Here is a 144,179-nt window from a genome sequence, read left to right on the forward strand (position 1 = left end):
GCTTTGGGTAGGTAGGGAGTTTAGCGTAGCGTACTTTCTGCCAGTGCCAGCCACAGGGCCCCAGCCTCCAGCCTCACCGCTGACAGCAGCACCCACAGAGCCTCACTGCTAGTCAGGCCAGCCACAGTGCCCCAGCCTCACCGCTGACAGCAGCACCCACAGAGCCTCACTGCTAGCCAGGCCAGCCACAGGGCCCCAGCCTCGCCGCTGACAGCAACACCCACAGAGCCTCACTGCTAGCCAGACCAGCCACAGGGCCTCAGCCTCACCGCTGACAGCAGCAGCCACAGGGCCTCACTGCTAGCCAGGCCAGCCACAGGGCCCCAGCCTCACCGCTGACAGCAGCAGCCACAGGGCCTCACTGCTAGCCAGGCCAGCCACAGGGTCCCAGCCTCACCGCTGACAGCAGCACCCACAGGGCCTCACTGCCAGCCAGGCCAGCCACAGTGGCCCAGCCTCACCGCTGACAGCAGCTGCAGCACCCACAGGGCTGTTAAAAATTCACACGTATTTTCAGTGACTTTTGTAGCATATTGTTTATTAAAAAAAAACACTTTCAGTGCCGCCAAGTGGGATCACTTGCGTACCACCGATCCACAAATATATTCTGTGACTTTTGCTGAGTATTGTTTATTAAAAAAAACACTTTCAGTACCGCCAAGTGGGATCACTTGCGTACCACCGATCCACACAAATATTCTGTGACTTTTGCTGAGTATTGTTTATTAAAAAAACACTGTCAGTGCTGCCAAGTGGGATCACTTGCGTACCACCGATCCACAAATATATTCTGTGACTTTTGCTGAGTATTGTTTATTAAAAAAACACTGTCAGTGCCGCAAAGTGGGATCACTTGCGTACCACCGATCCACACGTATATTCTGTGACTTTTGCTGAGTATTGTTTATTAAAAAAATATTTCATCTTTGTGACAGGTAACGACTAAGTAACGACTACTATGAAGAAATCCCGTGAAAGAGGGAGGGGCAGGGGAAGAGGTGTTTCCCCTGACGGTTCACGTACAGGCCGTGGTGGCACACCTAAGAAAAACCCCTCAATGCCGTTCATCTGCCCCAGTTAAAAAAACAAACCTCACTAATCCACAAGAACGGGAAGATTTAATGAATTGGTTGACCTCTCAAGCGTCCAGCAATGGGTTAAGCACCAGCCCATCCTTGTCAGGCACGAGGTCCTCTGCCAGTTATATGGAGCCAGTGGGCACAAAGGTGATACAACCAGCAGCTACAACATGCAAACAACAACCAAATACAGAGTCTAAACAATTCTTGTATGACACAGTGGGCTATTCGGAGGCGCTATTCGCACCCGCACAAACTGCCATCTGTGAAAGGTCGATGGAACAGCCACAAATCTTGTGCCCGGATTCACAGGCAGTGGATGATGAAAATGCACCACTGAAAGGCAAAGCGAGGACGAAGACATCCAAATCCCAGAGCAATGTGCGCAGCAATTGGAATGGCAGGAGGGCTGCACAGAACATGAAGAACAGATGGGATTGAGGTGCGCAGAGGTTGTTCCGATGAGCTCTACTCCACCGCACACATATGAGGACGATTCGGAGATGGAAGAGGAGGTTTTGGACGATGATCGCACAAACCCGGATTGGCCACCAGCAGCACGTGGCCGTCAGGATAGCAGTACAGATGAGTCAGCTGAAGAACCTACTGCATCAAGAGTTCGCGTTGTGCCACGAAGGGAGTCAGGGAACATCGGCCACAACAAGCGCACAAGTGAGAGGTAAAAGAGGCACGTGCCAAACTCCCAAGCAAAGCAGTAGGTCCTCCAAAGTCTGGGATTTCTTTGAAGACAGAAGTTTTATGACACCCAGGCAGCAGCCCACAGAACAGCATTCGCCCAGTTCCACCTACAACACCGATCGCCTGCAGAAGATGGTCAAGGACTACATGTCAGATGGTGTAGCCGTGTTCAACAATCCATCAGTCCCCTTTAACTTCTGGGTCTTTAAGCTAGACACCTGGCACGAACTGTCAATGTACGCAATAGAGGTGCTGGCTTGCCCTGCAGCCAGCGTTATCTCTGAACGCTGTTTCAGTGCTTTCGGAGGCATCGTTACAGATCGGCGTATCCGCCTCTCCACAGAAAATGCAGACCGTCTGACACAAATTAAAATGAATAAATCGTGGACTGGAAACGACTTCGCAACACCCCATGACCAAGCACCATGAACATCTGTGCTGGGTTAGCGTTTCCACTCTCTTTTTAAGGAATATCTCATTCTATTATATTTATCACTGCATGGCGACAAAATGCTTTGCTGTACGCATGCATTTTGTCGCCATGCCAGGCCTGGGTTGTGTCACAAAGTGTGGTTTTGCTCTCCTGTAGTACCTCCTCTTCCATCCTGTGTGCTGGGTTAGCGTTGCCGCTCTCTTTTTAAGGAATATCTCATTCTATTATATTTATCACTGCATGGCGACAAAATGCTTTGCTGTACGCATGCATATTGTCGCCATGCCAGGCCTGGGTTGTGTCGCAAAGCGTGGCCTTCTCCTCCTTCACCTCCTCTTCCATCCTGGTAGTACTATGACAGCTTTCCAGGATCTCATTTGCCCCAACAACCCCCCCTAATTTTTTAAGGTTTTTCTGGCCTGCAAAGCAGATATATGCGGGTCCCCATTGACTTGCATTGGGTTCGGAATTCGGCCCGAACATGCCGAATATCGGGCGACGTTTGACCGAACCCGAACGTTTTGGTGTTCGATCAACACTAATACAGATACAGAGGCCTGTCTATGACCATTCAGCCCTGGGAGTTTGTTGGAATAGACGGTTGCACTGAACCTCCTTAGAGAATATTGGCGTGGGATCATCCAAAGGCAAGTATTCATGGTTAATTTAGAACAATAAAGGACTTTATTTGTGGTTGTGTTTCATATATATATATATATATATATATATTTTTTTTTTTTTTTGACTTTTTGTAGAAATGGGTAAGGGGTATCCTTACACACATTTCACCTGGGAAGCGGGCAGGCATCTGGGGGTCTGCTCGTTAAAGGGGGACCTTTCGATGCCACCATGAAACCCCCCCAGGGTGTTGTCGGACCCACCTCCTCTTGGGCATCGGAGGTGGGGAAGAACCCCTTGTCCATGGATAGGACAAGGGCTCTGGGGAAAGGGGGAGGCTTGGCTCTTCCTCTCTTTCAGAGCCCCCCATACTATATGGACCAATGAAGCTGGTATAGTTTAGGCTGTGGAGCACCACACGGTTCGGCCTCTGCATTCTGGCTATCCCAGCCTGCATGGGGGACAAGGGATTAAAGAGGCTTGGGAGGGGTGACCCCAGGCTTTCTGTTCTCATGAAACGTATACAAACTGTATACAGAACTCGGAACGCAGTACAGTGTATCGCAGCAAAGTGTAATTTTACCCAGTTTAAAAAACAATTTTTGCTGTGAAACATTAAAATTGATTTTCTCAAAAACTACACAGTCTTTACACATTTTTCCTACTGATCTCCCTGATGATTGGATGTACGGGGGCTTTGCTAATAACCGCTGAAGTCGCCACTATTGACTTCAGTGGAAAATACCTTCGGAACATGAACACAAAAGTCAGTATTTGCATGGGGACGACAGAATTTAGATGAAATCGGAATTTATGTGGTACGATCAACCATACTCCTGGGAAACAACATGGGAAAAATGAAATTGAATACGTGTCACAGGCCCTTTTTCAATTGACTTTTTCTCCTAAGTTTTCTTCTAGGTGATTTTTGCACAATTTATCAATAAAATGCCTAAAGGTTCATACACACCTACCAACTATCTGTGAAACTTGTCTGCCCCGTTCACACGCTCAACATTGGTCTTTTATGCAGCACAATTGTCAAACAGCTTTTGTTGTGAAACAAGTTGAAACAACAACAAAAAAGTGTTTTGCCATTGTTCAAAACGCTGATAAGACTGATAAGAAGTCAATCCAGTTGCCTGACTCCCCTGCTGATCCTGTGTGTCTTATGCTGGATCCACACGGTGCATTCGCGCACTCGATTTCCCGCTCGATTCCCGTCGATTTGTTTATTTCCAACATGTCCGATTTGGATTTCGATGGATCGTTAGGTCGATTCGCATGCAAAGTATGCCAAATCGACCTAACGATCCATCGAAATCCAAATCGGACATGTTGGAAATAAACGAATCGACGGGAATCGAGTGGGAAATCGAGTGCACGAACGCACCGTGTGTATCCAGCATAATACAGCCATAGCCCCTCAACAAGCATGCAGATCAGGTGCTCTGACTGAAGTCAGACTGGATTAGCTGCATGCTTGTTTCAGGTTGTGATTCAGCCACCACTGCAGCCAAAGAGATCAGAAGGCCTGCCAGGCAACTGGTATTGTTTAAAAGGATACATCCATATCCCTCTAAGTTTAGGTTTCCTTCAATTAATGGGAGATGTATTTATTTTAACTTAATATATGTAGGTAGCCTTTTTACCTTTTGGCCACAAGATGTCCCCCCACGTTATTCCTGTGTGCTGTGAACAGTACACAGGAAGTGCTGAGTATGTGGTTTTACTTTCACTTTGTCAATGACCACCGGCATCAATGATCACAGGCACTTTGATCGGTGAATGGGAACATGTGTTCCCATTCACTGATCAGTGTACTTATGGGTGGCGACAAGAACGCACGCAGGCACATGCACGGAGGGTGATCGTGGCGAGGTATGTATATCTATGCCACCAGAGCTGAGATTGAAGTCTCAAGGGGAGTAGATATAATGTACCTGATGCAATAAGTGGTAAATTTAATGAAAATTAATATGCCTTAGCATTGGACCATTTAAATGCAGTAGCTAATAGTTCCCATGCTGCATACCTTTGCATAAAATGTACATAAAATCTGTACCAACTCAAAATGATTAGCATCCCATTGACCATCTATAGAGATCAGGAGATTCCAGCAGTTGGATGCCTGATGCCAGTGTGAAAACTACTGTAGCCAAAAAAAGCACTATGCCAACCAGGCAACTTGCATTTTTATTAAAGCGGACCTGAGCACAGAACTTCCTCTCTGCTCTAAAAGATAAGCAACATCATAATAACCTTTAAAAAAAAGATTTTTGTTACAGCCGATACAAATCCTGCAATCAATCTGCATTGTGTCTACCTCCTTCATTGAAGCAGGCAAAGGGTTAACATCCTGTGTTTAAAAATTAGCTGCTCTGCTGAGGCAGCCAGCTGACACAGCTGAGAGTTCAAATTACAGCTGTAATTAGTCACAGATGAGGGGTAATTAGACAGGCTAAACTCTCTAAATACATGCAGAGTGGATTTCTCTCTGTTTTGCTTCTGTGCAAGAGTTCAGTTCCACTTTAAGATGAAATAAAGATGGCTGCCACCACATTCCCTTTATTTCAGGCTTCCTTCAAACTCACTGCTAGCCAGCTGTGAATACAACTGGTTAAACAACGGTGTGCCTGTGTCATTGCACCTGCTTAAACGGCAGTCTTCAAAGTCCCCCACTTCTTTTTCCTTAAAACGCCAACACACAGGTTTCATTGCTCCATCAATACTTCCCGATACAAATGAAAGCCTGACGCCATTCAGGCCTTCAAAGGGAACTCTTAGGCAATGCCAGGGACTCAAAGCATCTTTCAAGTTAAACGTATGCAAAGAATCCTTATCAAAGAAAATTAATAAAATCCATATTGAGATAATTTTATAGAACATGATTGAAGTTTTTAACCCGAGAAAGGACTCTCTTATTTTCGTATAGCTTAGCATAAGAACTTGTCAATCATGATTAAGCGTTCTGGAGTCGGAATCCCTTTGAAATGCAGCTGTTTCTTCTTTAATTGTGGCAGTGGACGAGGAAGAATAGAAAGGTCTTTCCTTAAAGATGAGCAAGGAATACAAACTAGCTCGGGATTAGCTGTCGGGTTCAAAGGTCGCTAATTACACTAGGTTGTTCCCAGACACAGAGAGGACATTAAACAGGTCATGTACCAAACTGGGGAAACAGACCTTGTCTTCAAAAATGTATCTCCAACTGACAGATTTCAAGACAATATCAAAAGCTTTGGAGTGAGAACAATGGGTCAGAGAGAAAAAAAAGACAGTTGTGTTTTTTGAAGGGGATTGTGGACAAAAGACAAGCAGAAGCTCCTGAGGATGTCACCAGACCGTTGCCCTGACTGCGCACCAGAAAAGTAAGATGCCGCATGTGGGACAAAACCCGTTTCATGACATTTGAAAGGCGCATCAGATTTTGATTAAAAACTGCGTAGTGCCCATTGGGGTTGTTAGTGGTGGGGCCCAACTAGCTGCGTTTTTAAATTAACTCCACAACCTAAAGCGAAACATAAGAGCCTTTAGACACAGTTGGGGAAGAAGTTGCAGCATCTTCGGGAAGGATGGTTTCGGGACTCTAGCTGACTTGCCGTTCGGAGGAGAAGCAACTTGGAAACACACCAAAGGCCGGTGCTGCTCGCTTCCTGCTGAACGCCTGCTCAAGTACAACACTACTGAATTAAGAAAACTGTTGCACTCAAAAGGCTATCTAAATAAGGAATCTATAGACACTTTCACAGTAGCAAGGAAACATGCATGCCAAACTATCTCTACTAAACCAAAAATTATTATAAATTGTATCAACTGAAAATACAAGTTTCAGGTAAATTCTTAAACCAGAGACCTGCCAATGTAAAGATTTTTTACTTTCCCGGGGCTTCCTCCAGCCCCATAAGTAAGGATGCGTCCCCTCGCCATCCTCCTGCAGTCTTCCGTTTAGCGGCAATCATCCCCAGTAACTGGCTCAGTCACGTCAGTCCGGGTCTACTGCGTGTGCCCCCAGCTGTCATGTGATCCAGTGTTTGTGGTTTTACCATTTTTTTTTCTTGCAGCTTCCAGGATGTGGGTGACAGGTGAGTGGTTAAGGGGGGACCCCTGTGGGAGCATTGCCTGCAAGGGGCGGTCCTGCTAGTGACAATCTATGATTATGTCCGACCAAAGCCTCCCACCTGAATGCTGCCTAATTTATGCAATTTCTGCTAGATTTGGTACAGAAGGCAAAGGGTGTATATAACTGTGCACCTGATTGGCAGACTGGCGCCTGCTGACCAAATAAAGGTAGGAAATTGCTAGAGCTGGGAGTGAGCAATTGTGTGTGTTGCTATGCGCAGAAGACCCAAACTAGACCCGACTGAGCCAGTTACTGGGGATGATTGCGCACGAAAAGCAAACCGCAGGAGGAGGGCGAGAGATGCATTCGTGCATATGGGGCTGGACAGGGATGCTATCAGAAATTTTGGGGCCCTTACACATCATCAGACCTGGGCCCACCTTCCCTGGGCACACCCACTGGTTGCTGTGCCCGCCCACTAGCCACCCCACCCCTGTGTCTGTGCGGCAAGGGCGTGATGCGGAAAAAAGTGGGCATGATAATGGCATGTTGTGGGTGGAGCCAAATACTAGCACAATACAGGTATAGGGAGTTGTAGGTCCCTTCTTATTCTTTATCCGTTCTCTTTTGTCCCCCTCTTTTCTTCCTGTGCCTCTTTTATTCCCCTGTGTTACCTCTTGTCCCCTTCTGTCTAAGCTCGTTCCCCTGCCTTAGCCAGATATAGGTGGTGCCCCAGTATAGAAAAGCCATTGTAAAAAATAGGCTAGCATTGATTCTGTCGACCTCCGTCGCATCCAGACAAATCGTGTGGGAACCATCCTCACTCTCCACTTGTTGGAACGCACAGAACGGATCAGTTATTAATGGACTACAGGATCCGTTCCATTGCGCTCCGCTAAGCAGAACGATATTACTGCCTTACACGAAATACAGTACAGAACATTTTTTCTAGAAAGTATAAAAAGAAAAGGGTGAAAAGAAAGAGATGAGAGAAGACAGGAAGATAGCAGAGAAGAGCTGAGAAAAGGAAGAAAAGAGAAGTCAGATTACATTGCAACATAGAGCTTATTACTGGTAAGGGACTGTGGCACCCTAGCCATACCATCTACATTTTTATGGAATGAGGATAGTCTATAAGGGAATCCACTGAGACATTTTTGCAGCGTTTTGGGATTGCTGACAATCGCTGGCGATTCCCAAAAAAGCTTTGCTAATGAAAGTGAGTGGGACGATTAGGGGTAATCGCAATCCCAGGACAGGAAGGATTTGAGCTCAATGCAAAGTATATAATTGCTGCATACATTGCTTATCAAAGTGATTATGCAACGTGATTATGCAACTTTGGAGGTCAGAGCGATTAGCTTTGAAAAAAACTTTAATTTACTTACCAGGTCTCTGTATTTACTTCTTCCGTCATTAGCTCCACCCCCTAAAGGTAGAGGTCATAGGCGCTTCTCTGATTGGTCATAGAGAAGCACCTATGACCTTTTAGGGGGCGGGGTTATGGACAGAAGAAGGAAGCTTGGTAAGTATAATAGTTTTATTAAAAAGAAAACCGGGAATCTCAAATTGGAAGCGCTGCACAGGTTACTTTACAGCACTTCCAAGTGTCGGGTAATCGCCATTTTAAAGCGCTGCAGTGATTCTTAGTGGGTTCAGGCCTCGCAGAGTCTTGCAGTGAGATATTCCAAATTATAGACATGACACAAGTGGTCTGAAACTCCGACATAACATTCAGTAAAAATGTGTTTTCCTACTTCTTATTACTCAGTTATCATATTTGCTTTTTCTGCACACATAATATTGTCTGCTTACAAATTACAAGTTTACAAAGTGTAGTTTATCTTGCCCTGAAACCTGCCATTGCATTTTATTCAAACTGCTTTTTATTATATATTAACATCTTCTAATTAGCTGTTCTGAGCTGTTTGTGTGCTTGAAGCACAGAGAGCTTCACAGAGAGCTCCTTTTCACTTTTTACACACATGTATCAACATTGGAATGCAAACAAAGATACTGTTATCAACAGGTTGGAAGCAGATTTGAAGGTGAATAGCAGGACAAAGTGCTTTGTTTATCCATTTCAGTGATGTTCTGCTACAAAAAAAAAATTCTGGGATTTTAGCTTTCAAGCTGTGAGGAATCTTTTAGAGCAAAGTAGAAAGTCTGACTTTCAGAACACTTTAAGAAATGCCTCCAAATTTGGGAGAAGGGGGCATTTCTAGATTCCATTGCCACTATTAGAATAAATGATGTGCTTCCAAAGTTCTCGAGCATGTATGAAAAAAAAAAAAAGAGGTGGGATTGCCTTGTAAAAAGTAAAAAATAATTTAAACAAAATGCGATGAGCTGCAAATAAAGAAAATCCTATATTTAAAAAAAAAAGACAACAACAAATGTCCGAACCAAAAATAATTTTTTTTTTGTTGTTGTTGTGTTTTAGTTGTCTACATATTACCTACTTATATGTCACTCTGTGAGCATCTGGGACCTGAGGAGAGCAACTGTTGTAATTATGAACTTGTCTCATTCTTGTCTGATATACGCAAAGTTCCCCAACCCTGTCCTCAAGGCCCACCAACAGTACATGTTTTGCAGGAAACCACAAACATTCACAGGTGAGGTGATTAGTGTCTCAGCAGAGCTCATTCATTAACTACCTCTGTGGATTTCCACAAGACATGCAGTGTTGGTGGGCCTTGAGGACAGGGTTGGGAAACACTGTAGGATTCATGTGTTTAAGAGTTTGTAGTTTCATTTTACACAATTTTTGTTTTATGAGGCCCCAAATATTTTAAATGAGTGACAGGTCCGGACTGCAGGTAACCAATTTAGCCCCTGTACTCTTACCATGGAACGATGCTGTTGTAATATGTGCACAGTCTGGCATTGCCTTCCTGAGACAAGCAAGATCTATTCAGAAAAAGATGCTCCATGAATGGCAGAATGTGTAGCTCCGAACTCTGTCTGTATTGTCCAGCATTAATGAGGCCTTTCCAGATATACAAGCTGCTCATGCCACGTGTACTCATATAATCACACCATGACTGGCTTTTAAAAGAATTTCAGTTTTTACTCCTCAGACTAAGGCCTCTTGCACACTACTTGCGATTCTGATTTTTTATAGGTCCGATTTTTTTATTCCAATTAAAAAAACGGAGCAGCATGCAGGACTTTTTTTTAAATCGGAATCAAACATCGGATCAGATAAATCGCATGTGCAAAAGGCCAAAAGGACCATTTTCCACCTTCAGGCACAGAGGAGGTGGTGGTGTTCATGGATCATAGGTATACAATTTTTGTGCACAGTAGTGTTTTAATTTGTATTTATGGATGCAGTGAAACTTTGTTTACGGACCATGCTTTTCAGTGATTTGCACTTCACAATCAAGTGTTTTTAACACAGAGCTGCCTGAGGCACTGAAAATCATGGCCTTCCAATACTGGCTTTTAACCTTGATCCCTTGTGTACAAAGATTTCTCAAGATTCTCTGGATCTTTTTGGCCGTAGGGACGGATTTTTCCTGCCACTGGGGAAGCGTGCCTTCCTTAGCATGGCAGGCTTAGCAGGGTGTGTGGCGGCAGGGTAGAGTGGAGACAGGAATCTTTCATACATAGACTATCATTCATTGAGCATTCCCGCAGGAGGTAATGCTGAAAACAGCTGACTCTACCGGGCACTTAGCAAAATGTCTAATCATAAAAGATGTTATAATCATAAAAGATGTTACTGCATGAAAAGCTCAAATTACCGAGCAGAGAGGTAAATTACCTTGCCTTGCCTTGTGAGGTGATTATCTCAACACATGTCACTAAATGTCAATTCATAAAGATTAGAGCAGGCGGTATTGGGACGGAGAATACCGCTTGCTTGGAAGAGGTGATAAGCATGCGGATAAGAGCAAAGTTAATGGAGACAGATCTCCCAGGCAGCAGCAGTGAGAGCAGAACAAAAAACGCTTTCCAGAATACCCCAGGCTGTGTTTTTTAACTTCTTGGGTACCGGTTTTCATATGTTTTTTACATCAGAAAGCCTGCATGTGTAACATTTCTTGAAGTTCTTCTAAGTTGTGGCAATTAAATAGATTGTTTAAAAAGACTAATAGACAGATTTAGCGCAGATTCAGGGCAAACAGAGGCAGTTTAAAAAAATGCACATCTAAAGGGAAGTTGGAGATGCCTCTTTTATTGTAATGCCGCCTCTGCAGGAGAAAATGTATCAACTCAGGCAGCCTCTCATGTTACCGCCAGCCTTATTTCAGGAAAATACCGAACTTCTATCGCAAGTGTAAACATTTTTATGAATTAGCACACAAAAGTCTAAAATACCGAATGCGGTGTTTTCCCGCCTGGATTTTTTTACTGAACACACTTTTATGAATGATAACCAATATGATATTTGTATAGCACTTTTCTCCTGTAGGACTCAAAGCACTTGCGAGGTAGCCACTATAGCACACCCACATGTCTTCTCGGTTCCGATCACATGGTATGACATGTGATTGGGATCCAGGAGACCATGTCAGCGTTACGGCGCCACCTGGTGATGGAAGAGTCTCTTCCGCCACCTGTAGCCCCTGACATGGTCTTCTGGATATCAGGCATGTCATATCATATCATGTAGTCGGATGTGATCGGTAGCCAGAAGACATGTCGGCAATTCAGAGCCGCCAGTGGAGGAAGAGAAGAGGCCGTAGGGAACAGGTAAATATAACTTCTTACTGCCACCTGCTCCATTGCCTGCACTAAGCAGCCGAGCGAGATGCCAGCAGAGTCTCACATTGCACCAGCAGCTTTCAAACAAAAAACATTATGCTTGAAGTTGCTAATGAGCTAATAATATCGTCTACTGTCATTATTTCCAGGTTTACATTGACCAAAGTGTGACTGGATAATCTGCATGCTTGTTTCAGGTTTGTGATTCTGACGCTACTGTAGCCAAATATCAGCTGGGCTTCCAGGCAACTGGTATTGTTTAAAAGGAAGTAAATATGGCAGCCACCATATCTCTTTCAGTTGTCAAATGTACTTAAAAAGTAAATCTGTAGTGATAAAAGTGCTCCTAGGGGGTACTTACCTTGGGAGGGGGAAGCCTCTGAACCCTAAAGCAGCTTCCTCCTCTCCTGTGTCCAGTTTGTCCACTGTGATCAAAATAATTCTCTTTCCTCCATTTTAAAACTGGCCATCACCAGTTTCCTGGTCTGCACACTGTTAAACTGTAATATCGTCTACTTGAGCCATAGGGAAACATGGACAAAACCTTACACATCAGTTGTCCTTTCAGTTATAACTGACAGCCACTGATGTATTTCAGTTCTGACAAAATCTTGTCAGAACTGGAGGAAATCATTGTTGGAAGAAAATGGTGAGGTTCTGAGAGGAACTGACGGCAAGGTAAGTATGTAATGTTTATTTGCTGTACATCATGTGTTTATTTTTAATAATTTGACTTGGTTCGGGTTACCCTTAAAGGGAACCCAAGCTGAGAAGGATGTGGAGGAGGACAGGTTTCTTTCCGTTTAAATAATGCACATTGCCTGGCTGTCCTACTGATCATCTGCCTCTAATACTTTCAGCCATAGACCCTGAACAAGCATGCAGCAGATCAGGGGTTTCTGGCTTTATTGCCAGATCTGTCAAGGTTAGCTTCATGCTTTTTTTCTGGTGTTATTCAGACACTACTGAAGCCAAGCCAAACAGATCAGCAGGGCTGCCAGGCAACTGGTATGGTTTAAAAGGAAATAAATATGGCAGCCTCCATAGGTGTCAATAAGGCGATATTTGGGCATTTCTAGTATTAGGTTGCCAGACAGTATATTTATACTTGTGCTGAGTTGGTCTCTTAAAGTGGGATGCAGATACATGTCAGTTGCTTTTTGCATTTCATTGGAAAGTTTTTCGTTATTTACAAACACAGCAGAGGAGCCACAGGGATAGGTCAATCGAAAAATGATCGGGACGAGACGGGCGCTGGGGCTTTGGAATTCCATATATAGTAGTCTGCAGAGATGAGCTCCCGAGCTGAAACGAGACAAGTGCCAAGAAATTAAACAAGTCAGTGAGACAGAGTCCAGAATGAAGAGTACATCAGACGGACACTCATGCTCTCAGCACCGCCTCTCCTGGGTCCCCTGCACTAGTGCAGCAGTCCTAAATGCTTAAAGGGTACTTGCGCGGTCGTAAATTGTAAATGCCCACTGACCCCCCCACCCGTTCACCTCCGTTATTTCCTAAAGGCCCCCTCGAAGTTACTTAAGGGTGGGCCAGGTCAGTGAGTAGTGCGCAGACACTGCCCCGGCGATGCACGTCCTTCATCACGTGCCTGTGAGCAATCCGCACGTGTGCACTATGTAGTCGTGACGTCATGTGCATAGCGCTCCTGGCCACTGGTGCGTGATGGAGGATGCGCTTTGCCGTGCCGTGCCTGCGCAGAGCTACAGGTGGTCCCAGAGGCTTCCCCCTCCTGGTGAAAGTATCCAGATTTGGGCATTGCCAACCTCACAGGTGTGCTTTAAATTTTTAACTATCCCAATGACTTACGTTGGTTTTAAAAGGACAGTGAATAGACATAAAAATGCAATATTGAACTTACCTGGGGCTGGAGGAAGCCCCCAGGCATCCTCTGAGTCCCCTCAGTTCTCCAGCTGGTGGCTTGGTTAGCTGGCCAGGAGTAGTGCGCAACTGTGCATGTGCGTCCCCTCCACGCACCAGTCACCGTGAGTGTCCTGCACATGCGCGGTTCTAAAAAGAAAGAAACGTGCATGCGCAGAACGTTCATGGCGATGGGCACGCGGGCGGGCTGCCCATACACACAACTTCCAGCCAGGTCGCACAGCAAACTGAGCCGCTAGCGGGGGAGCGGAGGGAATCCAGAGGGCGCTGAGGGACCTCATGGGCTATGAGGGGCTGGAGGAAGCCCCAGGTAAGTTCAGTATTGCATTTTTTTTGTTGTGTTCAGGGCCCCTTTCACTTAAAATGCCAGTTTGCATGTGGAGAAAGGTGTACAATTTTGACAAGTGTTAAGCCTGCCTCAAAGAGTACCTGAAGTGAGAGTAATATGGAGGCTGGCACCTTCATTCCCTTATAAACAATGCCAGTTGCCTGGCTGTCACACTGAGCTTTTTGCTTTAGTTGTTTTTGAGTCGCATGCGGCCAGTGGAGTCACACCTGAGTCACAGCATCTGACCTGCATGCTCATTCTGGGCTGGGGACTGACAGTATTAGAGGAAGAGCATGAGCACAGAAGTCAGGCAACTGGCATTGTTCATTAGGAAATAAAGATGGCAGCCTCTGTATCAGGGGCATATCTGGGTAATATAGCGTCTATGACAAACACTGAAATTGCCGCCCCCCCCCAAATGAGTCGCTAGAGTTAGCCGTCAGTATAAGTACCCAAATGTACTTCGCCCAGCATAGGATGCCTCTCCAGTTAGGAGGTGTCTCCGCAGTGCAAATGGCCCCCTTTAGCATAGGAAGCGAGAGGTGTCCCCAGTATAAATACCCCCCATTATAGGTGGTGGTAGGTGTGTCCAGTATAGGTACTAAGAGGTGTGCCCCAGTATACATAGCCCCCTCAGTAAAGGTCGTGAGAGATGCCTCCTAGTACAAGTAACCCCCCTCCAACCAATACAGGTAGTAATAGATGTTCCCCTGTATAAGTATCCCCCCCCCCCCCCAGTATAAGTAGCAAGAGATGCCCCCTAGTATAGGTGGTAAGAGGTGTTTCCCCCAGTAAAGGTAATGAGAGGTGTCCCCCAATATATAGAGCCCCCAGTATAGTCAGAGGCATCCCCCCGTATTGTGGTGCAGCACAAGGGAGGAGGGGGCAGGCATGGTGGCACAACACAGTGGCAGACATCGGGCCCATGGCAAGAGCCATGTCTGCACCCCTCTAAATACACCATTGCTCCGTATTCCTCTCACTTCAGATTCCCTTTAAAAAAAATGAAATGAAAGCAGATTACTAATTGTTTAGCAAGAACAATCTCACCACCATCATTTTGCTTCTGTTTTTCTGTGGTTGGAGCTCGAGGACTGCTTAGCTGTGTTTTTTTTTTTTCTTTCTTTCTTTTAAACTGCTGGCAACAATATCTTTCACAATTATTCACAAAAACAAGTATCCAATTCTCAGTATTTCAGTGAAGCGCTCTACAAACTGCTCGTTACGCTGAAAGGACACTTCAGAGTGAGTGGGAGCCGGAGAGGCTGACATCATAGCAATTAAAGCCAATTTGTTTTATGCGGCAGTTTTAGCTCTGCGGAGCCGAGAGAATCGAGTCATTCACACCGGGAACGACTGGCAACGAGCAGGAAAAAAAAGACATACTCACATGTTATAATTTTTGGCTTTGCGGATGAAAAGACCTGGACTGAATGCTGGTCACTGTAGCATCCTGTGAGGCTGTAGTCCAGGATTCTGAACAAAAGCTGGGGACAGAAATGGAAAGAAAAATAAGAAAAGGTAAACCGCAGGCAAGCAGGTCACTGGAAATAGTGAGGCTGAGAAATCTGATCGAGGGTAGAGCAGTTTCCTAGAGCAACCAATCAGGATTCAGCTGTGGAATGAAACAAGGAATCTTATTGGGCAATTGCTCGCATTCCGCACCAATTTACGCTGCACTTGATCTTATTAAATCCGCCCCAGTGATGTGACATTTAAAACAGATTCTATGCACACATACTCATACCTCTACACTTTTTGAGATGAAAAAAAGAGGGACACTTTTAAGGCACGCCCCCTTTTTTCTAATTACGCCCCCACCACAACTCCTAATCACGCCCCTGACACGCCCCTAATTGTGCCCCCATCACAACCCTACTCACTTTTCTTTCACACCCCCAATCCTGCCCCCAACCACACCCCTAGTCACACATGCTAAAAAGAATTTACAAGCAAAAGATGTCATTTTATCATTTTTTACCACACTGGTCTTTTCTATTTTCGTTAGTTTTCCTTCATATTAATATTTGTCAATTAACCCAACAGGGGAGGAAGGTGCTGTGATTTATGTCACAGCACAGGAAATAAAAAAACATAAAAGGGTGTAATTTTCAAGAGAGGTCCGGGGTACTTAATACATGTAGGTGGTAAAATCAGGCAATGATTGATCAATAGAAATCGGATGTGTATATGCACCCTAAAGCCAGCCACACACATTCATTTCACATCCACACTGACAAATTTTACCAGCTCAGGGTCGTATGAGGGTCACGAGATTTTAAAGAGACTCTGTAACAAAAATTGCATCCTGTTTTTTATCATCCTACAAGTTCAAAAAGCTATTCTAATGTGTTCTGGCGTACTGCAGCACTTTATACTATCACTGTCTCTGTAATAAATCAATGTATCTTTCCCCTGTCAGACTTGTCGGCCTGTGTCTGGAAGGCTGCCAAGTTCTTCAGTGTTGTGGATCTGCTATGAACTCCCCCTTCCAGGCCCCTCTATGCACACTGCCTGTGTGTTATTTAGGATTAGAGCAGCTTCTCTCTTATCTTTTACAAGCTGGATAAATCGTCCTCTGAGCTGGCTGGGCTTTCACATACTGAAGAATTACAGACAAGGGCAAAGCTGTTTGCAGGAAGAAAAGAGCAGCCTGAAACTTCAGTGCATGAGAACAGGGGGAAAGAAACACACAAATGATCTCTTGAGATTCAAAAGGAAGGCTGTATACAGCCTGCTTGAGTATGGATGTATTTTCTATGTATGGACATACTGTACATCAACCTACTTCCTGTTTTGGTGGCCATTTTGTTTGTTTATAAACAAACTTTTTAAAACGGTTTTTAACCACTTTTAATGCGGCGAGGAACGGCGAAATTGTGTCAGAGGGTAATAGGAGATGTCCCCTAACGCACTGGTATGTTTACTTTTGTGTGATTTTAACAATACAGATTCTCTTTAAATACTATGAACAGACTGCACAGGCAAACCTTCATACTGCACAGAAGGATGGGTGGGTCAGTGATTGATAAATATGTATGTGTCCAGTCCCAATCCTACTTAGAACTAGCCTGTGCTCCTTTTTCCTCACTGTGAGGGTTAAAGGACACCCAAAGCGAAAATAAACTAATGAAATAAACAATTGTACTTCTCTTCCTTCTCCTAAAAATGACTTAAGCTATTCCACAGTTTTATATTATGTTAAAATCTACTTTTTAAGTTTTAACAGTTTTATTGTTTTTGCTCAATGACACATTCATTGAAGTATGCCAGAGCTAAAATCTATGAATTATTGACCCTATCTCTTTCCTGCTCTCAGAAGTCATTTTCTGCTAGGAAAGTATTTTATAGTTGGAATTTCTTATCAGTGAGGGTCACACTGTAGTCACTTCCTGTCAGGACTGAGTCAGCCACTTACGTACCTGATATTTAACGCTTTCAGGCAGAGAAAGAAAAAAAGGAACACAGCATAGTTGTTTGTGTGCTAGGCACACACATGTCTATCTCATCATGTCACATGTCATTTTGGGTATCCTTTAAGTATCCTCCAGGGTAAATGACACTTTCTCTGAAGTTGGAGTGAAGTAAGGGTCCATAGCAATTGCACTGATGAATACACAGCACTGCGATTCTTATCTCTCCTGCATGATCAATAATTCCCTAAGAATTTGTTCCCAGAGGCACCAGTGCACACAGCTCCACACTGCGGCATGCCACCGGGGAGTACAGAGTTCGGTGGCACTGTTCAATGCACGTCAAAAGAGCAGCCTAATCACACCATGTAAACCCGCACCTAGCTACATTTCTTCATAGTGTGCGATCGCACCGCGGGTGGTGTGAACCGTGCCATCTAAATGCATGGAGGGCCTCGGCGGCGATGGGTATTAGATGGTGGAGAGCAGCGAGCATCTTTCTGCACCACTTTTAAGGTGCCCCACCTAGCGATGGTGGGCAGATCGACCAAGAGACAGACCTCTCTCTGATCGAAGAGAGATCTGTTGGGCGCCATACACCACAGGCCGATTCCTGATCAATCTCAGCATGAAATCTCTCGGGAATCGGCCACGTGACGTCGCCTTGTCGATGTCCCCCCCTGTGTAAAATGGTCTACCAGTGCATGCATACTTCACCTGTGGTGTCCACTGTTTGCTCCATCTCTGCTCTCTTTCTCACACACGAGCCCCACGTAGTCGCCGGCGTATTGCAAGTGGGCGTGAGGAGAAGCGACAGACGCTGACAGGTAAAGTATTCATGTACGGGCACAGGGGGAGGGGGGCACATTTTAGACTAGGGGAGACAGCACCAGGGGTTCCCGTTGCGTTCATCGCTTGTCCCGATATCACATGCCGTTACTGCCGCGAACCAACAGAGCACATTGACCCATCATCTTGCAGCACGTCTGATCGATTAAAACCGAAATTGGTCGAACTGTTGATCAGGCTTTCTCTTGGCGGCACCGATTTTCATCAGTTTCGATTATAGTCATCGAATCGGATGGTCGATCGGCCACCAAGATGGCTGAAGTATGAGCTGGTTCAAAAAGGAAGGATATGAGAGGACTGGGAACTACAGCCTGTAAACTGAGGCAACCGTCCACAGCATACAATCTCATCTATTCACTTACTTGAACATAGGCAGTACTTCCGGCACACAGCGGGTCTACAGGGCCGGCATCCTCCGGGCTGAATGTAACCGTTCCGGTGAGGGAAATTTCAAGTGACTTTGGGAACTTTTGTCCTGAAAGAGACAAGCTTGGTCTAATAAACCTTGGACTGCTTCTGTCATAAGGATCTACTATGTCTGTATACAGCAAAGTCCCCGTTGTCCGGAACTCTAGCAACTGGAGGTCTCAACTAACCGGCATACCTGAGGGGATAACGCTTAAAGAAGAACTCCACTGAAAATAATGTAATAAAAAAAGCGCCTAATTTTTACAATAAATATGTATAAATGATTTAGTCAGTGTTTGCTAATTGTAAGTCTTTCCTCTCCCTGATCTACATTAGAACATGTATCACATGGTGACATGTTTACTGCTGGCAGGTGATGTCACTGGAAGGAGATGCTGCTTTCTTTTTTGGCAGTTGGAAACAGCTGTAAGCAGCTATTTCCCACAACGCAATGAGGTTCACAGACAGGAAACTGTCAGGACCATGGACCTGACATCAAACTGTGGGAGGGGTTTCACCACAATATTTGCCATACAGAGCCCCCTGATGATCCGTTTGAGAAAAGGAAAAGATTTCTCATGGGAAAGGGGGTATCAGCTACTGATTGGGATGAAGTTCAATTCTTGGTTACGATTTCTCTTTAAAGAGAAACTCCGACCAAGAATTGAACTTTATCCCAATCAGTAGCTGATACCCCTTTTACATGAGAAATCTATTCTTTTTCACATGACTGATATGACGGATATTGTGGTTCAACCCCTCCCACAAGAAACTGAGGACCGTAGTACTCCTGGCAGTTTCCTGTCTGTGAACCTTGTTGTATTGTGGGAAATAGCTGTTTACAGCTGTTTCCAACTGCCAAAAAAGCATGCAGCAGCTACATCACTTGCCAACAGTAAAAATGTCACCATGTAATAAATGTCAGAATGTAAATCAGGGATGTAAAAGATTTTACAATGGGCAAACACTGACTAAATCATTTATACATAATTATTGTAAAAATGAAGCACTTTTTATTACATTATTTTCACTGGAGTTCCTCTTTAAATGCTTACCGAGCTTCCAGCCTTCCTCTTCCTAACCGGCTCCTAGCAGTTACTGATGTCCACGCACAGCACCTGGTGTGTCACGTGACCTGATGCAGGTCAGATGACACACCGGCTTCCGTGCAGTTGCTAGGAGCAAGAGGAAGGCAGCTGGACATCGCTGGAGGCTCTGTAGGTTTTTACAGGGGAGGAGGTTCGTGCTTTTTAGGCCAGTTGCTCAAGCAACCGGCAAGCACATGTATCCAGGTGATCCCTGCCGGTGCCGGATGCTGGGGACTATACTGTATATGGATACTCTGACTTTTCAATAAAACAAATTGCCCCCCTAAAAAAAAAATGTAGTAGTTATGATGACCATTCTCAATAAAATCAGTATTACATACCTATCGTCCAGACCAGAAGACCCTTCTCCCGTGCAAGTTCAAGCTGCCCATGGCTGACTTTGTAGTCACAGTACTTAATCTGTCCCCTGGCAATGAAAACAGTGACGGATGATCAAGGAGTGTTTAAAGTAAAAGAGTAAACAAACGGAAAAAAATGCATAATTTGGCACATTCTGCATCAGAAGTCGGGTGATTTGTGGTCTCCGAGGACAGCTTTTGGGGAGAAGACCCCCCCCCCCCAAAAAAAAAACCCTAACTGCTAAATGATCTGCAAGTGAAAAGACCTGTATTTGATTGTGTCTGTAACCATATCAACCTATCCTCTGAAGAAGCAAGGAGGATCCTCATGGAACGCATCAGGTCTAGCATGCTTTCTTATTTTGTTAATAAATAACTTAAAGTCACTCCATACGATTTGCACCATCTAAAAATCGGTTCTTTATTAGGCTGATAATCATCTTTGACTTACCCACAGATGAATTTTTAACATGTTGTGATCTTTTAACTACCTAAAGACCGCCACTGGGCGTGGACACGGCGGCAGCCCATCTCCTTCTCGGGGGGGGGAGGGACAGCCGATCGCAGGATTGGCTGGCTGGGGGGAGGAGAGCTCTGTTGGTGGGGAGAAAGGGGGGGAGGGGGAAATCACTCGTGTGCTGTGTTGTTCGGCCCTGCAGCTTGGCCTTAAAGCTGCAGTGGCCATTTTAGTAAAAATTAGCCTGGTCTTTAGGGGGGTTTAGCACTGTGGTCCTCAAGTGGTTAAGATAAGCCTAATAAAGAACCGATTTTAGATAGTTCAAATCGTATGGAGTGATTGACAGCATGTTGTGACTCCAGAGGGGATTTTCTGCACGTCTACTACCATTGGTGCGGTGGAAATTACGTTATACAATAAATAACTTAAAGGATAGCTGAACTGAGAGTGATATGGTGGCTGCCATGTTTATATCCCTTTAAGCAACACCAGTTGCCTGGCTGTCCAGCTAATCTTCTGCCTCTAATGCTTTTAGCCATAGACCCTGAGCTAGCATAAGCATTTTCAACATTATTGTCAGATCTGACAAGATTAGCTGCATGCTTGTTTCTGGTGTAATTCAGACACTACTGCAGCCAAACAGATCAGCAGGGCTGCCAGGCAACTGGTATTGTTTAAAAGGAAATAAACATGGCAGCCTACATACCATTATACCTCTCGCTTCAACTGTCCTTTAAACTTCCTATTGATGCCATTAGCTGAAGCTCTGTCTGGGACTGTTTGGTGAGCAGGAACTCAGCTTCCATTTGAAGTTTGGGGCGAACAGAACTTACTGACTGACTTGACAACGATGATCCTGACATCCTGCACCTCATCATAGTGGTTTGTCCATCAAAACTTAATCATCTGAGCTGTGCATACTGACACTGTCAGCACTGATTTAAGGTGAGCATCGATATATACGGGTGAGAGACCCCCATCTAATAATACACACAAGGAGCGCTTTTTTAATTTCACTTGCAGATTGTCTCTCAAAGGAGCTCACAATCGAATCCTACCATAGTTAGCCATTGGGTGGTGGAGACCAATTAAGTTATCAGTAATATTTTGGAGATGTGGTGCTGGAATGGTGCCTATACATCACTTGGCTTGCCAGCCGATAGACCATGAAAATTGGTGCCGCCAAAAGCATGCCCAACCAATTTCGGGCCACAATTGGTTGTATGTATCAATTGGACATGCTGGTAAATCTCAGGCCGGCATGCCTTATCCGGTGTGTGCTGGTAATGGCGTGCGATATCGCAATAAGCGACGAACGTGACAGAACCTTCGGCGCTGTCCCCCTACTGTAAAAGCGCCCCCTATGCGGGCATTTATACTTTAGCTTTTCCACTGTCGCCCAACGTGGTGCCCATTTGTCTTTTGCTTCCTCCATTTGCGCCTCACACAATGCCTGTGTATAGCATGTGGTGTGTGTGACGTCACACAATGCCTGTGTATAGCATGTGGTGTGTGTGACGTCACACAATGCCTGTGTATAGCATGTGGTGCATGTGTGACGTCACACAATGCCTGTGTATAGCATGTGGTGCATGTGTGACGTCACACAATGCCCGTGTATAGCATGTGGTGCATGTGTGACGTCACACAATGCCCGTGTATAGCATGTGGTGCATGTGTGACGTCACACAATGCCTGTGTATAACATGTGGTGCATGTGTGACGTCACACAATGCCCGTGTATAGCATGTGGTGCATGTGTGACGTCACACAATGCCCGTGTATAGCATGTGGTGCATGTGTGACGTCACACAATGCCTGTGTATAGCATGTGGTGCATGTGTGACGTCACACAATGCCCGTGTATAGCATGTGGTGCATGTGTGACGTCACACAATGCCCGTGTATAGCATGTGGTGCATGTGTGACGTCACACAATGCCCGTGTATAGCATGTGGTGCATGTGTGACGTCACACAATGCCCGTGTATAGCATGTGGTGCATGTGTGACGTCACACAATGCCTGTGTATAACATGTGGTGCATGTGTGACGTCACACAATGCCTGTGTATAGCATGTGGTGCATGTGTGACGTCACACAATGCCCGTGTATAGCATGTGGTGCATGTGTGACGTCACACAATGCCTGTGTATAACATGTGGTGCATGTGTGACGTCACACAATGCCTGTGTATAGCATGTGGTGCATGTGTGACGTCACACAATGCCCGTGTATAGCATGTGGTGCATGTGTGACGTCACACAATGCCTGTGTATAACATGTGGTGCATGTGTGACGTCACACAATGCCTGTGTATAGCATGTGGTGCATGTGTGACGTCACACAATGCCTGTGTATAGCATGTGGTGCATGTGTGACGTCACACAATGCCCGTGTATAGCATGTGGTGCATGTGTGACGTCACACAATGCCTGTGTATAACATGTGGTGCATGTGTGACGTCACACAATGCCCGTGTATAGCATGTGGTGCATGTGTGACGTCACACAATGCCTGTGTATAGCATATGGTGCATGTGTGACGTCACACAATGCCTGTGTATAGCATGTGGTGCATGTGTGACGTCACACAATGCCCGTGTATAGCATGTGGTGCATGTGTGACGTCACACAATGCCCGTGTATAGTATGTGGTGCATGTGTGACGTCACACAATGCCCGTGTATAGTATGTGGTGCATGTGTGACGTCACACAATGCCTGTGTATAGCATATGGTGCATGTGTGACGTCACACAATGCCTGTGTATAGCATGTGGTGCATGTGTGACGTCACACAATGCCCGTGTATAGCATGTGGTGCATGTGTGACGTCACACAATGCCTGTGTATAGCATGTGGTGCATGTGTGACGTCACACAATGCCCGTGTATAGCATGTGGTGCATGTGTGACGTCACACAATGCCTGTGTATAGCATATGGTGCATGTGTGACGTCACACAATGCCTGTGTATAGCATGTGGTGCATGTGTGACGTCACACAATGCCCGTGTATAGCATGTGGTGCATGTGTGACGTCACACAATGCCCGTGTATAGCATGTGGTGCATGTGTGACGTCACACAATGCCCGTGTATAGCATGTGGTGCATGTGTGACGTCACACAATGCCCGTGTATAGCATGTGGTGCATGTGTGACGTCACACAATGCCCGTGTATAGCATGTGGTGCATGTGTGACGTCACACAATGCCCGTGTATAGCATGTGGTGCATGTGTGACGTCACACAATGCCCGTGTATAGCATGTGGTGCATGTGTGACGTCACACAATGCCCGTGTATAGCATGTGGTGCATGTGTGACGTCACACAATGCCTGTGTATAGCATGTGGTGCATGTGTGACGTCACACAATGCCCGTGTATAGCATGTGGTGCATGTGTGACGTCACACAATGCCTGTGTATAGCATGTGGTGCATGTGTGACGTCACACAATGCCTGTGTATAGCATGTGGTGCATGTGTGACGTCACACAACGCCTGTGTATAGCATGTGGTGCATGTGTGACGTCACACAACGCCCGTGTATAGCATGTGGTGCATGTGTGACGTCACACAATGCCGGTGTATAGCATGTGGTGCATGTGTGACGTCACACAATGCCTGTGTATAGCATGCGGTGCATGTGTGACGTCACACAATGCCGGTGTATAGCATGTGGTGCATGCGTGACATCACACAATGCACCAGCAGCGTGTGAGGCACAAAGCGAGGAAGCAAACAGCCAAGGGGTGGTGAGGCAGCGAATGTGGCGTCAAAAGGCTGATTCATGCGGGAATTGGTCTGCGGTGTATGGGCAGCCAACAGATGTTTCTCGGATCAGAGAGATCTGTCTCTTGGTTGAATCTGCCCATCATCACTAGATGGGTGGGCATCTTAAAGGACAGCTATCAAAGTTAACTAAAATTCCAAATGCCACATATATCTCCAGGAATCACTAGCAAATAGCAATGCATTTCATCTTTTAATGTTTTATGTGAAGAAAATATGACATTTACAGAGAACAGTTTTCACTATGGGATTTACTATGGAGGACTGTGTCCAGTACATCTAGCAAACAAAAACAAACTTTACTAGCAGTAACCCTGTGAGTAAAATGTGTTCAGAACGTTAGAAAGCAGAAATATATTTTCAAATGTGTGTAAATAATCATTAGCTGCAGCTCTGCGTGCCTGATCCTGTCTGTCTGTCTCTCTCTCTCTGCCTGGCAGTGTAAACAGTTTACGGCCAGGGAGATCTCATTCTGCATGGGGGGGGGGGGGGGGGGGGGGGGGGCATCCAAGAACAGTAATAAAGTAAGCAGGACATGAACAAACAGTAAATAATTCCTCTGTGAATGGTGACAGAGAAGTGTAACCTAACTACATGGTATGGCTGTAGCCTCTAGCATCGATGCAGATACAAATTGTTACAAACAGCTGGTAACCAAGGAATTTTTTTCGCGCAGGCTGAGATGAGAGATTTCTGAAAAGCTTTCTAGTGTTGCTGGCTAAAAGCTCTATAGGTATGTGGGGTTTACAGAAGACAGTTCTTTGATAGTTGTTCCTTAAGAAAAGAATGCTAACCACTAAGTGTCCGCACTACACTAGTAATTACAAGCACCTGTTGGTCCTTTGTATGAATCAGAAGCCATTATGTCACATGCTCCGTTTACCACACACAGGAAAAATGATACAATCTTACTTGTTGAAAAAGGGAATCCGAGCTTCACAATAATCAAACCCGTTCTTCACACTCTCGTGGAGCTTCAGTTTAACAGATATGTTCGCCTGGTGGCCTTCTTCTGTCATCTGATAGAATCCCAGGATCGGAGGCACTGGAACCTGCAGTCACAGCAAGAGCAAGCTAGTGATTACACCGAAATGACTGTTCTGATAAACGATCACTATCACAAAAAATGACATATAAACATAGATTTCACCCAAAGTAAGGGATTTACCATAAGGCACTGTACGCACTAGAGATGGCCCAAACGGGTCGACCGCGAACTTATTCGCATGAACTTCGGTGGTTTGCGCTCGCGACCCGCCCCCTATACTACATCATTAGGGACAACTTTTACCCTCTACATCACAATCAGCAGGCACAGGGTAGCCAATTAGGCTACACTCCCTCCTGGAGCCCCACCCACCCCCCTTATTAAAAGCAGGCAGCGCCAGCCATTTCACTCACTCGTGTGGCTGCAGTAAATAGAGAAGGGAGAGGTGCTGCAGAGACATAAGGGAAAGCTTAGTTAGGCTCTTGTTAGGCTTGTTAGGTTGCTCTTTCTTGCTGATACTTATTGCTAAAAAACACTCCTCATCCTCAACAGCTCTTTTGAGAGCTAATGTTGTTCTTGTGATCTATTTTTTTTTGTGTGTGTGCCACAGACACTTGTGTTGCATATACAGCCCTGTCATCAGTCTTAGCCGCTGGACCGTGGCCCCTTAGTAATTTCTACTGTGCCACTGCCAGGCCCAGCACATTTGTAATACCCATCACTGCATATATCTACCTGTTGTTCAGTGCACCCACCCACCTACGTGACCGCACGCAGTGTCACTGCACCTGCTCACGGTACGTGTGTGTGTGTGTGCACATTTGTAATACCCATCACTGCATATACCTACCTGTTTTTCAGTGCACCCACCTACCTACGTGAGCGCATGCAGTGTCACTGCACCTGTTCACGGTACCTGTGTGTGTGACAGCTGCAAATTTGTAATACCAGTCATTGCATAATTGCTCACAGTACCTGTGTGACCGCACGCTGTGTAATATACTACTCCGTGCATACCTGTTAACTGCACCTGTGTATTGTAATACACATTGTATTGTAATACCAGTCACTGGATACCTTTCACTGCACCTTTGTGACTGTACATTGTATTAGTCAAGTCAGTGCATACCTTTCACTTCATTCCCCCCGATATGGACAAAACAGGTAGAGGCAGACCCAGAGGCATTGTGAACAGACCAAATTTGATCAGCTGGACAGTCACTGTTGTTCTGTCATTGAGCTACCTCAGCCCAGCGACCATATGGGCTTGAAAACCGCTATGGCCTGCACTTGCCACCAGTCCAGCACGGCCGTCACAACACAAACAGCTGTTTACGGTGCGTTACACAGTGAGTTTGGTGTGTCAGTGTGAAGCAGTACTCTAATTACACTACCTGATTGATGTATACACATGCAAGATGTTTTTAAAGCACTTTAGGCCTCCAATTTAGCATGCAATCTGATTTCTGCCCTTAAAACGCTGCTTTGCGTCAAATCCAGATTTTTCCCCGGGACTTTTGGAGTGTATCCCACTCCTCCATTCAAAAACTCAGATGTTAGACCCCTTGAAACACCTTTTCCATCACTTTTCTGGCCAGCATAAATGTTTCTAATTTTCAAAGTTCGCCTCCCCATTGAAGTCTATTGCGGTTCGTGGAAGTTCGCGCAAACAAAACTTTTTGCGGAGGTTCACGAACCGAAAATCGGAGGTTGGAGCCATCTCTAGTAGGCACGTGCCAACAGGGGCCTGATGATGGAAAGGCAGCTCACTCTCCTCCCCAAGTGCCTCCCTCCTAGCGGAGTGTAAATGAGAGGTCTCTCACCCGTGTCTTAGCATTCCACTGATGAGATCTCCCTTCAGTCAGAGGCACCTCTAGCTACTTAATACTGAGGATATCTCTGGCTACTTAATACGAATCGGCACCTGCAGATACTTATGACGAGCAAAGTAGGATAAAGTGACAGCAGGGACAGCCAGCATCAGGGATGCTCATCCGGATTTCGGATATCCGAACTTTTTTCAGCTATCCGATTCGGATTCCGGATTTTTTTAAAATCCAGATGGCTATCTCCGGATATTTTCACCCATGATCCGGATAGCCGCGGATTTACCAGATATCCGAATAACAGGTTCGGTGAAAAAAAGTCCCAACACTCACACTCCTCCTCTCGCTCTGATCTTGCCTTCCAGGGATTTGCAGGCTGTCAAAAGCAAGCTCACATACATTGGCCAGGAATGAACCCAGGTCCACTGTTTTGAAGGCAGCTATGCTCACCACTATACTACCGACAACACTACATGCTGAAGCCAGCCTAGCATGTACCATTGTGATATACCCAAGAGAAAAATGAGCTTGCCTATTTGCCTAATTTGCTAGATGAAAGCAGTAGGACACATGGTGAAACTGCTTACAAGATTCAATTCAAGACTTCAGAATCAGAAAGATCATGTGCCCCCCTGGATGATGCTGCTGTAACACACACAGCAATTTGAAGTCTGGAAGATTCCAGGGCAAGGGTGGGAAGGATGAAAAGCTAGGTGGCCATGCAACCCTTCCTGCTAGGGATGGCCTTGTGGCACAATTGGTTAGTGCATTTGGCTGTTAACTGAAAGGTTGGTGGTTCAAGCCCACCCAGGGACGGCCTTATGTTTTGTGAAGGGAACTAATGTACCCTTCTTAAACTTGAAGATTGTATACAAATGTAAGCAGACTGCAGAGTGGTGCAGCAGAAGTGTGCTGGGCCCATAACCCAGAGGTTGAAGGATCAAAACCATCCTCTGCTAGGCATGATTTCATTTTTGCACCTCGCTTTATCGCATGGGCAAAATGGTTTCCATAGCCCTGTAAGAGAAAGTGTAGCAGTGGCTGTGTGCACATTCTCTGTGGTGCAGTTGGTTAGTGTGTTTGGTTGTTAACTGAAAGGTTGGTGGTTCAAGCCCACCCAGGGATGGCCTTGCCTTTTTTGTTCAACAGTTGTCCGAAGAGAACCCCAGATAGCCATGTAGATTCATCTCTCTCTAGTGCAGAGTGGTGCAGTGGAAGTATGCTGGGCCCATAACCCAGAGGTTGATGGATTGAAACCATCCTCTGCTAGGCATGATTTCATTTTTGCACCTCGCTTTATCGCATGGGCAAAACGGTTTCCATAACCCTGTAAGAGAAAGTGTAATAAGGGCCCTGCCGTAACATAGATATTAAGGTAGCTAAGACTACTCCTGGGCCTTTCTTGTAGTTGAATAGATGAGTGAAATGGCTGGCTTCAGCATGTAATGTTAGTTGACCTGGGTTTGATTCCTGGCCAATGGTGGTATAGCGGTGAGGAGAGCTGCCTTCTAAGCAGTGGACCTGGGTTCAATTCCTGGCCAGGCCAATGTATGTGAGCGTGCTTTTGACAGCCTACAAATCCCTGGAAGACAAGATCCTCCGGGGAAGGTGGGTAAGAGGATAGAAGGTGTTTTTAAAGGTTAGAAATGTTTTTAAAGCATTTTAAAAGGCACTTCCGGTTTCTCTATTCGGATATCCGAATAGGTTGGATATCCGCGGGTAATGCGTTCGGATAGCCGCGTTCATGCGGATATCTAAAAGTTCGGATTCGGATATCCGAACCGGATATCTGAATATCCGGATCAATTAGGATTTTAAAAAGTACTACCCGAGCATCCCTGGCCAGCATACTTGCGGTGCGGTTCGGAGGGTGTTTGTAAGTTCATAGAGGGCAAAGTCTAAGGTGCCAGGACATCTGTGCCTATAGGCTTCTGTGATGTAAATCCGGGCCTGCCCAGAGTAAAATGTACTATTACTTTTTTCCTGTTTTCCTCTCACTTACAGCAGGTAGTGAAAATTTGACAGATCTGTCAGATTTTTATTTAGTCCATCTCCTCATGCAGTATTCACAGTTACTCCTATAGTTACAAAAGCACTTACTGAATGGCAGTTATTCAATCCAATTGCCAAAATAGTGTGCAAACCAGTAGGGAGGCTGGCTGGAATTTTGTATAGATCATTTCCAGGAAATGCCTTTGCAAAAAAATGAAGGAAATACTGTGACTTCCCCATGAAGATATTGACTACTCCAAAACATGTCATACCTGTCAGCTTTTTACTGCCTACTGTAATTGACAGCAAAATAGCCAAAAAGTAATTTATAGTACAAATCTACTCTGGGAGAAATGTAAATTTTATATGCATTTTAAATTTTACACCTGGAGCCAATCAGCTGCTGTTTTTGGATAGAGATGAAGCCGCTTTCATTGTATGGTGAAACGATCTCACCTGCGTCACACCCTGAGTTATATCACTTTAATGCAGCCACACCTCCCCTCTAATCATCAGTAAGGGGGAAGGGGGGAATGGTGCAAGTGCTGCACTCCCTTCTCTGATGTTACCAAAAAAGTCAAGCCATGGCAGGGATGCAGCAACCCACCTCTAGCATCAGTAGAGACATGTGGAAGACCCAATATTGGTTGGAGTAAATGGAAAAGGGGGTAGGGAAGCATGAGCAAGGAAGATTTGGGAGGAAGGGTCAATCTGTATGGTAGTTGGGAGCAGGAAGCAAGGGCTATTAAAAAAAAAAATAATACAATCTGGAGACTGGTTTAAAGAGAACCTGTAACAAAAAAAACGTCCCCTGGGGGTACTCACCTCGGTAAGGGGAAGCCACAGGATCCCAATTAAGCTTCCCCCTCCCCTGTAGCTGCAGGCAATCCAGCCCTGGCTCCCTGGTGTCCCACAATCCGGGCTCAACATGGCTAATATATTTACCTTCCCTGGCTCCAGCGCAGTATCGGCTCTCAGCACGGAGATAGGCGGAAATAGCCGATCTCCGCCGGGTCTGCTCTACTACGCAGGCACAGGAGACTTGCACCTGCGCAGTAGAGCGGCCTGACAACGATCAGCTATTTCTGCCCATCTCCGAGGCGGAGAGCCGAAACTGCGCCTGCGCTGGAGTCGGGAAGGTAAATATTTACATCCCCGCTGTTCCGGGAGATTTTGCACCGCCGTGGGACACAGGAGGATGGGGGAAGCCTCCATAGGATCCAGAGGCTTCCCCCACCCGAGGCGAGTACCCCCCACGGGAACTTTTTCTCATTACAGGCTTCTTCAAGCCCCTGCACTCTATCAGATGCCCCAGAGTACTCACGATCCCCTCTAGTGTGCTACTGTCCACCTCCAAAGGATCGGCAACTGCCCATGCGCGGTGCCGGCCGAGCACCTCCTCAATCACGCTCCCGTAGCCAGGAGTGTTCTGTGCATGTGCAGTTTAATTCTTTATGAACTGCTCATGCGCAGAAGACTGGGTTCCCATGGCTAGCAGATCTTTAAGAGGCGACAGCTGCACACTGAAGGGGATGGGGAGGACTTAGAGGGAGGGACCTGATATAGACTATGGGGTCTGGAAGAAGCCCCAGATAAACACAATTCCACTTCTCTCCCCTGCCTAGAGTATCTTTTAAAGTAAATCTGTAAGAAAAATTAAACCCCTCTGGGCAATACTTACCTTGGGAGGGGGGGGGGGGGAGCCTCTGGATCCTAATAAGGCTTCCCCCATCCCGGTGATACAGCGCTGGAAGGCCCTGAACGTCAGTGAAGTAAATATTTATCAACAGCGATCCAGCGCAGGGGCAGTAGCGGCTCTCCGCTTGGGCTCTGGTGGAAATAGGTAAGCCCAAAAGGGTCCGCTCTACTGCGCAGACGACTCGCATCTGCACAGTACAACAGACCCGATCGGACTCGGCTATTTCAGCCTGAGCCAGAGCTGCTATTGAGCCTGCCCTGGAGCCGGGAAAGGTAAACATTGCAGGCTCTACTGCAACTGCACTACAGCTGTTTCAGGGGCTTCCAGCACTGGAGCACTGGGATGGAGGAGGACGGGGTGAAGCCTCATTAGGACCCAGAGGCTTACCCCCTCCCAAGGTAAGTATTCCCCCAGAGGGTTTTTTTTTTGTTGCAGTTTAACTTTAAAGACTCATACCAAGCCAAGATTTAGAAGGTACTTGTGGTCATCTCTGCATGTAGTACCATATTTCTACCAGCAAGTGGCATGCGCGTCACAGCCACCCTCCAACATTTTTCATTGATGGTAAAGATAAACAGGAGACTATGCTACTAGGGCTCTCTGCCACTGCAAACATGCTGCAAAGCGATCTCAAATCCCCCCCCCCCCCCCCACCAGCATGCAATTTCCCACTTGTTTACAGCACTATTTCTTATTGGTCCGGGCTCATGTTGTGATTTTCCATTGATCTGAAGTGGAAAGAAGTTTAGTAGGAAAAACTGTGTAGCAATTCATTTGCTACACGATTTTCTAGCTTTCCCATTAACTTTAACCCAAACGCAGGAAAAATACAGCTTGCAGTTCATTTGGCTTTGGGTAAAAAAGAAATCGCAGCAGTGGGAACAGGGAAATGCTTTTACATTGATAATTATGGTGCCTTGCGATCTGCAAAACGCTAACTAATTGTGTATGATCTGATATTCATATGGACATGTGGCCAGTGGAAAAGGGCACTCACACAATTTTTGACGCAGCTTTTCCAGAAGTATTCCCTTTGGAAAAGTCAGTCATGTGACCAAGAGACGTGTGCACAAATTATAAATCTGCTAGCAGAGTGGGAGTTTCTCTTTCTGCACAGAGGCATCATCTGACCACGCCCACCTCCCCCCACGTTTCCTTTCTGTGGAACACAGAAGGGTGGACTCTATGCTCAAAGGAAAATACCGTCAGGTGCTCCCTCCATGCCTTCCCAGTGGAAACGATGGTATGGGGGAGGAGTTTGGACAGATCACACGACTGCTATTCAAGAATACTTCCTGTCACGTAAGTCTTTGTCTTAAAGGGACACTGTAGAAGGGGCGCGGGGGGGGGGGGGGGGGGGGGGGGTCGGGGGAAAATGAGTTGAACTTACCCGGGGCTTCTAACGGTCCCCCGCAGACATCCTGTGCCCGCGCAGCCACTCACCGATGCTCCGGCCCCGCCTCCGGTTCACTTCTGGAATTTCAGACTTTAAAGTCTGAAAACCACAGCGCCTGCGTTGCCGTGTCCTCAATCCCGCTGATGCCACCAGGAGCGTACTGTGCAGACACAGACAATACTGGACTTGTGCTATACACTCCTGGTGACATCAGCGGGAATGAGGACACGGCAATACTTAATCAGCAATAACTTTATACCTACTTATGACACAAATAAAATATATATATTGTTTTTTTTTCAAGACAAACTTGGCTTTCATTGTATGGCATTTTTTTCCTCGAACAACTTTGTTTTCCATGCATTTTAATAAGAAAAAAACACATTATTTCTCAGCTTTACCAATTCCAGTTTAAATAATAAAAAGCATTACTGTAGGAAAAAAAAATTTGTTTGGCTATTCTTACCGTTTATCACAAAACTTAAATTATGTCCCTGTCACAATTTATAGTGGAGATACTTGATTCTGAAATAATGCTACAGTGTATTTTTCACTATGAACTAAGAAAATAAAAGTATTTTTAATGGTAAAATCAATCTCATTAGCCCAGGGAACTTATTTTCACTTTCACCAATTAGTGCTGCATCAGATAGTGCCTAAAGTGTGCACGGGACGTATATCTACGTCCTTGTGGCTTAGATGAAGTCACATAGGTCGTAGATATACTGTAAACTGATAAAATGGTTAAAAACAAAAAGTCTGAACCAGGGCCTTCTTAAGGGGCCCATACACTGGTTGATTTAAGCCATCGATCGATCAGAAATCGATTCTATCAAATTCCCCATTAGATCGGTTTGCCGCTGATTTCGATCAATTTGATCTGACAGAACAGAAAATCTAGCTCGATCTGCTGCTGGAAGCAGATCGATGGCCCATAAGGGGCCCATACAATGGTTGATTTCAGCCAGTAATCGATCGATCGATTCTACAGAATCGATCAGAAATCGACTCTCAAATTCCCAGATCGATCGATTTGCGGCCAACTTTGATCGATTTGATCTGACAGGATGGAAATTCCAGGTCGATCTGCTGCTGGCAGCAAATCGATGGCCCATAGAGTTGCATTGGATGTAATGGTCCAATAATGCATTTAGATAGATTTCCAATAGATTTCCGAAATCTGTTCCTAGTGTGTGGCACACTTCAGATTCCTGTCAGATTCGACTTGACAGGCATCGGCCAGAAATCTATCTGATGGTCAAATCGGCTACAAATCTATAAGTGTATGGCCACCTTTACTTGTGACTGACAACCACAATAGAGCATCAATCAGCAGGGAGCTGCAGAACAATTACCTTCCCTTCCCCCCTCCCGCATGCCCATGTGACTAAAGGGGGCGTGTTTCAGACTGAATAATAACAGTGGAAGTAGGGGGAGAAGGAGAGGAGCTCTGCGAATTTATGAAGCAAATATTTTTCCTTTTTCATTCTGCCAAAAAAAAAACAAAAACAAAAAAAACATACGAGGTACATATGTATTTTTTTTTTTTGCTTTTACAAAACTTTTTTACGCATAATTACTTTTTATAATAACTCTGTACTAAATGCAAAAAATACTGCGAAATCCCCTTTGGTGTCCGGATCCACAGGCTATGCATTGTGCGGTAAAGAAAACCCGATTTCCTGCTTACCTGAGATGTATAGTAACACAGCTGGAACAAATCAAAAGGAGGAATGAATGGGAATTTGTACGGCCCGTTGAAAGCGGAGTCATCGGCGACAGCTACGCTGCTCGAGATAAGCATGGAAGAGTCAATGGAAGTCACACAGGGATGTACCAGGATATCCTGAAGGGGGGAGCCATTAGCGGGAAGATTCAAGCTGACTATTACATTTGGGCTGATTGTCTCCAAATTACACTTTTGGAAAGAAAGAAAAGAGGGGGGGGGGGGGGAAAAAACAGAAAAATGGTGCAGTTAATTAGATCTGTCTTAAATGCTCGGAGCAAGGCTTTTAATCTGCACGTCCACTCGCTCAGCGCAAGCCAGCCACCGCCGCCCCGCTGGGCTTGTGCATTAAATCAATCAAACGTACCTTTTGCATAATGAAAAATAATAATAATGATTTACATAGGTCCGTGCGTGCTAATAAGTCCTTGAGCCACTTTACGTCGGCTGCAATCAAAGAGTCATTATTTTAGGTGGCGCTGGATAAGTTGGACCCTTCGGAGCTAATGTCGCTCGCACAAAGATAAACAAAGGAGAAAACGGCAGGAGAAGAGCTGAAAGGAGACCGGCTCCTGCCGCCACCTGCATGAACATCTGCCTACCCTTCACCGGCGCTGCCATTGACTGCCCACCGCAACACTCCTCTCAAGGCCGCTATTAGACTTAAGAGCGGTCGCTGTAAACAGGTTGTGGGTGAGCGGCGTTCCTGGCAGCACTGCCGAACTGGCTTCAAAGCTTTATAGCCGTTCTATCCATGATATATATATTTCTGCACACAGGCCAAACAGAATTTGGGTACTGCTGCACAGTAAAATCTCACTCTGGCTAAAAAATTGCTATGAACCTGTCTTCTTTCCATTTTTTTAAAGCAGACCTAAACTTTTGCACATGACAGGAGGAAAACAGAGAAATCCACCCTGTATGTATTTAGAGAGTTTAGCCTGTCTAATCCCCCCTGATGTGTTTAACCACTTCCGGATACCGGGTGGTTTGGCTGATCTGTGCTGCAGGGGCTCTTCAGCCCGCAGCACAGATCAGAAATCAGGCAGGGCGATCAGACCTCCCCCCTTTTTTCCCCACTAGGGGGATGTCCTGCTGGGGGGGTCTGATCGCCGCCGCGCTGCTGTGCCTAGCGGGGGGGGGGGGGGGGGGCTCCTCAAAGCCCCCCTCCGCAGCACTAGTCCTCCCTCTGCCTCCTCCTTCCCTCCCTCTCCCGTCCCCTGTGTGCGGCGCAGGACGGAAAGCCGTCCTGCGCCGGATAGGATAGGCTTCAGCCTATCAGGTGCCGGCGGTCCCCGGCCAATCAGAGGCCGGGGATCGCCGATCTCTGCCACGGCGCTGCTGCGCAGCAGCGCCGTTTACATGTAAACACCGGGGAAGATCTTCCCCGTGTGTTTACATTTACCCTGCCAGCTGCGATCGGCGGCTCGCAGGGTGCTCACGGAGACACCCTCCGTGAACTGACATGGAACGGCCGCTCATACGAGCGGCCGTTTCCATGGAAACCACTTCAGGATTCAGGGGCGTAGTTAAGCGTACGCAGAATCCTGAAGTGGTTAATCACAAATTGTATTTATTTTGATCTCTCCCCTGTGTCACATGACTGCCATGGCAGAGATGGCAGATAAGCTCATGTGAAAGCACAGGATTTATTGCAGGATTTGTATCAGCTGTAACAACGACATTTTTCTTTAAAGGTTATTATGCTGTTGCTTATCTTTTAGAAAGTGGAAGGACATTCTGATTTCAGGTCCGCTTTAAAAGGAACCTGAAGTGAGACGGATATGGAGGCCTTACTTTTGAGGGCATAAAGAGATTATTTGCTTATTTGGGAGTGATGCCTCATGGGAAAATGGATGCAAAACAGGACAGGAAATGTACAGATTTATGTGTGAACCAAACCTAAATCAATTGTTGTCAGTTATAGCAGAACGGACAACTGATGTGCAAAGTAATATCTATGCTTCCCTATCGCTCAGGTCATATTATATGTGTTTTAAAACACCACTACAGTGAAAAAAGAAAACAGTTAAAATGTGACAGAACCGTCAGGTTTAGGACTAGTCCATATCCTCATGGGGGATTCTCTGGGGTTTTTTTTTAGTTTTTAACAGCATTTAAGCTTTTTCACAACACACTTCTATGGAAAATTAACACAATCTTTTTTTTTATTATTTTCACACATTTTTTTTTTTTTACAGTATACGCTGAAAAACTGATGCGTTTTCATAAAAAGCAATGCTAAATATAATTTGCCTTCTAAAAACAAAAAGGCATTTTGCAATAATTATACTCCGCGTACAGTGTGACAGAGGCCAAAGGGAAACATGGACATTACCTTGCACGTCAGTTGTCATTTCAGTTACAACTGAAAGCAATGGATACAGTGTAAAAGGAGCCTAAGGGGCTAAAAGACCCAAAGCCCTCTTACTAAAAAGCAACTCAGAGCATGATTTTCCCTTCCTCAAACAGAAGGCATTTGCGATAATTAAGCTATAGGCTCACTATACACCAGTGGTTCTGGATGTGTGCCTGGATTTGGAGAGATGCATCACGGGAAACCACAGATGCTCACTTAGGACCCGATTCCGCTAAGGATGAATTTACAATGTGATTTTTTTTTTGCATTAAAAATGAAGCCAATGAATAAAAGAAGTTGGTGGAGTCGTTTCCATTAAATGCGCATTTTTGCATGCGGTATGGAGCAGAATAAATATCAATTGCACGCTGCAGATTTCTGCACCATGCATCCGTTTCTCACGTAATGATTGTTAGACGTGTACGAAAATTTGCATTGAAATTCGCTTAAAGGGACAATTAAGCCAGGAAGAAAAAATCTGGGGCGGAGACTGTTAGACAGCATGATCGCCATCTATTTACATGTACAGCGCTGCGATCGGCAGCAGTGCTGTACTGGGGACAGCCGTGTGACACGGCTGTCCCCTCCTGAGGCTGGGGAGTGATCAGCTGTCATAGGCTGAAGCTAATGACAGCTGATCACCCTGATTGGCTGGCGGGGGAGGGAGGGAGCAGGGGAAAATAAATAAAAAGCAAAATTTATTAAAAAAATAAATATTTATAAAAATAAAATAAACAACTGTGGAGTGATCAGACCGAACCAACAGAGAGCTCTGTTGGTGGGGGGAAATTACTTGTGTGCTGTGTTGTGCGGCCCTGCAGCTTGGCCTTATAGCTGCAGTGGCCAATTTAGCAATCATTAGCCTGGTCTTTAGGGGGGTTTAACACTGCAGTCCTCAAGTGGTTAAATAGACTCCCATTAGCTTTAAAGCGGACCAGTACTTCTTTCTGCTCTAAAAGAACAGCATAATAACCTTTACAGAAAAAAACATTTCCTTGTTACAGCTTATAGAGCCTCCTTCAGAGATGCTGCAGTGTGGTTACTTCCTGGTTTGCTGGAAGCACCGAAAGAGCTAAACTCCTGTGTTTACATATTAGCTCTCATCTTGGCAGACAGTTGTGAGTTTAAATTACACTATCTCATTTCTTCCTGAATTAGACAGGCTATTCTCTATAAACACATGGCTGGATAGTGGCTGGATAGTGTACTGGCTAAGGGCTCTGCCTTTGACATGGGAGACCAGGGTTCAAATCCTGGCTAGGGTCAGTACCTATTCAGTAAGGAGTTCAAGGCAAAACTCCCTAACACTGCAGGGTGGCCTCTTGAGTGCACCCTTAGTGGCTGCAGCTCTTGAGCGCTTTGAGTCCGACAGGAGAAAAGCACTATGCAAATGTTCAGATTATTATTACATACAGGGTGGATTTTTCTGTGTTCTTTTTCTCTCCTGTGCAAGTTCAGGTCTGTTTTAAAGCTAAATGATTGGAAATGCCTTCTAATTGAAGAAGGTAAAATGATATACAACTAAATGTGAACAAGTCCTTATGTCCGTACAATAATCTAAGGCCAGTGTAGGGAACCAAACTAACTTATTATGCTTATGTATGCATGTTTCTGAGGAGGTTACCAGCCAGAGAATTCAAAGGCAGATGGGAGGAGAGGGGACTGAATTTGCCACATTACACACAGGCAAGCTGATAGCATCTCCAGCCCTCAGCCTGTGACAAACTGAACATGGCTGCTCTCTTTGTATCACAGGAATAAATAATCATAAACTAATAAAGCTGTTTGCAGCTAGATTTGCTGTGCAAACTATCTAAACTTTAGATAAGATATTTAGACAAGTTACTTGTTATAGTTAGATTTTCATCTCGGACCTGCTTTAAAAAGGAAAAAAACTACATATGTCAATGCCAGACTAAACATGTAGGCTTTCAAACTAGATTTAAAGGACAACTGAACCAAGAGTTATAAGCGTGGGGGGGGGGGGGGAGCCTACAAAAGCCAATCAAAATTCACCTATTGATTTTCATGGGGAATATTTAATTGCACTGTTAATGGCCTCAAACCTGGCACAGTTGGTCATTGGGTGACTGGTTCAAATTCAGAAAAGGGGGTGGAGCCACAAACAGCCAATCAGATTGGTTTAAATTTTAATGCTAATTATTGATGCCAAAGACTGCAAAGCTCACAAACTTGGTCATTGAGTAATTGTGTGTTAGGGTTAGAAAAAGTGGGCGGAGCCAACACCAGCCAAATACATACCCAGGCCATCAGCTAATATACAGGGTTGCTCTCATAAGCAATTCAAATGAGGCTTAATTGGCGCAGGTGTGATTTACCCATAATTCTGCCATCCGCCCTGTGTTCCAAACAGCTTGCACGCGTCCTATTGGTTGCGTTGTAAGCCTCACCACGGCGCACTTCCTACTTCAAGCCGGAGGGAGGAAGTGCGCCGGTGTGAGGCTTGCAATGCGACCAATAGGACGCGTGCAAGCTGTTTGAAAAGCAGAGCGGACAGCGGAATTATGGGTAAATAACCCCTTGTATCCCGCCACACACCTGCGCCAATTAAGCCTCATTTGGATCACGAGTAATCACTCGTATATTAGCAACGTGTGTGTATGGTGTGGGTGTGTGTGTGTGTGTGTGTGTGTATATATACCTGTATATTAACTATATTAACCTTTTAGCCTATCACATTGTTAGTGGGTGTGCTCATAGATAATGGCAGCTGGTGCTGTCTGCTTTTTTTCGTTGTCTGACGGCAGTAAAGATGATGACCTGCAGGCTTACAGTGGCTCAGACAACATGAACTGAACTAATCACATGGTGAGTATCATATCTATTTTTTTTTTATTCTCACTATGCAATGTACGGATTTTTTTTTATCTGCCTTTCGGTAAAGTTCCTCTTTAAGTTAGTGAGGTTGCTTTTGGGTGTAGACACTCACCTTGCAAGTGACCGTCCCGTACACCTGCCATATGTCACTGTCATCCCTTTTGTCATACTGGTTGGAGGCCACTTTCTCCGCAATGTAAACTTCGATCTGAGGTTTCCCCTTCTGTTTGCTGGTCCTCCATGCAGGGGCTTTATGAGCCTGGCTTGCAGAGATACTGCTCAGATTATCAGGCAGAGCCACCATATTTGTGTCGACAGGAGAGCCCAGCGGACAGGCCTGAGTCACCAGGAGCGGAAGTTGAGAGAGCTTCGCTGACACGTCTGCCTCTGTCGAGTGTCTTACGTTAATGAACTGCATGATGCCGGACAACAGGGAAAAGGCTTCGGAGATACTATTGATGCTGATGAGCGGTGGGGCTGGCGTCAGCGATTGCTCCACCAGAGGGAGGCACACGTAGATGAAGTCCCCACTGGGAATGGCAAGAACCGGCCAAAGCTTCCCATCAGGAACAGTCAGCGAGTGCACATTTGTTTTATTAATCCTGGAGCAATCGTCCCTGTACTCCACAAAGTTCTGATTATTGTCCGACAAGCCCAGCTCATGGAGCAAGGCCTTCAGAAGCTCTTCATCCTCAGGAATGCCTGCGTAGCTGGACTTGTTGTATGCCTTGGCTCTTTTCTCAACCGTAGGGTAGCGCCTACAAGACAAGAAAATTGATGTCAATTTAAAAAGTGTACCTGAGAGGGGGGTGGGCGGAAAATTGATACATACATACCGTCCTCCTGGGCTGCCTCGATCGGCCGCTAGGGTCCTCTGAAGTCGGCACATGCGCAGTTCGGCTGCGCGGTCGCTGCCATCGCGCTCCCCTTTGGCAGGAGCATTCTGCACCTGCACAGTAATACTGCGTAGGTGCATTACTGGGGGGGCGTGCCCGGGGCCGAGCTGCGATTACGCAGTACGCCCCAACCGAAGAAACTTCAGAGGACCCTAGCGGCAGATCGTGGCAGCCCGGGAGGACAGCGAGGGAACCAAATGTCTGAAGGGGGCTATAGGAAGCCCCAGGTATGTATGAATTTTCCCTCCATCACCGTCTCAGATTCCCTTTAAAGGACAAGACAAACCTGTAAAACTTCAAATATACAAAGGAAAGCATACAGTGGTGTGAAAAACTATTTGCCCCCTTCCTGATTTCTTATTCTTTTGCATGTTTGTCACACTTAAATGTTTCTGCTCATCAAAAACCGTTAACTATTAGCCAAAGATAACATAACTGAACACAAAATGCAGTTTTAAATGATGTTTTTTATTATTTAGTGAGAAAAAAAAAACTCCAAATCTACATGGCCCTGTGTGAAAAAGCGATTGCCCCCCTTGTTAAAAAATAACTTAACTGTGGTTTATCACACCTGAGTTCAATTTCTGTAGTCACCCCCAGGCCTGATTACTGCCACACCTGTTTCAATCAAGAAATCACTTAAATAGGAGCTATCTGACACAGAGAAGTAGACCAAAAGCACCTCAAAAGCTAGACATCATGCCAAGATCCAAAGAAATTCAGGAACAAATGAGAACAAAGTACTGTAATTGAGATCTATCAGTCTGGTAAAGGTTATAAAGCCATTTCTAAAGCTTTGGGACTCCAGCGAACCACAGTGAGAGCCATTATCCACAAATGGCAAAAACATGGAACAGTGATGAACCTTCCCAGGAGTGGCTGGCCGACCAAAATTACCCCAAGAGCGCAGAGAAAACTCATCCGAGAGGCCACAAAAGACCCCAGGACAACATCTAAAGAACTGCAGGCCTCACTTGCCTCAATTAAGGTCAGTGTTCACGACTCCACCATAAGAAAGAGACTGGGCAAAAACGGTCTGCATGGCAGATATCCAAGGCGCAAACCACTTTTAAGCAAAAAGAACATTAAGGCTCGTCTCAATTTTGCTAAAAAAAACATCTCAATGATCGGCAAGACTTTTGGGAAAATACCTTGTGGACCGACGAGACAAAAGTTGAACTTTTTGGAATGTGTGTGTCCCGTTACATCTGGCGTAGAAGTAACACAGCATTTCAGCAAAAGAACATCATACCAAGAGTAAAATATGGTGGTGGTAGTGTGATGGTCTGGGGTTGTTTTGCTGCTTCAGGACCTGGAAGGCTTGCTGTGATAACTGGAACCATGAATTCTACTGTCTACCAAAAAATCCTGAAGGAGAATGTCCGGCCATCTGTTTGTCAACTCAAGCTGAAGCGATCTTGGGTGCTGCAGCAGGACAATGACCCAAAACACAGCAGCAAATCCACCTCTGAATGGCTGAAGAAAAACAAAATGAAGACTTTGGAGTGGCCTAGTCAAAGTCCTGACCTGAATCCTATTGAGATGTTGTGGCAGGACCTTAAAAAGGCGGTTCATGCTAGAAAACCCTCAAATAAAGCTGAATTACAACAATTCTGCAAAGATGAGTGGGCCAAAATTCCTCCAGAGCGCTGTAAAAGACTCGTTGCAAGTTATCGCAAACACTTGATTGCAGTTATTGCTGCTAAGGGTGGCCCAACCAGTTATTAGGTTCAGGGGGCAATTTCTTTTTCACACAGGGCCATGTAGGTTTTGAGGTTTTATTTCTCACTAAATAATAAAAACCATCATTTAAAACTGCATTTTGTGTTCAATTATGTTATCTTTGACTAATAGTTAACGGTTTTTAATGAGCAGAAACATTTAAGTGTGACAAACATGCAAAAGAATAAGAAATCAGGAAGGGGGCAAATAGTTTTTCACACCACTGTATAAGATAAACATTCATCCAACTCTCCTCCCCCTCCTCTGATACGGCCCCTCTCTGCCAATTTCTCCATTGTCTTCCTATTACCCAAAGGACCCAGTTTAAAGAGACATTGAAGCGAAAAAAAAATTATGATATTATGATTTGTATGTGTAGTACAGCTAAGAAATAAAACATTAAGATCAGATACATCAGTCTAATTGTTTCCAGTACAGGAAGAGTTAAGAAACTCCAGTTGTTATCTCTATGCAAACAAGCCATTAAAGCTGGCCATACACTGGCTCGATTTGCCGCCGTTTCGACAGCAGATTCGATCACTGGGATCGAATCTGCTGGCAATTGTTCGCGCTACACGCCGAATTTCGATCCATTTCGTCCGATCCCATCGATCGCTCCGTGCGGAAAATTACCGTCGATCGCCCGCGGGTAGGGAGCGCGTCGCTAGCGGCGTTCGAGTGCCCGATGACCGACGCAATAGAGCCGCAATACATTACCTGCTCCGCCGGCGCGACTGCCCCCTGTCACAGCTGCTCCGTCTCCGCTCTGGTCTCCGGCATGCTTCAGTTCCTCCTGCCCGGCAGGAAGTTTAAACAGTAGAGGGCGCTCTACTGTTTAAACTTCCTGACGGGCAGGAAGAAGTAAAGCATGCCGGACCTGGAGACCAGAGCGGAGACGGAGCAGCGGTGACCGGGGGCAGTCATGCCGGCGGAGCAGGTAATGTATGCGGGCATGCGGGCGGAGCGGCGGCAGCACCACCACCACAACAGATTGTGAACGGTTTCAGGCTGAAATCGGTTCACAATCTGTTTGCAGTAAAGGTAGCCATACGATCCATCTCTGATCAGATTCGATCAGAGAGGGATCTATCAGTTGGTCGAATCTGATGGCAAATCGACCAGTGTATGGCTACCTTAACTCTCCGACTAAGTTTAGTCGCGGAGAGGGCTGTTATCTGACTTTTATTATCTCAACTGTTTTCTTTTTCTCTGCTAGAGGAGGGGTCATTAGTTCACAGATTGCTCTGAAAGACTCATTTTGAATGCTGAATGTTGTGTAATCTGCACATATTATAGAATAATGCAATGTTAGAAAAAACACTATATACCTGAAAATAAAAGTATGAGAATATTTTCTTTGCTGCTAATCTTCTAGTAATTATTCATAGTACACAACCAATTCACTATATCATATATTTTTTTTCGCTTCAGTGTCTCTTTAAACTCCTCACCCCATCATACAAAGCTCTACATAAGTTATCACCTTACAGTTCCTTATCAATCTCCAGATAACATCCCACCAAGAACATTTTCTCCTCCCTGGAGACCCTCTTGTCATATAACTTAGTCACCTCCTCTCACTGCCGCATCCAGGATTTCTCACAAGCATCACCTCTCCTTTGGAAAACTCGCCCACAGCCAGTCAGTCATGCTGCAAGCCTGGAAACCTCCAAACATTCTCTCAAAACACACCAGTTCAGACAAGCCTATAATTTGCTATATTGGAGGATTACTGCCTCATCTGCTAATCCCTGGGTCTGCTTCCCTAATGACTCCAAACCACTACCTTCTAAATTGTAAACTCGTAAGGGCAGGAACCTTCTACTTATTTTGCTGTAATGAATCATATGAACAAGCACCAATATTGGTGATGTCTCAAACCACACATCATCACCCATCTATGTACTTGTATTGCTGGATGTCCTGATGGTACAGAGTTTAGAATGTCTCATGTATCTATGCTCCCCACTACTAGGGAAGACTAGGCGTCAATACGGAAGGCTAAAATCTATTGACCCTTCGAACTTTCGCATGCAAATGTTCAAACAATTGCATTCACAGATTCACTCATCCAGGCACAACTGTTATCCCTACAGCTAAGTTAAAAGCCGGGGTCTTAGTTCACAGAAGAATGCATTCTTATGCTTAGTCACCTATACTGCGCAGAAGTACCCAGGTAAACATAGGTGTCCTAACTCTGGCCCTGTAACATGCATAGCGCAGACATGCAACCACATTCATTGCATCAAACCTATCAATGGATTAGGAGCACACATCCTGACGTCCTCTCCTGGGACAGACAGTGCATCTTACCAATCGCACAAGGGAGCTAACGTTATGGGCTCTATTCATAAAATTTTACCGCAATTTTTCCGCTCAAAACAGCTGACTTTTCCGACCATTTAGCAAAGTGGGCATTCATAAAGGCTGTTTACGCAAGAAAAGTTACAATTCCCCAGCAGAGCGAAAAATTTCCGCCTTGTGCGGTGTTTTTCTAGATTTATCTAGAAAAAAGTAACTAAATGTCCATTCATAAAGATTAGAGGAAGCGGTAAGTGGACGGGAAATACCGCTTCCTCGGATGTAGCGAGAAGCCTACGGATTACATACAAGTGAATGGGACAGACCTCCCAGAGAGAGCAGCGCATGGAGGGACTCTGCCGGCTTAAGTGTTTCCGCATGCCTTCCGACAGCTTACCGCCAGCCTTCAGCGGGAGATCTCTGCTCTGCGATCGCAGCTGCCAACATTTTTATGAATGCCCACCCAGAAGTCTAAAATACCGATGCGGTATTTTCGCCAAAATTTTTTTATGAATAGAGCCCCATGTGTCCATGTGCACCATGTACATACACCAGCATAAGCTGTGTGCATGCTGACAAACACATACAGGGGAAGGAGGGAGTGCACTGAATTAGACCCTAGCCACAGGGGTCAGTAACAAGAACAAAATACATATATCCAGGCACATCGCCTCTAGTTAGGACATTAAAGAGGAACCGAACTCAGAATATGAAAACAGCATTGCAATCCATGTTAAAACATAGCAAAGAAATGAACAGCGCTACTTAAAAACATAGTTACATAGTTACATAGTTATTTTGGTTGAAAAAAGACATACGTCCATCGAGTTCAACCAGTATAAAGTACAACACCAGCCTGCACCCTCACATATCCCTGTTGATCCAGAGGAAGGCGAAAAAACCCTTACAAGGCATGGTCCAATTAGCCCCTAAAGGGAAAATTTCCTTCCCGACTCCAGATGGCAATCAGATAAAATCCCTGGATCAACATCATTAGGCATTACCTAGTAATTGTAGCCATGGATGTCTTTCAACGCAAGGAAAGCATCTAAGCCCCCTTTAAATGCAGGTATAGAGTTTGCCATAACGACTTCCTGTGGCAATGCATTCCACATCTTAATCACTCTTACTGTAAAGAACCCTTTCCTAAATAAATGGCTAAAACATTTTTCCTCCATGCGCAGATCATGTCCTCTAGTCCTTTGAGAAGGCCTAGGGACAAAAAGCTCATCCGCCAAGGTATTATATTGCCCTCTGATGTATTTATACATGTTAATTAGATCCCCTCTAAGGCGTCTTTTCTCTAGACTAAATAAACCCAGTTTATCTAACCTTTCTCGATAAGTGAGACCTTCCATCCCACGCATCAATTTTGTTGCTCGTCTCTGCACCTGCTCTAAAACTGAATGCTTACCTGCAAAAAAGTGCAGACCCCACTCATGGGATACAAATACACAATGAGCACACATACAACCTGTCTACCACTTGGAGGATGTTAGTTTCCACTAACAGCTTGCAATGCAATTTGTTAGGTACTCGTCCCTCCCACTGTCGAAGAAGTCTTTCCTCCATGGGAGGGGACCTAACACTAACTAAAACCTACCTATGCATATGCATAGCCTGGGCGATTTTACTGGTAGCGCGCCCAGGCTATGCATATGCATAGGTAGGTTTTAGTTAGTGTTAGGTCCCCTCCCATGGAGGAAAGACTTCTTCGACAGTGGGAGGGACGAGTACCTAACAAATTGCATTGCAAGCTGTTAGTGGAAACTAACATCCTCCAAGTGGTAGACAGGTTGTATGTGTGCTCATTGTGTATTTGTATCCCATGAGTGGGGTCTGCACTTTTTTGCAGGTAAGCATTCATCTGTTTTTAAGTAGCGCTGTTCATTTCTTTGCTATGTTTGATTTAATTCTGGTCAGCTGCTCCCACTTGTTAGTTTTTCTTTGGTGTATATGCAGAGCCTCTGTTTGGGTTCAAGGTGCGTTTGCAGTTCCTGGGGGGGCTCAGCGCATCTCTGAGCTGAGGCCATTCAGAGGCGGCCTGGTGATGCGCTGATCCCACTTTTTCTGCGCAATCCATGTTAAAAATTGTAGGCAAAAACAGTACACTATATGTACAAAAATATGTGAATGAACTATAATATACAATTATGTTGATAAGCCACACCCTCTGTAACTTACTCTGCCGCGGCAAGGCTCCCAGAGATCAGTGGGAGATTTTCTCCTGCTTATTCAAATCCCCTGCAGCTTTGTTTGTTGACACAGTGGGCTTAATTCACAAAAGAGTGCTAACTGTTAGCACGCCGTTTCCGCGTGAATTTTTGCATTGCGCGCAATCGTAAATTTTTGCGCAAAATGATAACGTTTTTGCGCGCAAACACGAATTTGTGCGCGAAAATGATTTCAATTTAGCGCGTAAATTCGCGTTTGCGCGCGAAAACGTTATTACGCGAGAAAATCCGCAATCGCGCGCGATGCGAAAATTCACGCGAAAACGGACATGCTAACAGTTAGCACTCTTTTGTGTATCAAGCCCAGTGAGTCATCAGGAGGCTCTGTGAAAAGAGAATCCTGACAGCCAGCTTAGGGACTGTAGAAACATAACTGTAAGGGGAAACACTGCGCTAGCTGATAAAAGTGCAATTAGAGGGCAGCATGATGCAGAGATATGCATGGAGGTTCCATGGGCAAAAATCTGTCTGGTCTCTCCCCATTGTTATAAATGACTGCATGTTTGGATAAGGTGTTAAACAAATTGAAAAGTTTTTGACAGTTCCTAGACTCCAGGAGGGCTGCTTTCTGACTTGTGTGAGAGACTGGCAGTGACAGGAATCTTATTACAGGCAAGTAGCCTGTCTGATGTGGGACTGCAATACAGATAAGATCTCTGCTCCATCTCAGGCTATTCTCAATTTCTCCCTATACCTCTTCTTTCTGGACTAGAGCATGCCAAAATCACAATTGCAATCGCTAGCAATTTGTGAGTGCGATTTTGTGAAGCGATTTTTGAATGAATCGCTCCAAAAAATGCTACATGCAGTGTGTTTGCGTTTTTTGAAAAAATCACTACGCTGCTGTGAGAAACCGTCATAGGGTAACATTAGCCAAGCGCTTTTCAAATCACTGTCGATTTGAAAAACGCTCAGAAGTACTCTTGGTTTAAAAACGGGCTCTAGGTCTGTTTTTCGCAGCGCGTGTCTGCCGCCCGCTTACCCGGCCACACGCGTCTGTTGCCCGCTCACACGGCCACCCGCTCACCCTCCGCACATCTGGCCGTCCACTCACACGATGCCCGCTCGGCTCCCTGGCCCCATCCTCCTGTGAGTGAGAGGCTGGGTCCGTGCTGCGCACATGCACAGTAGCAAAAAGCACGGACCCAGCTACACAGAGACAACTGTCCCTGCTGTACGCAGGGACAGTTGCCTATTATTATATAAGATTTATATAGCGCCATCTTTCGTAGTGCTGTACAGAGCATATTGTCTTGTCACTTAACTATCTTTTTCCTTCTCTTTCAGCTTTTCTCTCTCACCATTTCTCCCCTTCCCTGCATAAGGGCTCAGACACACTATAAGCGCTTTTCTGAGCGATTTTACCGCAATCGCGATTTTAATGCAAGTCAATGGGAGCCCTGATGGCTAAAAAGTGCTCATAAAAGCGCTTATAGTGCTTCACAGTGTAAAAAGGACTGAACAAGTTTTTCCCTGAAAAAACATGAATACATATATATGCTTCACTGTTAATGCTTCACTCTATATAAAACTAAACAAATATCCAATAAAAAATATAACAGTCCTTTTTACACTGTGAAGCGCCAAATCTCTATTAGTGTGTATGTGAACTGATAGCGAAAGGGGGAGATTGTGGGTTGCTTTTTGGCAAAAAAAAAAAAAAAGTTTTTCCTGAAATTAACAAGAGTGAAGTAATAAAGGGGAGAGCTGCATGACTACAGGACATGATATGGGATCTGGCACAAAACGAATGGGGAGAGCTACAGGATGACAAGCAGACGATCTCACACTGCAGGAGGCATAGTTAGAGAAAAAATAATACTTTATCAAGGCATGTGCCAGTACAGTGCAGGGCAACAGCAGAAGCCACATCTGTCAGTTTCCTGTAACAGGGCGACTGATGATGACCTCATGACACTGGGCTGCAAATCTCATTCTGTGGGCGTGAATGGGCTTGTCTAACTCCAATTGTAACACCGCCCACAGAATCAGACTCTGCACACCCCATGGAGTGAGAGCTGCAAAATGTAGGGATAGAGCTGCAAGATGGAGCCTGCCATTCTCTTTTATTCATAGTTGTATTGCACAAATATATCTACTTTTATATTGCCCTTCACAAGTGTTTTGTGTCTAATCATTCATTTCAAAGGGATGAGGAGGCTCAATTTAGTGACCTTTTTTTGGTTCAGTTCCTCTTTAAATAAGTTATTAAGGAAAGGGAGGTGCTGAAGGGGGTGTGGCTAGAAAACAGCAAAAATCTATTAACCCTTTGCACTCTCGCATGCAAATGTTCAAACAAATGCATTCACAGATTCACTCATGTTACAGGACCATAGTTAGGACACCTATGTTTACCTGGGTACTTCTGCGCAGTATAGGTGACTAAGCATAAGAATGCATTCATCTGTGAACTAAAACCCTGGGTTTTAACTTAGCTGTAGGGATAACAGTTGTGCCTGGATGAGTGAATCTGTGAATGCATTTGTTTGAACATTTGCATGCGAGAGTGCGAAGGGTTCATAGATTTTTGCTGTTTTCTAGCCACACCCCCTTCAGCACCTCCCTTTCCTTAATAACTTATTTAATACAGAAGGCAGGCCTCAACACGGATAGCCATAAGGAAGGATAGGTGTCAGTAAGGAAGGCTAGGCCAAGCCATCGATGAGGAAGGCTAGGCCAGGCCAAGCCAAGCCATCGATGAGGAAGGCTAGGCCAGGCCAGGCCAAGCCATCGATGAGGAAGGCTAGGCCAGGCCAAGCCATCGATGAGGAAGGCTAGGCCAGGCCAAGCCAAGCCATCGATGAGGAAGGCTAGGCCAGGCCAAGCCAAGCCATCGATGAGGAAGGCTAGGCCAGGCCAAGCCAAGCCATCGATGAGGAAGGCTAGGCCAGGCCAAGCCAAGCCATCGATGAGGAAGGCTAGGCCAGGCCAAGCCAAGCCATCGATGAGGAAGGCTAGGCCAGGCCAGGCCAAGCCATCGATGAGGAAGGCTAGGCCAGGCCAAGCCATCGATGAGGAAGGCTAGGCCAGGCCAAGCCATCGATGAGGAAGGCTAGGCCAGGCCAAGCCAAGCCATCGATGAGGAAGGCTAGGCCAGGCCAAGCCAAGCCATCGATGAGGAAGGCTAGGCCAGGCCAAGCCAAGCCATCGATGAGGAAGGCTAGGCCAGGCCAGGCCAAGCCATCGATGAGGAAGGCTAGGCCAGGCCAGGCCAAGCCATCGATGAGGAAGGCTAGGCCAGGCCAGGCCAAGCCATCGATGAGGAAGGCTAGGCCAGGCCAGGCCAAGCCATCGATGAGGAAGGCTAGGCCAGGCCAGGCCAAGCCATCGATGAGGAAGGCTAGGCCAGGCCAAGCCATCGATGAGGAAGGCTAGGCCAGGCCAAGCCATCGATGAGGAAGGCTAGGCCAGGCCAAGCCATCGATGAGGAAGGCTAGGCCAGGCCAAGCCATCGATGAGGAAGGCTAGGCCAGGCCAAGCCATCGATGAGGAAGGCTAGGCCAGGCCAAGCCATCGATGAGGAAGGCTAGGCCAGGCCAAGCCATCGATGAGGAAGGCTAGGCCAGGCCAAGCCATCGATGAGGAAGGCTAGGCCAGGCCAAGCCATCGATGAGGAAGGCTAGGCCAGGCCAAGCCATCGATGAGGAAGGCTAGGCCAGGCCAAGCCATCGATGAGGAAGGCTAGGCCAGGCCAAGCCATCGATGAGGAAGGCTAGGCCAGGCCAAGCCATCGATGAGGAAGGCTAGGCCAGGCCAAGCCATCGATGAGGAAGGCTAGGCCAGGCCAAGCCATCGATGAGGAAGGCTAGGCCAGGCCAAGCCATCGATGAGGAAGGCTAGGCCAAGCCAAGCCATCGATGAGGAAGGCTAGGCCAAGCCAAGCCATCGATGAGGAAGGCCAAGCCAAGCCATCGATGAGGAAGGCCAAGCCAAGCCATCGATGAGGAAGGCCAAGCCATCGATGAGGAAGGCCAAGCCAAGCCATCGATGAGGAAGGCCAAGCCAAGCCATCGATGAGGAAGGCCAAGCCAAGCCATCGATGAGGAAGGCCAAGCCAAGCCATCGATGAGGAAGGCCAGGCCAAGCCATCGATGAGGAAGGCCAGGCCAAGCCATCGATGAGGAAGGCTAGGCCAAGCCATCGATGAGGAAGGCTAGGCCAAGCCATCGATGAGGAAGGCTAGGCCAAGCCATCGATGAGGAAGGCTAGGCCAAGCCATCGATGAGGAAGGCTAGGCCAAGCCATCGATGAGGAAGGCTAGGCCAAGCCATCGATGAGGAAGGCTAGGCCAAGCCATCGATGAGGAAGGCTAGGCCAAGCCATCGATGAGGAAGGCTAGGCCAAGCCATCGATGAGGAAGGCTAGGCCAAGCCATCGATGAGGAAGGCTAGGCCAAGCCATCGATGAGGAAGGCTAGGCCAAGCCATCGATGAGGAAGGCTAGGCCAAGCCATCGATGAGGAAGGCTAGGCGTCGATGGTGATGGCTAGGCGTTGATAAGGCTAAGCGTAGATAAGGATGGTTAAAGGGTTAGGGGGTGGGGATAGAGGAAGGTTAGCTGAAAAACAGTTGATAACAAAAAAACAAATCTTGCTCCAAAATTTATTTAATGTCAAAATGTCACATACCACTCTGAACACCCGCATGAACAGGCCAACAGTGAAGAACTCCTTTAAAGTAAACCTGTGACGGGGGTTAAAATCTGGATACTTACCTGAGTAGTGGGAAGCCTCTGGTGGTCCCTCCACAGGACCGTCTCCTTCTTGAAGCTTCACTCCCATCCATGTATGAGCACAGCTGTACTGAACACAGGTGAGCCAAGTCCAATGAAGTGCATGTGGACTACAGATGTGCTTGTATACAGCGGGAGCGCGGCCACGAGAAAGATATCAGACTAGCTCTCCTCTAATATGTCTCGAGGGACCCAACACTGGGCTGTAAGAGGACAGAGGATACCTCTAGACCAACCAGAGGGTTTCCACTACCGAGGTATCTAAATTCATGCTTCAGATGTGCTAGAACAGTTGTTTCTCAACATTTTATTGGTATGTACCCCTTATAAAACCCTGTACTCACCAAGTACCCCCTAGCATAGTAAATATTATCACAAGTACCCCTTAAAGAGACTCTAACGTCAAAAAGCTCCCCTGGGGGGTACTCACCTCGGGTGGGGGAAGCCTCCGGATCCTAATGAGGCTTCCCACGCCGTCCTCTGTCCCACGGGGGGTCTCGCTGCAGCCCTCCGAACAGCCGGCGACAGACCCGACTGTCAATTCAATATTTACCTTTGCTGGCTCCAGCGGGGGGCGCTGTGGCTGCTCTCGGCTCCGAACTACACGGAATTACCCGATCTCAGTCGGGTCCGCTCTACTGCGCAGGCGCCGGAAACTTGCGCCTGCACAGTAGAGCAGACCCGACAGCGATCGGGTATTTCCGCCTAGTTCGGAGCCGACAGCCGTCAGAGCGCCTGCGCAGGAGCCAGGAAGGTAAATATTGACGTCATTATTCTCGGAGGGCTGCAGCGAGACCCCTGAGGGACGGAGGACGGCGTGGGAAGCCTCATTAGGATCCGGAGGCTTCCCCCACCCGAGGTGAGTACCCCGCTGGGGATCTTTTGATGTTACAGATCCTCTTTAACAAATACATATTTAATCGTAGTACATGATAATTGGTTCTAAACAATTTCCAAGCATTTACTGTTGCTTTTAAATTAGAAAAAAATACTAATTTGGTGTTTATATAGGATTTATAATTTTCTAAAACTCTAAATTTGTTACTCTTGGTCAAGTATATCAAGCCTGAGTACCCCCTGGAACCATCAGAAGTACCCCCTGGGGTACGCGTACCGCATGTTGAGAAACTAGGTGCTAGAAGTCCCTCTGTGCAGAGGCCATATGCCTTTATCCTAGCATGACTAACACAGGCTACTGAAAGCATCTGAAAACCTTGAGTATAAGCATATAAAAGTGCAAACTAGTAAACAGCAGTGTTACCTGGAGAACTTTATGGATCCACATTCTCCAGCTCGATGGCATACGATCCACAATGCACGGACAGGCATTCTTTTCCAGCAGGATGGTCTACCAGTCACAAATAATGCATAGCACAGTAAATCTGCAGAAATGGAGAAATCATTATTTATATCTTGTAACAACATATAGTGAAGTATCGGCAGCTGAAAAAGTTTGGCCTACCTCAAAATCTAATGGTGCAGTTCTACACTGCAGTCATCAAATCCAACATAACATCATCTATGACTGTATGGTTCAGCTCCTGCTCAGCATTAGAAAAGGGGAGGCTGCAGCGCATCATCCGATCAGCGGAAAGGATAATTGGCTGTAGCTTACCTTCCCTGCAGGATCTTTACGCTAGCAGGTGCAGAAAGAGAGCGACCAAAATCGGAGCAGTGCTTTTCAGCGCTGCTAGATTTGGGCGCAGCCGGCGCCTCCATAGACTTCAATAGGAATAATTCCTATTGAAGCACTCAGTGAGTAACGTCGGCTCAGTCAGAAGACGGAGCCGAAGTTGCTTAAAAACATAATAATTCGGCCTCCAGCAATCGCTGGAAGCCGAATTATTTCATTCCCCCACTATCCATGTCGGCCTGGAGGGGGAATAGTAATTAAATCGGCCCGGACTTGTGCAGAAGCAGGATCAGCTATATACTGCTGTATCCTGCGGCCAAGTCTACCGGCGCCGATTTCAAATGTACTCACCAAAATTGCCTCTGACCCAGCTCACTCCATCTTCCAGCGCATGCCTTCAGGAGTAAGATTCCGGTCAATCGCTACCAAAACCTCTAGACACAGGAACAGCTTTTTTCCTCAAGCGGAAGCCATACTTAATGCTGAACCACGTTAGAGCTGCTAGGACTTGAAAGTAATCAGCACAGAACTGAAAATGAACAATTCTCACATTGCTTACTGCCACTATACTTATAATTATTATTTAGTATTTATATAGCACCGACATATTACACAGCGCTGTACAGTGTATGTATGTATGTATGTATGTATGTATGTATGTGTATATATATATATATATATATATATATATATATATATATATATATATATATATATATATATATAGTCTTGTCACTAACTGTCCCTCAAAGGAGCTCACAATCTAATCCCTACCATTGCCATATGTCTATATTATGTAGTGTATGTAGTCTAGGGCCAATTTAGGGGTGAGCCAATTAACTTATCTGTATGTTTTTGGAATGTGGGAGGAAACCGGAGTGCCCGGAGGAAACTCACGCAGACACGGAGAGAACATACAAACTCTTTGCAGATAGTGCCCTGGCTGGGATTCGAACCAGGGACCCAGCGCTGCAAGGCGAGAGAGCTAACCACTACGTAATATACACACTGTCTGTCCTTGTATTGTTTTTGTTTGTTAAGCAACTGCCAAGACAAATTCCTTGTAGGTACAAACTTACTTGGCGAAAATAAATTGATTCTGATCTGTAGATTGAATAAGTCTGCAGAGATGAGTCCAAGTTTTGCACAAGATGATACTGACTGCTCTGATATCACAGTAGACTCTCAGTCTTCAGGTGCATATGCAAGTGCTCTATTAGCATCGTCCATAAGGATCAAGCTCAATTCTTTGAATATACCTGAACAGCATGTACTGATTCTATGGAGACAGGAGGAGGGATGACAGTGCGCCACTCAATGAGCTGAGTTATCAATGCACCCTTCTGTAGCTAAGGTTAATGCCTGAAAGACACAAGGCAATTTTTCCACCAGGGTGCATGGAAGCTGAGGCACACTATGGGGCTGTGGAGGTGCAGGGAGGCTGGGACACACTGTGGAGGTGCAGGGAGGCTGGGACACACTGTGGAGGTGCAGGGAGGCTGGGGCACACTGTGGAGGTGCAGGGAGGCTGGGGCACACTGTGGAGGTGCAGGGAGGCTGGGGCACACTGTGGAGGTGCAGGGAGGCTGGGGCACACTGTGGAGGTGCAGGGAGGCTGGGGCACACTGTGGAGGTGCAGGGAGGCTGGGGCACACTGTGGAGGTGCAGGGAGGCTGGGGCACACTGTGGAGGTGCAGGGAGGCTGGGGCACACTGTGGAGGTGCAGGGAGGCTGGGGCACACTGTGGAGGTGCAGGGAGGCTGGGGCACACTGTGGAGGTGCAGGGAGGCTGGGGCACACTGTGGAGGTGCAGGGAGGCTGGGGCACACTGTGGAGGTGCAGGGAGGCTGGGGCACACTGTGGAGGTGCAGGGAGGCTGGGGCACACTGTGGAGGTGCAGGGAGGCTGGGGCACACTGTGGAGGTGCAGGGAGGCTGGGGCACACTGTGGAGGTGCAGGGAGGCTGGGGCACACTGTGGAGGTGCAGGGAGGCTGGGGCACACTGTGGAGGTGCAGGGAGGCTGGGGCACACTGTGGAGGTGCAGGGAGGCTGGGGCACACTGTGGAGGTGCAGGGAGGCTGGGGCACACTGCGGAGGTGCAGGGAGGCTGGGGCACACTGCGGAGGTGCAGGGAGGCTGGGGCACACTGCGGAGGTGCAGGGAGGCTGGGGCACACTGCGGAGGTGCAGGGAGGCTGGGGCACACTGTGGAGGTGCAGGGAAGTTTAGAGCTATGGGGGGGGGGGCACTGTTACCGAGTACGAGATCTCCAGCTTCTAAACTCACAACAAAACTCTAATGCTGGGAAGTTTTAGCAACACACACAACACTCACCTGACCATCAGCAGCTGATTCCGGCCACGCCTCCTCCGGCTCCCCACTTCCGTCTGGGCGCGCTCCACTTCCTGCCCCTGTCAGCGCTTCACTTCCGGTGGTAATGGCGGCGCTCTGATCCCCGCCCCATGGAGGCCGGTGCACGGCAGAGACCCGCAGCCTGACGGTCACACCACGCCCGACCGGGAGCAGCATGGCGGCCACCGCCGATCTGTTCGAGGTGATTGCAGGCGAGGCTCCCACCCTGTAGCGCAGCGGAGGGGTCCTGTGTGCCCGGGGCTCAGTGACAGCACTGGGAATAGGACAGCACCCATGGGTGTCTCAGGGGTGCCGCCAGCAGAGGACGCTTGGCAGCAGCTCAGCACCCGGCGGGGGGTTCTCATCATTTGAGGTTCTTGGTAATAGATGAGTAATGTCATCTGAGGGGTTCTGTCAGGAGAGCAATGGCAGCACCTCACAGTAAGGAACCAGCAGAGAGGCCCTGTCTGTATACAGGTGACAGGACCCCAGGCAGCCAGGAGGGGGGCTTATTGACAGGACCCCAGAGGTAGCCAGAAGAGGGGATCTCCTAGAACAGGCATAGGCAAACTTGGCCCTCCAGCTGTTGAGGGACTACAAGTCCCACAATGCATTGCATGAGTCTGACAGCCACAGTCATGACTCATAATGGCAAATGCATTGTGGGATTTGTAGTTCCTGAACAGCTGGAAGGCCAAGTTTACCCATGCCTGTACTAGAAGCTCAGTAACAGGACCGCAGGTAGCTAGGAGGGGGGCTCTACCAGAAACTCAGTGAAGGACCCCAGGCAGCCAGGAGGGGGGCTCTGCCAGAAACTTAGTAACAGGACCCCAGGCAGCCAGGAGGGGGACTCTGCCAGAATCTCAGAGACAGGACCCCAAGTAGCAAGGAGGGGGGGGGGGGGCTCTGCCAGCAGCTTAGTGACTGCACCCCAGGGTGATAAGCAGAGGAGACCTGGCTTGTGCTTCTGCTGTTTGATACTAGGATGAGTCAGTGATCTACACGAGTGGATTGTGAGTTGGGGCAGTGTGTGTCCTGTGCAGACCCTGCCCTGCATGACAATGTGTGACAACAATCTAGCTATTCTGTTAACTTGCTTGTTAATCGATGACTGATAGTGACACAGTGGTGGTTTGCAGATTGCCTCTGTGCTGGTGGGACACTGACTAACTGCAAAGTTTTAAATAAGGAAGACACCATTTATTGGCTAATTAAAGTGAACAAGAATAAGCTTTCAACTACAGATAGCATAGCAGAGTGACACTGTGCTGGTTGGCCAGGGACTGATTGCAGAGTGACACTGTGCTGGTTGGCCAGGGACTGATTGCAGAGTGTCACTGCGCTGGTTGGCCAGGGACTGATTGCAGAGTGTCACTGCGCTGGTTGGCCGGGGACTGATTGCAGAGTGACACTGCGCTGGTTGGCTGGGGACTGATTGCAGAGTGACACTGCGCTGGTTGGCTGGGGACTGATTGCAGAGTGACACTGCGCTGGTTGGCTGGGGACTGATTGCAGAGTGACACTGCGCTGGTTGGCTGGGGACTGATTGCAAAGTGACACTGCGCTGGTTGGCTGGGGACTGATTGCAGAGTGACACTGTGCTGGTTGGCTGGGGACTGATTGCAGAGTGTCACTGCGCTGGTTGGCCGGGGACTGATTGCAGAGTGACACTGTGCTGGTTGGCTGGGGACTGATTGCAGAGTGGCACTGCGCTGGTTGGCCGGGGACTGATTGCAGAGTGACACTGCGCTGGTTGGCAGGGGACTGATTGCAGAGTGTCACTGCGCTGGTTGGCCGGGGACTGATTGCAGAGTGACACTGTGCTGGTTGGCTGAGGACTGATTGCAGAGTGGCACTGCGCTGGTTGGCTGGGGACTGATTGCAGAGTGGCACTGCGCTGGTTGGCCGGGGACTGATTGCAGAGTGGCACTGCGCTGGTTGGCCGGGGACTGATTGCAGAGTGGCACTGCGCTGGTTGGCCGGGGTCTGATTGCAGAGTGGCACTGCGTTGGTTGGCCGGGGACTGATTGCACAGTGGCACTCTGCTGGTTGGACGGGGACTGATTGCAGAGTGACACTGCGCTGGTTGGCTGGGGACTGATTGCAGAGTGACACTGCGCTGGTTGGCTGGGGACTGATTGCAGAGTGACACTGCGCTGGTTGGCTGGGGACTGATTGCAGAGTGACACTGCGCTGGTTGGCTGGGGACTGATTGCAGAGTGACACTGCGCTGGTTGGCTGGGGACTGATTGCAGAGTGACACTGCGCTGGTTGGCAGGGGACTGATTGCAGAGTGACACTGCGCTGGTTGGCAGGGGACTGATTGCAGAGTGACACTGCGCTGGTTGTCTGGGGACTGATTGCAGAGTGACGCTGCGCTGGTTGGCAGGGGACTGATTGCAGAGTGACGCTGCGCTGGTTGGCTGGGGACTGATTGCAGAGTGACGCTGTGCTGGTTGGCTGGGGACTGATTGCAGAGTGACGCTGTGCTGGTTGGACGGGGACTGATTGCAGAGTGACACTGTGCTGGTTGGCCGAGGACTAATTGCAGAGTGACACTGCTGGTTGGCAGGGGACTGATTGCAGAGTGACACTGCGCTGGTTGGCTGGGGACTGATTGCAGAGTGACACTGCGCTGGTTGGCTGGGGACTGATTGCAGAGTGACACTGCGCTGGTTGGCTGGGGACTGATTGCAGAGTGACACTGCGCTGGTTGGCTGGGGACTGATTGCAGAGTGACACTGCGCTGGTTGGCTGGGGACTGATTGCAGAGTGACACTGCGCTGGTTGGCTGGGGACTGATTGCAGAGTCACACTGCGCTGGTTGGCTGGGGACTGATTGCAGAGTGACACTGCGCTGGTTGGCCGGGGACTGATTGCAGAGTGACACTGCTGGTTGGCAGGGGACTGATTGCAGAGTGACACTGCGTTGGTTGGCCGGGAACTGATTGCAGAGTGACACTGGCTGGCTGGGGACTGATTGCAGAGTGATACTGTGCTGGTTGGCTGGGGACTGATTGCAGAGTGACACTGGCTGGCCGGGGACTGATTGCAGAGTGACGCTGTGCTGGTTGGCCGGGGACTGATTGCAGAGTGACACTGTGCTGGCTGGGGACTGATTGCAGAGTGACACTGTGCTCGTTGGCTGGGGACTGATTGCAGAGTGACGCTGTGCTGGTTGGCTGGGGACTGATTGCAGAGTGACACTGCGCTGGTTGGCAGGGGACTGATTGCAGAGTGACGCTTTGCTGGTTGGCTGGGGACTGATTGCAGAGTGACGCTGTGCTGGTTGGCTGGGGACTTATTGCAGAGTGACGCTGTGCTGGTTGGCTGGGGACTGATTGCAGAGTGACGCTGTGCTGGTTGGCTGGGGACTGATTGCAGAGTGACGCTTTGCTGGTTGGCTGGGGACTGATTGCAGAGTGACACTGCGCTGGTTGGCTGGGGACTGAGTGCAGAGTGACACTGGCTGGCTGGGGACTGATTGCAGAGTGACGCTGTGCTGGTTGGCTGGGGACTGATTGCAGAGTGCAGTGTTCTCCCCATAATTTTTTTACAGCCGGGTGGCATAAAAAAGTAGCCGGGTGGGGCGAGATGTGAGAATGCAGGGTCGGTGCTTCTGTGAACAAATCTGCTTACAGCATAGGAGGAGGTTAGCCAATGACAGCCGGGTGCTCACCAAAACTAGCCGGGTGGAGCACCCGGCTAAAAGGGCCTGGGGAGAACACTGGAGTGACACTGTGCTGGTTGGCTGGGGACTGATTGCAGAGTTACGCTTTGCTGGTTGGCTGGGGACTGATTGCAGAGTGACGCTGTGCTGGTTGGCTGGGGACTGATTGCAGAGTGACGCTGTGCTGGTTGGCTGGGGACTGATTGCAGAGTGACGCTGTGCTGGTTGGCTGGGGACTGATTGCAGAGTGACGCTTTGCTGGTTGGCTGGGGACTTATTGCAGGGTGACACTGTGCTGGTTGGCTGGGGACTGATTGCAGAGTGACACTGTGCTGGTTGGCTGGGGACTGATTGCAGAGTGACACTGCGCTGGTTGGCTGGGGACTGATTGCAGAGTGACGCTTTGCTGGTTGGCTGGGGACTTATTGCAGAGTGACGCTGTGCTGGTTGGCTGGGGACTGATTGCAGAGTGACGCTGTGCTGGTTGGCAGGGGACTGATTGCAGAGTGACGCTTTGCTGGTTGGCTGGGGACTTATTGCAGAGTGACGCTGTGCTGGTTGGCTGGGGACTTATTGCAGAGTGACGCTGTGCTGGTTGGCTGGGGACTGATTGCAGAGTGTCACTGCGCTGGTTGGCTGGGGACTGATTGCAGAGTGACGCTTTGCTGGTTGGCTGGGGACTTATTGCAGAGTGACGCTGTGCTGGTTGGCTGGGGACTTATTGCAGAGTGACGCTGTGCTGGTTGGCTGGGGACTGATTGCAGAGTGTCACTGCGCTGGTTGGCTGGGGACTGATTGCAGAGTGACGCTTTGCTGGTTGGCTGGGGACTTATTGCAGAGTGACGCTGTGCTGGTTGGCTGGGGACTGATTGCAGAGTGACGCTGCGCTGGTTGGTCGCGGGGGCTGATTGCAGAGTGATACTGCACTGTTTTTTTTTTTCTACTCCTGAAATGTTCTGGGCATTACTTTGAAAATCAGTTTTGTTTCAGTTATAACTGAGAGTAACTGAATAAGTGAAAAGGGGCCTTAGTTTTTAAGTGTATTCAGGATAATGCACTCTTTCGATCCATGTTGTGGTTGCTATTATTAGTATTTTCCTATTATTCATATGTGATGTCACAGAGATCTGAGCGATTGGTGTGATGTGTCACGACCTAAAAGGTTGGGAACACTTCTGAAAAGAGAATGCAGTTTTTATCAGTTACAAGGGAACACTGGGCCTGCTGATTCCAGTGCGTGCTGAAGCTGGACAGGTCCCCAGACGCTCTGATTACTGGTCAGTGAGTCATGCTAGCCCATTCCTGTTGTAACAGGAATGCAATGTACAGCTGTCAGTGCTTGCAGCGTCTGCACATTACAGCTTGTTGATCACCCTCCTATTTAAAGACTATTATTTTTTTATATTTAGCAGATCAATGCTTTATATAAATTATACCTGCTGGATGTGTTTACAGGTTTCCTATTCTTCCTCAGCAATCTCCTGCTGCCTGTTTACTCCCTCTCCCAGCCTCTCAGTCAGTCTGAAGCCATAATAGGCTATTGGTGTATAGGGAGCATACATTTGAAATCAGCGCTGGAGACTTGGGCGCAGGATACAGCCGGTATACACCTGATCCTGCTTCTGCACAAGTCCCGGCCGTGTTAATTACTTTTCCCCCCTCCAGGCCGCCATGGATGGGGGGAATGATATAATTCGTCTTCCAGTGATTGCTGGAAGCCGAATTATTGTGTTTTTAAAAGCAACTTCAGCTCCGTCTTCTGACGGCGCCGACGTTACTCACTGAGCGCCGCTATAGATGTAATTCCTATTACAGTCTATGGTGGCGCCGGCTGCGCCCAAATCTTCCTGCGCTGAAAAGCACTGCTCAGTATAGGGAGCCATGTTTCAGCTGACAGAGCAGCATTTTCTTCCCTGGATGCCCTTGTGATTAAAGCTGGCTGCACATTTCAGATCGTTGTCACCCAAAATCATTGACAGTAGATATTGTCAGTAAGGTGCAAATACAGCAAATTCCCCAGTATCTGTCACCAGCGGGGATCGCTTGATGCTGGTACATGTGCTTGTCGATTGCTTGAGCAACCAGCCGAAAAAGCACAAATCTCCCCCCTTGAATATTTACCAAGCCTCCAGCGACATCTCGTAACCTTCCTGTTGCTGCTAGCGGCCTTCTGGCATCATCTGTGCAGGGAACCCAGTTTGTCACTGTCACTGTGCGACACGCAAGGCACGGTAGAAGGGCATACACAGCCCTTCTACCGTTCCCGTTATATGCGCAGCGGTGCAATGCGCTATCGCACTGCTGCATGCATTTTTCGGGACTCGCAGCGCAGATCCATTCCTGTAGTGAATGGGATCTGCAGCGAATAGCAGCGCAGATGGAGTGCGATTGTACGCGTTGCGTTCCGATAGCACAGCCATCTCCGTTAAATGATGTGAACCAGGCCTAATAGGGCAGAGATTTTATTTCTGAATTGAGCTTGCCATATGTTTATTTGGTCATGTGATGTATCTGAATCTGATTGTTTCAGAACACAGGTTTAGTGTATATGTCACGGCCAGAACCCGAAGTCTGGCCACTTCGGGTTCTGGCCGGTCAAAACGAGAAGTGGCCGGCTAATGCGGCCAATGTGAGAAATGTACCCTAATTTCGGACTTTGGCCGGCCAGAACTCGTTGTGGCTGTATGTGGCCGGCCAAGTCCCGAAGTCCTGCTCCCTCGGCTCTCCCCCGCTGCCTGCACTGTCAAACCTCAGATCAGGGCGACCGGACCGAAGAGGCGGAAAGAGGCAAAGCACACAAGTCACCCGCAGGACGTGAACACTTCAGTGCGGAAGCGCCAGTCATTTGGCACTTCCGCATGTGAAGTGTACAGGTCCGGGCGGGTAGCCTGCGCGCTACTCTGCCTCTCTCCGCTTCTCCCCGCCTCTTCGGTCGCCGTGATCTGAGGTCTGTGAGTAGTGCAGGCAACTCTCCCGGCGCACACGAAAGCCCCCCCCCCTCCCAGCCAATCAAAGCACACAGAAAAGCGCCCCTCCAGCCATGCAGAGCACCCCAGCAATGCAAAGTGCGCAGCCTCCCCCCCCCCCCCCTCCCAGCCATGAAAAGCACCTAGTGAAGCACCCCAGCCATGCAAAGTGCGCAGCCCCCCTGCCATGCAAAGCACCCCCAGCAATGTAAAGTGCACAGTGAAGCCCCCCCCCCCAGCCATGCAAAGCACCTAGTGAAGCACCCCAGCCATGCAAAGTGCGCAGCCCCCCCCCCCCGCCATGCAAAGCACCCCCAGCAATGCAAAGTGCTCAGTGAAGCACCCCAGCCATGCAAAGTGCGCATTGAAGCCCCCCCCAGCCATGCAAAGCACCCCCAGCAATGCAAAGTGCCCAGTGAAGCCCCCCCCCCGGCCATGCAACGCACCCAGCGAAGCCCCCCCAGCCATGCAAAGCACCCCCAGCAATGCAAAGTGCCCAGTGAAGCCCCCGCCATGCAACGTGCCCAGCGAAGCCCCCCTAGCCATGCAAAGCACCCTCAGCCATGCAAAGCACCCAGAAAAGCCCCCAGCCATGCAAAGCACCCAGCAAAGACCCCCCCCCCCCCCAAGCCATGCAAAGCATCCCCAGCCATGCAAAGCACCCAGAAAAGCCCCCAGCCATGCAACGCGCTTAGAGAAGTGCACCCAGCCATCACTAATCACTACTGTAATTTGATCTATCCCCTGTGTCACTCGACTGCCGCGGCAGAGCAGCTAATTTTAAAGCGCAGGATGATAAATTTGTCTGTTTTCGCCAAGAAGTAGACACGCTGCTGATTTGTTGCAGGATTGTGTATTCGCTGTAACAAAGAACCTTTTTTTTTTCCTGTGAAGGGTATTATGCTGTTGTGTATCTTTCAGAGCAGAGAGGAGGTTCCGAGTGCCATTCATGGTGCTGGACAGGACCAGGGATGTTCTGGGATCTGTGCGTTTTGGACTTTGGCCGACTGACTTTGGCCGTTTCTAGAACTGGCCGGCCAATGTCAGAAATTCCCAGCATTTTGGACTTTGGCCGACGTCCTATCGGCCAGTTCTAGAAACGGCCGGCCAATTCTAGAATTGGCTGATTTCTGGTTTTGGCCGTAACATATACATAGACCTGCGTGCTGCTGAACACAATGATATGACTTCCTGCGTTTGTTTTCGTAGGAGCCGTTTGTAGCAGATGAATACATTGAGAGACTGGCATGGCGAACCCCAGGAGGAGGGTCCAGAGGAGGAGCAGAGACATTCGATCCTAAAAGGTGTGTGTCTTATTGTGGCAGGTACTCACTGTATGAAAATTACATGGTGCATTAAAGTGAACCTGAACTCTTGCACAGGACAGAAAGAAAACACAGAGAAATGCACCCTGTATGTATTTAGAGAGTTTAACTTGTCTAATTCCCCCTCATCTGTGATTAATCACAACTGTAATTATATCACTCAGCTGCCTTGGCAAAGCAGCTAATTTGTAAACCCAGGATGTTAACATTATGTTTGCTCTTCTTCCATGAAAGCAGGAAGTAGACACAATGCAGATTTATTGCAGAATGTGTATCAGCTGTAAAAAAGAAATGTTTTTCTTTAACCAGTCAGGGCCATATGCTTACACCGCCCAGTGACCAGGATATTTTTTTACAATTTAGTGCTCTGCAGCTTTATTAGCTCACTGCAGAGCCATACAACTTAGCACACAAGTGAATCCCCTCCCCCTTTTCTGCCCACTAACAGAGCTTTCTGTTGGTGAGCCATGATCACTACCAAGATGTGTGGTTTTTTTTTTTGTTTTGTTTTTTTTGAATAAATATTGATTTTTACATAAATAGACATATTTTTTTTTATTTATGTAATAACCCACCCTCCCGTTGCCAGCCTATGACAGCGATCAGCTGTCACAGGCTTCAGCCAATGAGAGCTGATTGCTCTCCTGCGTCCCATGTGGACAGAGCTTTCTGTTGGTGGGCTCTGATCACTGCTGCCAGGTTTATATATTTATTAATTTATTTGTTATTTTTTATTAAAAATTGCCATTTTTTTTCCTTCCCTCCGTCCCCCTGACAGCCAATCACAGCGATCCTCTCTCATTGGAATCAGCCTATGAGAGGGGATTGCGATCGGAGCCTCTCCAGGGCACAGCCGAGTGACACGGATGTCCCCAGTACAGCGCTGCAGTAGATCGCCGCGCCGTCTAACAGTCTCCTAGCGGCATTTGCCGATGGCAGACTGTTGACGGGAGTGGAGCTCCGTCATTCAAGTGGGGTTCTGCGCACATCGGCATGCGGGATCTCCTGCAAAACACGCCCCCAGGACTTGACACCTTTCGACATTTGGCGGTCCTAGGGCTTCCACCTTGCTGACACGTATCGGTGTTAGGCGGTCGGGAAGTGGTTAAAGGATATTATGTTGTCGCTTGGCTTTTAGAGCAGAGAGGAAGTTCTGAGTTCATGTCCGCTTTAAAGGATATCTAGGGCTAAAGGAGATCAAAATGGCGCTGAAAAATTTGTGCGCACCATGTGCCGCTATAGGCCGTAATATGAATGACCGCTATAGCGGCGCTCAGACATTAATTTGGGCGTTATTGGACCCATTGAGCCCAAATTACTTGAAAAACAGTGTAATTCAGCCACCGGCAATAGCTGGAAGCCGAATTATGTCTTTCCCCGGAGTCCGCGGCAGCCTTGAGGGGGAATGGTAATTAACGCCGCCGGGACTTTTTCAGGAGCAGGGAGAGCCGTTTTTCAGCTTCACCCTGCGCCCAAATTTCTTGGAGCTGTTTTTGCATGAATGCGTTATCTGGGGCTTCTTCCAGCCTCTGTAGGTCACGTGTATCCCTCGCTTCAGCTCAGGTCTTTTTCCAGGTCCCGCTGGCAGCCTCTGCAGTATCGTAGTGCCGATGAGTCGGCATGTTCTGCGCATGCGCAGGCAAGTATGCCCACATCATCGGAAGCCTACTACGCAGGTCTAGTACGCTACCTGTGATGTGGGCTCGAAAAAAGAAACAAGACAACATGTACATGGTAACTATACTGTTACAGCTATAGCGGTGCCAAGGTCCTGTGCGTTGTGCAGCTAGCGCTGAAATGACCTGCTTCGTTGACTCGTGCAGTAGTTGAATTTTGATTTTCTAATTTTGTGTTAAAACCGTCCTGTTCATGCTTGCTGGATCATTCCTGTTCTCTCACTTCTGCACATCAACTTGCTTATAAGGCTCACCTTTACTGATTCCTGTGCCTGTTTACAGGTTGTTGGAGCAGTTTGTGAACCACATCGAGGAGCTGAAGCTGCTGGATGAGCGGATACAGAGGAAGGTGGAGAAGTTGGAGCATCAGTGTCAGAAAGAAGCTAAAGAGTTTGCCAAAAAAGTCCAAGAGTTACAGAAGAGCAACCAGGTAAGTGGAGCCTTTCCAGTCACCTGGGCTCTGGTAACCTGGGGCCTGAGAAGGGATGGTCAAGAAGATACCATGCAAATCATTCTGATGTCATACAAATGTTATGCAAATTTATACAACTTGAAGATGCACCAGTAAAATTCTGCAGCAGTAAACTGGGAAGGATTCTCATTGATTTACTGATGAGTGGTGGACCAATGAGAGTCCTCCCTGTTGCTAGAGAGGATTCCTATTGGTCTTTTGCAATTGAATGGGAACCTGATGCTCATGCCTGGGTTCCAGGCTATAGACTTGTGCTTGTCCCATGCAGTGGGATCGAGCGGAGCTAGCGGAGGACTGTAGTGATGGCGACAGTGGAATGCATGCACATCGGTGAGTAGTGGGAATGTGTCGACAGACACGTCACAGGACACCGCATATCTGCTCAGGTTACGCTGTGAATGCACCCTTGTGCATCTGGCATAGTGGGATCCCAGCCTAAAAAGTCTGCTCAACTCCAATCTCTTCTAATGAAACAATCCTCTATTACAGGAAACATGACAGAAATGTGGAGCGTCGGTGTACCCCACCGCTCTGCCACAGCTCACACATTTCTGGCCCTGCTGGGTCCTTAGTCATGGTGCACTGACAAGCTGCATTTGTGTCATGTGATTTTATGATTTCCGCACTGGGGATCCTTGTAGATCCATTGGAGGCGTATGTATTATTCCGCTGCCGGTGAGCTGGACACGGAGTGAGTCAAATGACGGCTCTCCCTGCTGCCGCTTAAATTCCGGGCGGTGATAAATACTATTCCCCCCCTCCAAGCTGTAGCAACGTGGAGGAAAAGGTAATTTGGGGTCTGGCGATTGCCGAAACCCCGAATTACCCGTGTGCTGGGTGCACACTGTAGCATTAATACTATATCGGTGCCTAGTGCAAAAATCACCTGCTTCGCATTGGAGTAAGACCAGTGTAACACGGAACGTCGCAACGTAAAATCTGTGCATTGTTTACAGTGCATCCAGTGTGATCTAACAGCGTGCGGCCTCCCAAATACTGCATGCAGTGCGTTACCGGCAAAATGTGCATGTTAACAGTGAAGCATATTTTTCACTGACTGTAGGCTTCACTGCATGCGGCGCACGCATAGCATATGGTATTATTTTTCTGTTCCGTTGCGTTCCTGCTTTTACAGGTAACACACTGCCCACTGTGACCGTAGCTGAAATGAGTAGTATTTGAGGCCTTTTGCTTGCTTGGCTGCACAGTGCTAACTTGTTTTGTCAGCATTTATTCTGCAGCACATATCACTGGGAAGTGTTAGGAAGAGTTAGTCAGCCCACGCTTCCTGCAGCAGGAAGATCGTCCTCTGTCCTCACAGCAGCCAAACTCACAGTAACAAGAACAAAACAACTGGTACAACAGTCTGGGACATATCAAAGAAGTACAGTAAAGACTGGTGAGAGGTTTCTGGCTTACCATTGTGACAGGAAGTTAAGGTGGCCGTACATCTATTGACTTGGCTGCCGATCGACCATCCAATTCGATAATTGTTATCAAATCGCATGAAAATCGGTGCAACCAAGAGCATGCCCGATTGACAATGCAACCAATTTTGGGCAAGATTGGTCAAATGTATCAATCGAACATGCTGCAGGATGTCATGGTCGATCGGGTGCGCGGTGGTAACAGCGAGCAATATCTGGATGAACATGACGAATCCCCCGACGCTGTCCCCGTAATGTAAAATTTGCCCACCTGGTGCAGTATAATTTATCTTTCCGTGTCTGCCACTGGCTCCAGGCTCCTTCCGCAGTCCGCATACATGGATGACACGTGTATGCAGATTGTGGGCGGAGCCAGTGACGGACATAGACAGGTAAAGTATACTGCATCGGGGGGGGGGATACATTTTACATTAAGGGGACATCGCTGGGGGGCGGCGCGGCGGCAGATGCATCACAAGGCTGATTTCCAAGAGCTTTCCTTGCAGAAAATGGTGGGGAAATCGGCTTGCGGTGTGTGTGAGCAGCCGACGGATCTCTCTCCAATCAGATTTGATCAGAGATAACTCCAGTGTTTTCCCCAGAATTTCTAACCAGCCGGGTGGCATGAAAAAGTAGCCGGGTGGGGAAGTAAGGTCATGTTGGGTGGAGTTGGAGGGTGATGCTGGGTGCCACTACTAGGTAGGGAGGGGCAGGGTGGATCGTGTTGGGTGCTACTTGGTAGGGACGAGTGTAGGTGGAGCATGCTGGTGCTTTCGAATGAGGAAGTGGGTAAGGAGGAATCACACTGGGAACTACTGATGGGGAGTTACACTGGATGATTTCGCATGCACACAAGCTTGTTGCTTGTCTATGTGCTAAACAGCATGTACTACAGAGGGGGGGGGGGGGGGGGCAAAGGACTGGGAAAGAAAAAACAAGGAGGAAAGTGTGTGAGAGACAAAAGTAAATGTATGAGAGGGAGAGACAGACTAAAGGTAGAAGAAAAAAATATGTATACCAGTGTGGAAAAGAAAGGAGGGGGGGGGGGGGGGAAGGGGGGGCAATAACAAAAAAAAAACAATGTGTGGGTCAGAGAGGAGAGGATTGCAGCACTACCATCTAAATATGAATGTAATACAAGTAAGAATGCAGCACTCTCACAGCTCTTACTTGCACAGCACACTGCAGGAGGTCTGCAGCCAGGTTTACATCAATGCAACATCTCCGAGCAGAGCAGTTGGGGAAGGACAGCAATATAGTTGTTGTAAAAATGTCTGTCTCCTCTCCTCCCAGCAAAGTGCATCTGAAAGGGGGGCATGCCATAGAGGTGACGCTACACCAGGCACAGCAGCAGAGGCAGCTAATGGCCATCAGTCACCACCTTACCAGGGATTCACAGATAACCATCTGCCCTGCAATGCTGTCTCCTCGGCATGAGCGAGCGCTGCTCCACACTTCCCTGTGCTATGACTTCTGACCTGCGAGGCTGGAACACATGCTGGGAACTTTGCTTGGATGTGAAGACTGGCTGGAGGAGGAGAGCCCGTGGTCTGCACTAGTCACGCAGATCGGGATTCACTAGCTACAGCTCCTTTGAAGTTCCCGCGGTGCCTGTAACTTCAGTTACCAGACTCTCCCCGCCCCTTTACATCACGGAGGTGCAGGAACTGAGAGGAGAGCAGAGATAGTGTAAGTGACAGCGGCTGGCTCCAATAACACACAGCCGCTGCTCACTGCATTGAATGTGGAGGAAGAAAATCTGATGCACGCTGTAACCACAGGTGGGCGGAAAGCTGAGACCAGCCGGGCGGAAAGCTGAGACCAGCCGGGCGCTCCGCCCGGGTAATAGGCTCTGGGGAGAACACTGCACTCTGTCTCTTGGTCGATCTGCCCATACATTGGGCATCTTTAGTAAAAGACGTTGGACCCAGCACTCCAATGAAGACAAAGCGTGTTCTAGCTGATAGGATCCTGTTGCCCTTCTAGGATCAGCAACAGTACGAGTGTCAGCAGCACTGCTTTAGACAAATTAGCACTTTATTCTAAAGCACTGCTGCTGACACTCGTCGTACTTGGCATCTTTAGTAGACCTCCCTCTAGGCAGAAATATAAAATTATGCTGGGAATACACCACGAGATTTTTTGGAGGATAGATGGTTCGATAGATAATTTCCGACAGGTCCGATCTGATTTTCAATAGTTTTTATGATCGATTTCTCATAGAAGTGAATGGAAATCAATCAGACAGTTAGAGTTTGTTCACACTATGAGCGTTTGTTGATTTTTTTTTTTCTTTTTTAAGTGCTGGCGATTTTAGAAATCACTGTAAAAGCGCTTGTGCAATGATTCCCTATGACAGTGTTCACATGTGAGTGTTTTGATTTTATTAAAATCGCAAACGCGATACATGTACCATTTTCTGAGCGCTTTGGCTTAATGGAAGGTATAGGGAATTCGCAAAGCACTTGAAAAAGCGCTTTGTATAGCGATTTCCCGAACGCTTTTATGAATAAATACATTGTATTTCTTCATTTCCGGGTTAAAGAGATCACTTCCTGACTGACACTAGGAAGTGAAAAAAATAATTGCTTAGACAAGCGCTTTTCTAAGCAAAAAGCGCTGGAAAAATCGATAGCGCTGGCGATTTATAATGCGAACAAAGCCTAAATCTGCTGAAAAATCTCTGTGTATTCCCAGCATAACAGAGGTTCCAAGATCTTCCCATTGGTTCATTGTGGGCCTCTGAAGCCTTGCATGTCTCAGGACTGTATAGACGTTTAGCTATGCAGAGGATGGCCAATGGCCCGTGTAACTACTACTGCTTCTGGCCCAAATCCACTTACATTTTCTATCCTGTCCGATCAGTACTTTCCATCGATTGTTGGTTAAAATGTAATGATTGGACGGTTTGTGAGAATTGATTCCCATTACAGTGATTGAATCTGTAGGGAGTCTAATGGAAAAAAATCAACTTGTGTATTGGCAACCTTATGTGAAGGGAATAGATTATAAAAAGGTCAATATTTCGAGATGAAGGCTGTAAAACTAAAACAATACATCATTTAGCTGACACAAGAAAAATTCAAAAATAATTTTTTAAGCTTTTATACACAAAATGAGACCGTGGGATTCAAAGAAAATCTGATTTATGAGTAGAACTACAGATACAATTATTAATCTTATCCGTTTATTTTCAGTTCAGGTGTGCTGCAGTTCAAGTGGGATGGGAAGGGAGCATGGAATGCAGGCTTAGCAGTTATAAAGTTTTATCTAGAGAAGCACTTTAAAGGGGCAGTAACATAGTTAGTGCCCCAATCGTGTATGCAAACTCCTTTTTTGTAAAATGGCTCCTTATTATGCCCCCCCTGCTGGTTTGAGTGACTTTGCTGAACTGTGCAGTACCAACAGGATTTTTTTTTCTTTTTTTGCTACAGTAACAAGCTTATCTCAAATGGCAAGTAACAGAAACTTTCCATTTCAGTTAAAGAGACACTGAATCGAAAAAAAAATTATGATATTATGATTTGTACGTGTAGTACAGCTAAGAAATAAAACATTAAGATCAGATACATCAGTCTAATTGTTTCCAGTACAGGAAGAGTTAAGAAACTCCAGTTGTTATTTCTATGCAAAAAAGCCATTCATTTCTACGACGTCGTGGAGAGGGCTGTCTTCTGACTTTTATTATCTCAAGTGTTTTCTTTTTCTCTGCCAGAGGAGAGGTCATTAGTTCACAGACTGCTCTGAAAGAATCATTTTGAATGCTGAGTGTTGTGTAATCTGCACATATTAGAGAATGATGCAATGTTAGAAAAAACACCATATACCTGAAAATAAAAATATGAGAATATTTTCTTTGCTGCTAATCTTCTAGTATTTATTCATAGTACACAACCAATTCATCATATCATATTTTCTTTTTCGCTTCAGTGTCTCTTTAAGATAAGACACTGACAAGAAGGCCATTGAATAACTTCTCCTTTTGAAAAGCTTATGCTGGGGATACACGGTACATTTCTGTACCATGTATCGACCAGCTGATCCAGCCAGCTGATCCGGCCAGCTGATAATATTCAGCTGCTCCGATCACGCTGCTCGACCCGCGCCCGTCCGATCCCCGGCGGACAATGGCAGGGAATCGAGCAGCTGATAAGGAGCGCCGGCGGGGACGAGCGGTAATCGATCCGCGTGCATGCGCGGGGACGCGGCGGGAGTCGATCCGGCGGCTAATCGGCCGACTGATCGACCCGTGTATTCCCAGCATAACACAGTGATGTAAGCCTGTTATCTAGGTGATGTTGAGGGACAATAATCTATAAAATAAGCAGTCGATTAACACTGAGATGGGTTTAAAAAAAAGAAAAGAAAAGGGCAGAAGTGATGTCACTTTTGGCATCACAGAGAAACAGTAAATATGGAGACCAGCAGAAATAATCTTTTCTTTTTTCATATCAAATTGCTCTTAAATCTGAAAATGAACACTAAAAACAAGATAGATAAGCTAAATATATAATTTGCTATTGGATGATTTATTGTATTTGTTTCAGTTGTTTCAGTAATGGATATCTCTTCATGGCATAATCGCATCCTCTGTGCCCTTTCAGGTAGCATTCCAGCATTTCCAGGAACTGGATGAGCACATCAGCTATGTGGCCACCAAGGTGTGTCACCTGGGCGACCAGCTGGAGGGCGTGAACACTCCGCGGCAGCGAGCGGTGGAGGCTCAGAAGCTGATGACCTATTTTAATGAGTTTCTGGACGGCGATCTGAAATCCGAAGTCTTTAACAACTCTGAAAAGGTAAGAGCTGCCAGCGGGGCGTGAAGTGATTGCAAGCGGAGGTGCCCTAATTGTTCAGCCTTGTGCTGGTCGCACTCGCGGCCGCTGACAGAATGACTCATTACGGTTTAATTGTTCACAAGTGCGCGCTTACGCTTTTACCCCGCCGGGCACTTTCAGGTTTATTTATCAACTCGGCATAACTGTTCAACTCGATGTCTGACCGGCATTATGGGTAATTCAACACGCTTGTGGGACACATCAGGCCTTGTAGAAGGTTTAGCAGTTATTGGATATTTTTTTTAATACAGAATCTTAAATTTGTCTCGACTGTTTAACCCATTTGTGTATTTATTGAAGAACATTAACGTGTACCCGAGGGGATTTAAAAAAAAAAATATACATACCTGGGGCCAGGGCTGTGGAGTCAGTCGTGGAGTCGGGCAATTTTGGGTGCCTGGAGTCGGAGTCGGGAAAAAATGCACCGACTCCGACTCCTAATGAATTTGTAACTGTAATTAAAATAAAAAATATGATAATGTTCTATTTCTCAGATAATAGTCATTAAAAATAATGTATATATACAGTATATATACAGTAATAGCTGTGCTTAGTCCACAAAAATGAAATAAACCAATCAAAATTAGTTACTTGTGCTGCTTCAATAAAGCAGTCCCCTTATTTTTAAGGTCAGATATACATATCTGATTGTGACTGTATATATGATGTGTACACAGGAATCTCTTATATATACTAAATAACATCTATGCTGTAAGAATAAAGCCTGATGTGTAGCTATGTGACTAATAGAGATGGTCAACGAGATGGAAATAATTCTGCATTGATGCTGATTTATGCAAATGTATGCACTCCCTTTGCTGATGAAATAAAATAATTTGATATGTTATTAAAATTTGGTTTGGTGACTACAAATTAAAGGGTAACTGAGACGGATGAAAAGTAAAGTTTTATCCATACCTGGGGCTTCCTCCAGCCCCCTTCAGGCTAATCAGTCCCTCACTGTCCTCCACCACCCGGATCTTCTGCTATGAGTCCTGGTAATTCAGCCAGTCAGCGCTGTCCGGCCGCATGCCGCTCCCACAGCCAGGAACATTCTGCACCTGCGCAATAGTGCTGCACAGGTGTAGTACGCTCACGGCGGAGTGTGTTCATGCGCACTACGCTTGACTGACTCAAGTACCTGGACTCATAGCAGAAGATCCAGGTGGTGGAGGAGGACAACGAGGGACTGATTATCCTGAAGGCGGCTGGAGGAAGCCCCAGGTATGTATAAAACTTTAATTTCATCTGTCTCAGGTTTACTTTGTTACACAGTAGTACTATACTCTACATATGCACTCCCCACAGAGCTGCAGGGAATCCACTGAGAATGCTGTGCACATTGAACATAGAGGTGTTGTCTGTTTACAATCTCCTCATTCCCCTGCAGAGTACCTGCACATCATTCTTACATGCACCCACACTTGATAGATGTTCTTTGTTCCGGTTGTACCTTTTACAAGTACTCTTACCAAGGACTAGTTTTAGTCTAAAGGGAATAAATATAGTAGTCTACATATCCTTCTCACTTCAGTTGTCTTGTAAAATTCCTAAGCGTTGGCAGTTAAGAGACAAATTTCATGTTACATACTTTTAATCAACAAAATTGTAATATGCAAATTAGAGGAGTCGGAGTCGTGGAGTCGGAGTCGGTGGAATCCTAAACTGAGGAGTCGGAGTCGGTGGATTTTTGGACCGACTCCACAGCCCTGCCTGGGGCTTCCTCCAGGCTCATCGCTCCCTCGCCGTCCTCCAGCACCATCTGGATTCTCCTCAGTTCACCCGGGAAAGTCTTCCAGTCAGTGCGAGCGTACTCCAGCCATGCTCCTCCTCCTGTGGGGATCCTGTAGCTGGGAGTTTTCTGCACCTGCGCAGTAGTACTGTGCAGAACTCTTCTGGCGACAATGCTATGCATGTTCAGTACGGCCAGGCTGGAGGACTTTCCTGGGCGAATTGCAGAGGAGCCACGAGGGAGCGATCAGCCTGGAGGGGTTCGGAATAACCCCCAGGTATGTATAACTTTTTTTTAACACTGCAACACCCCCCCCCCCCCCCCCCCCGATTCCTTTTAAGTGCTTTGTTTATAGGGTTGTGGGATACTGCTTGATTTACCAGAATGCTGTGCAATGTGAAGCCCAGCCTGTTTATAAAGGGATAACGTTACTGTATTATTGTGAATAGGGTACAGTTGTGGTGTGCTGCGGTCCTTTTGTGTTTCCTGCTGCCCTGATTGGTTCACACAGACGCTTGCACGTTGTTTACCGCCAACTGCTCCGCTTGTCGTTAAAGAGGAGCATTCTGGGAACTTCAGCCTAAATAAACATACTGTCATTAAGTTACATTAGTTAAGTTAATTAAAATAGATCAGTAATATAATCTTTTACCAACCCTGTTTTAAAAGAACAGGCAAATGTTTGTGATTTAATGGGGGCAGCCATCTTTTTGGTTAAAAGCAAGCGACTGGGAGCATGAGACACAGCTCCAACTGTCCTGTGTCCTGATCACCTCTCCCAGCTGCGTGCGCTAGGCTTCAGATCTCAAATTCAAAATTTAAAAAAATAAATTTGCGTCAAAACAGCAGAAGGAGAACAACCTCAGAAATCCCATCATGCTTTGCACAGCATCAGGGGAAAGTGCCCCGGCAGTTTTCTTCTGTGCAGCTAAAAATGAGGCGTGGGTAAGAAAAACAAAGTTCTAATGCTGTGAAACTGTTAAACACCAAGCCTATTCAGTGCTGCTGAGAAGAGTTTTAGTCTGGAGGTTCACTTTAAGGGCCCATTCACACTTGCTGATCGCAAAACGCTAGCGAGTTTGCTAGCGTTTTGCTCTGGCGTTTTTTGGCGATTAACACCAAAAAAGCACCATTCGCACCTGGTGATTTTTTTAGCAATTACGTTTTGTGCTTCTATAGCACTAAACCGCGGTCGCCGGGAAATCACCTAAAAATGGTGCAGGCTACGCGTTTGCATTTTTGGGCGATTTGCGCAAATCAGCCAAATGAGAACGGGTCCATAGACTTTTATTACTGTAGTGCTCTGAAAAGCGCTAGCATTTGAGCGTTTTGCCGAAATCGCTGGCAAAACGCTCAAGTGTGAATGGGCCCTAAGTGAAAAAAAAATAATTGCCCATTTACTTACCTGGGGATTCTTTTAGCCCCATGAAGTCCTCCCGGTGCCTCGCTATCATCCCGCATGCTGAAATTTCTCCGATGTCCCCCTCTGTAAGCCGGCCAACTGTTTTTTTACCTGAGCTGCATCTTATCAGTTGTTTGAACAATAGCAAACAACTTGTTTTGGTTGTTTCAACAACAAAAGTTGTTAATAGTGCATTGAAAATACCTTTTTGAGCATGTATATTAGGCTTAAGCAGGCCGAATGACAAGTCGCCCACCAACTGCGCCTCCTCTGTCGCTCTCCCGTGGCTGGGCAGTGTTCTCCCCAGAGCCTTTCAAGTGGGTGGGCCGCCCACCAGAGTGAGAATGTCCCTCCCCAACAGCATCACTATGTTTGAGACCCCCACCCTTCCTCTATTAGTAGCAGCTAGTGTTAACCCCTTTTCTCCTACCAGTGTGATTCCACCCCCAGCAGTGCCCAGTGTGAACACACACACACTTACTTACACCACCCAGTAGCATCCGGTGTGATGTTCTGGGGAGAACCCTGGCTGGGAGCATTCTGTGCATGGGCAGTAGCAATTTTTACATGCTGTGCAAGTGCAGAGCGCTCCTGACTATGGGGAGACATTGGACGGGGCGAACGGCATGCGGCCAAGCCTGAGGCAAGCGTAGAGGGAACAGAGTGGTCTGGGCTGACAATGAAGGATCAGGAGGACTTCAGGAGGCTGGAAGACGCCCCAGGTAAGTAAATGGGCAGTTCTTTTTTTTCACCTAAGGGTTTCTTTAAGCACTGCCCATTCAAGTGGATGGAAAGTGCCGGTACACGCTTACAGAAAAGCATATGGGCAACTGCTCAGACAGGCTCTTTATGGTGAGATCGCCAAATGTCACATGACGACAGATAGTGATCTCGCCAAAGAGGTGGAACACCTCCAAGAGGACAGGATAAAGACTTGCAACATATGGTCTAATCCTGTGGAGGTGAGCTGTGCCCTCTGCGTAGGGGATGGGGGGGGTGGGAGCTCCCCGGGGACCTATACTGACTGGGAGGGCGTGGGGTCAGTTAACACATGTAACCTGCTATCTACACATCCTAGCACAGAGGACCTGTATTTAAGCCCTGTACACACGTTAAATTTAAGTTGGCTGAAATGTTCAATAACGACTGCATCAGCTGATAATCGCTTGGTGGGTCAACTCGGACCAGCGAGACTCAATCCCTCATGCAACAGTTCAGGGCTAAGTTCTGTTTAGACACGTCACTAGCCTGCAGGCTAGCGATGCATTTTATTGCTTTGGAGGGGGCGGAGGGACAGCGTGTGACACACGATGGATAGGAGGGGTCCGGAGGAGAACCGTGGCCTCACTCTATCTCTATCCTCACACACTCTCACTCTATCTTTATGACTGACCCTGATTCTTCTCTATAACGCTGTCATCATTCTGATTGTGTTGACAGATTAAAGAAGCAGCAGATATCATCCAGAAACTGCATTTAATAGCGCAGGAGCTGCCGTTCGAGAGGTAAGTAATTTCTGGTCTACATACCAAGAAATAGAATGAACAGCCATTTCACCAATTACAGCAAATGCCATAATCTCCCAGAATGCTTTGCCTTTCTCAAGGCTCATACACACTTCCAACATAATGCACAACCAGCCATTGCTGTTTACACAACATGTACGTTCACACACTCCAACCAACTCGCATAAATACTGAAAAACTTGCAAGTGAAATGACAAGCTGCACAACAAGTCTGCATTCTAAAACAAAGTTGTTAAAATGACTTGGCCAACCTGCAAGATAGTTGTGCAGGTTGACCCACTGGATGGATCTGGCAAACCACCTGTTATCAGTAGCTTGTCTTGTTGTTTGCCAGGCGTACACACGCCCAACTTATTTTCCAACAGACAAGTTTAAATGATAGTTGGGCAGATTGTTTGGACTTGTGTACGCCTTTACTGATAAACGCCTGTAATATCTTGCCCTGTTTACTAGTAGTATATAAATGTGTGTAAATAAACCATGAAACTCCATGCAGATAGGAGAAACTAGTGCATCATGGCCACTAAAACTGGCCATATACTAGGCCGATTCCCTGCCGATCGACAGCAGATTCGATCACTGGGATCGAATCTGCTGTCAAATCGTTAACGTTAACGCTAAATTTCGATCTATTTCGTCCTGAAATAGATCGATTCCGTCGATCACTCCATGCGGGAAATTACCATCGATCGCCCGCGGGTAGGCAGCGCCGCTAGTGGCGTTCGAGTGTCCAACGACCGATGCAATGCAGCTTCAATACATTACCTGATCTGGGCGGCGCGTATCCCCCCGGTCAACGCTGCTCCGTTTCCGCACTGGCCTCCAGATCCAGCAGGCTTCACTTCTTCCTGTCCCGGCAGGAAGTTTAAACAGTAGAGGGCGATCTACTGTTTAAACTTCCCCCAGCCTGGAAGAAGTGAAGCCTGCTGCATCTGGAGACCAGACCTGAGCGGAGAAGAGGACAGCGGAGACCTGGGGAGTCGCGCCGGCGGAGCAGGTAATGTATGCGGGGGGAGGGGGGGAGCGGCGGCAGCACCACCACCACCACCACCACAGATTGTGAGCGGTTTCAGGCTGAAATCGATTCACAATCTGTTTGCAGTAAAGGCAGCCATACGATGCCTCTCTGATCAGATTCAAACAGAGAGGGATCTGTCCGTTGGTCGAATCTGATGGCAAATCGACCAGTGTATGGCTACCTTTAGCCACCACAATGAGGTTTTGTTTTGTTTTTTTCTGATCGCTGTGTTTTTCTTCTTTCAGGTTTTCAGATGTAAAGACGAAAATAGCAAGTAGGTTCCGTACTGTGACGTATTGTGTCCAGTTATGAGCTGTGACTATTGTGCAGGGCTGACGAGACTGCTCTCTCTTTCCAGGTAAATACCACGAGCTGGAGCTGCAGTTAATCCAGGAGTTCTCGGCTGCTCAGAGAAGAGGAGAGATCTCTCGTATGAGGGAAGTAGCGGCTGTACTGCTTCACTTTAAGGTAGCTGAACAGGACACATCCCCTTCCTGTTATGTCACAAGTCCCGCCCTCTAGGACTGCCTTTCCTCCCTCAGTGTAGAGTATTGACAGTTTTATCTTTATTTAAGACATGAAGGTACAACCTTTGTCACAAAGCACAAATTATTGACACGGGTAGGACTTTTCCAGACAGGACTGCTGCAGATTGAAATTAAAGCGCACCTGAACTCTGAATTTTCTCTCTGCTCTTAAAAGATAAGCAACAGCATAATAATCTGTACAGAAAAACATTTTTTTTAAAGTTGTTACAAATCCTGCAATAAATCTGCAGTGTTTCTCCTTCCTGCTTTCATGGAAGCAGACATAGGGTTAACATCCTGTGTTTACAAATTAACTGATTCTGCTGGGGCATTACAGATTCCTGAACTGACAGCTTAGAGATCAAATTACAGTTGTGGTCAGTCACAGATGAGGGGAAAATAGAAAAACTAAACTCTAAATACATACAGGGTAGATCTCTCCGTGTTTTCCTTATGTCCTTTGCAAGAGTTCAGGTCCACTTTAACGGAAATAATATATGTAGGTAAACTTAGTTAGGGCCAGGAACCACACTTGCAAAACCATTTTCCCCTGCGATTCCCCCGACTTTTGTGTTCGCGTTTATTCCGACCGTTTTTTCGGGAACGTTTCCGTGGTTTGCGGCGGCATGTACAGTATGCAAACATGCATGTTGTGTGGAAAAAAAACAAAACAAAAGCTGTGCAATTTAAAAACGCACAGAAAAACGAACTATCTGATTATGTGTACAAGGTGTAATTTTAATCATAAGGGAGAGAATAGAATTTGGGGTGTTTGAGATCTAAGGCCTATGTAATTTGATTATTTTTTTTTTCAGCGGCTAACTGAATGAAAAACAATAAAATTATTATATTCATACACTCTGTACCAAAACACTTGTACAAAAAAAACTCTAAGTGACTGAATTGAAAAGAGAATACATCACAGCTCTCCCTTGTGGGGAAATCCCAACTTACCGGATCTCCTAACAATCCCTGATATAGTTTTCTGGCACAGGCATGGCATCAAATATGCAACGCAATTGTATGCTGAAGGCTCCTTCAAAGACTTTAATACATTACGCATGGAATTTAGCCTCCCTAGACATGCCCTTTTTCGCTACTTCCAATTGCGACATGCGATGCAAACGCAGCTAGGGTTGGCAGGAGTCTCTCTCGAACCCTCAGAGCTGGAGAAAATATTACTAAAAAATGAACACACAAAACAAATAGCCACCTTATATAGCTTCTTGAATACTAAGGGGAATGACAGGAAGGTCCAGGCTCTTAGAAATCGATGGTCGTCCCACGACCCTGGACTCACCACGGAAAAATGGTCAGAGCACACAGAGTTTTTTAATAGAGATATTATTGCCTCACACAATAAACTTATAAATATTAAATGGCTTAACCAAGCATACATCCATTAAGACTAGCAAAAATGAGTCCAGCTCACAATGACTACTGCTTTAAAGGGGAACTGAAGAGAGAGGTATATGGAGGCTGTCATGTTCATTTCCTTTTAATCAATACCAGTTACCTGGCAGCCCTGCTGGTCTACTTCTCTGCAGTAGTATCTGATTAAAACCAGAAACAAGCATGCAGCTAGTCTTGTCAGATCATACTTATAAGTATGAACCACTGAAACACCTGATCTGCTGCATGCTTGTTCAGGGGCTATGGCTAATAGTATTAGAGGCAGAGGATCAGCAGGGCTGCCAGGCAACTGGTATTGTCTAAAAGGAAATAAACATGACAGCCTCCATATACCTCTCTCTTCAGTTCCCCTTTAAATGTAAATCCCCCCCCGTGCCGACTTCCTACACTGTGTATGGAACTGCCCCTTGGTCAACGGCTACTGGAAATCGGTCATACACTTCCTAAGAGACACTCTGCAACTACCAGTAGCATTAGATTTGCAGTTATGCTTGCTGGGAATTGTGGGTGATATCCCCTGTAGTAAAGCTCAGGCGACCCTCATTAGAATTCTTCTTTTTTACACTAGGAAAGCCATCTCCTTGAAATGGAAATTATCTACACCCCCGTCCCTAAGAGACTGGAAAAAACTGGTGAACTCCGCTCTCCCACCATATAAGATCACTTATCAGTCAAGGAACCAATTCAAAAAATTCGATAGAATATGGTCCAAAAGGGTAAACGCTTCGGAAACCACAATCCCCAACCTTGACATTAATGTGGCCATTCAAGATCTACAATGGATCTAAATTCGTTAGAAACAGGTCTATGTAGATGGGTACTCATGACGCATCATATAGTTGCTGTGAGATTTGATTTGACTGTTATATGCATACATATTTTAAGTATAATTTTGTACTCTTGCTGGATACTCTTTATCCTTCATGTACTGTTGTTTTTGAAAATTAATAAACACTCTTTTAAAAAAAAAAAAAAAAAAAAAAAAAAGAGAATACATAAATCGTTGCCTTAGGGACTCAGCTTTTAAAATATATATGCCATGATGGTGTATTACTCTTATTTTTGCTAATAAGGGCGGGCTTGTAATCATTGATAGTGTGCAATGAGAAAACAAAAACCACAACATAGAAAAATACCACTTTATTTCCAAATAATATATCTTCACCATACTTATAGGGACATAATCTTGTGTAGGGAGATAACCAGGAAAAATAGGCAGATAAAATGTGTGGGTTTTAAGTACAGTAACCTTGTTTATTTTAAAAGTATAGGGGATGGAATTGGAGAAATAGTGCATTTTTGCATTTTTTTTTCTTGTTTTTCCCTTTGAAATCTATAGAATGTAAAGTAATTACTGTAAACAAATGTCACCCCCAAAAAGCCTTATTTGTCGCAAAAAAACAAGGTATAGATCATTTTGTTATAGTTATGCCAATTGAAAAAGTTATTGGTGATTGAAAGGGAAGAGCGTTTACAGGTGGAAATGGCTCTGGCCCGTTAGGGTAAAAACCCTTGGGGGTGAAGTGGTTCAAGCGACATAGTTTTAAGAAAAGTGTTATTAGGCTTTATACGTTTTTCAGTTGTTTTAAGCTATACCAGTTGCCTGGCAGTCCTGCTGATCTTTCTGGCATCATCTGAAGAAATCATATAGCTAACCCAGTCAGACTTCAGCTTGAGACATCTGAATGCATGCTTGTTCAGGGTCTATGGCTAAAAGTATTAGAGGCAGGATCAGTAAGGCAGCCAAGCAATTTGCATTGTTTAAAAGTAAATAAATATCAGCCTCCATATCCCTCTCATTTCAGGTCTGCTTTTTTAACCACTTCCTGCAAAATGGTTGTTCGCATACATCTTATTTGTGCACCTTCAGTGCAAATAGGAAGTTATTATAAACTTCCATTGTGCCTGTAAGAAACTATACGTTGGTTGCTATTGGCAACAACACAACAAACCTTTATTCCAGCAACTCAATAGTAAGGAGCTGCAAACACGACTCATCACAGCAAGCGGTATAGGAGATAGAACTTCTTAGGCGTCTTCAAAGTTTCAGGTGTTTATTCAGTAAACAGATATACAGATACTCATCTATAATAGCTATCTCAGCGAAGCAATTGATCTGTAGTACGTCTTCTTGGCGTTACAGGCTCTTGGTCCCATTTCTGGTGAATGGTAACCAGTCTTTATCTTCTGTCTATGCTAAGTTGCATCTAGACTACGTATATATGTATACAGCATACTGTTATAGAAGATGACAAGACATAAATAAATAGAAGTCAAGGGTTGAAGCCAGTACAGGAAGCAGAAAGTGGCTCTCGGGAGCCTGTCCTCGGCTTAAATACCTAGCCCTAGAGAGTTAACTGTGACCTCACACATCTCCTACTACTGGCTACTAGAATCATGTGATATAATGGCAGGCACATGCGCACACGTTTATGCCGTTCAATTCATGGCATGAAGTGGGTAATGGCCTGTTTCCTCTTGTGTATGGTGTGTATCGCCAAATCGTACACTGGCACGTGTTTCAATACCCTCGATGTGATATTATGCTGCATGTTGGCCGTGCATGCTAATCGGACAGCAGACTTGCATGCAAATCACATCACAGCATTGTTTATGTTATTTTTATAATTTAAAGAGTATCTGTTAAATTTAAAAAAATTCTCCTGGGGGGTACTTGCCTCACGAGGGGGAAGCCTCTGGATCCTAATGAGGCTTCCCCCATTCGGGGGTATCGGCTACTGATTGGAATGAAGTTCAATTCTTGGTTACGGTTTCTTTAAGTTACAGTATGTTAACAATAAGCTTTGCTGGTTTAAGTAGAACTGATGCATATCCTGTTGTCTGTTCTTTCCTCAGGGCTATTCTCACTGCGTTGACGTATACATTAATCAGTGTCAAGAGGTAAAGTATATAATTGATAGCAGGCCGCAAGTGATAACTGTAGGATGAGTGAAGCCCTCACAGTGATGTGTGTTGTCTGTATATTATAGAAGGCCTATATGAGGAATGACATATTCGAGGACTCGGCTGTCTTGTGCCAGCGGGTCAACAAGGAAGTTGGAGAAATCTTCAGCAACCCAGAGATTATCCTGGCCAAACTTATACAAAACATCTTTGAAGTGAAAATTCAGGTATGGCGCCTATTTAATGCTTTCTGGCCTGCATAAGAGTAGAATGAAAGCCTTACCCCCAAGAAATCATATTACAGCAAAGTCCCCATTACCCTGAACTCGGGCAACCCGAAGTCTCAACTAACCAGCATGCCTGATGGATTACGGGGACTTAGTTTTTGGGGTCTTGCAATAATTAAAATACTTATTGAGCCTCCAGCGACGTCTTCTTCCTGTAGATCCCGGTGGCTTTCCAGCAGCCATGCACGACTCCTGGCGAGCCATGCAAGGAGGACCCTTGAGAGCCACTGGGAGCTACACGAGGGGTTAGAAAATGTTGCTAGAGGATTGTTAAGTAACTTTTGCTGCACAAAGGAGGGGTGGGGGGGAGAGATGGTTTGTGCTTTTTAGGTTGTTTGCTCAATCAACCAGCAAGCACATGTATATGGCATCAAGCAATCCCTGCCGGTGCTGGGTACCAAGGACTCTGATGTATTTAACCAGTTCACCCCCAAGGGTTTTTACTCTAACGGACCAGAGCAATTTTCACTTGTCAGTGCTCCTCCCTTTTATTCCCTAATAACTTTATTACTACTTATCACAAGAAAATGATCTATACCTCGTTTTTTTCACCACCAATTAGGCTTTCTGTGGGTAGTACATTTTGCTAAGAATTTTTTTATTCTAAATGCATTTTAATGAAAAAAAGACAAAAAAAATCATTATTTCTCAGTTTTCAGCCATTATAGTTTTAAAATTAAACATTCTCCTGTGGATAAAACAAACACATTGTATTTGCCCAGTTGTCCAGATTATTAAACCATTTAAATTATGTCCCTATCACAATGTATGGGGACAGAATATTATTTTGGAATATAGGTGTTATTTTTCTGTTCTGTTTTTTTTTGTTCTGGCTATAATTACCAGCCCCTAAGTAATAAATTAAAATTCATTTTCCCCCATAAAATATAGATTAAAAAAAGCTGAGTCCCTAAGGCATTTATTTATTTTAAGCTGATTTTTTTTTTTACAAGTGTTTCCTTTTGGAGGGGGAGTGTTGGAAGTGTAATTTTATTAATTTTATTACTCATGTGTATGTACTTGTAAATGTATGTATTTTGTACGTGTCATATACTTTTTGGCCACAAGATGGCGCTAGTGAACACTCGTTATAGTAAGTGTTCACTTTTTTTTTTTTTTTTTTACACTTATTTGTTACATTTCCTGTTTTTGTGAATGGACGTAGCCGCTGTTAGCAGTCACATCCATTCACTCCAGGCACTGCGATTGGGTAGAGGACCCTTTGGTCCTCTTCCCCAATCCTTCAGCACGGGACCCCGACGGAAACGGCGGCTGTAGCGGCGCGCACACGGCGGTAGCAGCGGCGGGAACGCGCGACTTATTAATACGTCATGTTGCCGTTAATAGGGTAAAGCATGACGTTTTAATACGTTAGGATGCCACTAAATGGTTAAGATATGGATAGCATTGAATGGGTTCAGGACTTTTGGATTCTTATTGCTGTCCTGTGTCCCCATATATGAGAATTTCCATGACTTCTTGCCCAGACAGGAAATGGGAAATCTCTCCAAGGGTAACTGAGGCGGAAGGATTTTTTTTTTTTTTGGAAAGTAGGTAAGCATTAAAGAGAACCCGAGGTGGGTTTGAAGAATGCCATTAGGACACAGAGGCTGGTTCTGCATACTATCACCAGCCTCTGTGTCTGTACTGTGTCCGCCACAGGCCCCCCCTGCGATCTACTGTCCCCCCCATAAAAAACCCGCCATGCTAGCGACATGCACCTTGGGACAGTAGGGAGGGGGGAGGGTGTCCTGGAGCGGACACAGTACAGATACAGAGGCTGGTGAAAGTATGCAGAACCAGCCTCTGTGTCCTAATGGCATTCTTCAAACCCACCTCGGGTTCTCTTTAAAGAGAACCCGAGGTGTGTTTAAAGAATGTTATCTGCATACAGAGGCTGGATCTGCCTATACAGCCCAGCCTCTGTTGCTATCCCAAACCCCACTAAGGTCCCCCTGCACTCTGCAATCCCTCATAAATCACAGCCATGCTGTGAGGCTGTGTTTACATCTGTAGTGTCAGTCTCAGCTGCTCCCCTGCCTCCTGCATAGCTCCAGTCCCTGCCCCCGTCCCTTCCCTCCAATCAGCAGGGAGGGAAGGGATGCAGGCGGGACTGGAGTTCTGCAGGAGGCGGGGAGAGCAGCAGACTGACACTATAGAGATAAACACAGCCAGCTCTGACAAGCTGTTTGTCAGCAGCGTGGCTGTGATTTATGAGGGATTGCAGAGTGCAGGGGGACCTTAGGGGGGTTTGGGATAGCAACAGAGGCTGGGCTGTATAGGCAGATCCAGCCTCTGTATACAGATAATATTCTTCAAACCCACCTCGGGTTCTCTTTAAGCAGGCCATACAATAGTCTATTACTTTTAATTGATATCTGATTGATCATCTGATCAAATCTGCTACAGATCAGTTGATACAAACAAAAACAAATCCCGACTGGTGGTCTGTCACTAGAGCTATTCAGTGTAGACTCAATGGGCGCAGCAGTGGATCGTCTTATACCTGTCCTCGGCGCAGTTCAGTGTCTTTTCTCCGTGCTGGCTGCTTCCTCTCTTCGTTTCCGTGTCCCCGGGACCCAGTGCAGTTTCTAGGCTAAAATGCACTCAGGGTGAGGGTGTAAAAATTGCGCCCCCCCGGTATAGGTAGCCAGCTATAGGTCCCCCCCGAGTATAGGTGGCCAGGCGTAGGTGAACCAGTAAAGTTGCCCCCCGTATAGGTTAGCCAGGTAGTTGCCTCCAGTATAGGTAGCCAGTATAGTTGCCCCCAGTATATGTTAGATAGGCAGGCACCCCTCCCCCCGGTATAAGTTAGATAAGTAGGTGCCCCCAGTACAGGTTAGCTAGGTAGGTGCCTCCAATATAGGTAGCCAGTATAGTTGCCCCCAGCATAGGTTAGATAGGTAGGTACCCCCAGTATAAGTTAGTTAGGTAGGTGCCCCCAGTATAGGTAGCCAGTATAGTTGCCACCTGTATAGGCTAGCTAGGTAGGTAGGTGCCCCCAATACAGGTTAGATAGGTAGCTGCCCCCCAGTATAGGTTAGATTAGGTAGCTGCCCCCCAGCATAAGTTAGACAGGTAGCTGCCCCCCAGCATAGGTTAGACAGGTAGCTGCCCCCCAGCATAGATTAGACAGGTAGCTGCCCCCCAGCATAGGTTAGACAGGTAGCTGCCCCCCAGCATAGGTTAGATAGGTAGCTGCCCCCCAGTATAGGTTAGATAGGTAGCTGCCCCCAGTATAGGTTAGATAGGTAGCTGCCCCCCAGTACTGGTTAGATTGTGTAGGTGCCCCCCAGTATAGGATAGATAGGTAGCTGCCCCAGTACAGGTTAGATTAGGTAGGTGCCCCCCCAGTATAGGATAGATAGGTAGCTTGCCCAGTATAGGTTAAGTAGGTAGGTGCCCCCTCAATGGCGGGGGGAGCCAGAGCCGCTGGGAGGGCAGCCCGACCTCTTCCTCCCTCTCCTCTCCCGGCTGCCCTCCATGCTCCCCCCTCGGACTGCAGCAGAGTTAGCGCGCAGGGAAGCGCTGCTATACACAGTTACTCACCTCCCTGGATCCGATTGCCGCTCACGCCCTGCTGGTCTCCTCTCTGCAATGTAGCCTGATACACACGTCACGCTGCTTCCTATGTAAACAGGAAGCAGCGTGTGTATCAGGCTACATTGCAGAGAGGAGGCCAGCAAGGCGTGAGTGGCGATCGGATCCAGGGAGGTGAGTAACTGTGTATAGCAGCGCTTCCCTGCGCGCTAACTCTGCTGCAGTCCGAGGGGGTAGCACGGGGGGCGGCCGGGAGAGGAGAGGGAGGAAGAGTTTGGGCTGCCCTCCCCGCGGCTCCGGCTCCCCCCACTATCACAGCGCCCCCCCTTCCTCGGCGCCCAGGGCAGCGTCACGGGCCGCACGGCCGTAGAAACAGCCGTGCCGGGACCCTTGTGATATAACTAAACACTAGAGGTCTCTAGTGGTCACGTAAGTTACTTGCCATGCTGCCCCTTGTGTCTGTCGTCCTGCTGGAAAGCAGAGATCAGGACTACACAGCGAATAGGTGAGCTACATCCTGCAGCCTGGGGAGGGGGGGTAGGGGACCAGGAGACCGGGCAGGTGCACAAAGATTTTCATGCTGAAATTGGTTGAAAATCTGTGTGGAGTAATTTGAGCAGATGGATCCCTCTCTGTTGGCCATATCGACCAGTGTATGGCCAGCCGTAAACTCCAGGGCTTGTTTGTTTTTTTTGTATTGTTTTTTATTTTTGTATTTATTTTCTTACCATTTTACTGCCCCCCCTTCCCCGGGCTAGTTGCTTTATTGAAGCCAGAAAGACAAGACACTGTAGCTGGATAGTGTACTGGTTAAGGGCCTCGCCTCTGACACAGGGGACCATGGTTTAAATCTAGGCTCTTCCTATTCAGTAAGCCAGGACTTATTCAGTAAGGAGTCATTGGGCAAGACTTCCTAACACTGCTACTGCCTATTGAGCACGTCCTTGTGGCTGCAGCTCTGGCGCTTTGAGTCGGCCAGGAGAAAAGGGCGATATGAATGTTCCCTGTCTTGTTCGTGGTTCTCAACCTCCTTTATTCTAAAATGCACACAAAAGATGAGTTTTGAGAAGAGTTGCGCTTTATATTTGCTATGAGACAATTCATTTGGTAAATACATACATTAGGGGCTAATGAGACTGGCGCAGGCTTTCAAGAACGTTCGGTCTGCCCGCCCCGGGCCATTAATTAATCCCATGCTGCATCCCATTCGCGATCGACTTCACCCCTAGTGGTTTGTCTGGCAGCCTGATCAACCATGAGATTAGAAAGAAGTTATTTACATTAAGATGAAAAGAAAACACGACCATTCATAATTTTGTTTATGCCGCCTGTAACGAATTGTACAGGACACAGATAATGTTTCTTCAAGCCGACCGAGATTGTCGTGTTTTTTTCTCACTTTTTTGTTTTTCTTTTCCTGGTTTTACTCTAGAATTTCGTGAAAGAGCAGCTGGAAGAATGTAGAAAATCAGACGCCGAGCAGTATCTGAAGAATCTCTATGATCTGTACACAAGGTAAAAATTGATTTGTTTGGTAAATTTGACAGCAAAATTAAGAGGCGAGGGAGGAAGGTGGGGGCTGGCGATTATCTGGGTTATGGCTGCGGGCGCAGCACGGCTGGATCTGCTGTCACAGAATATGGAATAACTGCGCTCTTATTCATATTGTTAATTGTTTTTGTATTTTTTTTCCCCTCTGAATTCTTTAAAGTGAACCTAAGGTGAAAATAAACTGATGAGATAAAGAATTATATTCATCCTCCTACTCCTAAAAATGACTTTTTTGAAAAGAATAACTGTAAAACAATGGCAAATTGAATCGAATCGAGTCCCGATCGGACATGTTGGATTTAATCGGATCGTAAATAGAATCGTAATCGAATCGTATCGTGTAGATGGGGCTTTAGGCATTAAATGCAAAATCATTTTTCTATTGCAGGGTGTACACAGCAAAAAAGGGTGCTAACAAGGCAATTCAAACATTTAAAATCAATCTTACTTTTTTTTCTGATAGGTTTTTCCTCCATATGCCCCCAGGCTCTATAAATGTACGCAGACGCAAAAGAGAAGTGACATGCAGGCTGAATCGGCCTGATTGGCTGAAGCCTCTGTCACTTACCTCTCTGCGCTGCGATTGGCCACCTGCTCTCCCCTTCACTGCAGTGGATCTAGCTGCTGTTAGAGCGCAGGGAGGGGGGACAGAGGCCATCTCCTGTCTCTGTCCTCTGCCCCCCTCCTCCAGTAGCATGTCCACTCAGTCTCCGCCCGCCTGCTGCATCTGCCGCCGCCGCATTCCCTATCTTCCCCACACTGAGCAATGGGGAAGGATAAAGGAGGTGCACACAGACTCGCCTAACGATGGTTCCAGGTGCTGCAGTTTCCCTCAATACTGTCTGCACTGCCGCCGGCGGTAGTGCAGAGAATAGATAACACCACTATTAGGTAAGTCTGTGCCTGCTCCATTTAACCTCCCTGGTGTATGGGGAGGGGAGGGGGGGAGGAAGAAACTACCAGTAAGAAGCAAGATGGCCCCTGCCCGGAGGGGGAAAGTTTAGGAAGAGGATTAAAAAAAAAAAAACGACATCTAATAGGTGGACAGTGTACTACATCTGTTATGTAAGTAGAGCAAGTATTTATCTACTTACATGTGTATTTTTTTTATAGAGAGGGCATATTATGGCTAACAGTTGTTCTTTAACCACTTCAGCCTACAGCTTCGAAAATCTGATGCATCCGAGCAATGTTCACCTCCCATTCATTCGCTAATAACTTTATCGTTACTTATCAAAATTAATTGATCTATATCTCGTTTCTTCCGCCACTAATTAGGCTTTCTTTAGGTAGTACATTTTGCTAAGAGCCACTTTACTGTAAATACATTTTAACAGGAAGATTAAGATAGAAATGGAAAAAAATCATTATTTCTCAGTTTTTGGCCATTATAGTTTAAAATTAATACATGCTACAGTAATTAAAACCCATGCATTTTATGTGCCCATTTGTCCCGCTTATTACACCATTTAAATTACATCCCTATCATAATTTATGGCGCCGATATTTTATTTAGAAATAAAGGTGCATTTTTTCAATTTGCGTCCATCACTATTTACAAGCTTATAATTTAAAAAAATTCAATAAGATACTCTCTTGACATGTATATTTAAAAAGTTCAGACCCTTAGGTAACTATTTATGTAGTTTTTTTTTTTATTGTAATTTTTTTTATTTTTTTTTTAATACAAAAATGTATTTGGGTAATTTTAGTTTGGGAGGTAAATAGCCAATTTTAGATGTAATGTAATGTATTTTTTTATTCAATACAGGTATGTGGGTGCAGTTTACTATTTGGCCACAAGATGGCCACATTCAAAAAATTCCTAGATGCGAACGATGTCGCATCTAGGAACTAAAAAGTAGAGAAGAAGTTTCCTGGGGGCAGAAATACCACGCTCTCTGATGAGAAAGCGTCGGTATTTCTGCCGGGGACTTAGATCGGTGAATGGGAATTATATTCCCATTCACTGATCGGGGGGGCAGCGGGAGGCAGCGGGAGCGCGCGCGGGCGCGCGCCCGATCGCGCGCACCACACGGCTGCAGCACCACTGCCTATCTGGACGGATATATGCGTCCAGATATGGCGAAGTGGTTACGTATTCCAGTGTTTTTTCTTTTATATTTAAACATTTACAAAGTACGTTGAATGTTTTATTTTCTCTAATTAGTTGCAGCCTATTAAGTGTCCTAGAGTTAGAAAAAGGTCAAGATTTCATGTATTTTATCTCCCCCTGCCCTCAGAAGTTGTATTCTGCCAGGAAAACTTTTAAGGCAGCCATACACTGGTCGATGTGCCATCAGATCGACCAGCTGACAGATCCCTATCTGATCGAATCTGATCAGATAGGGATCGTATGGCTGCCTTTACTGCAAACAGATTGTGAATCGATTTCAGCCTGAAACCGATCACAATCTGTTCAGCTGCTCCTGCCGCCTGTCCTCCCCCCGCGCATACATTACCTGAGGCTGGCTCCCGGGCATCTTCTCCACGCTGCACTGCTCTGTTCTTGCTCCATCTCGGCGCTTCCTGTGTCACTCCGTGACCAGGAACTTCAAATAGAGCGCCCTCTATTTGAACTTCCTGGGTCACTGCAGTGACCCAGGAAGCGCCGGGATGGAGCGAGTGCAGCGCTGAGAAGATGCGGAGAAGACGCCCGGGAGCCCGCATCAGGTAATGTATTTTTCATCGGATCGGCCGCCGCTAGCGACGCGCACTTTACCCGCGGGCGATCGAGGGTAATTTCCCGCACGGCGCGATCGACGGACCGATCCGATTTCGGGAGGAAATCGGATCGTCGGCGGCGTTTACCGCGAACGATTGGCAGCAAATTCGATCCTAGGATCGAATCTGCTGTCGAAACGGCCGGGAATCGGGCCAGTGTATGGCCACCTTTATGGCTGTAATTTGCTGATCAGTGATGTTTACTATATTCCCGACAAGGTACCGACAAGGCAGAAACTGTCAGGCCCAGTGCACACCAAAACCGCTAGCAGATCCGCAAAACGCTAGAGGTTTTTGGAGCAGATTTCAGAGCGATTCTAGGCATGTTTGGAGATGTTTTCTAAACATACCTAGCGGTTTTGGAGCGTTTTTATGTAGCAGATTACACATATTGTTACAGTAAAGGCTGTAACTGAACAGCTAATGTGACAAAAACGCCTGGAAAACCGCTCTGATCTAGCGCTTTCCAGAGCTGTTTGAGATTTTCCTATACTTTACATTGAGGCAGAGACGCTTCTGCAAACCGCAAAAGTCCAGCAGGAGGCACGTTTGCAGTTTGCTAAAAACCTCAAACCGCTGGTGTGCGCCATCCCACTGAAATACATTAGCCAAGCGTTTTCACAGGCGGAAGCAGTTTGGAAAACGCTAGAAAAACCGCTCGGTGTGCACCAGGCCTCACTTCCATGACTTTCAGGCATTAAAATAAAACCCGTAAAACTGCCTGGTTATTCGTATGTTTTGTGATGTACATACTTATGATTATCTCATCATGCCACATATAGCCTCGAATACACTGGTTAATCTCAACTGTAAAAATGAACTTGAGAAAATGCATAGTAGGTGTAGTAGTAATGTATTATATATATAAATTTCTTAGAGTCTCGTATTGATATTTCGAATTTAAACAGATTCTGAAGTGAGAGCGATATGGAGGCTGCCATATTTGTTTCCTTTTAAACAATGCAGATTGCCTGGCTATGCTGCTGTGCCTCTGCCGCTCATACTTTTAGCCATAGACCCTGAGCAAGCATGTCTGGCATAGTGTTTCTGACTGGGGTCTGACTTGATTAGCCGCATGCTTGTTTCAGGTGTGTGATTCAAACACTACTGCAGCCAAAGAGATCAGAAGAACAGCCATACAACTGGAATGGTTTATAAGGAAATAAATATGGCAGCCTCCATATCCCTTTCAGTTCAGGTGTTTTTTAAGGGGTAAAATTCCAAGTCTGAAGTTTCAACAGCCCTCATGTCAATGATGTAAAATCTGGTTCATTTAGCTCCCACACAAAGAAATAATGACCTCTTGAACGTCTCAGTACTATTGGGAGTATTTAGGCCCAGTTCACATGGACGTCAGCCAGGATCCCCCTATCTCCAGGGGGCCACTGCTGCAGCTCCTCATCCTGCTAACCAGGCTTCCCCAGCCACTGGTCACACTCTTTTCCTGCTTGGAAGGCTCCTCCCCCATGATGTCAGCCAGGATTCCCCCATCTCCAGGGGGCCACTGCTGCAGCTCCTTTTCCCAGTGACCGGGCCTCCCCAGCCACTGGTCACACTCAGCCCTTTTCCTGCTTGGAAGGCTCCTCCCCCATGATGTCAGCCAGGATTCCCCCATCTCCAGGGGGCCACTGCTGCAGCTCCTTTTCCCAGTGACCAGGCCTCCCCAGCCACTGGTCACACTCAGCCCTCTTCCTGCTTGGATGGCTCCTCCCCCATGATGTCAGCCAGGATTCCCCCATCTCCAGGGGGCCACTGCTGCAGCTTCTCTTTGCCGCTGCTAAAGTTATTACAGGGAAAGTCTTCAGTACTTGGCCAGCCAGGTCCTTCCATTTCACGTTCTGGCCGGCCATAGTCCAGAAACGCAAGTTTCTTTGCACATTGGCCACATCAGCCAGCCACTACGCATATCGGCTTGCCAGATCCCGAAGTGACCAAACTTCTAGCCGTAACATGTATGTACTATCCCAGGCAGAGGCTGTAAATTTAGTAAAAAAAAATCCAGTCTAACTTTGCTAATCCCATTTATGTCCTCCAACCTTCTCAGTTGCTGTACATCTTTAGTAATTAAGACTTCATTGTTGACCACATAGTGTTTAGTATGTAATGCCACTCTGTATGTTCTCTTATACAGGACTACTAATCTGTCCAGCAAACTCATGGAATTCAATCTGGGAACGGACAAACAGACCTTTTTGTCTAAGCTAATCAAGTCAATTTTCATCTCGTACCTGGAGAACTACATCGATGTAGAAACTTCATACTTACGGAGTCGGAGTTCTGCGATCTTACAGCGCTATTATGATTCCAAGAACCATCAGAAAAGACCAATTGGAAGCGGAGGGTAGGTGACTGCTGGGCATGATTGTGGCTCACGCTATTATTGTCACATTCCGTCCAAGCCATTTTTATGTGTTTGTGTTGTGTAAGCTTTGACTTTTTGTCACATTTTTTATTATTTTTTTTTTTTTCTGGTTTTGTTTAAAACCTGTCCTATCACTTAAAGAGGAACTCCAGTGAACATTTTTACTGTTGGCAGGGGATGTAGCTGCTGCATGTTTTTTTGGCAGTTGGAAACAGCTGTAAACAGCTATTTCCCACAATGCAACAAGGTTCACAGACAGGAAACTGCCAGGAGTACCACGGTCCTCAGGGTTTCTTGTGGGAGGGGTTTCACCACAATATCAGTCATACAGCGCAGGATGCTCTGTTTGTAAAAAGGAATAGATTTCTCATGTAAAAGGGGGTAACAGCTACTGATTGGAATAAAGTTCAATTTCTCTTTAAAGTGAGCATTAAGCGGAAAAAAATTGACCATTTACTTACCTGGGGCTGCTTCCAGCTCCCTGAAGTCCTGCTCCTTTTTCATTTTGTGCTCAGCCATTTCTCCACTGTCCCCCACAGTAATCTGGCTGACTCATAAGTCGCCTGGACACTGCGCGTGCGCAGCCCTGAGCGTGTGCATCCTCTATTGCGTTTCCGCAGCCAGGAGCATTCTGCACATGTTTAGTAGCAATTTTTGCTTACTGTGTGGCCGCAGCGTGTTGCGTTAGTGGGGGTACTCTGCACAGGGCAGTGCACCCAGGGGTGAGGGGGACATCGGAGGAACGGCGGTGTGCAGGATGACAGCAAAGGACCAAGAAGACTGTATGGGCTGCAAAAGTTAAGGTAATTTTTTTTTCAATTTAGGTTTCTTTTAGGTTCACCATTACTGTCACCCACAAGGAGCAGGACTCAATCCCCTTCTGTACAGAGGCATTTTTAAGCTACAGGCTAACAATGCTTTGTTGCTATGACGAGTCGAGGAGGGGCAACAAAGTGATGGAAAATGAAGTGGCTTTCGGCAGGCGGGGTGAAGAGGGGAACAATGTTGCTGACGCTAAAGATCTGTCATGCATAATTTGTTTGTGACATTGGGTTACATCTGTACGTAATGCTTGACATTTATGGTCCAGGGCAGCCGCCTCTGAGTGTCATCTAGCTGCATGTGTAATTAGCCTGCCTCTTCTGCTGGTAGACAGAGCTGTTATAAGCAGAGATTATGCCTTGTCCTCTGTGGGATGCGTTTTCATATAGAAGTTTTGGAAGAATTGGTGGCATGTCTCAAGCCATTTGAAAGCACTTTAAAAGAATACTTAAAGTGGATCGAAGATAAACTTTTACTCATTGCATAATCGTGTCCCTTACATATAGTTTATAGGGCATTCCTCAAGCCAAATACTTTTTTGTTTATTTGTTTTAATACCCCAATTCCCTATAAACTAAACAAGCCTCGCCCACAGCTCCTCCAGTGCCTAGACATTCTGAGTCCCATGTAGCAAGTGCTCATGGGAGCGCAGTCTGGGGAGGAGGAGGCGGCATTACCATCCAGAGATTTCAGAGGCAAGGGGGCGGAGAGGGGAGTGGAGTTTTCACAGGCTGAGGGGTGGAGATGCAGAACCGCTTGCCTGTGTGGAACGATGACAAGCAGAATATGGCTGCTCTTATTGTATCACAGAAAGAAATAATCATATACCGTTGCAGCTGTTTGCAGCTAGATTTGCTGCATAAACTATCTAAAATTTGGATAATATATATAAACAAGTTACTTGTTACAGTTTTTCATCTCCGATCCACTTTAATGAAAAAAAGAAAGTGTTTTTGTGCATCAAAAATGACATTGCATATTAAATCTGGGTTTACATTCGAGTCACTGGTCCACCAAATGCAGAGTGGGGGCAAAAGGTATGTTGGGGAATTGGTCTTGGTACCTTTTTAGCATTCTAATCAACGTCTCCAGACTTCATTGAGCTGCTTTTTTTTCTGCAGGGTCCTCCATTTTCTGCCTTTCCAGTGTTGCCTTTCACAGCATTACTAAACAACTCATGAAGGAAAGTGGTGATATTTATATATTGTTTCTTTTTATTTTCTTTTTCTTCTCTTTTGGTGGGGGGGAAGGGCGTTGCGGGAGCTGCTGATTGTGAAATCCCTTATGCGGCCCAGCCTCATCCTGACTTTGCCTCCTGCGGCCCCCAGGTAAATTGAGTTTGAGACCCCTGGTTTATAGAAAAGGTTAAAAGTAGAGGCGCCAATCAGATTTAAAATATATTAAAAACAGTTTAAAAAGGCGGTAGTGGTGGACTTGCCTCCCCATAGAATACTCACTCAATAGCAGACAACAAAACTTTATTTGTGTACTCCAAAAATGTGATGCGTTTCACAGATATTCACCCACTTCTTCAGGTAATATACAGGATCAACTGAGTGTCAGTTCTGTGTATGCTTGTAGCAAGCGTGGCTTCTCCGTGGACACCACGCTTGATACAAATTGATGCTCAGTTGCTGTTCTATGTTGCCTGAGGAAGCGGGTGAATACCTGCGAAACGCGTCGCATTTTTGAAGTATACAATTGGTTTTGTTGTCCGCAGGTGTGGCCTTGGCCGGGCACCTCCTGAATTGCTCTTTTGTAGCCAGTAGCGTCCTGCACCTGCACAGTTAATTAAGGCTGATGAGTGCGATGGCGCAGAACGCTCCATGAGTGTGATTGAGGAGGTGCGTGGCCAGGGTCGCACATGCGCTGTAGTCCCGACTAAGCCAAGTCGCTGACTTTACGGGGCTGACATCGGTAGAACGGAGGGGACTGGACAGACACCGAGTGAGGTGACAGACTACTGGGGGCTGGAAGAAACCCCAGGTAAGCATAAATCATTTTTGTTCCCTTGTGACATGTACACTTTTTAAGCGGTTACAAATTGAAGTGAAGGAAACGTTACTAATGTAACTTTTTATTAATTTCCACAAAGGATTCAAGACCTGAAAGAGAGGATCCGGCAGCGTACAAACTTGCCGCTGGGCCCGAGTATAGAGACTCATGGCGAGACGTTTTTAGCACAAGAAGTGGTGGTTAACCTACTGCAAGAAACCAAGCATGCCTTTGAAAGATGCCATAAGGTAAACAAGCAAAATCTTCCATGTAGAATCATCTGTAGCTCTGTGAGGCAGGACTGTGGAGTCTGTACAAAAATCATCCGACTCTTAACTCCTCAGTTTATGAATCCACAGACTCCAGGTACTCAAAATTACTCCGACTCCTTAGTCTAATTTTTACAAAGGCTATGGATTTGGTTCAAAAATCATCCGACTCCTCAGTTTATCGAAACCTCTCATTCTAGGTACCCAAAATTGCTCCGACTCCACAGCCCTGCTGTGCGGACTGAGTTCTGCTGGGATGTAATTGATGCTACTTTAGACCTAAAAAAAGTCATTTTGGTCTCATTTATGATTTTTGCTTCACCTATCTTGATGCTTCGGCCAATAGTATGATGATATGAACACAGCGTGACCTTGTGGAACAATAAATAAAAACCCATCGGGCACGATATGGAGCCTCCATTTTTCTGGGAAGACTTTGAACATGGCTGTGGACATGATTTATTCCTAATTAGTGATGTTAGCTATGAGTACAGAGCTATTTGTAATCAAAATTTAAATTTTGATAGAGCTGCACGCAGCAGGAGGGTGTTAACCACTTGACGACCACAGTGTTAACCCCCCCCCTAATGACCAGGCTGTTTTTAGCTCAGCTGGGCTGTGCAGTTTCTTCAGCCTCCTGCACAGCCCAGCTATGGAGGCCAGCGATTGGACTCACCTCTTTTTTTTTTGTCCCTAAGGGGACATGCCGCCGGAGGGGTCCAATCGCTGTGGCCGTTGTTTGTTTGTTTTTTTCCCCTCAGCTTGTATCAGGCTGTTTCTCCCTCCCTCCCCTTCCCTCTTCCCCCTCCCCTTCCCTCTTCCCCCTCCCTCCCCTTCCCTCTTCCCCCCTCTACCCTCCTCCCCTCCATGCACAAAGTTGAACAGGATGGCGATCCGTCCTGTTCCAACTCTCATAGGCATCAGCCTATGAGAGGGCGGCGATCCCCGGCCAATCAGAGGCCGGGGATCGCCAATCTCGTACAGCGCTGTTGGAGACCGCAGCGCTGTACAGTTGTAAAGAAAGGGGATTTCTTTCCCCTTTCGTTTACAAACAGCCTGCTAGCTGCGATCGGCGACTAGCAGGCTAATCACGGAGCTCTGCACCGTGAACTGGCAGGGAACGATCGTGCATGTGCACGGCCATTCCCTGGGAAACTGCAGCTCCAGGACTTGACGCCAATTGGCATTAGGCAGTCCTGGGGCTGCCGCCGTGGTCACGCCCATTGGCGTAAGGCGGTCTTGAAGTAGTTAACTTTCTTCCACTACTTCCTCTTTCCAGATTTAAAGGAGTAAGTAGTGGAGTTGCGTGGAATGCGGCGGCATAGTTAAGTTAACCCCCCTCTGCCACAGGCAGTGCTATCTAATTTAAATTTTGATTACTCGTAGCTACGTACTCGTAGCTAACATCACTATTCCTAATCAAATAATCAAATACAAAAGTCTACACAATTCAGGCACTGATGTTGGTTAATTGTGAATTCGTTCAAGTTCCTGTCATCCTTCCAGGTCATTTTAAAGGTGTTCAGTGGGGTTCAGATCCGAGCTCTGTAAAGGCCATGCCAGGCAGCATTTTGTTTAGATATCACTTTTAGTGTTGATGCATTCAAAGTTGGAATCTTGTTCCTAAATTCTGCCGATCAGATCCTGAATCCTCATGATCGTCAATCATGCATGCGCACTGCCACATGGGGCAGCTTTCATTGTTGTGTTTTAGCTTTCACATACTTTCTCGTGAGGGGTGAGTTAACACCCCCTGCTGCAGTGTTACATGTATGAAGATTCAGGTTCTGATTGGTAGAATTTGCATATGCCAACTGCATCAACACTAGTCACTTTGTGCAACGGGGGTATTGAGATGCTGAAAGAAACAGCATAGAACCTTCTTTCCACATTTCTCTAGAGAGGTCCTTATAGTACAGTAGTATAAAGTTACTCCTTCATTATGGGTTAAGGGGTTTACCCCAAACTTGTAAAAACATTGCAGGACTGTTATTCTTCACCACCAAGCTTTACAGTTGGCACTGAGGATGGAGGCAGATGGAAAGTGTTGTATTACAGCACTCCCACATTCTTATTTTTTAACAGTTATCTTTTTTTTAAGCTTTCAGATCCATCTGATCTCCCAAAGAATGCCTTCAGAATATTTTCAATCCTCGTTGACTACTTATGCATTGAGCACATTGACTATGCCTTGGAAATAGGCTTAGTAGGTAAGATCTATTTTTCTTCTCAGTTTTGTACAACTTTTTCAGCCACAAGGAAACTATATGTAGCCACCAAGTCTTGTTTGGCCCTTATGATTGTTTAAAAACTCCAGGGCCAAGGAGAACATAGTTCAGTACTCTACCTCCAGCTATGCAAAACAAGTCTGCCTTCTTAAAGTGAACCAGAGACGAAGCACCCTTATGTATTTTACCATATATATCAGTGGGAACATTAGAGAAAACACCTACCCTGCTCTGTTTCATTCTTCACTGCTCAGCCTGCTTGTTAGCAGCCCTGATAAACTCCCCTACTGAGCATTCAGTCTGGCTTTGCTCAGGAATCATTATAGCGGAGTCTGTCTTCTCTGATGTCTTTTCAAGCCCAAGCCTGCCCCCTTGTGGCTCAGCTGTAATGATTCCTGAGCAAAGCCAGACCGAATGCTCAGTCAGGGATTTTATCAGGGCTGATAAGAAGTAGGCTGAGCAGTGAAAGATAAAACAGAGAGCAGGGTAGGTGTTTTCTCTAATGTTCCCACTGATATATATATATAGAGATGCTGGCGAACAGTTCGCCCGTGAATCTCTGTGGGTCACTACTACTTCCGAGTCGCTATGACCCGTAGTAGTACGGCTGCGCTGGGCCATTGGTGCGCGTCTTTGATCGCACGCCTGTTGCCGGGCACTTTCTGCGCATGAGCGTGACGTTTGCAGTAAAGGCAGCCATACGATCCCTCTCTGATCAGATTCGATCAGAGAGGGATCTATCTGTTGGTCGATATGATGGCAAATCGACCAGTGTATGGCCACCTTAACTTTCTGCATAGGGAGGGAAATGGTCACATCAATTGATCTTTTGATCGATTTCCATCTGAAATCGGTCAAACGAGAATGGTGGAAAATTCTCAATTGCAAGAGCTCGATTAAGTGTGCGGCGGTAACGGCATTTGATATCGTGACGACTGACCCCTGACCAGTGTTCCCGACCCCCCGAGGGTATACCGTAAGTGTTCCTTGCTGAAATCTATTGGAAGTCTGTGTGCAGTGTGTGGGCAACCAATAGGTCTGATCAGATTCGATACGAGAGGGATCTGTCTGATGGTCGATCTTGCCATATATGGAGTGATGAATGCCCACCTTAACTTTCCTTTACCGGTTTAGTGCTGTACCCAGTAGCAGATGGTCAGATTAAGGGGAACTCCAAGGGTAGTTCAAGGATGACTGTATTTGCATTTGTAAATACATTAACCCTTTAAAGCAAACCTGAACTCAGAACTTCCTTTCTGTTCTAAAAAATAAGCAACAGCTTAATAACCTTTAAAGAAAACATTTCTTTGTTAACCGCTTACAGAACTCCTATAATAAATCTGCAGTGAGTTGACTTCCTGGTTTCATGGACATAGACAAAGGGTTAACATCCTGTATTTACATATTAGCTATGTCTGCTGAGAATTACATTTGTGATTACTTCAAGATGAGGGGGAATTAGACAGGCATTTCTCTGTGTTTTCCTTGTGTCCTGTGCAAGAGTTCAAGCCCACTTTAAAGGGAACCTAAATTATAAATTACAGTTTGTTTTAAAGGATACCAGAGGTGACATGTGACATGAGATAGACATGTGTATATGCAGAGCTTGCCAAGCACACTAATAACTATGCTGTGTTGCTTTTTTTTCTTTCTCTGCCTGAAAGGTTTAAAAATCAGGTATGCACGTGACAGTTCTGTCAGGACTGGGTCAGACTACAGCATAACCCTCACTGATCAGGAAATACAGCCATGAAACACTTTCCTAGCAGAAAATGGCTATAGAGAGCAGAAAATAATAGTTCATAGATTTGAGCTCTGGCATACTTGAATGAATCTGTCACTGAGCAGAAACGATTAAACAGCATTGCATTGAATTGAAGGATAGGCTTCAGCCTATCATATGCCGGCGATCCCCGGCCAATCAGAGGCCGGGGATCGCCGATCTGCCTTACGGCGCTGATGTAAACAGCGGGGATTTCTTCCCCGCCTGTTTACATTTTGCCGGCGAGCCGCGATCGGCGGCTCTCCGGCTGTTCACGGAGACACCCTCCGTGAACTGACATGGAAAGGCCGCTCGATCGAGCAGCCGTTTCCATGGTAACCCGCAGACGACCAGTTTACGCCAATCGGCGTTAGCTGGTCGTCAAGAGGTTAAATATAAAATAAATCTGTGGGATATCTAAAAAAAAGTCATCTCTAGAAGAAATAGTATAGATGCATTTTTTATCACATTAGTTAACTTTCTCTTGGGTGTCCTTTAAAACTAATAAGTTGCCAAGATATATAAAATCACACATAATAAGGTGGGATTTTCTTGCCCCCAGGGGCATATTCTACATATGGTCTTGAAGTCCTCAGCCCCCAGTGTGAACTTGGGCCCGGGTGATTTTTGTTTTTCTTTCCAAACCATAGGTGCAAAGGATGCTGGGGGATTGATGTCATAACTCCACCCCCATGTCCTTCTCCCAGCCCACACCACTGTGAAAAGAGATGTGATCCAGGCAGGCAGACATCTGGGATAAGAATTCTAGCAAACAGACATAAGACAGGCTGCAGCATTTCTGCTGTCTCTGCTCTCTGTGCAAAGAGATATAATTTGATCAAGGCAGGCAGAGAGCAGGGGAGGGAGGGGCAGGGGGGGCACCAGGCTGGAGGGGAGGACACAATGCTAAAGGTGTCGTTTCGGAAGGCTTCAGCATGAAAATGAAGGAAGTGCTTCTACAGATATAAATGTGAGTCTGTTCTATCCAATATGATGTACCAGATGTAAACTTTATATGTTTATCTAACTCTACACAGTGCATAGACTACATATATGTATCGCCAGTCAAACCTTTATTTGGCCGGAGATGCTCTTTAAAGCATTATAGTTTTGTATAACATGACTATGCTCTGTATCCATGCAGTTCAGTGGCAGTTTGTGTTTTCCAGCAATCCCGTCTCCCGACTCGAAGAATGCCAACCTTTATTTCTTTGATGTGGTGAATCAGGCCAACACCATATTCCATTTGTTTGACAAGCAGTTTAATGATCATCTCATGCCTTTAATTAGGTGAGGTTCTATGCCCATTGCTTTTAAATGCCCAGAAGGGAGTGGTTCTAACAAGACAGTAAATGTATAAATCTCCCCTGTCTGTGTTTACAGCTCCTCCCCAAAACTTACAGAATGTCTGCAGAAGAAGAAGGAGATCATCGAGCAGATGGAGGTGAAGCTGGACACAGGGATTGACAGGTGAGAGTTGGGGGGGGGCACAAAGTAAAAGGCTTCACATAGGCCTCGATTCATAAAGCATTCCCGCATTCGGAAATGCTGAAAACGGCTCACTTTACCGACCACACAGCAAAATCTGGATTCATAAAGGCTTTTTCCGCATGAAAAGCCGACATTCGCGAGCAGAGTGATAAATCGCCGCCTTGCGCGGTGATTATCATAGCAAAAGTAACAAGTAGTCAATTCATAAAGATTAGAGGTAGCCGTATGCGGACGGGTATTACCGCTACCTCTGATGTGGCGAGAAGCGTGCGGAATACATTGCAGTGAATGGGACAGACCTCTCAAGCAGCTGCAGAGAGAACACCGCACGGAGGGATTCCGCCTGCTTCTCCTGTTTCCGCATGCGTAGGACAGCCTAACGCCTGCCTACAGCGGAATATCTCCGCACGCCTGTCACATCTAGCTACATTTTTATGAATTACCACCCTAAAGGCGGAAATACCGACAGCGGTGTTTCCCCGCTCAACTTTACCTTACCGACAGCACTTTTATGAATCGAGGCCAAAGTGTTCCCCAGCCAGAGGCTCTATGGACTTCCCTCATAGCTACACTGCCACTCTGCCACCTCTTTTTGTAGCTGTATGTGAAGGCCTCAATGTGAATGAAAGGGTTTAAATCCGCTCACAAACCTCCGTCCACCGACAGTGCAGGAAAACCGGGCTGCTCAAACTCCTAATCCAGATCTGTAGAAAGTGAATTTCCGCACGAAGTCGGTAGGATCATATAAACTTTATTGAATCAGGCACAAGACCGGCTAAAATCCATCACCACATGCTAGCTGTTTTGCGGTGACTGAGCTGCGTATGCGCAGAAGAAGAAACCCCAGGTAAGTATAAATATACAAATTAATCCTGTCTAAAGTACACCTTTAGTCAGAAAAAAAGGAGAAAGCCTCTCGATTGGTCAGAGGCTTCCCTGGTCTCCCTGTGCCCCTCCTGCACTGCATTAGCACCCTCTAAATAAAGGTCTGCATCAAGTCTGGTACCCACGGGTCAGCCAAAATGCCGGTCAGGTTCAGGTACCCTGTTTTGTTTGGTGTGGGTAAATCAAGCGCAGCAGGAGCTCACTAATGGTGTTGAAAAGCTGACACTGTCCTCTAGGTTAGGATCACATGCCACATCATGTGATCAGAAGTCAGGGGTGCATTGCCACTGCGGTTGGAGGAGAAGAGAAGCTGATCCAGCCGCCCGGACAGGTAACTATAATGATTCCCTGCCGCCCACTCTGCATTAGGCAGCCAAATAGTTGGATGCAGGTCGGGTTGTGCTCGGGTCAGGTGTGGATATCGGAATGCCCAGAAAGTGGGTCGGCTGCGGGTCTTAAAAAGTAGACCTGTGCAGGCCTCTACCTCTAAACAGTCTGAGGCCTGGAACCCACTACAAATCGCAATCGCTAGCGTTTTTAATGGGCGTGTTGTAAGCAATTTCATGAGCGTTTTCTGGCGATTTTTAAAAAGTGTAAGCATTTTGCCAACGATTGTGTAATGATTAACGACTAGCGGTTTTAATTCTGATTGGTCCTTTCAATTAATTTAAATTTTTTTTACAGTGTGCAGTGATTTAAAAATGCTAGCAAAATTTATCTGTATAGCGATCCATGAGCGATTATGCCAGCGTTTATATACTTTACATTGCAGTAACGCTAAACGCTAATGCTTAAAAATGCTGTATGTCCTGCGTTTGCGATTTTGGTAATCGCAATCGCTCCAGTGGAATTTGGCCCATCCATTAACATTAGCTGAGCGTTTAGGGAAATCGCTAGCGTTTTGAATCGCTCCCTAATTGCTCAAAAAATCTCTCTAGTGGGTTTCATCCCTTAGACATTATAGCGGAAGATTGCATGTGGCCTGCTCCCCTTCGTGTATGAGCCCGGCGGCACTGCGCAGGTGCAGAGTACGGCCTGCATCTTCCCGCTAGCAGGTACCTGTATCACAATACTTATTTTCAGTGTAATTTTGCCTTCTAAAAATAAAGAGTACTAGCCAACCCGCGTCGTAGCATACGCCGCATCTATCTATCTAATAGAGTACGTGCCTCAACCTTGAAGCAAGAAGAAGTAGGCTTTCCGTGAGAAAATGTATGCGCGCTCAAACACCAAGTTTAACCCTAGCAAGTCTGGCTTTGCAAATACGGCCTAATTGGCTGGCTATTCATGAGGCAATGCTCATGCAAATATGCATTTGCTTTCGCATGCCAAACTATGCAGGGTCAAAAAACCAATACTGCAAAGTGCTCTCTCGCTGCCTGGGAACCACAGCGGCACCCCGGAGTGGGAGGCTGGGTGGCGCAGCCGCCCCCCCAAGCGTGGCCAGCGCTGGGGAGAGCCGTCCGCACCCACCTCCTAATATTAAAAACAGCCACTTACCTTAACGTCCATTGGGTTCTGCTACATGCGCATAAATTTTGTCATGGAAAGCATTTTGTGCAGTTTTTATCCTTTGGAGGCAGGTGGTGGATGGCTTGCTCCGGTGGTGTGAACCCTGGAGTGAGTGCGCCTGTCCTCCCCCCCCCCCCCCCCCTCTGGAGTGCTGTATGTGAGCCAGCCCTGAGCTCTAAAGCTCGGGGTGACCCATGCTTCTCTCCTTTCTCATGTGGTGCCCCCAAATTAATGCGCAAGTAGCAGAACGCAATGGACGTTAAGGTAAGTGCCTGTTTTTAATATTGGGAGGTGGGTGCAGACGGCTCTCCCCGGCGCTGGCCACACTTGGGGGGGGGGGGGGGTCATCCACGCCACCCAGCCTTCCCCTCCGGGGTGCCGCTGTGGTTTCCAGGCAGTGAGAGAGCCTGGGACCCTGCGGTCCCCCCAGTTGTACAAAAAGGGGGCATTGGGAATCCTTCCCGTGGCGCTCCTGGAGGCCTGGAGCACACCAAAAACTGCTAGCAGACCCGCAAAATGCTAGCAGATTTTGAAACGCTTTTTCTTATTTTTCTGTAGCATTTCACCTAGCATTTTGCGGTTTTGTAAAGCGTTTTTGGTGTAGTAGATTTCATATATTGTTACAGTAAAGCTGTTACTGAACAGCTTCTGTAACAAAAACGCCTGCAAAACCGCTCTGAACTGCCGTTTTTCAGAGCGGTTTGCGTTTTTCCTATACTTTACATTGGAGGCAGAAACGCCTCCGCAATCCAAAAAATGCCTCACCTCGGGAGTATGCGTTTCAGCAAAACGCCTCCCGCTCTGGTGTGCACCAGCCCATTGAAATACATTACCCAAGCGTATCCGCAGCCGCAAGTGGATCGCAAAACGCTGCCGAACCGCTCTGGTGTGCACTAAGCCGGATAGTGCTAATGTAGCAGGGTGACTGCTTTGTGGTATTGGTTTGTGCATGCATTTGCATGAGCATTGCCTCATGAATAGCCAATTAGGCCAGATTTGCAATGTCAGACTTGCTAGGGTAAGGCCTCTTTTCCATGGACTGTGAATAGGCAGTGAAATGCCTCTCAAACTCTCACAACTGCTCGCTGCTGCCTGGTAACTGCTCGCTGCTGCCTGGTAACTGCTCGCTGCTGCCTGGTAACTGCTCGCTGCTGCCTGGTAACTGCTCGCTGCTGCCTGGTAACTGCTCACTGCTGCCTGGTAACTGCTCGTTGCTGCCTGGTAACTGCTTGTTGCTGCCTGGTATCTGCTCACTGCTGCCTGGTAACTGCTTGTTGCTGCCTGGTATCTGCTCACTGCTGCCTGGTAACTGCTTGTTGCTGCCTGGTATCTGCTCACTGCTGCCTGGTAACTGCTTGCTGAGCACACAGCTCAACAGTCCGTGGAAAAGAGGCCTTAAACTTTGTGTTTGAGCACGCATAAATTTTCTCATGCAAAGTACTTCTTCTTCTTGTTTGAAGGTTGAGGCACTTAGTCTATTATATATATAGATTTGCGATATTTTAGCTTTAAGTGAGCAGCTGCATTTTCCCACAATGCATCACTCCTTATTCATGCATTGCAGAGATTGATATGGCTCTGCGGGATAGGGCTTGGACCAGTACAACCAGCTTATGGTGACCCAGAACCACTGGGAAATCATAGGGGACTAAAAGTGGCCAAAAAGCCCTTCTACTCAGTAGCGTTCCTACCTTCCAAGCTTCCCCCATACCGGGGGCAACTATACTACTGGGGCAACTATACTAGCTATGCTGGGGGCAACTATACTAGCTATACTGGGGGCAACTATACTAGCTATACTGGGGGCAACTATACTAGCTTTACTGGGGCAACTATACTGGGGGCATCTATACTGGGGGCAACTATACTAGCTATACTCGGGGCAACTATACTAGCTATACTGGGGGCAACTAAACTAGCTATACTGGGGGCAACTATACTAGCTATACTAGGGGCAACTAAACTAGCTATACTGGGGGCAACTAAACTAGCTATACTGGGGGCAACTAAACTAGCTATACTGGGGGCAACTAAACTAGCTATACTGGGGGCAACTAAACTAGCTATACTGGGGGCAACTAAACTAGCTATACTGGGGGCAACTAAACTAGCTATACTGGGGGCAACTAAACTAGCTTATACGGGGGGCAACTATACTACTGGGGCAACTATACTGGGCAGTGGGGGCAACTATACTAGCTATTCTGGGGGCAACTATTCTAGCTTTACTGGGGGCAACTATTCTAGCTTTACTGGGGGCAACTATACTAGCTATACTGGGGGCAACTATACTAGCTATACTGGGGGCAACTATACTAGCTATTCGGGGGGCAACTATACTAGCTAATACCTTAAGTTACAGTTAGCTCCGTCCTCATCTGGTCATGACCACGCCCATTTTCACGCCGCAGGTTGTGGCCACGCCCATTTTTTTTGGGGGGGGGGGCTTTGGGGGGTCTTTTAATACCCAGCACCGGGTGCCAAAAGCCCTAGGTACGCCACTGCTTCTACTAAAAAGCATTGCTCAGTGTAATTTGCCTTGTTAAAACGGAAGGTATTTTTAGTAATTCAGTGAACATCTGTGGTTTCCCACAATGCATCACACCTAGATATGCATATTATCTCTCTGCCCCTGAAGCCAGGCTTACATCCAGAATCTTTGTGTACATCGAGTTCCGAAGTTACAAAATATCATAAGTAAGGAAAAATAAATTCCTCCCTATGGAACATCTCCTTATACATATTCTCGGTTTGCTTACAGGACACTAAATTGCATGGTTGGTCAGATGAAGCAAGTCTTGGCGGCCGAGCAGAAAAAGACGGACTTCAAGCCAGAGGATGAAAATAATGTCTTAATTCAATACACTACTGTAAGTTGCTGCAGCGGTCACCGCTGATATAGCGAGAGAGTCCAGGGTAAGGGGTCAGGGTCCATCTCGCATTTGGGCGCATCCTGTCCTATATAAAGTACAGGCTGCTCTAGTCCACATGGCTGACTCCATAGTTTACCTTATTCAGTTTGAGTTTGGTCAGGTTTTAATATGTTTTCCTGGTCAACAATTCATTATACTTGTTATACTGATGTTAGTATAGCTTTACATATCTCCCCGGCCCCTAGCTCGCTAAGTATCTCCCCGGCCCCTAGCTCGCTAAGTATCTCCCCGGCCCCTAGCTCGCTAAGTATCTCCCCGGCCCCTAGCTCGCTAAGTATCTCCCCGGCCCCTAGCTCGCTAAGTATCTCCCCGGCCCCTAGCTCGCTACCTATCTCCCCGGCCCCTAGCTCGCTACCTATCTCCCCGGCCCCTAGCTCGCTACCTATCTCCCCGGCCCCTAGCTCGCTACCTATCTCCCCGGCCCCTAGCTCGCTACCTATCTCCCCGGCCCCTAGCTCGCTACCTATCTCCCCGGCCCCTAGCTCGCTACCTATCTCCCCGGCCCCTAGCTCGCTACCTATCTCCCCGGCCCCTAGCTCGCTACCTATCTCCCCGGCCCCTAGCTCGCTACCTATCTCCCCGGCCCCTAGCTCGCTACCTATCTCCCCGGCCCCTAGCTCGCTACCTATCTCCCCGGCCCCTAGCTCGCTACCTATCTCCCCGGCCCCTAGCTCGCTACCTATCTCCCCGGCCCCTAGCTCGCTACCTATCTCCCCGGCCCCTAGCTCGCTACCTATCTCCCCGGCCCCTAGCTCGCTACCTATCTCCCCGGCCCCTAGCTCGCTACCTATCTCCCCGGCCCCTAGCTCGCTACCTATCTCCCCGGCCCCTAGCTCGCTACCTATCTCCCCGGCCCCTAGCTCGCTACCTATCTCCCCGGCCCCTAGCTCGCTACCTATCTCCCCGGCCCCTAGCTCGCTACCTATCTCCCCGGCCCCTAGCTCGCTACCTATCTCCCCGGCCCCTAGCTCGCTACCTATCTCCCCGGCCCCTAGCTCGCTACCTATCTCCCCGGCCCCTAGCTCGCTACCTATCTCCCCGGCCCCTAGCTCGCTACCTATCTCCCCGGCCCCTAGCTCGCTACCTATCTCCCCGGCCCCTAGCTCGCTACCTATCTCCCCGGCCCCTAGCTCGCTACCTATCTCCCCGGCCCCTAGCTCGCTACCTATCTCCCCGGCCCCTAGCTCGCTACCTATCTCCCCGGCCCCTAGCTCGCTACCTATCTCCCCGGCCCCTAGCTCGCTACCTATCTCCCCGGCCCCTAGCTCGCTACCTATCTCCCCGGCCCCTAGCTCGCTACCTATCTCCCCGGCCCCTAGCTCGCTACCTATCTCCCCGGCCCCTAGCTCGCTACCTATCTCCCCGGCCCCTAGCTCGCTACCTATCTCCCCGGCCCCTAGCTCGCTACCTATCTCCCCGGCCCCTAGCTCGCTACCTATCTCCCCGGCCCCTAGCTCGCTGCCTATCTCCCCGGCCCCTAGCTCGCTACCTATCTCCCCGGCCCCTAGCTCGCTGCATATCTCCCCGGCCCCTAGCTCGCTCCCCAGCCCCTAGCTCACTATGTATCGCCCCGGCTACAGATTACCCTGGCCCCTAGCTCACGACATATCTCTCCGGTCTCTAGCTCGCTACATATCTCTCCGGTCTCTAGCTCGCTGCATATCTCTCCGGTCTCTAGCTCGCTGCATATCTCTCCGGTCTCTAGCTCGCTGCATATCTCTTTGGCCCCTAGCTCACTGCATATCTCTTTGGCCCCTAGCTCACTGCATATCTCTTTGGCCCTTAGCTCACTGCATATCTCTTTGGTCCTTAGCTCACTGCATATCTCCCCAGCCCCTAGCTCACTGCATATCTCCCCAGCCCCTAGCTCACTGCATATCTCCCCAGGGTTCAAATTCAGAAAAGGGGCGGAGCCACAAACAGCCAATCAGATTTGTTTCATTTCTACGGGTAAATGTAAATTATTGATGCAGAGAAATGGCCCACCCTGTATGTATGTATGTATGTATGTATGTATGTATGTATGTATGTATGTGTGTGTATATGTGTGTGTGTGTATATGTGTGTGTGTGTGTGTGTGTGTGTGTGTGTACCCGGGTTACGAACGCCTGACTTGCGAACGACCCGCCGATACGAACGCCCACCAACCCGCCGCGATGACTTCACGCAGCCCGGTGACGAGTACTTGTGCCCCCCATCCTAATGCAGAGTATGCACAGCAGAAGCGACTAAAAGTCTCACCTATTCCATGGCGGCTCCGGGCCAATCAGCAGCGTCCTCTCTCCCCTAAATGCTCTTCCCAGCGGCTTCCCTAGCGTTGCATAATGACACAATCAAAAGGAGACCCCGCAGCTCCTTCTGATTGCGTCATTACGCGACGCTAGGGAAGCCGCTGGGAGGAATGGTGAAGGGAGAGGGGAGTCCGCTGATTGGCCCGGAGCCGCCATAAAATAGGTGAGACTTGTAATCGCTTCTGCTGCGCATATTCTGCATTAGGATGGGGGGCATGGGAGGCACAAGGAGACACGGGGGCAGAGATGACACAGAGGGGGGACACTGGAAGCACGGGACAGAGAAGGCACAGCGTTTCGACTTAAGGACGGATTCAAGTTAAGAACGAGCCTACAGTCCCTATCTCGTTCGTGAATCGGGGACTACATATGTGTGTATGCATGTAATAAATATATATTTATATATATATATATATATATTTATTTACACGCTGTGTGGGGTGTTTTTTCTCTTGCACCACTGAAAAAAATCTTTATGTGTAAACAGGCTTGTGCCAAAGTTTGCATCTACCTTCGGAAGCAAGTGGAGAAGATCCGTAACTCGATGGATGGGAAGAATGTGGACTCGGTGCTGATGGAGCTGGGCGTCCGCTTCCATCGCCTTATCTACGACCATCTGCAGCAGTTCTCCTACAGCTCTATGGGAGGCATGCTGGCCATCTGTGATGTCGCTGAATACAGGAAGTGCGCCAAGGAATTCAAGGTTTGCTTTAGTGTCCCTCCTGTAAGCTGGTACTGTCTAGGCACAGACGCTCGTATGATGTCAGAGCGGAGCATATGCTGTGCGCAAGATTGGCTGGGGTATCGGTACACAGCGGGGCTTCTTAAAGGGGAAATACAGTGGTAGTTATTTAGTATGCTTTCTTCCCAGGCTTAGAATGATTAGGCTGATGTTTCATTCCTTGATTATTTATAGTAACAGTTTTATAGACATTTAAAGTCTTTACATTTTTTGGCACCCTCCTATAACCTCTCAGACCTCTAAAAAGCACTCTCATGGGATCTTTAGCTCCATGTGTTCTCTGCGTCAACAATTCCAGATTATTAACACTATGTACAGTATTTTGGCAGCAAGTCCATCTTGTCGGTTCACTGACCATTTCCATCCGAAAAGATTGCTCCTGAGTAAAATCTAAGGGGTTTACGTGACTTAAAGAGGAACTCCAGTGAAAATAATGTAATAAAAAAAGTGCTTCATTTTTATAATAATTATGTATAGATGATTTAGTCAGGGTTTGCTCATTGTAAAATCTTTCCTCTCCCCGATTTAAATTCTGACATTTATTACATGGTGACATTGTTACTGTGGGCAGGTTATGTAGCTGCTCCTAGCTGTTTTGGCTGTTAGAGACAGCTGTAAACAGCTAATTCCTGTCTGTGAGCCTTGTTACATTGTAACAAACTGCCAAAAGTACCGCAGTCCCAGAGCTTCTTGTGGGAGGGGTTTCAGCACAAAATCAGTCATACAGCGCCCCCTGATGGTCTGTTTGTGAAAATCAATATATTTCTCATGTAAAAGGGGGTATCAGCTACTGATTGGGATAAAGTTCAATTCTTGGTTGGAGTTTCTCTTTAAAGCGGGATTGTGGACCATGAAATCAAATTCCATTTACCCACTGCTCTGTGTTTCTTATGTAGTCTACATCCTGACCTTGCATTGCAAGCATTGTAATATAATCATAAGTATGTCTGCTGTAATGAATCTTATCTGAGTCCGCCTGGCTCTATTCTGGTACATTGTCGGGGAAGAGGTAAGCTTGTTATCTCTCCTCCCACATTCCTGCTTCTCACTGATTGGCTAAGAGTAGTTCAGTGTGACACGAGGCTGAGAAAAGAACTACACCTCACCCCTAAGCAGAAGCTACCGAAATACAATCTATGCGATGCATACACCATTTCAGGCAGGAGGGGAAAAAAAGTAAGGGAGGAAATGACATCAGGTTTGGCTTCAGTTACAGGCAGTAAAGATGGAAAATTCCTGTAACTTTATTTACAAAAAACTAAAAATTCACTGAAATCAAGTTGGGAAATACTACTTTAGTTTTACTGTGGATATTTTGATCAGAGCAGGACTGTAAACTTGATGAGGTGGAGATGTTTTCCCATATATCTGAAGATAAGGGAGCCAATGCTGGTAAAACGCTGGGCGTGAACTTGAAATACTGTTGTGTTTTTTTTACCTAATGATTTCCTAATTGTCTAACCTCTTCCATAAAAATGAGTTGTTTGCATGTTGTCCAGTGTTAGCCATGGATGGAATCCGAAGACATAACAAAAGTTGTTTAGGTGATAGCTTTAAAGGGATACTGTAGGGGGGGTCGGGGGAAAATGAGTTGAAGTTACCCGGGGCTTCTAATGGTCCCCCGCAGACATCCTGTGCCCGTGCAGCCACTCACCGATGCTCCGGCCCCGCCTCCGGTTCACTTCTGGAATTTCAGACTTTAAAGTCTAAAAAACCACTGCGCCTGCGTTGCCGTGTCCTCGCTTCCCCTGATGTCACCAGGAGCGTACTATGCAGGCACACACCGTACTGGGAATGCGCAGTACACTCCTGGTGACATCAGCAGGAGCGAGGACATGGCAACGAAGGCACAGTGGTTTTCAGACTTTAAAGTCTGAAATTCCAGAAGTGAACCGGAGGCGGGGCCGGAGCATCGGTGAGTGGCTGCACGGGCACAGGATGTCTGCGGGGGACCGTCAGAAGCTCCGGGTAAGTTCAACTCATTTTCCCCGACCCCCCCCCCCCTACAGTATTCCTTTAATCACTAACTGTAATAGATTTCTCTGCTAGCTTTCAAAACTTTGTTTCTTCTTTTGGCATGATACAGAAGGTTCTGATCCAGTTCTGTATCATGCCTGAAAAGGAAACTTAAAGTGAACCAGAGACGAAGCACCCTCATGAATTTTACCATATATATCAGTGGGAACATTAGAGAAAACGCCTACCCTGCTTTCTGTTTCACTCTTCACTGCTCAGCCTGCTTCTAATCAGCCCTGATAAAATCCCCGACTCAGAATTCAGTCTGGCTTTGCTCAGGAATCATTATAGCTGAGGCTGTCTTCTCTGATGTCTTTTGAAGCCCAAGCCTGTCCCCTTCTGGCTCTGCTATAATGACTCGGCTATAATGATTCCTGAGCAGAGCCACAAGGGGGCAGGCTTGGGCTTGAAAAGACCCCAGAGAAGACAGACTCAGCTATAATTATTCATGAGTAATGCCAGACTGAATGCTCAGTCGGGGATTTTATCAGGGCTGATTAGAAGCAGGCTGAGCAGTGAAGAATGGAACAGAAAGCAGGGTAGGTGTATTCTCAAATGTTCCCACTGATATATATGGTAAAATACATATGAGGGTGCTTCGTCTCTGGTTCACTTTAAAGTGTACCCGAGCCAAAGCTTGGGTTCAAAATTGCTACTTATTATTTAGAGAGGGAAGCCTCAGGGTCCCAATGAGGCTTCCCTCAGTTGTAACCAGCCCACTGTTGCTGAGCTCGTAGATAAGGCCCACTGCTCTCTCACATCGGGGCTGTGCAGCTCCTCTTTCTGGTTTAAAGAAAATCTGTAATGAAAAAAAACTCCCCTGGGTGGTGCTCACCTCGGGTGGGGGAAGCCTCCGGATCCGATCGAGGCTTCCCCCATCCTCCTGTGTCCCACAACGGCGGCGAAAATCCTCCCCGAGCGGCGGCGATATAAATATTTACCTCTCGGGCTCCAGCGTAGCCGCAGTATCCGATCTTCCCACGGAGAGAGGCGAAAATAGCACAGGAGACTTGCGCCTGCGCAGTAGAGCGGACCCGACGGAGATCGGCTATTTTTGCCTATCTCCGTCAGAAGAGCCGCAACAGCGCCCCTGCTGGAGCCAGAAAAGGTAAATATTGCACAGGCTGTCGGATTTGTCGCCTGTGCGTTCCGGGGGCTGCAGCGAGACCGCCGTGGGACACAGGAGGACGGGGGAAGCCTCAATAAGGTCCAGAGGCTTCCCCCTACTGAGGTGAGTACCCCCTCAGGGGAACTTTTTTTCAGTACAGGTTTTCTTTAAGTGCACGCAATGGCTGACTGAGCCTGTCTGCGCATGCTCAGTAGCACGGAGCACACGGCTGCGCATGCGTAGGTGGGCTCAGTCAGCTATTTGCGCGCACTTAATCTAGGAAGCGGCACTGGCCGCCCCCGATGTGATTGGCAACAATGCGTTGTCGCTATTCTTCCAGGGGGCCGCGCTCAGCAACGGGGGACTAAGTAATAGCAAGGGAAGCCTCAATAGGATCCTGAGGCTTCCCTATCTTAAAGGATACCACAACTGAAACTAAGTTTGCGGCAGTGTGTGGGGGAGTCCAAGTAAATACCTTCAGCTCCTCCTGCCCCCCTCCGTCTGCCTCCGCTCTTCTAATATACCTCGCGGTGCTCGGCGACTCTCTTGACCCCCCCCCCACCTGGACATACTGCGCCCTGTGCGTGCAGTATGTCATCCCCTCTTCACTTCTGGCCGGCGCATAACGATCGGCTCAGAAGCACGCCGATTCCTCTGCCTCCCCTGGGCTGCGTGTGCGCTCCATTACACTAAGCGTCACATGATTAGCATGTGACGCTTAGAGTAAGGAATTCATGGTTACTTGCTTTATAACTGTGGGACTTGTCATGTGAAAACTAGGAAGGTTGAAACATTAAAAAAATGGGTATTTTCTACATTTACGCCTATTTTTTTCCCTATAAAATAGTTTTGGGAAAAAATATTACCAAAAGTAAGCCTAGATTGTGCTGTAAAAAAACAAGATGTATATCATTAAGATGGTATAAGTAATTAAAAAGTTACCGCTATATCAAAATGACACCGCAAAAGTGTCAGGAACCTTAAGGCTAATTTCACACCAGGACGTTGCGTTAGAGGGGGCGTTAAGGTCGCATAACGTCCCACTAACGCAACGCCTGGTGGTGCTAGATCTGGACGTCAGAGTGAGCTGCGTTGTGCAGCTCACTCTGGCGTCAGTGATGCCGTGATGCGCACTCTTGTGCGCATGCGGCATCACGTGGTCCCGCCGGCCAATCGCCGCACAGAGTGGCCGCTCAAGGAAGTAAACCCTGCACGTCACAACGTGCTTTGCATATTAATTAGCCATGTGCCTGGCCGCTCTCCGCTCATCCACAACATTACTGAGCATGTGCAAGCAGTCTAACGCGGCTCAGCCGCGTCTAAAGTACTGCATGCAGTACGTTGTCTTGTGACGCAGCGTTACTATGTAACGCAACGTGGGCACTGTGAACAGCCCCATTGATTTTTCATTACTGTGCGGTGGGCTGCGTTACAGGCTGCTCTAACGTGCGCCTGTAACGTCCCACTGTGAAACCAGCCTAAGGGGTAAAAAACGTGGAACTGGAACCAGCTATAGTTTCAAAAGCTTGCAATTAAATCTTATACAATTATTCATTAATTGTATCACCTAAAGTTTAACCCTAGGTTCTCAGCGTGTCGTGCGCGTACCTCAGGGGGTACTTCTGATGGTTCCAGGGGGGTACTCAGGCTTCATATACTTAACCAAAAATAACAAATTTAGAGTTTTAGGAAATAAATCTTATTTAAACATCAAATTAGTATTTTAACTAATTAAAAGCAATAGTAAATGCTTGGAAATTGTTTAGTACCAATTATCATGTACTACGATTAAAAATATATTTGGCAAGGGCTAATTGTGATAATGTTTACTATGCTAGGGGGTACTTGGTGAGTAGAGGGTTTTAAAAGGGGTACATACCAATACAATGTTGAGAAACATTGACCTAAACAACTTTTGAGGTTATTTCTTTGGATTCCCATAAAAATTAGCTGCTCCATAATCTGGGTTTGCCTTGTTAACATTGGCCTTGCTTCACTTTGCAGATCCCTCTCGTGCTGCAGCTTTTCGATACTCTGCACTCCCTCTGCAACCTTTTGGTAGTGGCGCCGGACAACCTGAAGCAGATGTGTTCTGGGGAGCAGCTGGCCAGCCTGGACAAGAACACCCTCCACTCCTTCGTGCAGCTACGGGCGGACTACAGATCCTCGCGCCTCGCTCGGCACTTCAGCTGAAGAACTATCTCCAGAGATTGTATTCAAGGCTAGAGACTAGCACAGGAGCCACTGCTTCCTCCCGAGAGCTTGCTTTAGGTTCTGCAGCTCACTGGCTTTCGAACGATAGTGCGGCCATCTTTAATCTGCTGCCGTTCCTGCCTTTTCAGCAAAAGGGAGCTTGGTTACTTTTTTTTTTTTCCTTCCCAAGGAGATACAAACTGGGTTAAACTTTATCAGTCGACACTCCTCTTTTCATTTACGTTTTTACTGAGAGTACTATCATTGCCGTGGGACACACTACCTGCCTGTGTGCTTAGCAAGTGTGCCTTTACGAAGGCAGCTCTGCTTTTCTGTAAGTAGCAAGGTTCATTTTCATGTGCCGTGACGCCATGTTGGATTACTTTGGGTTTTGGACTACAGTAAGTGATTTGAGGGGTGGATTTAAGTTTCCCTATCTGCTGAGTGTAAATGATCTCATTCCTAGCTGGGCCTGGGATGGCATTCTGCATACTACTGCTCTTATATAGTTATATTATTCTTATTTTCAATATAATCCTTTTACTGACTTTACTGACTTTACAAGGCTATCTCCATGGAATACTAATATGTCAGGTATGGGGTCTGGATAGGGAAATTAACTTGTGACTCAGCTTCCTGTATCAAAGACAAGCAAAGCTATCCATGGCTAATGCAAACAAAATGTGTAGACCAAAAAAGGATCAAATACAGTTTATTGGACATGTATGTTGGGCAGCACGGTGGCGTAGCGGTTAGCCCTCTCGCCTTGCAGCGTTGGGTCCCCGGTTCGAATCCCAACCAGGTCAACATCTGCAAGGAGTTTGTATGTTCTCCCCATGTCTGTGTGGGGTTTCTCCTTGCACTCTGGTTTTCTCCCACACTCCAAAAAAACATACAGATAAGTTAATTGGCTTCCCCCTAAAATTGGCCCTAAACTATGATACATGCACTACACAATACATACATAGACATAGGAGAATGGCCGGGATTAGATTGTGAGCCCCTCTGAGGGACAGTTAGTGACAAGACAATATACTCTGTACAGCGCTGCATAATATGTCAGCGCTATATAAAAAATAAATAAATGTATCCCTAGTAAAAACAACTAAAAACAGGCCAGCAGATGGTGAACAAGAAAAGTGCAGGTACACTCAACATACAATGCATAGTGAATCACTGGGCAATAGTCCAATAATGGATAGTGTGCAAAAAAAATACAAATGTGAAACAAATGCTGCAGGTTCTGCACAAAGGACAACACGTCAAGGTGTAAAATAGCATGATCTCCTTACCCAAGAAGGAGGGTACCGTCGGTCCACCACTCTTCTGACACGTTTCCGCAGTTGCTTCCTCGGAGATGATCTGGTGACTAGAAATCCAGTTATGACCATTGTATCTTAAGTACACATGTACTTTTCTTGTCCGCCGTTTGCTGGCCTATTTTTAATTGCCTTTACTAGGGATACGTCCCATATAACTTGTATTTGAACCTTCTTGGACATACTTGGTCTATACAGTTTTTTTGCATTAGCCATGGATAGCTTTATTTGTATTTGCGTTTTCTATATATATCCATGGCACCTGTTTTCTTGTAAATTGGCTTCCTGTATTTGCCGAGGCACCAGTAGTGAGATTAGTGTAATTCCGTCTTTATCGGACATGGCACTGCTAAAAAGTTCCCTCCAGAATCTGCATAATAGTAATAAACACATTACTGCCTCAGCCGCCTTAAAGTGGATTTGAACTCAGAACTACTTTGCTCTAAATAATAAGCAACGGCATAATAACCTTTACAGAAAAAACATTTCCTTGTTAAAGCTTATAGAGCTCCTTCAGAGATGATGCTGTATCATTACTTCCTGGTTTACTGGGAGCACAGGAAGGGTTAACCTCCAGTGTTTACATATTCGCTCACAACTCAGCAGAGTCGGCCGACAGCGGGGAGCTCAAATTACACTAGCTCATTACTTGAGAAGGGAGAACTAGACGGGCTGTTCTCTATAAACACACACAGGGTGGATTTCTCTGTGCTCTCTTTCTCTCCTGTGCAAAAGTTCAGGTCAGCTTTAATGACAAGCTTGTGGGTGTGGCTTGCCTAGCGGCCAGGCCTCTGTCTAGCTGCCCTGTACTTCCAGTGTCCAGCCCTATGCCACTTCCTGGCCCGGATCTATATTCGTTGGTGCTTGTATGTAGTCTGTTTGTACAGGAGTCACCTATCATGCACAGGTGAAGGGTATGAATACTGATTAGCTTCCTATTACTGGTTTAATCTCAGTCAAAGTCAGGCTCCCCGACTGCTCCTTGCACTCTCCCCTCTGCTTAGGAGTCTACTTGCTTTTCAGACCTAAGCCTTTATTTTGAATCCTATTGTATCAGACGCTGCAGATCAGAACAACCCCCTTCCCCCCTAACCACCTTACGGAGCCTACTTACCGAGCCTCCAGCAAAGTTATCTAACCTTCGTGTAGCTCCCGCCAGCTTTCCAGCGTCCTCCGTGCACTGGTCCTGGCTCCCGGCGTGTCACGTGACACACTAGGAGCCATGCATAGATGCCGTAAAACCGCTGGGACCTACAGGGGAGGCTAGAAGATGTCACTGGAGGCTCGGTGAGTATTTTAATCATTGCAAACCCCCCAAAACTCCCCACTAACCCCTCAGCTATGTCAGTCAGTTGAGACTTCCAGTTGCCTGAATTCTGGAGAACGGGGACTTTGCTGTAATACATTTTCATGTACTGAAGATCACAACTGCCAATTCGCAGACTTTATTTCTATTCTCATGCAGCAGGTTTTACTCATTACCACTATTTTTTTGCCGAGGTATGAAGCCTGAAACTTCTCACATATAGGCCTCAATTCACTAAGATCATGCTGGAGATAAGGCAAGAGAAAACTTACCTCCACATAAGAGAGAGTTATCTTATCTCTTCATTCCTTAAGTTACCTCCTCTGTAGTTAATTTACCTCCTCTGTAGTTATTTTCACATGCAGTTAATAAACAGCCTGTCTTTAACTCTGGAGTTATTTTAAGGATTAAAGAGTTAACTTAAAGACAGAAGAGTTAACTTTAGGTTTGCCTGAGGTAAAATGTTTCCTGAATACTACATGCCTTATCACTATGGTAACAACTCTAGAAGAGTTATTAAAGACAGGAGATAAGCTTAGTGAATTGAGGCCATAATGTGTAAATAGAAACCACCGGAAACACTGCTCACTCAGATCAGGACAGTGCTGGAACCAGAATGGCCAGATCCATGAGTCTATAACAAAAAGAGGGTCCGCACGTTGTCCTAAAACAGAGTCCTATATTGTGGATGTATCCAAAAATCAGCACACAAAATCACGCATCTCCAGCTGACATGTTTCAGACCTACTAGTCCTTAATCATAGCATATAATGTGCAAAGGCATAACCTTAAAGGGACACGAGCACCTGTTCGTAAGTTTTTTTTTTTTTTTAATATTTAAAAAAAATAAAATGAACTTCCCCGTAAGGGAGGTTCGTAGTAGAATGTGCCATAGTGGGGGTTGGAGTGAGGGTCATTGATTACTTACATGGCGCTGCTCCTCTGGCCCCCTGGCCTTATGGGATTCAACATGTTCCCCAGGGATCTGACGCAGCTTTAAGCTTCTAACAGAGTTGCACACTCCCGGCAGCGACAATGCATGCCGGGAGATTTAGTCAGTCTATGTGAGTACATATTGTGTCCTGGAGATGTACTCACATTGACAGACTACATCTCCCGGCATGCATTGCAGCAGTCGGAGGCGGGCAGTAGGCATGTGATACCATTGTGGGAGCTTCAAACTGGGGTTGCTGGGGAATTCCTCTGGAATATTCGTTGGGAATATGGCGAATCCCATGGGGGGGGGGGGGGGGGGGGGTGAGTCTAGAGTATCAGAACGGACTACATCTCCCGGAATGCATTGCAGCGGTCGGAGGCGGGCTGGAGGCATGTCATTTCACTGCAGGAGCTTCACACACTGTGGTTGCTGGGGAATATGATGAATCCCATGGGGGGTGGGGGGGGCAGCTAGGGGAGCAGGACAGACTACATTTCCCAGGATGCATTGCAGTGGTCGGAGGCATACAGGAGATACGTGTTCCCACAGGAGCTTCATACTGGGGTTGCTGGGGATTTCCTAAGGAATATTCCTGGGGAATATGGCGCATCCCCTAGGGACAGTGTCTAGAGAAGCAGGCACCCATGGGGGTAAGTAATGATGCTCATCCAAACCCTTCACCTTTTAGTTTTGCTTGTACGCAAATATTTAATCAGCACTGATGAGCAAAAATATTTGCACGGATGTGGAAGGTAAAGTCTTGTTTTTTAATAGAGGAAAACATAATAATATTTGGGTAAAGAGAACATCAACCAGAAAAGTAACACTACTGATTATAACGAATGAAAAGTTGAGAATCTGGTCAGTGTTTTTCAGTTTCAGAGGTTGAAGCAGATGTGTAAAAGGCCTTGAACTTTTAGCCTGTAGATGGATAGACCCTCAACCCCCTTCAGCTGTCTTACTATCTGCAGAGTAGCCTATAGCCCTTGCAGAGCAATGACTGATGGAACAATGTACCATTTGGGTTTCATTTGAGAAATGTCTTTCATTCTGATAATAGGATCTTTAAGTGAACCTGAGATAATGAATGTTAAATATATATATATATATATATATATATATATATATATATATATATATATATATATATATATATATATATATATATATATTTATATATATATATATATTTATATATATATATTTTTACCTGTGGCTTCCTCCAGCCCCCTTCAGACTAATCAGCCCCTTGCCGCCCTCCTCCGCCGCCTGGATCTTCTGCTACGGGTCCCGGTTCTTAGGCCAGTCGGCGCAGTCCGGCCGCACATGATCCCCTATCACGCTCGCACGGCTGGGAGCATTCTGCTCTTGTGCAGTAGTACTGTGCAGATGCAAAACGCTCCTGGTGACGGGGGCACAACGGGGCGTGGGACATGCATGCACACTACTCCCGACTGCCTTGATGTACTGGGTAGTCAAGGGCTCACGAGTAATCGTATGTAATAGTAGTATTTCAAAATTTCGTGTAATTTTGTGCCGACTTTAGAGGTTAATAGCAAAGCCCCCATACATGCAATTGCTACCAGAATTGCTACATATGTTAAGCAGAACAGTGGGTACAAGTCGAAAAAATAATTTTTCAAAATGACCTTGTAGTTTTTGAAAAATGTTTTTTAAACTGTTATTTTTCTAAGTTTAAAAAACGATTTTTACTTGCATTTTTAAAATCGAGTTTCTCAAAAACTACAAGGTCTTTTTGCTAAATTATTTTTTTGACTTGTACCCACTGTTCTGCTTAACATATGTAGCAATTGTGGTGTCAATAGCATATATGGGAGCTTTACTATTCACTGCTAAAGTTGGCAAGAAATTATGCAAAATTTCACGGAATTTTATGCGAAATTATGAATGACTGCACAAAATCAATTGAATTTGCAGATCTTAATTGCTTATAAGCGTAATCGCGAAAATGTACGTGAAATTTTGCGAAAATTGTAATTTGTTTTCTATCATCACCAACCAGGACTTCTAGCAGAAGATCCAGGCAGCGGCTGAGGAGGGCGGCGAGGGACTGATTAGCCGGAAGGGGGCTGGAGTCAGCCCCAGGTATGTATGATTTTTTTTTTCTTGTATACATCATCTCAGGTTTACTTTAAGATGGTCAGCTGACTGAAGTATTCATTGCACTAAAGGATTACTATGATGAAAACACCAGAACACTTCATATACATTTGTACAAGTACTTCTAAGCTGCGCACTTTTACCATTGAGCTTTATATGACTTTATTTCCTACATAGCTAATACCATGCCATTTATCTGATGGTTCTGTACCCCTTTAACAACAAGTTTTGGACTATTCCATCTCCTTATGGGGGATTTTCTTTTATGGTTTTTAAAAGCTTTCTGTGGCCAGGATCTGTACAAAGACTTCGGTTGGCCTCTCTACTCACCTGACCCTATTTTGGCAGGTGTCCAGTGAGTGCTTTTGAAAAAAAAATCCTGAGAATGCACCATGAGGAAGTATACTAATTAAAATCCTGCCAGTAAAGAGTTCAGAGTTGTCATATTGTAATACCTACTGTAAAGCTGTGTACACACTTGAAAGAATAATGAAAGATCACAGACCAGTTTTACCCCCTTCCATGTAGTATGAGAGCCATACTCTACAGTCTATTCTATGGAGCTGAACTCCGCATCAGACAGAAATCTTTGCAAGATGCTGCACACAAAGCTGCTGTACACATGCAACAGATCAGTATCTGCAAAAGATCTGTTCCTGCGAAATATCAGTTCCTTCAAAATGCATTCATAGTCTGTATCTGCAGATCCTCATACACACCTTGTTTAACAGACATTCATCTGCAGATCAGATCCATCGGATGGATTGTCTGATCTGCAGATGAATGTCTGTTAAACAAGGTGTGTATGATGATCTGCAGATATCATAGACTATGAATGCATTTTGTAGGAACAGATCTTTTGCAGATAGGTCGGCAAGGAGTGCAGTCACAAGGTGCCCAAGTGACAATGTGAAGTATGTCCGCATCAGAGGGTGCGCATGCCAGGTATGTCTTCCCACGGGAGTGCGAGCATACTCCCCTAGACATACCGCACATGCGCTGACCAGGACTTAGGAACAGGCCACTTTACAGCTAAACGGTGTCTGACGCTGGGGCCAGAGAGGTGCTGTAAGTTTCTGCACTGCTCCCCGTACACACACACAGGGCGACATTTTGCCAATATGTTCAGGACTAAAGTATCCTATAAAGTTTACAAAATTTTACGTAGTTCCCCTTTCAATAACTAATAAGAAAACTTGAAAGAACAAAGGGGAGGGGCTTCCTCCTGACACCCTTCCTGTCAGTGGTAACAATAGCAGTATATGTCTGAATGATGTACTTTTCATTCTTTGCTCGCATTACTGTATATCATTCAGGACTACTTTGGAGTCACTTTAAAGCTGATTTTTGTTAGGTTTTCTCTATTAACTGTTGCTATTTGCACAATGTTAACAAAAAAAGTTCGATGTCTTCTTTAATCTTTCATTTTAAATAGTTTTTAGTTTTAGTCTTTAATACCTCTTAGTGGAAATCAAACTCCAGCTTCTGTAATTTTTTTTTCCTTCATCAAACAAATGTAACTTATTTGTACAGCAAAACTTGATATGTTTTTGGTCCCAGAGAAGGCCACTGTGGAGTTAGTAACCTGTATGAATGAGTCTCTCTCTCTCTCTCTTTTTATATATATGTATATGTATGTTTGCATATCTATGGGCTGAACCCCCCGGTATTGACACATAATATGCAGATCTTTTAAACATTGGGTTTCATTGTGGATTCCTGTTTTCAGAAAGAAGTTATTGTTCTTTATGGAGGTTTGGCCTCCGCCCCTTGGAGTAGACCGACATGCACAGTATTTCATATGCTGATCTTCCATTTTTTCTCCCCCCTGTTCTTTATAGATAACAATAATTAAAAAAAATTAATAAAACTCAGATTCTCACTCAAAAATCTGCACTTTTTTTTGTTTGTTGGTTTTTGGGGGGTTTTTTTTTGACGCACCAAAGATGAGGGGAAGAAGTTCTTAAAGGACTGCTATAACCTTTCAAAACAAAAACAAAAGTTAGATACTCACCTAAGAACAGGGTGTGCTCTGGATCCCTTTGAGCCTTCCAGTTTCTCTCTCTGTCTCCGTGTTCCCCTGCTGCTTCCCCCGTTCAAACCTCCCGCTGACTGTATCTTCGGGTCTCTATAAAAGTACTCAGGTCTCCAAGTACTTCCAAAGAAGAGCAGCTGCATACTGCGCTTACATGTACGCAGTACGGAGCTGCTCTTCTTTCGGAAGTAGAGATTCAAGCACTTCCATAGCCTACTGAGGAGACCCAAGGCCTCTTCAACACTTTAGTGTCAGCTACAGTATCTCTACATCCTCTGCGACTTCATCTAAGCCACGAGGACGTAGTTATGTTTTCCAGCAAAAGCACAGCTGTGCACAGTTGGGCATTGCTTCTGTGCAAACCTCTGGCACCATCTGCTGCAGCACTAATTGGTGAAAAGGAATATATGTTCCCTGAGCCAATAAGATTGATTTTTACTATTAAAAATACTTTTATTTTCTCAGTTCATAGTGAAAAATACTCTGTAGCATTATTTCAGAATCAAATAACCTCACCCCAAATTGTGACGGGAACATAATCTAAGTTTTGTGATAAACAGTAGAAATAGCCAAACAATTTTTTTTTTTTCTCCAGTAGCACTTTCTATTTTTAAACTGGAATTGGTAGATGTTTGGTTTTTTTTTTCTATTTCTTCCCCATTAAAATGCAAAGAAAACAAGATTGTTCTAGGGAAACAATGTCATACAATGAAAGTCTAGTTTGTCTAGAAAAAAAAATAAATGTAAATTTCAATAAAGTACCCCTGAATGTGGTTTTGAACAATATCCTTTTTATAGCGTGTCATTTCTGGTGCTGTGACATATATCACAGCACCATCCTCCTCCCCCTCCAGAGCCCACTGTGTCCCCCGCTCTACTAAGCTTCAGATGGGCAGTTCTTCCTCCTCTCTGCCCATTCGTAGTTCCGCCCATTTTACTCGCGGCTAGTTCCCGATCTGAGATTGCACACAGCGTTCAGGGAGTTGCGCTGTGTGCTGGCTTCTGATAATTGAGGTCAGAACAGTAGTGTATATTAGTACACTATCATTAAGGGCAACGTGGAGGACGCTGGACGTTGACGACAAGAAGCAAGCTGAGCTGTGGCCCTAGACCGGGGGATCGGTAGCTGTGATATGCTTTAGAAAGAATTTTACTATGTACGCGCATTACTATTTTAAGATTTATTAAATGTTTTGTTTTACACATTGGAGGACATTTTGTTTGCTTTGAGGTACTGCATACAGGCATAAGACATTGAACAGGCTACTATTGGTGGAGATTCAACCACGCAAAGAGGAGCGCTCAAGTGAAAGTGACCCTTGCCACTCTCTCACCTGGCTGTATGACGGTGAGCAGCAAAGAAGTAGGGATCCTGAGGGGAGCGTTTGGTTGTTATTGGTGGTGGTGATCCCCGCCCCCTACCTTCACAGTGTTAGTGAGCCTGTGTATATGTTTGCACTGACAGGGTGCTAGCTTATTTAAAGCAGTCTGCACTATTAGCCTGTATGCAGGGGCGTAGCAATAGGCCCTGCAGCGCCTGCGCCCGCGGGGGCGGCCCCCCCCCCCCCCCCCTGGGGCCCGCTCGGGGCCGTTTTTTGGGGGCTGGAGGGGTGGCAGCATGAGGGGAAAGCCTTGCCCACAGTCGGCGGGGAGAGGGGAAGTTCCCCCCCTCTCCCTCACCTCTGGGCTCTCCCCTCCAGCTAGTGAATGTGTGTGGGCAGCAGCGGCGGCGGGATACATACCTTCTTCCTTGCGTTCCATCGCCGCCTTCTCGCTCTAGCGGCTGACGTCACTTCCGGAAGCGGAAGTGATGTCAGCCGCTAGAGCGAGAAGGCGGCGATGGAACGCAAGGAAGAAGGTATGTATCCCGCTGCTGCCCGCTGCCCACACACAGGGGGATTTTCAGGTGTCTGCTGCCCACATTACGATTTTCTGGTGTCTGCTGCCCACATTACGATTTTCAGGTGTCTGCTGCCCACATTACGATTTTCAGGTGTCTGCTGCCCACATTACGATTTTCTGGTCACTGCTGCCCACATTGCGATTTTCTGGTCAATGCTGCCCACATTGCGATTTTCTGGTCACTGCTCCCCACATTGCGATTTTCAGGTGTCTGCTGCCCACATTACGATTTTCAGGTGTCTGCTGCCCACATTACGATTTTCTGGTGACTGCTGCCCACATTGCGATTTTCTGGTCACTGCTGCCCACATTACGATTTTCAGGTGTCTGCTGCCCACATTACGATTTTCTGGTGACTGCTGCCCACATTGCGATTTTCAGGTGTCTGCTGCCCACATTACGATTTTCAGGTGTCTGCTGCCCACATTGCGATTTTCTGGTCACTGCTGCCCACATTACGATTTTCAGGTGTCTGCTGCCCGCATTACGATTTTCTGGTGTCTGCTGCCCACATTGCGATTTTCTGGTCACTGCTGCCCACATTGCGATTTTCTGGTCACTGCTGCCCACATTACGATTTTCAGGTGTCTGCTGCCCACATTACGATTTTCTGGTGTCTGCTGCCCACATTGCGATTTTCTGGTCACTGCTGCCCACATTACGATTTTCAGGTGCCTGCTGCCCACATTACGATTTTCAGGTGTCTGCTGCCCACATTACGATTTTCAGGTGTCTGCTGCCCACATTACGATTTTCAGGTGTCTGCTGCCCACATTGCGATTTTCTGGTCACTGCTGCCCACATTGCGATTTTCAGGTGTCTGCTGCTCACATTGCGATTTTCAGGTGTCTGCTGCCCACATTGCGATTTTCTGGTCACTGCTGCCCACATTACGATTTTCAGGTGTCTGCTGCCCACATTACGATTTTCTGGTGTCTGCTGCCCACATTGCGATTTTCTGGTCACTGCTGCCCACATTACGATTTTCAGGTGCCTGCTGCCCACATTACGATTTTCAGGTGTCTGCTGCCCACATTACTATTTTCAGGTGTCTGCTGCCCACATTACGATTTTCAGGTGCCTGCTGCCCACATTACGATTTTCAGGTGTCTGCTGCCCACATTACGATTTTCTGGTCACTGCTGCCCACATTGCGATTTTCTGGTCACTGCTGCTCACATTGCGATTTTCAGGTGTCTGCTGCTCACATTGCGATTTTCAGGTGTCTGCTGCCCACATTGCGATTTTCTGGTCACTGCTGCCCACATTACGATTTTCAGGTGTCTGCTGCCCACATTACGATTTTCTGGTGTCTGCTGCCCACATTGCGATTTTCTGGTCACTGCTGCCCACATTGCGATTTTCTGGTCACTGCTGCCCACATTGCGATTTTCAGGTGTCTGCTGCCCACATTACGATTTTCAGGTGTCTGCTGCCCACATTACGATTATCTGGTCACTGCTGCCCACATTGCGATTTTCTGGTCACTGCTGCCCACATTACGATTTTCAGGTGTCTGCTGCCCACATTGCGATTTTCTGGTCACTGCTGCCCACATTACGATTTTCAGGTGTCTGCTGCTCACATTGCGATTTTCAGGTGTCTGCTGCCCACATTGCGATTTTCTGGTCACTGCTGCCCACATTACGATTTTCAGGTGTGTGCTGCCCACATTACGATTTTCTGGTGTCTGCTGCCCACATTGCGATTTTCTGGTCACTGCTGCCCACATTGCGATTTTCTGGTCACTGCTGCCCACATTGCGATTTTCAGGTGTCTGCTGCCCACATTACGATTTTCAGGTGTCTGCTGCCCACATTACGATTTTCTGGTCACTGCTGCCCACATTGCGATTTTCTGGTCACTGCTGCCCACATTACGATTTTCAGGTGTCTGCTGCCCACATTGCGATTTTCTGGTGTCTGCTGCCCACATTACGATTTTCTGGTGTATGCTGCCCACATTAGGATTTTCTGGTGACTGCTGCCCACATTGCGATTTTCTGGTGACTGTTGCCCACATTGCGATTTTCTGGTGACTGCTGCCCACATTGCGATTTTCTGGTGACTGCTGCCCACATTAGGATTTTCTGGTGACTGATGCCCACATGGCGATTTTCTGGTGACTGATGCCCACATGGCGATTTTCTGGTGACTGATGCCCACATGGCGCTTTTCTGGTGACTGCTGCCCACATGGCGATTTTCTGGTGACTGCTGCCCACATTGCGATTTTCTGATGAACTCTGCCCACATTACGATTTTCTGTCCCACATTACGATATTCTGGTGAACGCTGCCCACATTACGATTGTCTGGTGAATGCTGTCCACGTTACAATTCTCTGGTGACTGCTGCTCACGTTACGATTTTCTGGTGAACTCTGCCCACATTATGATTTTCTGGTGAACGCTGCCCACATTATGATTTTCTGGTGAACGCTGCCCACATTACGATTGTCTAGTGAATGCTGTCCACGTTACAATTTTCTGGTGACTGGTGCCCACATTACGATTTTCTGGTGAACTCTGCCCACATTATGATTTTCTAAAGGCCCACATTACGATTTTCTGGTGAACTCTGCCCACATTACGATTTTCTGGCCCACATTACGATTGTCTGGTAAAATGCTGCCCACTTTACAATTAATTTACAGTGAAACGCTGCCCCATTACGATTATTTGGCACCTATGGGGGGGGGCCCATCCAAATATTCGCAGGGGGGCCCAGTGATTTCTAGTTACGCCCCTGTATGTGTTTTATTTTTATCCAAGGTGTTTTATGATTGGAGGGATACTACAAGAGCAAGTGGACTCCCAGATGCATGATGAATTGAGCGCAGCTATTTGAACTGTTGTACTTACCAGGAGGGTCAGATGGGCCAGCAGGAAACACCCCAGGGGTAAGAGAGCAGGAGCACAAGTGAGGCTTAAAAGAAAAGGCCTGCGTTCACCCATCCCAGCCATTCTCCTGGCTAACGTCTGCTCCATCCCGACCAAGCTTGACGAACTGCTCATGCTACTAGGAGGCAATCGCTCAATGGGCGCAAACACCCCAGTCCTTTGCTTCACTGAAACGTGGCTGAATGACACCATCCCGGACAACTCCCTCCAACTACCTGGTTTCAACCACTTCCGTGCAGACTATGACAGCGCACTCTCCGGGAAACAGAGAGGGGGTGGCATCTGTTTCTATGTTAAGGCCACTTGGTGCACGAACAGATCCATCATGGACAGACACTGCTCTCCAGACATTGAGCTTCTACTCATAAATTGCAGTTCTCAGTACTCACCAAGAGAGTTCTACATTCTTGTAGGAGTATACATCCCCCCCCCCCTCCCCCAGTGCCAACACCAAGACCGCTCAGCGTACACTCAGTGACACTATTTTGCGGTGGGAGACATCCCTCCCAGACTCCCTCTTCATAGTTTGCGGAGACTTCAACAGCGCAAACTTCCACATGGAGATGCCATACTCCATATGCCTCTCACTTCAGTTATCTTAAAATTCCTAAGCGTTGACAGTTAAGAGATGCATCTCATGTTACATACTTTCAATCAACAAGATTGTAATATGCAAATTTGAAGAGTTGGAGTTGGTGGAATCCTAACCTGAGGAGTCTGTCGGTGGATTTTTGTATCGACTCCAAAGCCCTGGTGAAAAAGAGAAGTAATTTGATCCAGGCAGGCAGACAGCAGGGGTGTTAACGAGGCTGAAGAGGTGGGCACAATGCTTTAGCAAGGCATCAGCTTCAGGAGGAATAAGGAACAGTGTTCTCCCCAGATTTTTTTTCCAGCCGGGTGGCATGAAAAAGTAGCCGGGTGGGAAATTAAAGTCACGATGGGTGGGGAAGGAGGGTGATGTCTGCTACCACTAGGTGAGCATGAACAGGGAGGATCATGCTGGGTGCTGCTTGCTGGGGAGAAGAGTAGGTGGAGCACCCTGGTTGTTACCTGGTGAGGTAGTCATGCTAGGCACTGCCTGATAGGGGTAGAGGATTAAGGTGCGTACACACGCACTACAGCAGCCAACGACGGGTCCGTCAACACCTCCCGCTGGGTGGGTTTTTAGCACACTGTAGTGCGTGTGTACGCACTGTCGGCGAACCGATAAGGCTGTTTCTGAACGATCCGCCGGGCGGATCGTTCAGGAACAGCCTTATCAGTCCGCCGACAGTGCGTACACAAGCACTATAGTCTGCTGAAACCCGCCCTGCAGGAGGGTCTGACGGACCCGTCATTTGCTTCTGTAGTGCGTGTGTACGCACCTTTACACTAAATGATGCTAATGGAGAAAGAGGCATCTTGCACTGGGTGGTGCTGTTTTGATGGGCAATCCATTTAAGTGCTGCCAAAGCCAGATTAATACGAGAAAGGGGCTGTAGACAGGGTGACTAGTTTAGGTCCAAAACCACACATCCCCACAGACTGTTTTATCTCATTCAAAAAGTCTCACAATAGTTTTGGCTGACATAGTAGTAGTAATAAACCCAGTGCAGACATGCTTGTTGTTTGTCTATGCTAAACGGCATGCACTACAAAAGGAAAATAAAAGTGTTTGGGGGTTTCTGCTGTGGCTTCTCCCCTTAAACAAAATCAAGCACTGGTAAGCAGACATACATACTGTATATAGGAAATACAGTATATAGAGGACAGAGGGGGGTTGAGTAGAAAAAGTGAATGCAAACTGAAGGGAAGATGAATAGGTGTGAGTGTCTGGGAGGGAGATAGATTGTCTTTGAGGGACAGAGAGAGTGTGTGAAAAAGCACCGGGAAAGGGGAAAGAAAAAAAAGAGGGAGAGTGTGTGAGAGATAGAGACTGAGAAACACTGAAACAGACTTAATGCAGAAAAGAGAATGTATTTGTGAGTGCACACTGCAGGAACCCTGCAGACTGATGTCCAGGACAGCTAGCTATGCAAGGTCTCCGGGCAGAGCTGTGGGGGAAGGGAAGCATTTGTAGCTGTAAAGTTAATACCTGTCTGGAGAAGGCAGCTGACAGTCACCACAGGGATACCGTTGCTGGGGGACCATTACTGCTATCAGATAACCATCTGCCCTGCTATTGCTCTCCCTGGCATGAACCAGCGCTGCCCAAACTCTTTTCTATGTGCTCTGATCAGGTGAGGCTGGAGCACATGCTGGGAACGGGAAGATAGGAGGCCGAGGAGAGCCTGTCCTCTGCACTACTCGGGCAGATCAGTGACTCACCAGAGGGAACACAGCAAGCCCACGTGTTCTGAACTCTTTCTCTGTATGCCCCGACTCCTTCAAAGATCCCGCGGTCTGGCTTGTAATGTCAGGAGCTGAGGAGGGCGGAGATTGTGTCAGAGCGACAGCGGCCAGCTCCAATGCCACAGCCGCTGCGCACACAGCTAGATAAGTGTGTGTGTTTGGAGGACGGCAAATATGCTGCAGACAGGGAGTAGTGATCACAGCAGCCGGGCGGGATCTGAGATCAGCCGGGCGCTCCGCCCAGTTAAAAGGCTCTGGGGAGAACACTGAGGAAGTGCTACTTACAGATATAAATGTGAGTTTGTTCTATCCAATATGATGTACCAGATGTAAACTTTATATGTTCATCTAACTGTACACAGTGCCTCGACTACATATATGTATTGCCATTCAGACCTTTTTTTGGCTGGAGGCAGTCTTTAATAGCACATCTACACAGCTTGTGCAGTGCAGGCTAGACATGATTTGTGAAGTGCTCCTCCCCTCTGCTGCCAGGTGTCCTGTGAAGCTGTTCTGTGCTTAACCCTTCCAGGGCCGGGCAGCGATCCACTTTCAGTTCTAATACATTTATATTATATACTTATTTACATTACATCTTGTCAGTTAACCTAAAATAATTACTGTAAACAATATATTTATGCTATTATAACTTCTCTTTTCTGTATCAATACAGCAGATGTACTGTTACCTCAGCAAAAGAAATTTCTCTCGCACACTGCACTGTCTGAGAGACCTTCCTAGCTCCTCCTATTTTACAACAGTTTAGGAAGGAACCTGCACTATTACGTGATTTCTTAAGATGTCTGAAACAGTTCTGCACGGATTTCTAAAAACCTACCAATATTTTGTCTGACACCCTTGCTAAATGTCCCCCAGCGTGTCATGACGCACGTTGACGCATAACGCACTGCAACTTTGCATAGAGTCCTAACGCACCATTTTGTTGCAAGGCAGAAGGTGTGGGCTGCAAACAGAGAAGTGCCTCGCTATTGCAAAAAAAGTTGCATTGCGTTAGTTTCAATTTGACTTAACAATACTTGATGTATTCCATTTGTAAGGGCCCTTCCTGTTCAGTAATCCAGCACCTATTCAGTAGGAGTCCTTGGGCAAGACTCCCTAACACTGCTACTGTCTGCTCAGCGCGGCCCTTAGTGGCACACTCAAGTAGGCCTCCCTGCAGTGTTAGGTAGTTTGACAGGTGAAAATGTTAGAATTATTATCTAAATCTGTATCAATGAATAATAAAACCTACTGATGCTGTGGTAAGACCTTATAGTTTAGGGCTGTTAAATTTGGTGAGTCTGAGCACAAGAGGTGGAGTAATATGAAGACCTTGAGGATTGAGCATCCCTTTACGTTTTTATGCCTGTTATAGGAGTAATAGAGAAACTACCATCGTTTTATAGGATGCAAAACTTTGACGGACTTTGCTATCCAAGCACACTTTCCTGCTGTGAGTTTCTGGATAACGTGAATGCTAATGAGCAAGTTGCCATAGCAATCTTCATGTCAAGAAAAATATGCACGTTCTAACAAGCAAAGTGCATGTTACGTTATGCCTGTGTTGTATCGTGGGCCGTATGCGACGCACATAGCGTGAACTTCTCAATAGTGGTACTTTAACCTATTGCGGGCCGCCGCAGTATAAATCTACGGCGGGCAGGGGGCGATGCGGTTCTGACCGGACGTAAACTCTACGTCCCATTGACCGCGCGCCCTTGCCCGTCTCCGCCGCTGTCCCTGCTCGGTCTGCGCGGAAATCTGCTGCCCTGCCGCCTCTATGATGGCAGAGCACTGTGCACCGGGCAGGATCCGGTTTCATTGGCTCCTGACCCTGTCATTCATGTAAGCCGTTCCCATTGGCTTACATGGAGTGGCAGGGCCAGGAGCCAATGAAAGCGGCTCCTGACCGGTGCACAGTGCTCGGCCGTCATACCGACGGCAGAGCGAGCAGCCTGCGGCGGGAACAGAGCGACGTGCCCGGCGGGAGCAGCGGATTTTAGCGGCAATTCGTCGGGAAGCGGCGGTTTACGGGACCAGCACCCTCCAGCCCCCTCTGGTCCTTAAAGAGAACCTGTACTGAGTAAAAATATTTAAAATAAACACGAGGTAACTTCAAATGAACATGACATAGTTACCTTGCCATCAGTTCCTCTCAGAAGCTCACCATTTTCTTCTGACAATAATCCCTTCCAGTTCTGACGACATTTTGTCAGAACTGAAATATATCAGTTGCTGTCAGTTATATATCAGTTGCTGTCAGTTACAGCTGAGGAGAACTGATGTGTCCATGTTTCCCTATGGCTCAAGTGGGCGATGTTACAGTTTAACTGTGTGCTGACCAGAAAGCTTTTATGGGTAATGGCCATTTTCAAAATAGAGGATGGAAAATTCCCTTGATCACAGTGAACAAATAGGAACGCGGGACAGGAGAAAGACACTGAGGAGTAAACTACATGGAAGGTAAGTATGACTTGTGTATGCTTATTTTGACATTTAATTTTCAGTTCAGGTTTTCTTTAAGGGGGTAGAGGGTGCTGGTCCTGAAGTGGTTAAAGGAAGTTTAACTGCCAAAGTAGTAAGATACTAGCCAGCCTCCCGAATCACTTGCACACTATTTTGTCAGACTTTGCAACTGCTGTTCAGGAACTGCTGTTGAAAACAAAGAAAACCCTGAGAATCTCCCATGAGGAGATGGACTGGCCCAAAACCTGTCGGTTCTGTCAGATTTAAAGTGCCTACTTTTTTTCGCGATAGTGGTCCTTTAAAGGACAATTGTAACCTTAAGGGCCCGTTCACACTTATAATCGTGCGGGAGTGATTTTCCCGCGATAAACGCGGAAAAATCACTGGACATTGCGGCGGTTTTGGAGCGATCGCAGAACACTTGTCGCCGGCAAGTCGCTGCATGCAGCGCGGTTGCGGTTATCGCTAACTGCAACAGCAGCAGTGAGAACACTGCCACTTGCTACATTGTGTAGCGGTTTGCCATGATTGGGAATCGCGCGATTCCCGCTCAGGTGAGAACGGGCCCTAAAAGTTAGATACTCACCCACGAGGAGGGAAGACCCTGGATCCCTTGGAACCTTCCTGTACCTCTCTGCATCCTCGCTGCCCTTTATATAAAAGTAAATTTACTGATGGCTTTTGTTCTTTCCTCCATGAAGAAAAGTAAAGCCATCGACCTGCGATCCTGCTCTGCCTGGCACTTGGAGTCCTGTCTGGTGCAGCCGGAATCACCAGTATTTTGGTAGGTGAGGTAACTCACACATTTGAATTTTAGCCGCGTATTCAGCAGTTAGCCGGGAGTTCGCTCGTCCAGCAGTTTATTGAACCTTTAACTGGCTGGGTGGCATCTACTCTGCAAAATCCGAGAGTAAAATATAGATTTCGGGATACGTCAAATGTCAGTAGCTCTTCGGGAAAGGATGTAAACGAGCCATTTACTCTGGTAAAGCCGGTAATTTCAAATCAATGGTCATTTGTGAGTCAGATCAGACTGCAATCACCAGGCGTAGGCTGAGGATGAAGACGCTTCTCGTTTACTCTCCTGATGGGATCTCCTAAAGACGAAGCAGGCCAACCTTAAAACTCTGCTATAAAAATAAAATAAGCAACAGCATAATAACCATGAAAGCAAAACATTTATTTGTTACAGCTGATACAAATCCTGCAATAAATCTGCAGTGTCTAATTCCTGCTTTCATGGAAGCTGGCATTGTTAAAATCCTGTGTTTACCAATTAGCTGCTCTGCCAAGGCAGCCAGCTGGCACAGCTGAAAGATCAAATTGCAGTGGTGATTAGTCACAGATGAGGGGGAATTAGACAGGCTAAACTCTCTAAATACATTCAGGATGCATTTCTCTGTGTTTTCCTTCTGTTCTGTGCAAGAGTTCAGGTCCACTTTAAAGTAAACTTGGCACGGAGGAAACCTGGAGGCTGCCATTGCCGATCTCATGCTGAAATTCTAGCTTTATGGTGGCATTGCTGGTGCTCTGGCTGTATTGCTTTCTAAATCATCTTCCCAGATATAGTCACTCCCATGTGTTTTTACTAAGCGCATCAGTATATATATATATATATTTTTTTAAGGTAAGAGCTGGTTCATTGCACCCCATAGACCAATATTATTTAGGCTTTGTTCAAATCTAAAATTGCAATCGCGTTTTGCGGTTTTGTGAGTGCTTTTTTTTTCCCCTCCCAGCACTAACCTTTGCGCTACGATTTTTTTGTAAATCGCTTTTCAAAACGCTTTTGCAGAGTGATTTGCTATTTTATTTCCTGACGCAAGTCAGCAAGTGAACTATTTCACCAGGAAAATAAAAAATACCATGTATTTATTCTTAAAAGCGCGAACGCATTCGCTGCACAAATCGATTTGTGAGCGTCTTGTGCTTTTCCTATACCTTCCATTGTTGCATAATCGCCCTAAAAATGGTACGTGCAGCGATTTGCTGAGCGGAAAGCTGATGATACTCTCAGAAATGAACTATCCCATAAGGATTCATCGCACTACCGATTTTTTTTTTAATCGCTGGCGCTAAAAAAAAAAAAAAAACGCCCTAGGTGTGAACGAGCTCTAACTGTCCCCATCTCCCCAAAAATACTAGCATTAACTCTGTGGTGTAAAATACTGAAAGCCTACCAAGAAAAGAAAAAAAAACTGATACAAAATTAGCCATTGCGAAACCTAACACCCCGTGATGCAAACTACAGCTCTTCCTCTACCCCTACCAAAAGAAATAATTAAAGGACAACTTAACTGAGAGGGATATGGAGGCTGTCATATTTATTTCCTTTTAACCACTTCCTGTTCGCGTACTGTAAGTACGTGGCAGGAAGAAAAGGTGTGAAGACATTTTGTGGCCAAATAGTAAAATTACACCTACATACACTTACTTCAGTAAAAAGACCTACACATAATCTATATATATAATAGACTAAGTGCCTCAACCTTCAAACAAGAAGAAGTACTTTGCATGAGAAAATTTATGCGTGCTCAAACACCAAGTTTAAGGCCTCTTTTCCACGGACTGTTGAGCTGTGTGCTCAGCAAGCAGTTACCAGGCAGCAACAAGCAGTTACCAGGCAGCAACAAGCAGTTACCAGGCAGCAACAAGCAGTTACCAGGCAGCAGCAAGCAGTTATCAGGCAGCAGTGAGCAGATACCAGGCAGCAGCAAGCAGTTACCAGGCAGCAGTGAGCAGATACCAGGCAGCAACAAGCAGTTACCAGGCAGCAACAAGCAGTTACCAGGCAGCAACAAGCAGTTACCAGGCAGCAACGAGCAGTTACCAGGCAGCAACGAGCAGTTACCAGGCAGCAGCAAGCAGTTACCAGGCAGCAGTGAGCAGTAGAGTTGGGCCGAACCTCCGATTTTAGGTTCGCGAACCGGGTTCGCGAACCTTCGCGGAAGGTTCGGTTCGCGTTAAAGTTCGCGAACCGCAATAGACTTCAATGGGGATGCGAACTTTGAAAAAAAAAAAATAATTATGCTGGCCACAAAAGTGATGGAAAAGATGTTTCAAGGGGTCTAACACCTGGAGGGGGGCATGGCGGAGTGGGATAGATGCCAAAAGTACCCGGGAAAAATCTGGATTTGACGCAAAGCAGCGTTTTAAGGGCAGAAATCACATTGAATGCTAAATGACAGGCCTAAAGTGCTTTAAAACATCTTGCATGTGTATACATCAATCAGGTAGTGTAATTAAGGTACTGCTTCACACTGACACACCAAACTGTTCACTGAACGGAACAGGTATGCAGTGGCGGGTTCACAGAACAGGTATGCAGTGGCAGGATCACTGAACAGGTATGCAGTGGCAGGATCACTGAACAGGTATGCAGTGGCAGGATCACTGAACAGGTATGCACTGGCAGGATCAATGAACAGGTATGCAGTGGCAGGATCAATGAACAGGTATGCAGTGGCAGGATCACTGAACAGGTATGCAGTTGCAGGATCAATGAACAGGTATGCACTGGCAGGATCACTGAACAGGTATGCAGTGGCAGGATCACTAAACAGGTATGCACTGGCAGGATCAATGAACAGGTATGCACTGGCAGGATCACTGAACAGGTATGCACTGGCAGGATCACTGAACAGGTATGCACTGGCAGGATCAATGAACAGGTATGCAGTGGCAGGATCAATGAACAGGTATGCAGTGGCAGGATCACTGAACAGGTATGCAGTGGCAGGATCACAGTACAGGTATGCAGTGGGCTGAGGGCTCACTGAACAGAACAGGTATGCAGCCAGGAAGAAGTTAAGCCTAACTAATCTTTCCCTATGAGAGACTGCAGCAGCTCGCCCTACTCTCACTAATGCAGGCACACGAGTGGCCATAACGGCCGCCGCTGCCTGCCTTATATAAGGGGGGGTGGGGCTCCAGGGGCTAGTGTAGCCTAATTGGCTACACTGGGCCTGCTGACTGTGATGTAGAGGGTCAAAGTTGACCCTCAGGTGCATTATGGGGCGAACCGAACTTCTTCCGCAAAACGTTCGCGTGCGGTACCCGCACGCGAACCACCTACGTTCGCGCGAACCACGTTCGCCGGCGAACCGTTCGGCCCAACTCTAGTGAGCAGTTGTGAGCGTTTGAGAGCCATTTCACTGCCTATTCACAGTCCATGGAAAAGAGGCCTTACCCTAGCAAGTCTGACATTGCAAATCTGGCCTAATTGGCTATTCATGAGGCAATGCTCATGCAAATGCATGCACAAACCAATACCACAAAGCAGTCACCCTGCTACATGCTACATTAGCACTATCCGGCTTAGTGCACACCAGAGCGGTTCGGCAGCGTTTTGCGATCCACTTGCGGCTGCGGATACGCTTGGGTAATGTATTTCAATGGGCTGGTGCACACCAGAGTGGGAGGCGTTTTGCTGAAACGCATACTCCCGAGTGAGGCATTTTTTGGATTGCGGAGGCGTTTCTGCCTCCAATGTAAAGTATAGGAAAAACGCAAACCGCTCTGAAAAACGGCAGTTCAGAGCGGTTTTGCAGGCGTTTTTGTTACAGAAGCTGTTCAGTAACAGCTTTACTGTAACAATATATGAAATCTACTACACCAAAAACGCTTTACAAAACCGCAAAATGCTAGGTGAAATGCTACAGAAAAATAAGAAAAAGCGTTTTTAAAAATCTGCTAGCATTTTGCGGATCTGCTAGCAGTTTTTGGTGTGCTCCAGGCCTCCAGGAGCGCCACGGGGAGGATTCCCAATGCCCCCTTTTTATACAACTGGGGGGAACGCAGGGTCCCAGGCTCTCTCACTGCCTGGAAACCACAGCGGCACCCCGGAGTGGGAGGCTGGGTGGCGCGGACGACACCCCCCCCCCCCCCCCCAAGTGTGGCCAGCGCCGGGGAGAGCCGTCTGCACCCACCTCCCAATATTAAAAACAGCTGCAGCTGCGCCACCCAGCCTCCCCCTCCGGGGTGCCGCTGTGGTTCCCAGGCAGTAAGAGAGCCTGGGACCCCGCAGTCCCCCGGTTGTATGGGGGCATTCGGAATCCTCCCCGTGGCGCTCCTGGATAGTTCTGATGTAGCATGAACTAATATCCGCAGGGCGATCGCTTTGCGGTATTGGTTTTTGGACCCTGCATAGTTTGGCACGCGAAAGCAAATGCATATTTGCATGAGCATTGCCTCATTAATAGCCAATTAGGCCGGATTTGCAAAGCCAGACTTGCTAGGGTTAAACTTTATGCTTGAGCACGCATACATTTTCTCATGGAAAGCCTACTTCTTCTTGCTTCAAGGTTGAGGCACGTACTCTATTAGATAGATAGATGCGGCGTATGCTACGACGCGGGTTGGCTAGTTTAAAATTAACTCCTTACCTCCCACACTCCAATAAATACCCAAATAAAACGTTTGCATTAAAAAAAAACGATAAAAAAATACATAAATAAGTTACCTTAGGGACTGAACTTTTTTAATATGTATGTCAAGAGGGTATATTACTGTTATTTTTTTAAATTATTGGCTTGTAATTAGTGATGGACGCAAAACTGAAAAAATGCACCTTTATTTCCAAATAAAATATTGGCGCCATACATTGTACTAGGGAAAAATGTTAAATGTTGCACTCACCGGGACAAATGGGCAAATAAAATGTGTGGGTTTTATCCACAGTAGAATGTTTTATTTTAAAACTATAATGGCCGAAAACTGAGCGATAATTTATTTTTTCTATTTTTCTTATTATTTCAATTAAAATGCATTTAGAATAAAATAATTCTGATAAAGTTATTGGCAAATGAATGGACGCAGCACTGAAATGTGAAAATTCTCTGGTTTTTAAGGTGGAAAACCCCTTGGAGGTGGAGTGCAGGGGCAAACCCAGGATTTTCAAGGGGGGATTCCTGAAAGGTCACCCTCAGCCACGCACAATATAGTATAAAAATATGGTAGGATGTCATGCTGGGTACACATAGTGCAATTCCCTGTCTGTCTGACTGACCGACCAACCAACAACGGTATCGATCAGGAGCAGTTTGGATACAGATAATAATGAGGACAGCCAACATTGGTAATGAAAGGGAAGCATTCGCACAGCAGGCACAGGGCTGTGCTCATTACTGACTCTGATAGATCTAAGATGGCGCCGGACTCGGTCGCCACGGCAACAGGGCTCCGGCTTTTTCAGTACATTCTAGTACTTGTCTCTCTCCTCCACTCACCTCTAAGCTCCACTCTTGCTGGGTAAGAGGAGGAGGATATGGGCACCACTGGTCCTGCTCCGCATCAGACACGGATCGCAGGCGGCGTGAGGATCAGCTGTTGAGAATCAGCTGTTCTGGGCCACGTGTGCGCAGGCGTGGAGACGGAGTTCCGCTGCCACCAGACCATCACGGCCTCCACCTGCGCCGATCCCAGCACCGCAGCTCGTAACCTAGGACGGTTCCCAGCAGTGAGGACCTCCTTCGGGTGGCTGGAAGCTGCCGCTGGAGAAAATCAGGACGTCGCACGGAGGAGCCCACAGCTGTCCCCCTGCCACAGTTCACAGCGGCCTGAAGCTGCTGCCATGGAGACCCGGACGCCACAGGGAAGGATCTCACGGCCCCCACCGCTCACAGCTAGCAGGCGCTGCAAATGGATCCAGGTCGCTGCACAGCGGAGAGTCACAGCGGAGGGTCACAGCTGCTCCCAGCCTCTCAATACACGAGGGACACGCCACGGCAGGCCCCATCCACCAAGGCCGGAGGATCCTTTTGTCTTCCTGGATTCCCATGGGCCCTGGTGCTTAGACCTTTCTCCACCAGTCCTGGCTCTGTATGCTTCAGCTGCCAGAAGCACAGGGTCCCATCTGTCTGCATCCACCATAGATCCCTACACAACAACTGGACTGAGGGCCGGACCCAGGGGTGTCTTTCAATCTGCAGCTCCATGGACTCTGCCGCTGTCTCTCTCTTCTTGCCTTGGTCTTTTCTTCGTCTCTCTTAGCTATCCTTTTTCTCTCTCTTTCTTCGTCTCTCTTAGCTATCCTTTCTCTCTCTCTTTTTCTCTATCCACTCTTTCCAGGATACACTGCGGGGCATCTGGAGCTGCTGCGGAGCGAGCGAGCGCCGTCGTTAGTTGGCAGGCTGCACCCCTCACATAGCACTCCAGATTTCCCCCACGCGTCCTTCACTACAATTACTGGTAATATGTATATTTAGGTATATGCTTAATTGTACTACTGTACCTGATTGTATGTGTTGAATTTGCATGCATGTGTTTGTACCATCTCCGACCCTGTATGAGCGAAAAATAATTCCGGGTACAACCCCCGTTGTACTTGGCGAAATAAATTTGATTCTGATTCTTCTGATTCTGATAAGTTCCCCAGAGCTGCTCCATGCTCTGTACACACGCTGCTACTCCATCCAATATCCAAAGTCAACTGCAGCAGGGAAAGAAAGGGGGCAGTGCTGTGAGCTGCAGGATGCCTGCAGATATTCTGATGTCTCAACTTGTGCCTTTCCCCAGACACTGCACAGGCCATGTTCTGAGGAGGGATTCTGGGCAGCTGTAATCCCCCCCTGTGTTTGCCTATGAAGTGGTTAAGCAATACCAGTTGCCTGGTAGCCCTGCTGGTCTATTTGGCTGCAGTAGTGTCTGAATCACACCAGAAACAAGTATGCAAGCAAGCATGCAGTCCGATTTGACAATAATGTCAGAAAAATCTGATCTGCTGCATGCTTGTTCAGGGTCTGTGGCTAAAAGTGTTAGAGGCAGAGGATGATTAAGATAACCAGGCAACTGGTGTTACTTACCAGGAACTAAATATGGCAGCCTCCATATCCCTCTCTCTGTCGCATGACACCACAGAGATTAGTGAGACTCCTTTCATTGGAGACAAATCCAAACACAACAGTATGTGGGAGGAAACAAAGCGGAAAACTTGTCAAATGTGTGGCAGCCGGGCAGTGCAATGTCCGTCAATGTCACTCACAGGCTGGTATTCCCCAGGGAGTTCAAAATCACTAGTGTGGAGATCCTCCTCCCAAGCAATACCAGCCCACATGTTGCAATATATTGAGAGTAAAGGCCCATACCCACGTCTGATTTTTCCGAACGACGGGTCGTTTGAACGTCCCGTCATTCAGTCGTCTGCACGCCAAATCGGGCGTGTGTACAGACTGTCGTTCGGGTGATAAGACTGGTCTTGAGCGATCCGCCCGGCGATGTTCAAACGACCCGTCCGGAAAAATCCGACGTGTGTATGGGCCTTTACACTGCAAAAGGAGGGGAGCAAAACAAACTTTCCTGCAGAGGACCTTTGTCTAATGTTATGGTCAAGGGGCTTCTTTCCTTTTCTGGTGTCTATCATAAAGGGTTAGGTTAAAAACAAGACACAACGTAGCCGTTGCAGGGGGGTCCCTGCACTGGTTCAGTGGAGAAGAGGGGAATGGGAAAGCCTTTAGATTATCCAGAGGCTTCACTCTACTGACGGAAATATCTAATTGGGTCGCTTTTTGTCCCCTAAAGCTGAATTTTTGCAAAAACCTTTTGTTTTAAGGAGACACAATTACATTTTGCATCTGCTGGGTTTTAGCCAATGGCACCTTTACATTTGTTTTGTTTTTTATTAGAAAAAGCTTTATTAAAGCATAAAAGAAGATATAAACTAACAAACAATGAACAGTACAATGTTCATAAAATAAAAGAAATCAGGATTCACACACAGCTTGAATAAAGTACATATCTGATCCACCTGGAAAATGGGGGACTAAAACCACCCTACTGAGATTGCTTTACATTTGCTTAGTGAATGACCCTCAACCAAAGTTGACCTTTCCTTAACAGGAACTGTTGCGAAAAGGGGGGGGGGGGAATAAATCAATACATTGCATAGTGAGAAGTTAAAAAATAGAAGAGAGAGACCAAGAAATTATTGATATTCACCATGTAATTTGTTAATGTTGTTTGATCCACAATCAGCCTGCATGTCATCATCTCTACTACTGGCAGACAAGAAAAAACAGACAGCACCAACTGCCATAATCCATAACCACCCCCCATAACAATGCGATAGGCTAAAAGGTTGTTGTTGTTTTTTATAGATATACATATGCACAGAGGGAGATACTGGTTGCTTGGCAGTTGGAAATACCCGTTATTTCCCACAATGCCACAAGGCTCACAGACAGGAAACTGTTATGACCTAGGTCCTGACATCACACTGCGTGGGGGGGGGGGGGTTTACCACAATATCAGCCATACAGATCCCCCTGATGATCTATTTAAGAAAAGGTAAAGATTTCTTGTGAGAAATGGGGTATCAGCTACTGATTGGTTATTATGTTCAATCCTTGGTCACAGTTCCTTTTTAAAAAGACACAATTACGTTTTGCATCTACCGGCTTTTAGCCAATGGTAGCATTGCATTTGTTTAATGAACGACCCTCCACCAAAGTTGAACTTTCCTAAGTATCACCATCTATTGAAGTAATTGTCCGCTGAAGGACATCAGCGATGTCACAAGTAGGAAACCACAGCAGATAAGTACTCCTCCTGCCAGGCTGCACATCCTCAAAACAAACAGCAGACTCAGGTAAATAGGTATTGACACAGGATAATTGTAACTGAATTCCGTGCTTCGCCATCTTGCTTGTGTTTACCCGTATCCTGTCTTGACAAAGGTCGCTTAATGAGAAAATACATCTAGTTACTGAATAGGGCCCTCTAATTTGCCGTAAACCAGAGTTCTTCCGTGATTAATTTTTAGGGGCCTATCTCGATGACTGCACAAAGTTAATTAAAATAAATTGCAAAAGTCTTAGTCAAGTGGCTTGTGAAGGTGGCGCGTTCCACCCCTCCGATCAATGCATGAATTCCTAACGTTTCACTCATAACGACAAACAAACGGGGCGCGGAGCGGTCGGCGGCACGCTCGCAATGTTCTATGGCAGACGGCAATGATGCATTACAAATATTATATAATTATTTGCACTAATATTTGAGCAGGTGGAATGGATTAGTGCCGTATAAACAGCCAGCTTCTGATAACATGCATTTTCCTAAATGAATGTGTGCTAGGCAACATGTATAAATATTGTCAATAATTCATTTTAACCAAGATATCACTGTTTGTCCTCCCCCTGCTTTTCACGGCTGAATTTGAAATGGAAATTTTTGGATTGCTTTCATTTTTTAATTACAATACCATCAGAAAGGGAGTAAATAAGCAAGTTATTTTGTTATCTTTTTATAATTAAAATTGTAATATTTTGCTCGTTAGCCAGTGATTGCTCATTCCGGAGTGAGAAATGCTATTTCCGCAATTTTGCGTTTGGCCCTGCAAGTATGGAATGTAAGGAACCGGCTGGTGATTTGAGCAGTGGTGCCGTATTTCAGACACATCTTTCATTTGTATTTGGTGTTTTGACTATTGAAGAAACCCCCCTTCTGCTTTGCCATTGCCTTACTTTAGATTTCCACTTCCTAATACTAACCCATAGGTGATGCTGGGGTCTGGCATCGGGGCACGTGCCCCGGCTCTGTAGTCAAGTGCCCCTGATCTCCAGCCACCACAGTTAAAACAGAGCTTTGGACAAACTTATTCTTATTGCACAAAGATACTTAATTCTCTGGCATTATTACGACCAGCCAAATGGTCACTGTACAGTTTGTGAGAGAGTGACATCACCTCCTTGTGACATATTTTATGAGTGCAGGAAGTGCAGCTCATTTGCACAGATGCATAAAGTATGGCATATGTATGGCCTTCAGTCTTTTACTTTGAGGCCCCCTTTTTACTTGTAGGTAATTCCTATATTGCGTTACCCTATTTTACTGCAAGGGGTCGCAAAAGCAATAAAAGTCTATGGAGACTTCCACACTTATTGCGGTTCATTGTGGTGCACCAGAAGTAGAAGTATTGCTTTAGCTCAAAATCATCTCCCTAACTGGATCAAGGTATCATTTTTTTAGACCTAGCAGTCATAGTGTAGATGCCCTTCACAGTTAAGAGAGCATCCAAACACTTCTTATATAGAGATGGCCTGAATGGTTCGCATGCGAACTTCGGTGGTTCGCGTTCGCGGTGAACTGCAAACTATATGCGAGTTCAACCCGCCCCCTATACTACATCATTAGGATCAACTTTGACCCTCTACATCACAGTCAGCAGACACAGGGTAGCCAATCAGGCTACACTCCCTCCTGGAGCCCCCCCCCCCCTATAAAATGCAGGCAGCTTCAGCCATTTCACTCACTCGTGTGGCTGCAGTAATTAGAGAAGGGAGAGAATCTGCTGACATAGGGAAAGCTTAGTTAGGCTCTTGTATTAGGCTTGTTAGGTTGATCCTTCTTGCTGATAGTTATTGCTAAAATGCACTCCTCATCCTCAACAGCTCTTTTGAGAGCTAATGTTGTTCTTGTGATTGTGTGTGTGTGTGTGTGTGTCCCACAGACACTTGTGTTGCATATACAGCCTTGGTAATTCCTACTGCGCCACTTCCAGGCCCAGCACATTCAGTGACTGCCTGTGTGTGTGACAGCTGCACATTTGTAATGCCAATCACTGCATACCCACCTCTTCAGTGCACCTACCTACCTACCTACGTGAGCACACACAGTTTTATACACCACCAGTCACTGCACCTGTTCACGGTACCTGTGTGTGTGTGACAGCTGCACATTTGTAATACCAATCACCGCATACCCACCTGTTCAGTGCACCTACCTATGTGAGCGCACGCAGTGTTATATACCACCAGTCACTGCACCTGTTCGCGGTACCTGTGTGTGTGACAGTTGCACATTTGTAATACCAATCACTGTATACCCACCTGTTCAGTGCACCTACCTACCTACTTGAGCGCACGCATTGTTATATACCACCAGTCACTGCACCTGTTCACGGTACCTGTGTGTGTGTGTGTGACAGCTGCACATTTGTAATACCAGTCACTGCATACCTGTTCACTGCACCTGTGTGACCGCACATTGTTGTACCAGCAGTCACTGCAACTTGTTCACTGCACCTGTATAACTGTACATTGTATTAGTCAAGTCAGTGCATACCTTTCACTTCACCCCCCCCCCCCAATATGGACAAAACAAGAGGCAGAGCTAGAGGCAGGCCACCTGGCAGGTCTGTTCGAGGTTGCGCTGTTGTGATTTCGTGTGGCCCTCGACCAAAGTACAGTGTTCAGAAGAAGGCATGTGCCATAAACCCCCAATATTGTCAGGACATAGTTGACTATTTAACACAGAACACCTCATCTTCCTCAGCTTCCGCACGGAAGCGTGACATATCTTCCTTCTCCTGCTCTGATTCTGGCACCCCACTTAACACTCAGTCGGCAGCCATCACCAAAGTGCCATCATCACAGG

At 46.7% G+C, this 144,179-nt stretch overlaps 2 protein-coding genes across 2 annotated transcripts; one reads left to right on the top strand and one right to left on the bottom strand.

Annotated features, from left to right (window-relative positions):
* Positions 1–11,059: 11,059 nt before the first annotated feature.
* On the bottom strand, positions 11,060–54,964 carry AP5M1 (adaptor related protein complex 5 subunit mu 1). Its single transcript, XM_068254375.1, has 9 exons — positions 54,869–54,964; positions 52,163–52,283; positions 39,130–39,775; positions 33,785–34,012; positions 25,106–25,245; positions 19,929–20,014; positions 18,454–18,566; positions 15,220–15,316; positions 11,060–12,910 (listed from the first exon to the last, which is right to left on the bottom strand). The coding sequence occupies exons 2-9, from the start codon at positions 52,228–52,230 to the stop codon at positions 12,828–12,830; spliced, it is 1,461 nt and encodes a 486-aa protein (XP_068110476.1). The 5' UTR covers positions 52,231–52,283; positions 54,869–54,964; the 3' UTR covers positions 11,060–12,827.
* EXOC5 (exocyst complex component 5) lies at positions 54,935–114,708 on the top strand. Its single transcript, XM_068254374.1, has 18 exons — positions 54,935–55,088; positions 62,732–62,826; positions 64,806–64,953; positions 71,027–71,221; positions 75,835–75,899; positions 77,184–77,212; positions 77,297–77,406; positions 81,735–81,779; positions 81,869–82,009; positions 87,042–87,124; positions 92,016–92,225; positions 95,164–95,311; positions 97,434–97,542; positions 100,492–100,612; positions 100,706–100,792; positions 105,972–106,080; positions 108,922–109,137; positions 114,305–114,708. Exons 1-18 carry the CDS (start codon positions 55,062–55,064, stop codon positions 114,491–114,493), a joined length of 2,127 nt encoding a protein of 708 aa, XP_068110475.1. The 5' UTR covers positions 54,935–55,061; the 3' UTR covers positions 114,494–114,708.
* Positions 114,709–144,179: the final 29,471 nt, after the last annotated feature.

The sequence above is a fragment of the Hyperolius riggenbachi genome, chromosome 9 (assembly GCF_040937935.1).
Source record: "Hyperolius riggenbachi isolate aHypRig1 chromosome 9, aHypRig1.pri, whole genome shotgun sequence".
In the NCBI taxonomy this organism is placed as follows: Eukaryota; Metazoa; Chordata; class Amphibia; order Anura; family Hyperoliidae; genus Hyperolius; species Hyperolius riggenbachi.

Bases quoted from the DNA above. Each gene is read 5' to 3' on its own strand.
- AP5M1 (XM_068254375.1), bottom strand. From the start codon at position 52,230: ATGCCTGTCCGTGCATTGTGGATCGTATGCCATCGAGCTGGAGAATGT. The intron at 34,013-39,129 runs GTGAGTGTCTAC...TCTTTCCAAAAG, and splicing joins ACGGGACGGTCACTTGCAAG to TGTAATTTGGAGACAATCAG. The intron at 25,246-33,784 runs GTAAGCAGGAAA...CTGTGACTGCAG, and splicing joins TGTGTTACTATACATCTCAG to GTTCCAGTGCCTCCGATCCT.
- EXOC5 (XM_068254374.1), top strand. From the start codon at position 55,062: ATGGCGGCCACCGCCGATCTGTTCGAG. The intron at 92,226-95,163 runs GTAGGTGACTGC...ATTTCCACAAAG, and splicing joins AGACCAATTGGAAGCGGAGG to GATTCAAGACCTGAAAGAGA. The intron at 100,613-100,705 runs GTGAGGTTCTAT...CTGTGTTTACAG, and splicing joins CATCTCATGCCTTTAATTAG to CTCCTCCCCAAAACTTACAG.